General features: G+C 51.4%; 2 protein-coding genes across 3 annotated transcripts; one reads left to right on the forward strand and one right to left on the reverse strand.

The window, feature by feature from the left end:
- The first annotated feature begins 6,841 nt into the window (after positions 1-6,841).
- On the forward strand, positions 6,842-65,910 carry SH3PXD2B (SH3 and PX domains 2B). 2 transcript variants are annotated; one of them, XM_054288047.1, is made up of 14 exons: positions 6,842-6,937; positions 16,913-16,993; positions 29,451-29,526; positions 39,605-39,681; positions 43,659-43,750; positions 51,134-51,159; positions 57,015-57,149; positions 58,491-58,595; positions 59,188-59,271; positions 60,380-60,497; positions 61,925-62,145; positions 62,921-62,970; positions 63,133-63,258; positions 64,076-65,910. In XM_054288047.1, the coding sequence occupies exons 1-14, from the start codon at positions 6,866-6,868 to the stop codon at positions 65,558-65,560; spliced, it is 2,748 nt and encodes a 915-aa protein (XP_054144022.1). In that variant the 5' UTR covers positions 6,842-6,865; the 3' UTR covers positions 65,561-65,910. The 2 variants fall into 2 exon arrangements, with proteins under 2 accessions (XP_054144022.1, XP_054144023.1); XM_054288048.1 differs by lacking the exon at positions 59,188-59,271.
- Positions 65,911-72,373: 6,463 nt separating this feature from the next.
- Positions 72,374-103,031, reverse strand: NEURL1B (neuralized E3 ubiquitin protein ligase 1B). Its single transcript, XM_054287823.1, has 5 exons — positions 102,929-103,031; positions 78,395-78,958; positions 75,027-75,734; positions 73,907-74,032; positions 72,374-72,870 (listed from the first exon to the last, which is right to left on the reverse strand). The coding sequence occupies exons 1-5, from the start codon at positions 102,957-102,959 to the stop codon at positions 72,626-72,628; spliced, it is 1,674 nt and encodes a 557-aa protein (XP_054143798.1). The 5' UTR covers positions 102,960-103,031; the 3' UTR covers positions 72,374-72,625.
- Positions 103,032-140,850: the final 37,819 nt, after the last annotated feature.

The following is a 140,850-nucleotide window of genomic DNA, read 5'->3' on the forward strand; positions in this document are numbered from 1 at the left end:
GAGCTCTCACATCACACAGCTGCTTGAGGCTGGATTTTCAGTCTTTCCTGTGTGGGGCCCTGTGGGTGAGGCAGAGGGTGCTGCCTGCACAGCATCACTGGGGAGGAGCAGTGGGACAAGGGAAGAGGAGATGCAAACTGGGCTTGTTGCTCCCAGCACCTCCTTGTCCACGGATGTCTCGTCTCCCTGTGATGTGCCACAGCTTTTTGGGTGTTTCTCCTGGCTGGGAGTCGTGGCAGAGGGGCAGAGCAGGTCCTCTGTCCTTTCTGTCCCCTCCTGGGGCACAAGGCAGGGCTTGGCTGAGCTTGGGTGGCACTGGGAGCACAGAGCTGGGGAGGGCTCAGGGACCTCACTGGCAGCACCTTCTTCTTTACACAACCCAAAGGTGTAAGGCAGCACTTAAGTATTTTTTTCTGGACAACAATGTTCGTTTTAGACCTGTTTCTTTAGCAAGAAAAAAATATTCCTGCTTAAAAAAAAAAGAGAAAGAAAATATAAGAAAAAAGTTGTTTTTTCAAGTCCCCTCTGTTGATTCACTGACATTTCAGGGAAAGGTGGTATGTGATGTGCCTCACTTCTGGGTACTGGGCTGAAGGAGGCTTTAACTCCAGGTCTTTAACTCTGGATCTGAGGGTTCATTTCCTACCCTTTTAGAGCCCCTAATCCATATTTATAAGCTTCCTGCAGGCTGGCAAGGCTCTGTCGCTTTGGGCCATCCCAGGTTACCTCTGATTTCACAGCAGTCATGTCTCTGTGAGTGAACACAGGAAGGGTTCCTGCCCCACCTCCAAAATATGGATTGCACCTTCCAGATGTGCTAACACCTGGCTGGGAGCTGATGGAAGGTTAATGAACACCAAGGGATGTTCCTAAATGGGACAAGGGCTGTCTGGAGATTGTATTCTGTATTCTCTCCCTGGGTGTGCCAGGCTCCAGTACCTGTCTCTCACCTAGAAGGGGGGCACATCATCTGCTGTCATGTTTACAGCATGGTTATCATTTTCTCTCCTTCTAAAAATGGATTTTTTTTGTTGTTCCTGTTCAAAAGGAACCACAATTAAACCCAGCTTGCTTTTCAGGGAGGGGATGGGACACGATTTTAAAAATTGTGGCTTCGAATAAAAAGGGGTTTTTTTTAATATTTTGTAAAATATCTTCAGTGGGGCCACCACCATGATGTAAAAACTTCTCTAATAAAGTAACAAACTGAGAAACCTGGGCATGGGTCTGATTTTGTGCCTGCTTGCCAGCTGTGACCTCAGCTCAGCTTTGCTTCTGCTCTGGGTTTTGCTGACTGGGAAAAACTTCTGGCATTTGAACTCTGCAAGGCTGATAAAGGCAAGCTGGAGCCTCTGCTGCTGGGTGAGTTCAGTGCAGGCTCAGATGGTGCTGGGCTGACACTGCTCGGTGAGCAGTGGGTACTGCACCGAGAGCAAAGCACTTCTGCAGGGTCCTTTTCCTTTTAATTAACGGGAATCTCACACAAACCCTTCAATTCCTTTCAGTTCCCTTCAGTTCTCCCAAGGAGATGCCTCCCTGTCCCTCCCCATGCTCTCCTCTGCTCAGGAAGGGAAAAAAATTCATTTTCTCCTGGGAAGCTGAGAAGCCCCAGAGAGGAATGAAAACCAAAATTATCTGATTGCTGCTCCTGTGTTTGCTGCTCTGGAATGTGGCTTGGACATTTTTTACCCACAGGTGAATGTTTGATTGGTTCCATGTGAATTGTTTTTAATTAGTGACCAATCATGGTCCAGCTGTGGAGAGGCTCTGAGGAGTAATGGGTTTTTATTATTCATTCTTGTTAAAGCCTTTTGATGTATTCTTTCTCTTTCTTTAGTATACTTTTAGTATAGCATAATATAATATGATTTATGATATATAATATATAACATAAGATCTGATATGGTGATTATGATATAATATAATGTAATATAATATAATATAATATAATATAATATAATATAATATAATATAATATAATATAATAATCAGCCTTCAGAGGACCTGGAGTCAGATTCTCATCCCTCACCTCGTCCTGGGGACCCTCACAAACACCACACCCTTTGTTCCCTGCTCACAACTTTTATCCTGCTGCTTCCATTGACTCCTCCCAAGGAATTCACATTGAATTAGGGCAGCCCATGGAGCTGCTGTGGGTTTACCATCAGTTTTGGAAGGCTGGCCAGGAGCTGCCAATTCAACCTTGGATTTTCTGCAGGAAATGGCCTTGCTGTCAGTGCCCACCCCAGGTAAGTGCAGCACCTGAGTTCAGGTGAGGTGCTGAAAATGAGATGGAATTGGGAGTGTGAGGTGGTGCTGGTGAGGTTTTAAATGAGCAGAGAGAGGGATGAGCAGAGCCTGAGGGTTCCTGTCTCCTTGCTCCAGAGGATGGTAAGGAATGGAGTAGCTGAGGACACATAATTAATCATTTTGTTTATGCATAGCAGGACTGCAGTGGTCTCAGTGTATCCCAGGGAAGCAGGAGATCTCCTGGGAATATTTAACTTCATCTGCATGTCCTTGGCAGTGCCTGAGGGGAGCTTCAACCACGAGGATTTAACACATATATAAGTATATATATATAAAGTACTGTATATTCCAGAAATAACTGCTAACTACCATTTCCTCCGGGTGCTAGGCTGAAAACAGAGCGAAAGTAAAAATATTTCTTCATTTTTCAAACCAGAGCTGACAGCCCTGAGCAGCTCCTGGTGCTGCAGCAGCTGCAGCATCCCCTGTGGGTCAGCTCCTGTCACATCTGGCCTCCAAACCCCTCTGGGCTGCCCAAGGGCTTTGGCAGCTCCTGGTGCTGGAACTGTCTGGGGGAAGAAAAGCAGGGCAGGCAGGGAGGGTCTGGGGGTTGTGCCTCAGTGCTCTCCTCCCACAGCTCCATCCCTGCTGCCCTGGTCTCTGCAGGGCTCCTTGAGAGTCCTCTGGAGCCAAATGCTGCTCCAGTGGCCAGTGGAGTTTATTCTCCAAATAAACCCCACCCAGCCTGAGCAGTCCAAGCCCCCCTGGAGGTGCTGGCCCTGCCTTGCTGCTGGTGTTTGCTCTCCTGGCTGGATGGGGATGGGTTTTGAGGGTATTTTGTCCTGGCAGCCCATCCTGAACTGCTGCAGACCTGATTCCAGGCTGGCAGGAGCTGGATGCTCGCTGCTCTTCCTCTCCTTCTCTTCCTCTCGCTGCTCTTCCTCTCGCTCACTAGATGGCATCACCCTGGAGCTCCTGAAGGGCTCTCCAGCTCTTTCCCTGCATTTGGCACTCTGTGACATCCCTTCCACCAGATCTCTGCCTCTCCTCGGGGTTTCAGTGCTTTTCCAGCCTGGTCCACGGGATTTTCACTGTGTTCCCCCATTTTAGAGGCTGAGCATCCCCTGTGTGGGTTTTGCTCTGCCTGGGCAGGATGGGTGCTGCTTGCTGCCAGCCTGGTTCTCATGGCTGGCACCTAAACCCTGCAATTCAGGGATCACAGCAGTGGAAAATCATTCCTGGTGACTGCTGAGAATCAGAGAGATCTGGACAAATGGAAAATCTCTGCTGGGCTGGGCTCCAGCTGCAGGGGTGTGTCCTCTGTGGGGGCAGGAGCATCATTTTGTGAGCTGATTTTGGTGAGCTGATTTTTGTGAGGTGATTCAGGGAGAATGGATGGATGCATTTGTTCTGTACACAGGGAGGACCAGGACATTCAGGCTCCTGGCACAATCTCCCATTTCTGAAGTGGCCAAGTGAGCAGCAGAGGCTCTCCATGCCAGGATGGCTCAGTCAGTGTTCCCTCTGCAGTCAGGGCTGATGGTGGGGCTCTGCCTTCTCATTCCATTCCACTGAGAGGAACAGCAGATTTGTCTTTCCAAACAAGCTCTGGGTCTGCTGGTGGATAAAACCAGCTCTGGGAGATAAAAGAAACAATGGGAAGGATTGCACTGATTGATGAATGGAAAAAGATATTTGCTTTTACAAATAAACTTTAAGTTTGCTGATAAATGAAATTAGGCATTGAGAGATGAAAGAAATAATGGGGAAGAAAAACCCCTAAATTCCATAAGAATTAAAAATTAAAAGGGAGGATGATACATCAGAGGGAGATCTTTGGGAAATCTCTGGTATTGGGCGTTTTGGGAAGTCTGAAGCTCTCAAGTACCTCAGCCCATGGGGAAAGAGAGAAGGGAAATGCAGCTGGGAAATTGGGATAAAAAGGGAGGCTGCATCCTCCAAAAATGTGAGAGATCCCAGGGGAATGCCCCATGGCCTCTCCCTCTATTGGAATAGAGTAAAAGGACTCCTCTGCCTCCTTTTTGGACATAAACCTCTGGTGTTTGTGGATTAATTTTCTTAACACCCCCTGACACCAGGGAGACCTCAGGGACTGCCCAGCTGTGCCCAAACAGCTGGAGCCCACTCACAGCTGTGCAGAAACCCATTTGTCCATTGGAGCTGAGGGATGGCTTTTCTGAAGTCGTTTGCCCTCTTGTTTTAAATTGCTCAGCTGATCCTGACAGGCACGAGGGAGAGTGCACAAGCCTGACTCTTGTGTAGGTCATGACCTCTCCTGTGTAGTTATTTCAGCACAGTTATTTTATTTTATTTGGCTTCAGGAAGCTTCAGCCTGTGGTGAGGGCAGCAGGGGATGAATGTTTACCCCGAGGCTCCCCAAGCTGCACCTGCAGCACCCAACATTTCTGTGGGACTTGCTGCTGCCACATCTCTGCTGCCCTGCAGCAGCATCCCCAGAGGTGTGGGTGAGCACAGGACTCCCAGGCCAGTCACAAACCCCTCATTTGGGCTCTCTTACAAAGCCTTGGCAGATTCCTTGAGGAATGACCAGGGCACAGCTCTGCCTCTCCACGGTTGATTCCCAGAGTATCTCCCAGGGGAGGTGATCTGGTCAGCATGCAGAGCCACTCCCCACTCCTCTCTACGGCCCTCATTAGACTTGTTAATTAAGCACAGGAGCCATTTTGCAGCCTGAGCTGAGATTCTCTCCAAGCCCTGCTGGTTCCTGGGTGCTCATTAGCTGTGAGGCTGCCAGGGCCCAGGAGTGATGGAATCCCTTCAGGGGAGAAGAAAATGCTGATACTGAAGTGCTTCTCTACCTTAATTCTTCTTTTCAGCATGTGAAGACCAGAAATTGTTTCATTCCTCTCTCAAACAGCTTTCTCCCTTGCTCCACATCTCAGTGTACACTCCCTCTCTTAGCAGCTGCTTTGGGTCTTTTCCCCTCCATCCTCTGGAGGATTTGTGCATTTCTGAAGGCTTTTAAACCGGTAAAACTTCCTCTGCTCCAGCCTGGACACTCCACACAACAGCAGGAGCTGCAGTTGCAGGTGTTGGTGCTGTCCCAGGCTCTTCATGAGCACTTCCAGTGCCAGCATCCCACAGGAATGTCACAGTGACAGAAGGAAGGGAGGATTCCACAGCTCATCCCCACTTCTCTCCAGGACACATCTGACTGAGCAGGGGTGACTGGGGCAGGAGTGGGGGTGATGTGCAGTGACCCAGTGCTGTGTCTGCACCCCAGCAGCCACCAGGGAGGTGACCAATGGCCTGGTGTCCCCTCCAGACAGCCCAGCCACCTCTGCAGGGGCTGGGGGCTTTGCTGACGGGGAGGAGGATGAAGACGAGCCCTTGGGGAGGGGCAATAAAGCCCTGGCAAAGTGCCTACACCTCCATTAATTCTCGGGGGTGGCTGCAGCAAAGTTAATGGTATTTAAAAAGAGCCACATTTAAGGAGCCGTGAAGGAGTGAGATGAGTTGTTTATGATTAAATTAAATTCATATCAAAACTAATGACCTGCCAGTGTAAGCCTTGAGTAACTTTATAATGTAATTAAAAGCCCAACGGGGGAGAGAGCTGTGGTTATGCCACGTGTTGAGGAGCTGCTGGGAACAGAGAGGCCACGGGTAAGTGCTGGAGCAGAGAAGGGCCTGGGCACTGCCCTGGCTGCTCTCCCGGCATAAGGGCACAGCTGGGCACAGGGGGGCTGCCAGGAGGAGCAGTGAGTGCAGGGGATCAGCTCCTGGCTCACAGGGATAGAATCATGGGCTGGTTCGGGCTGGAAGGGACCTTAAAGATCATCCCACTCCATGGGCAGCGACACCTTCCACTATCCCAGGTTGGTCCAGCCTGGCCTTGTACATTGCCAGGGATGGAACTTCCCTGGACAACCTGTGCCATGCCTCAACACGCTCACGGCGAAGAATTCCTTCCTGATATCTAATCTCAGCCTGCTCTGACTGGAGCCATTCCCTGCTCCTGTCACTGCACGCCCTTGTGAGCAGGTATGCGGCTTGTCCCGGGCAGGGCAGCTCTGACCTGAGCAGGACAGACCCTCCCTGCTCATTCCCTGCTCCTGGAGGGACGTGGCTGCTGCCGGCCAACCTGGGGGCACTGCTGGGATGGGACAACACAGAACCACCCCAGGCACTGCTGTGATGGGACAGGAGCAGAACCACCCCTGGGCATTGCTGTGATGGGACAAGAGGGGAACCATCCACGGGTACCGCTGTGATGGGACAACATCAGAACCACTCCAGGGCACAGCTGTGATGGGACAAGAGAGGAACCACGCTCAGGTAAGGGGGACAAACGGGACCCGTTCCCGGGAGGGGCACCGCGCTCTCCGAACCATCTCGCTGCGGCAGCACCGGGCCGGGCACGGAGCGGCCACCCCGGGCACGGAGCGGGCCGGCCGTCCCTTTAAGCGGGCGGCGGTGGGGCCGCCCCTCCGGCCGGGATAGGCCGGGCCGGGCCGGGGCCGCCTCCCGCCCCCGGAGCGGGCGGCGCGGGGAGGCTCGGCCGCGCTGCAGCCTCCGGTGCCGGCGGCGAGCGGCAGCGCGTCCCCGCTCCCCGAGGGGCTCGGCAGCGGCGATGCCCAGGCGCAGCATCGCCGAGGTGAAGGTGCTGGACGTGCAGAAGCGGCGCATCCCCAACAAGCACTATGTGAGTGCCCCGGCCCGGCCCCGGGCGAACAAAGGCCGGGCGCTGCCGGCCCCGCTCCCGCGCGGAGCTCCGGGAAGGGAGGACGGACGAGGAGGAGGAGGAGAAAGAGACAGAGGGCGGCAGCGCTGCCGGGGTGCCTCTCTGGGTGTGCCGGGGGTGCCTCTCTCGGCTGTGCCGGGGGGTCCCGCGGTGCCCCTGCCGGCCTGGGGATGCCCCCGGCCCGCGGGATGTCCGGGGATGCGGGCGGGGGTTGCGGCACCGGGCATCGGCCACGGGCACCGCGGGGAAGCGCCCCCGCTCCTGCAGCTGCCGCCGGGACCTGTTGGTCGCGGAGTCCCGGGGCAAAGGGACCACCCGGCTGCTGCTTTCGGTCCCTGGGTAGGGCTCCGTCCCTAGGAAGGATCCCTCGTGTCCCCTACCTTCCTCTGTGCTCCAAACTGTTGTGGGTTTGTCTGGTTTTGAAGATGGTTTTATTTTTTTTTCCTTTTTTTTTTTTTTTATGATTTAAACTTTGGTGTGTTTCCAGGCACACCCGTGGAGAGCTTGTGGGTGAATCCTGGCAAGAGCCTAAAACAAAGCCCGAAATGTTCGTCCCTCCCGTGTTGCCGTGGCCCGGGGTGACCCAGTGACACACTCACTGCTCGGGGCACATCTGGGCTGTGCAGATGTGCTCTTTGCTCTGGCTGCAGTCGGTTGCCACAAGGGCCAGGCTTTCAGAGCTCTGGGAAGATCGAGGGCTTCTCCAGCTCCCCTCGGCTGTTTCGTGGCATTGAGCAACAATTGGAGGAAAGCTGAGGGCAGGAGGCGAGGGCAGCGGGGTCTCTCCTCGCATCAGCGATGCGGCGTGGCCGCTGCCACCCACCCACCTCCCTTATCTCCCCTTCTTCCTGCTGCCCTGCCTAGAGCTTTGCCAGCCCTGGCAGCGCCTGGCTCGGGTTCCAGATGTGCGCTTTTCCTGCCATCGTGTCCATCGTGCCTTACTCATCGCTCCGGAGCCGTGCGGAGCTCTGTCCACCGCTGTTTGTCTTGGCGGATCCGGGGCTCGGCCGCCGTGTCCCGTGCCGAGCCGGGCTGGGCTGGCTGTGGGGTGGCTCTGCTGTCCCTGCCGTGCCCCTCGGAGCAGTGTCCCCGCGGTGCCGCGCACAGTCAGCGCTGTCCCCGCCTGTCGCGGCTGGAGTTGGGCAGGGCATAAATAATCCCTGCGAGGCTGCAAAACTGGGCCGGCGATGTTTGCTGAGCACAGAGCTGGATGGAGGGGCGGTGGGTGGGGATGGGGAGCAGGAGCGGTGACAGCTGTGAGCCCCAGCCTCTGCCTCCCCAGCCCATCCCAATCCCACCCCTGTGCTCCAGCCTCCCCAGTCCATCCCAATCCCATCCCTGTGCTCCAGCCTCCCCATCCCATCCCTGTGCTCCAGCCTTCCCCTGCTCCGGGCTCGGACCCAAAGGCAGCAGCGGGAGCCAGCGTGGCTGCTCAGGGCTGAGCAGGGAGGGGCCGGCAGCCTGCAGGCAGCGCTGGAGTCAATGGGAGCGCTCGCCTTGCCGGAGGAATCGATAGGCAGATTCACAAAGCCAGTTAATTATATGAAACCAAAGCGGTTTTTTTTTTTTCTTTCCTTTTTTTTTCTCCTGCAAAGAGAAAGAGAGGCAGCAAATCATGGCTGAATCATTTGTGGCTGCTGGCACAGTGTGAATGCAAGGCAAGCACCGAGTGTCTGTGTAAAACCTTTGCCCTCTGCCTTCTCCCATCACACAGATGTGCTCTGCCCCAGCCCTGAGACAGCTCTCCTGACCCTGGGGAGGCTGCAGGACCACGCTGCCTTTCCCTCCTGCTGCCTCTGTGATGACCTGCCCTGCTCGGGCTCCTCTGCACCAGCCAGAGGTTTCCCTTTGCTGGACAAAGCTGTGATTGTGCTGCTCAAGATGAGGCCACAGCACAAAGTTATGAATTCCACTTTCCCAGAAAAGTGAAATCAAAGTCCTTGTTGCACCTGCAGTGGGGAGGGCTGGCGCTATTCAGGCTGCTGTGGTTTGCCTTTCACCTGGGTAACTGATACTACAAGAATTGCAATGCCTGAGACAAAAAGTTTGTTGTTTTGCAGCTCTGCTGTGGAGCAGGATGCTCAGCATTTCCCCAAATTGCAGGGCAAGCACCAAGGTGCTGGGCAGGGTTTGGATAGCTGGGTACAGGTGCTGAGCTGAGTTAGGGCTCAGCACAGCCCTGTGCCCTCAAACTCCACTTGTGTTTTTAAGCTTTTCTTCATGGGCACCACCTGGCAGGGGCACTGAGGAGTGATCCTTGTGCAGGTGCTTGTTGCAGGATGCTCTGGCTCATTTTCCAAGGGAAAAGGGGACTCCATCCTCCAGGCAGTGCCTGAGGTGACATTTTCAGTACATTTCCCACCCAGTCCTGTGTGAAGTGATCCCAGCTCAGGGCTCCAGGGCCACCCTGCAAATCTGAGCAAAGTCCAAGAGGAAAGCTTAAAAATAATCATTGGGAGAGACAGAGGAGCAGACTGTCATTTCTCTGGTCTGGCCAAGTCTCTGATAAATGAATGTTTATTCAGAAAAGACCCAAAACAAAGCCATAGTAGAAACAGACTGGATTTTTCTTAAAGGACTCCACTCAGGACCTTTTTATAGTATTGTGTTTGTTATTCTCGAGCAGAAGCCCTAAAAGAAAGCTTTTTCCTACTAAATCCAGATTGGGTTTTCTTTCCTTTGGGCAGGCATCAGGATGTTTCATTTTGTTACAGCTGCAATGTGTGTGTTTTCTGTGTGTTAATAGCAATGCCATTGAATCCCAGCTCCATTTCTGCCTACCAGGAACATTTCCATAGTTATATAGGTTTAAATAGTTGTTCTAGAGCACCATCCAAAATTATATATATCCATCCAACAGCATGCTGTTGGGGTGGGTTAGATTTTTGGGAAAGCTGGGTCGTGTTCTCTCAGGACTTCCATGATCCATTTATCCCAGAAAATGGGGAATTTAAATAATATTTGCAGCATACATTTATTTTGAAAACCCAGTGAACAAGATGGCAAAACATTAAACAAGGTGAAGACCTCATTTGTGGCAGCTGGGTTGTGAAAGTAATTAACAGTGAGTGGTGGAATCTGGCTAATGGGACCTGCAGGTGTTTGAAAACAAATTTGAGGAGAACCACGTTCAGAAAGTGAAGGTGCTGTTATGTTTTTGATGTGGAATTTGTGATGTGGTGGTGTAGGTGTCCTCTCTGCTCCTGAGGCCATTTGTGGTTTCATTCCTCGTGTAGCCCAGCCCTGCTGTGCTTATCTGGAGCTGATTATGGAGTGTTTGAATGGCAAGAGGACAGAGCTGCCAATCCACAGCTTCTTTAGTGCCTTATATTTATCAGCTGAAGGTATTTCTGAGGAGCACGTGCCCCATGGGCTCTGTTTTGTGGTTCCAGCTGGAGCAGGGCTCGGTGGCCCTGGCACGGTGTCACCTTGAGCAGGCTGAGTTATTCTCCTGGATTTTGGGAGTTATTTCTGCCCTTGTGGATCATCCTGGTTGTTAGGGTGTCAGGGATGACTTTTCCCCGTGCTGTCTCATGGAAGGGTGACCATGCCCTTGGAATGTGGGAATGTCCTGTGGGCAGCTGAGAGAGGAAGGAGGCTGGCATGAGTAGTGTGAAATCTATGCAGTGTGCTGTCCCCAGATAACCAAACTAGGAGTGGGAGAGAGCCAGGGGAAGCTGCAGCCTGACTCCTGGTGGCCTCTAAAGCTTTGAGGGCTTTCTCAGCATCCTCACTGGTGGTTGGCTGCTGTATCCTGTGGTTGTGCCTTGTCTCATCCCATTTCCTGTCAGCTGGATGATGCTGTCCCAACAAGGCAGGGAATTTGGTAGGAATTTTGCCCTGTCCTTGTGCCTGACCCTGCTCTGCTCCAGATGTCACCAGGCTTTCCTCCTCACCTCTCAGCAGAGCTGAGCATGGAGCACTCTCATCTTTGTGGATAAAAACCAGCACTCAGACTCCAACTCTGCTTTGTTTTCCTTCCCCAGCCACGTTTCTCAAGGCTGTTGAAAAGCTTGAATGTGGAAGGGCCAAATCCTGCCTGGCCCCTGGCTGCTGTCAGGAGCAGCTATGTGAGGGAAGCTGATGCTCACGCTCAGTTCCAGTGGTGCTCACACTCAGTTCCAGTGATGCTCACACTCAGTGCCAGCTGATGCTCACACTCACTTCTAGCTGGTGCTCACACTCACTTCTAGCTGGTGCTCACACTCAGTTCCAGTGGTGCTCACACTCAGTTCCAGTGATGCTCACACTCAGTGCCAGCTGATGCTCACACTCACTTCTAGCTGGTGCTCACACTCACTTCTAGCTGGTGCTCACACTCAGTTCCAGTGGTGCTCACACTCAGTGCCAGCTGATGCTCACGCTCAGTGCCAGCTGATGCTCACGCTCAGGTCTGATGCTCACACTCAGTTCCAGCAGCTCTGGGGCCATCCCTGGCCTCTGCCTGCCCCCAGCTCTCTGACCTTGATCCCCCCAGCTTTGTTTGGAGGGTGTCTCTGTCTTCCTGTGGCAGTGGGGGACAGGAAACGGGCGAATCCATCTGTGTGACCTTCAGAGGGGCTGGGGCAGGCTGGCTGCATTGCTGTGTGCCTGAGGGCTCTGAGCAGCCTCTGCTGGGCTGTCCTTGGGGCTCCCAGCCTGGTGGCTGTGCCCCTGCCACCCCAGCAGTGCTGTGCCCTGCCAGGCTGTGCAGCAGCTGGGGGAAGAGGCTACAGAGCAAAAAATCCAAGGGATGAGCTGGGGAGAGGGGAGAGGAGGCTGCTCTGCAGTGCTGGCTGTGTGCTCGGGCTGCCTGGGCTGTGGTGAGGATGTGCTGCTGCACCCAGCCCTGTTACCCAGCTCTGCCTTGGTTAGTGGTGAGGATCTGCCGGCCCTGCTCCTCCAGCCAAGGCAGGGCTGGTAACAGGGCTGGTGCTGTGGATCTGCCTGCCCTGGTGTTCCAGCCCTGCCTTGGCTGTGCTGAGATTTTGCCTGCCCTTTTTCCAGCCCTGCCTTGCTGTTTCTGCCTCCCCTGTGCCACAGAGCCCAGGGCAGCATTGCTGGTGCCCTGCAGCAGCTGGAACACCTCCCCATGCCAGCCTGTCCCTCCTCCCAGCTCCCCAGGCACAGAGCAGGGGTGAGGGGGTCACCAGCTGTCTGCCCACCCAGCTGGGCCTTGGCTGTCCCTCTGCTGCCCCCAGCTTTGGCATCCCCTGTCCCCTCCCCAGCCCTGCAGCAGTGAGGGCTGATGGACAGGGGCCAAGCACAGCAGCAGCTTGATGCCAAGAACTTTCTTTGTTTCCAGCCACCTTTTTTTTTCTTTTTTTTTTTTCTCTTTTCCTCTTAGAATTTCCCACTCCATTTTCTATGTTAAACCCAGTCTGGCTTGGCTGCCTTGCTCAGCTCCTGTGGTTTCTCTGCCCCTTTGGGTTTCCAAAGGGAGGGTGAGGCTCTCATATCTCCCCTCATTTCAGGGTCACCACGTTTCAGCGTGGGTGAAATCAAAAGCCTGACGCCTTTGACTGATGCTTTTCCTCTTTGCTGCTGAAAGATGCTTTAAATATGTGCAGTTTTCCACAGAGAGGTTCATTGTGCAGAGTCCCCCTGGGCCTGAGACCACACAGGCTCTGAGCCTTTGGAAACAGCTCTGCAGACAGCTCAGCCCCCGCTGCAGGCTGCGGTGTCTGGAGCTGCTGCAGGAGCCCTGCTGGAGCCTGGGACCTTCCCTGGTGTCCCTGCACTGCCTGGAGGTGTCATCCCAAGGGACCATGGGGTTGCTGTGCCCCCTGCCCGTGTCTGTGTGGGGGAGCTCTGGGCACGGGGAAGCTCTGGGATCCTTCAGGGAAGGCCCTGAGCTGGTGCTGGGGTGGCCGAGCTGCTCTGGGATCCTTCAGGGAAGGCCCTGAGCTGGTGCTGGGATGGCTGAGCTGATGCTGGGGTGCCTGAGCTGCTCTGGGCGCAGGAGAGCTTTGAGATCCCTCAGGGAAGGCCCTGAGCTGATGCTGGGATGGCTGAGCTGCTCTGGGCTCAGGGAAGCTCTGGGATCCCTCAGGGAAGGCCCTGAGCTGGTGCTGGGGTGCCTGAGCTGCTCTGGGATCCTTCAGGGAAGGCCCTGAGCTGGTGCTGGGGTGCCTGAGCTGCTCTGGGATCCCTCAGGGAAGGCCCTGAGCTGGTGCTGGGGTGGCTGAGCTGCTCTGGGCTCCATCTGCATTCTGGATGCTGCTGAGTTTGGGCTGCACTCACTGCCTGGTGCCAGGCAGGGTTCCCAGGCTGCTGCCCCCTCTCCTTCCTTGTGGGGTTTTTGTGTCCCCCCCAGCCAGGACGCCGTGCAAATCTCCGTGAAAAGCTTTGGAAAACTCCTGTAGGAGGGGAGAGAAGCTGAAAGTGGAGCTCTGGGTTTTCCTCACCTTCACCCTGCCTTTTTCCTGCTCACATTTGAGCAGTCCAGGCTGCTCCCCAGCTTGTCCTGGTGTGTTTATGCAGGGAGTCCAGAAGTGATTCTGCTGCGAGGTCACACGGCCTCGTGTTCAAGAACGGGAAACTGGCTCTGTTATTTTATTTTTTATTTTTTTCTCAGTATCTGTTCTTAATTTCCTTGCCTCGAGTCAGCAGTTTGAATCAGCTCCTCACTCTCTCCCTGTGCTGTTGTGAGGGACTTTGGGCAGGGCAGGATGGAGGATTTGGGAATGGATCCTTGGTCCCTGAGGGCACTGGGAGTCACCAGGAGCCACTGCTGGGTGCAGCACCAGGGATTTCCAGCAGTCCCTGCAAAAACACTGCTGGGCTGGCTGCTCCCAGGGCTCTCTGCTTCATCTCTTCAAGAGGAAAAGAAAGAAAAAAAAATTAAATCTCTGGCTGCCCTTTCCAGATTCTCACTGGCTCCTCACCCCTCTGTCCCCGTGACTGCCGTGGCTCTGCTGGGTCTGAGCTGGCTCTGCAGCCTCCAGGAGCTCCCTCCCTGCCCTGGAGGGATGTCCTGGATCCCCCTGGCTCTCAGAGTGTTCCCCTGGGCTCCTCTGACAGCTCTGCTGTGCTTGGCCAGCTGCCACCTGCATTTCTTGCAGCAAGCTGTCACTTCCTGACGCTTCCCTTCCCTTCCAAAGGTTTTCAGCCCCATTTTCCAAGGGCTGTTCTCCCTCTGACAGAGGTGCTGGGGAGGGGACAGCAGTGACAGATGCTGGGTGGTGGTGGAGGGCACCAAGGGAAGGCTGCAGGATCCCCTGAGTGCAGTGCAATGCTCACGGGGTGAGTGCAGTGTTCAAACCTTCCCAAACCTGCACTTGTTAGGTGAGGGAGCACCACAGTTGTGTTTTCTGGTGTTTTGTTTTTTTTTTTTTTATTTCTGAGACAGCAGGGAGTGGATTAGATATTGGGAGAGACCAAGATCTGGGATGGGCTGTTGGAAAGATGAGGAATATCCACCAGCAGAGAGGCAGCTGGCTTTCCCCAGGTTTGATAGATGCTGAGGAGCTCCTGTTCCTGTGGTTCCCCCATCTTCTCTGCTGTCCATAAGCAGGTTAAGGAGAAACCCCTGGAGACCTTTCTGCTGCTGGAAGGGGATGTGCAAGGAACTCTTGTCTGAGCCCTGGGAGTTGTGCCTTTCAGCACAGCAGCAGAGAGCAGAAATTGCTGCAGAGGCCACGGGGGAGCCTGGGGTGCCCTCGTGCCTTCACTACCCTCAAGAGCTCTGAATGACTTTGGCTCCATCTGTCCACATCCTGATTAAAATCCCAGTCTAATGAGCTGTTGACTCCAAATAAAGGCAGGGTGGGAATAAACAATGAGGAGGAGCTGGCTGCTGCTGCTGCCCCAGTGGAAGGCTCAGTGCAGGCAGGCAGCCAGCAGTGATATAACCCGAGCAGGGCTGGGGACTGCTGACAAAACTGGGATACAGCTCAGCTCCCAGCCCACATGAGCTCATGCTGGCCCTGCAGCACGTCCTGGGCAGAGGGTAGAGGAGTTTGAACCTGTGTTAGCACCAGGTTAACCCCTAGTTTGCTGGGGGAGTGCTGCCTCCCTTGGAGCACGGCGTGGCCTCCACAGCTGGAGCAGATGTTGTCTTGGAGAATCCATCTGTGTTTATAGGGAGGAAATGAGGGTTCTTCATCTCAAAATAAGAGTTTGGAAGTGAAAGCAGAGCAGGGAATGGCTCCAGACTGAGGGACTGGGTTTAGGTGGGATATTGGGTGCGCAGGCCCTGGCACAGGGTGCCCTGGATCCCTGGCAGTGCCCAAGGCAGGTGTTTAATCACCCTGGGACAGTGGAAGGTGTCCCTGCCATGCCAGGGAGATCTTTAAGGTCCCTTCTAACCCAACCCAAATTCAACAAAAGTGGACCTTGAATTACTGGTTTGAAAGTAGGGAACTTCTTTATTTTAGCAGTAAGAATTTGATCCCTCTTTCTGCCTCGTTTTCTGCCCACTTTTCTGTGGAATTGATTGCTTGGGGAAGAGTTTGTCACCCTCAGGAGTGTCCCCACCTTGGTGGCTTAGGCTGTGCCAGCCTCTGAGCAGCAGGGTGAGATTTGAGGTGAGATTTTCAGTGCAGCATTTGAGTAGCTTTGATAAACTCAAATAACTGAGTGTTGTGCTGTCCTGGTATTTGAGTTTGGATACTGGTTTAGGATGTTGGTCACATTCCAGAATCTGGATAAATGGGCATCTCAGTGGGGAAAACCTTGTGAAACTCCTGAGGGATTCTCTTTTAAATACCAAAACAACATTTTAAGAGCATTGATGCTTGATTTTGCTGGCAGAAGTTCCAGTAGGTCCCTTCACCTGGGCTTCTGAACATCTTGGTCCTTCTTCAAGGAATTGATGCTTGAATTTCTGGTGGAAATAAGGACTTGAGTTAGGAGGGAAAAAAATACCCTGGGTTCTGTTCAGTCAATCTGTTATCAATTTGAGATTGGGTGTTACACTGGCACCTCACCAAGGGTTATCTCTGCTCTCTGTGAAACACAGAGGAGACATGAGATCAGTAATTGCCTCATTCTGTGATGTGCATGTTGTCCTTCACAGGAGAATTGGTGCTGAAATGGGCTGGGTTTGGTGCTTTGTGCTGAAATGGGCTGGGTTTGGTGTTTTGTTCTGAAATGGGCTGGGTTTGGTGCTTTGTGCTGGAATGGGCTGGGTTTGGTGTTTGGTGCTGAAATGGGCTGGGTTTGGTGTTTGGTGCTGAAATGGGCTGGGTTTGGTGCTTTGTGCTGGAATGGGCTGGGTTTGGTGTTTGGTGCTGAAATGGGCTGGGTTTGGTGTTTGGTGCTGAAATGGGCTGGGTTTGGTGTTTTGTTCTGAAATGGGCTGGGTTTGGTGTTTTGTTTTGTGCTGAAATGGGCTGGGTTTGGTGCTTTGTGCTGGAATGGGCTGGGTTTGGTGTTTTGTTTTGCATTCATCACCAGTTAGAGCCTGGTCCTGGGGGTCTGTGAATGACCTGCAGTGACTGGGGCTGGTCCTGTGGCATTTTAGGGATCAGGACACTGATTTCCACCCCTGCAGGTGTCAGAAACCCAAGCCCAAGCAGGTGGAGTTGCAGACCCCGGGGCTTTGGGCTGTTGCAGTCCCATTTGCAGCAGCCAGGCTGGTGCAGGTGCTGCTCTTGGGTCTCAGCATCAGCTCTGGTGCTGCAGTGTAAATGGGGTGCCCAGGGTTTAGTTTTAACTGGTTTTTTAGTGCTGTCTGGAGGGATTTGTGCTGTGTTTTTACACAGAATTGTCACTTCACACTCAAATGTCTGCCCCTCTCCAAGGCCACAGAGCTCAGTCCACCACCAGAAACAAACATTTGGTTAAGCTGCAGCTCAATCATTTCCCCTCACCTCTGTTGTGGTGTGGCTGAATCGATCTGAAGCATTCCCCTGCTCGTCACCCAGCTGTGGGGGGGCTGCACTGGCAGCTTTTGGGTTGTGGTGGGGCTTTTTGGGGGTTCCTCACGCTGATTTGTGCCTCTGTTCCCTGCAGGTGTACATCATCAAGGTCACCTGGTCCAATGGAGCCACCGAGGTCATTTACAGACGGTACAGCAAGTTCTTCGACCTGCAGGTGGGGAACCCTGGGGGGGTGACAGGAGGGATGGGATGGGGACAGGAGTGCTCTGGGGGTGACAGGAGTGCTGGGGATGCTCCTGGGCTCTACCTGGAGGGGATGAGAGTCTGGGATGGGGCAGATGCTGCTCTCAGGCCTGTCCCTGCCCTGCAGGACACCTGAGTGAGTGGCTGTGAGCACGCTGAGGTGACAGCTCAGCCTGGCTGGCCCTGCCCTGCTGTCACCCTGCCCTGGCAGTGCAGGGGTTAAAGCTGCGAGCAGCCGCCTGTGTAACCAAGGAAATATGAAAGTAAATAAATAAGGAACAGCTGTTGGGCAGCAGCCGGGGCTGGAAGGAAATGGAACTCGTGCTTCCTTCTCTGCAGCATCTCCTCTTCATGGTGCTCCGGGCTCATTCCTCTGGCTGGGGCACAGAATTTGGGGTGTCTGTGTTCCCAGACCCAGTTTGGGGTGTCTGTGCGCCCAGACCCCTTTGGGATGTCTGTGCTGGTTCCCTGGGCTGGGGAAGGGCTGTGGGGAATCCTGGCTGTGCCCCTCCATCCTGACTGGAGCTGTGCACAATCCTGGGGTGGAAAATGTCAGAACTGGAGTCAGGCACTCTGCAAAACACCTTTAGAAGCAGTTTATATTCTTTATAAATACATATAAATATGTATCGTGGTGGAGGTGGGAAAGTTTAAAGCAAACATCTCCTCCCTTTGCTGTTCCCTGCAGCTTTTTCTTTAAAAAAATGAAAAAAAAAATATTATAGCAGCCACTCCTTTTTGGCTCTGTTGAAAGAATGAAAGAAGCTGTGGTTTTTCCCTTCCTTCCCCCTTATCACACATGCTTCCTGGTGTCCTTGTTTTAAACTCGTGCTGCAGGGCAGTGCAAATTGGATTGGGAGGTGAGGAGTGAAACAGATCCTCTGAGCACACTGGAAAAAAATGCTCTGGGTAGGTTTGGTGGCATGACTGGTGCCATTGCTGGAGGCCTCTCTTGTGTGACTCTTGCATGATTCTGGGCCAATTTTAGCTCTTCAGGCAGAAGTTTTCCATGCTGGAAATTATTCATGCCTCTGGTTATTTTAAAAAGAGGGAAAATTCCACACAGCCCCCCAGAAAATCAGTGTGGGACTGAAACACTTCAGCTGCTTCTGAAAACAGCAAGAGGGGAAAATATTTTTCCTAGGTCCAGTTCTGATGATCTTTTTGGTGTGCTGGAGGGAGAATTGGAAATTTGAGTGCAGGTGAGCTCTGTGTCAAGAATCTGTCTGTCGTTGTTATCCAGGGAAAACCCATCCAGGCTGATTCAGGCTCACAGCCTTGAGCAACCCCAGTACGTGCATGTTGGGGTCAGGATATTTGTTCATTTAATACCAGTGTTCCCAGTGGCTCTGGCTGCACTTTCCACGCTCCTGCCAGGGCCTGAGCAGGGTTTGTTTTTTAAAAGAGCAGGGGAAAGGTTGGTGCACCCTCCTTGGCTGTCAGGGATGTGGAAAATCCAGGATCCAAGTGGGAGAGAGGAGCTTGGTGGAGCTGAGGAGAGGCTGGGGAACTCCTCCTGGTGTTCCCAATGAATCCACAGCTGAACCATTGGTCACCTTCCATGGTGGCTGAACAATTATTGCAGGAGCAGGGCCAAGGAAAACAGGGTGAGTGCTGAGAGCCGAGCCAGGGGCAAAGTGTGCTCCCCATCCCAGGCAGGCAGGAGGACACTGCAAACACAGACTGAGCAGGAGTGAAGCCTGCAGGCTGGATCCACAGGATCCTGGAGCTTGGAAAAGAGCCCCAAACTCTTGGTGTGCTCCATCCCCACCTTGTCCCCAGCCCAGAGCCCTGAGTGCTCATTATCATCCACAAAGATATTCAAAGATACAAATTCAAAGACACAAATCTTCAGCAATTAGAAGGGAGAATAGGCTGCCCAAAAGATTTAATACCCACATAGAACTTGGCACTTCTTATGATGTGTTGGTTCAAGGTAGATACTCAAGAAACCTTGAGTATCTAAAACTGCTCATTGAGCACTAAATCCTCCAGGGATGGGCTCTCCAAACCTCCCTGGGCAGTCCCAGTGCCTGAGCCCCCTTTCCATGGGGAAATTCCTGCTGGTGTCCATCCTAAACCTGCCTTGAGCCCCCTTTCCATGGGGAAATTCCTGCTGGTGTCCATCCTAAACCTGCCCTGAGCCCCCTTTCCATGGGGAAATTCCTGCTGTGCCCACCCTGAGCCTGCCCTGAGCCCCCTTTCCATGGGGAAATTCCTGCTGTGCGCACCCTGAGCCTGCCCTGAGCCCCCTTTCCATGGGGAAATTCCTGCTGTGCCCACCCTGAGCCTGCCCTGAGCCCCCTTTCCATGGGGAAATTCCTGCTCTGCCCACCCTGAGCCTGCCCCGAGCCCCCTTTCCATGGGGAAATCCCTTTGCCTTGGAGCCACCAGAGTAGCTGCACTCCCCATGCTGGGGTGAGCAGTGTCAGAAGCCACCTTGCTGGTCACAGTGATGCCACAGGTTCCAGCCAGGAACATTTGGGGCTTTTCCTGAGTACTGTGGCCTTGCAGAGCCCTTCCCTTTCCTGTCCTTAGTGCCCAAACCTGGCCCTGTCCTGCACAATTCCAGGTTCTGGCTCTGTCCTGCACAGTTCCAGGTTCTGTCCTGCACAATTCCAGGTTCTGGCCCAGTCCTGCACAATTCCAGGTTCTGTCCTGCACAATTCAGGTTCTGGCCATGTCCTGCACAATTCCACGTTCTGTCCTGCACAGTTCCGGGTTCTGGCTCTGTCCTGTGCAATTCCAGGTTCTGTCCTGCACAATTCCGGGTTCTGGCTCTGTCCTGCACAGTTCCAGGTTCTGTCCTGCACAATTCCAGGTTCTGGCCCAGTCCTGCACAATTCCAGGTTCTGTCCTGCACAATTCCAGGTTCTGGCTCTGTCCTGCACAATTCCAGGTTCTGTCCTGCACAATTCCAGGTTCTGGCCATGTCCTGCACAGTTCCAGGTTCTGTCCTGCACAATTCCAGGTTCCCAGCTCGTGGCTGCTGCACCTTTCCAAGCACCACCACCCTGCCTTTCTCTTCCAAAGGTGGCAGGACCTCCTTTTTCTGCCTCCTTGGCTGTTTCCATGCCTTGTGCCACAGCAGTGTCCCACAGGATGCTGTCACCTCTCCCCAAGGGCTGCTTCCTCCTGGAGCCAAGCCAGCAGTGTGGGCAGATGCAGTCAGTGGTGGCTCCCATCCCTTGGGAAGCGCTCAGTCTGTGCCTTTTCCTGCCCTGGGGTCACCAGTCCAGTGCTGAAATCAGGGTGAGATTCTGGAGCTGGGGGTCAGCTCCACCCTGGGCTCTCTCCTGTGCCCAGGAGGGGTTTTGCTCTGCAGGTCCTCTGCCTCTCCTCCTTTTCTCTGTGAATATTTTCTGTCAGGTGGCAATTTACATCAGGGCAGCCTTTTAGGAATGAAGGAAGATAAAACTGTAATTCCGAGCTTTAAAACCTGGGGTAACTGTAGGATTTGTAGTAAATTTCCAACTCCAAATGCTAAACTCAGTTCTGCATAAACCCCTTAGCTGGAGGAATAATTTCCTTCCAACAGGACTGAGGCTCTTTCTCAACACTCACAATTCCAGATGTGAGCTGCTGGCAGCAGATGGAGGCTGTTCCTGAGAAACAAAGGGATGGGATTGGGGCTTGCAGGGTGCTGGGAATGTCAGCTGGCATGGAAGGGGGAAATCAGGCACTGGAGTGGCCTCTGTGGTGGGCAGGGAGAGGATCAGGGTCTGCTCCTGCCTGGGAGGTGCTGCCAGCCCTGTGCAGTGCCTGAGGGCTCCCCTGTGGGATGCTCCCCTGACGAGTTCCTTGGAAGGATCCTGTTGAAACCACAGGCTGCCAAGAGTGCCACTGCTGCTTAGAGAACAGATTCTGGCTGGTCTCTTGTGGTTTCTCGTGGAAACCCCCAGAAGGAAGCATTTTTTCCCCCCTTTGTCATTGTGAGTTCAGCAGGCACGGCTGGCAGTCACTTGAGCTCTTCATGTGACTGAGAGCCACTGATGTCTTGCTGCTCTCCTAAAACACCCCAAACCCACCCTTTCACACCTTTCCTGCTCTTGCCAGCCCCCTGTGCTGTCCCCACTCCACGTCCTCAGCACCTTCTGCCTTTTGGCTGCAGCCACATTCTCAGAATCCCAGAATTATTGAGGTTTGAATTCTCAGAATCCCAAATTACTGAGGTTGGAAAAACATTTCTGATACCATCAAACCCAAGCTGTGCCTGATCCCTTCCTTGTCCCCAGCCCAGAGTTCTGAGTGCCACCTCCAGGGATGGGGATCCAACCCTCCCTGGGCAGTTCCAGTGCCTGAGCCCCCTTTCCATGGGGGAATTCCTGCTGTGCCCACCCTGAGCTATCTCATGTTCCCTCTCCTCCTGTCCCTGTTCCCTGCAGCACAGCCTGACCCCCTGGCTGTCCCCTGGCATGTTTCAGGGTCCCCCTCTTTGGGATAGATTGCCCCAAGGCTTTTCCCCTTGCAGTCAGACCCTTCAGCCCCTGAGGATGATGATGCTCTGTGGCTGCTTCTCTGCTCAGAGCTTTCATTTTGAGGCCAGGGCTGCAGACACAGCACAGGCTGGGCTAATCGTGCTCCCTGCACAATTCGGAGACAGAAAAACTGGCAATTTGAAGAACTCTAAAATTGGCTGTGCCTCTCCCTCCCATTCCTGTCTGTCTGTGCATCCATCCAGTGTGTTTCCCAGCTCTCTTGTTTGTCCATATGTTCAACAGCTCCTTCAGGTTCTTTGCTGGAAGCTCTCAGCTCTGACCCACCGGGAGCTGTCTCATCTTGGAGCGAGTCCTGCAGCCCTGGGGCCAGCAGCTTGGTGTGCAACACCAGAAAATAAATAGTCTGTTGAAGTGGTGCCTGCTTCCATGAGAGAATTGGCAGCAGGCAGTGGCCTGTGCCTGCCATGTCCACGTGGAGCAGAGCCTGGTGCTCCTGGAGGGGTTCCTCACCTGTTGTGTGCACACAGGCGCCAGGCAGAGGCAGGCAGAGGGCAAAGTCTGGGTCCCAGGGAGCCTGAGAGGCTCTGGATAATCCAGCACACTCAGTGGGCTCTGAAGGCTGGAGCTGGCACACAAAGAGGAATTGTTCTCATCAGCTTGTTCCAGGCTCTTGGAGGCTTGAAAAATTAAAATGAGCCTCTTGCTTCCATTACTGTGAGCTCAGAGCTTGCCTTCCTCTGTCTCCTTCCCTTCCTCCTCCAGTTTTTCCTCCTCCTCCTTCATTATTTAACCCAGGCTCCTGGCAGGAGTGCTCAGAGGTGAAGTGAGTATTATCTTAATGCTCCTGATGTGGAGGGCAGAGAGCAGCAGCACTGGGCTCCAGCACGAGGAAATGCCAGCCTGGATGCCTTCTCCTTGGCCATTCCTGCCCTGGGAATGCCAGCCTGGATCCCCATTCTCCTGGGCTCCAGCAGGTGGGAATGCCAGCCTGGATCCCCTCTCCTTGGCCATTTCTACTCTAGGAATGCCAGCCTGGATCCTCTCTCCTGGCTGGCAATGCCAGCCTGGATCCCCATTCTCCTGTCTCATTCCTGCCCTGGCAATGCCAGCCTGGATCCCCATTCTCCTGTCTCATTCCTGCCCTGGCAATGCCAGCCTGGATCCCCATTCTCCTGAGCCATTCCTGCCCTAGCAATGCCAGCCTGGATCCCCATTCTCCTGAGCCATTCCTGCCCTAGCAATGCCAGCCTGGATCCCCATTCTCCTGTCTCATTCCTGCCCTGGCAATGCCAGCCTGGATCCCCTCTCCTGTCTCATTCCTGCCCTGGCAATGCCAGCCTGGATCCTCATTCTCCTGTCTCATTCCTGCCCTGGCAATGCCAGCCTGGATCCTCATTCTCCTGTCTCATTCCTGCCCTGGCAATGCCAGCCTGGATCCCCTCTCCTGCTCTGGGCGGCCTCTTTGATGGCAGAGCCCTGAGGCAGCTCAGCCAGGCAGGGTTTTGTGTGTCCAGGCACGGTAAACAGGGCTCTCTCAACAGTTCTTTCGTAACAGGAATCTTATTTCAACACTTTGGGGATTTTTTTTTTTATTTTTTTTCCCCCTTCCAGGGTTTATGGAGTTCAGCACAATTCTGGGCAGTTGCGTGTGCAGTGAGCTCGGTGGTTTCAGCCTCCCACAGAAATAAATCAGCAGGATCTCTGTCTCTCAGGCAGCTGGAGCAGGACAGGCCCTGCGTGACTGAGGGCAGGGGAGAACCCACAGCTTCCTCCAGCAGAGCCCCAGTGACTGCTTTGGCCAGGCTGCATTCAGAGCCACGGGCTCCAACACCCCTTGCACAAGTGCAGGAATAGTGAATTCCCATCCTGGAGCTCAGGAGAAAACACTTTCCATTAAATAAGGGCTTTTTCTGTTTGCAGAAGGAAGAGCCAGTGTTTTTCCAGCAGTGCATCAAAGACCTTCAGCACTCTCCTCCACACAGAGCATGCACAGCCCAGTGCACTTCAGCCTAGTTAAAAGTTGGCTCCTTTGTGTTTCCTCTCTCCAAATGTCTCCCATTTATAGCGTTCCAGCCCTTGGCAGCAGCCCCAGCACATTCCCAGAGCCAGGGCAGCTCAGGGGCTCAGCCTGGCCTGGGCTGGCACCTCCTGGGCCTGGCAGAGCTGGGGCTGCCCTGGCATCAGCTCCCTGCATGGGGCTGGGGGAGCATTCCCAGAGCCAGGACAGAGCCAGGACACGCTGCAGGGCTGGGCAGGAGGGATCAGCTGCACATCCCTGAGCTACAGCCTGCCTGGGGCAGGGCTGGGAGCTCCATGGCTCATCCCAGGCAGGGGATAGCTCTCCATGGCCCCTGATTTATTCCAGGCTGGGAACAGCATTCCATGGCCCATTCCAGGTTGGGAACAGCTCTCCATGGCTCATCCCAGGCTGGGAGCAGGATTCCATGGCTTTTGGTTTATTCCAGGGTTGGGAACAGCTCTCCATGGCTCTTGATTTATTCCAGACTGGGAACAGCACTACATAGTTCCTGACTTATTCCAGGTTGGGAATAGGAGTCCATGGCTCATTCTGGACTGGGAACAGCTCTCCATGACCCCTGATTTATTCCAGGTTGGGAACAGTACTCCATGGTTCCTGATTTATTCCAGCCTGGGAACAGCTCTCCATGGTTCCTGACTTATTTCAAGTTGGGAATAGCACTCTATGGCTCTTGGTTTATTCCAGACTGGGAACAGGATTCCGTGGCTCATCCCAGGCTGGTAACAGCTCTCCTTGGCTTATTCCAGACTAGGAACAACATTCCATGGTTCCTGACTTACTCCAGGTTGGGAGCAGCTCTCCATGGCTCCTGGTTTGTTCCAAGCCCATCTCCCTCTCCCACTTTGCTGTGAGTCCCTCTCCCCCTGTTCCCTTGGATGCTGCCTTGTTCCAGCTGCCCCCAGGGCAAAGCAGGGCTGGCTCTGAGCCTGTTCTGTGCCCATTCACCCCTCCCGGCACCCCATGGCTCCTTCCCCCTGGAACCTTGGCAGAGCAGCTGCAGGACAGCCCTGCCAGCCCTGGGGAAGCACATCCCAGGCAGGCCCTGATCCTGAGAGGAAGGAGCCAAAAAGATGGGAGGGATAAAAGTTCCATCCTTGGGGGCTTGTGCTGACAATGCAGTGTGGATTTTGGGGGCAGCCCTTGGATGATGCAATGGTGGAAGGTTTCCCTGTTTCCTCTCTCCCTGAGCCAGGGTGAGATGATGCCCTTGCACTCCCCTGATATTTATTATTGGAAAAGCTCTGGAAATTCAGCTCCTCCCTCCTGCCAGGGCCCCTCTCTGTCCCTGGGGAGGTTCCTGCTGTGCCCTGGGGCTTGCTGAGGTTCTGTGGCTCTGGCCTGAGTGAGACCCAGCATCTCCACGTGCTTTTAATCAATCCAACACAGCCACTCTGCTGGGGGAAGGACCTTCAATTTATATCATGTGGCAGCAGCCCTGGCTCCAAAATGAGCCAGTTTGATCTGATTGATGCTGCCTGGGGAGAGGCTGAGGATGGAGAGCAGTAAATCAGTGTGAAGGAGTGCTGTGTTCCAGAGTGGGGGATTTTTGGTGAAATGGCCAGGACCTGTTTCTGTTGTTAAATGCTCTATTGTTAAATGCTCCTGGTGCAGCACAGGCTGCTCTGAGCACCACCCACACACCCTGGGCAGCCAAGGAGTGCATCTGTGCACTTGGATGGGGAGTGGGAGACAGAAAGGAGAGCTGGGCTGGTCCTGCCCTTGCAGGGGGAGTCGATGAAGCTGAAGGGATCCAGACAGGACAAGGCAGGGTCTGAGCTGAGCACGAGCTCAGGGCAGGAACAGCAGCCTCATGACCCTCTTCTTGCATCACGCTTCTTGCTAAGCACCCAAACCGTCCATTTCCCCTGCTGTCCCGTGCTCCAAGGCAGCAGAAAAGCCAATATTGAGGGATTTTTGTCCCCACATGAGGGAGGATTTCACAGTGATGTCACCAAGAGCAGCTCCAGGGCAATGCAGGGATGGAAAAAAGGGCACTGCAGACCCTGAGGGTCTGCTCAGGAAGTTCCACCTGAACACAGGGAAGAGTTTCTGCCCTTCTCAGTGCCCAGTGTTGGTGTCACTGGAGCCCTTTCCCTGGACACTGAGCAGGGCAGAAACTCTTCCCTGAGTTCTGGGGGAACTTGCTGGGCATCAGTTCCTGCCCATTTCTCTTGTCTCATTCCACACATTTGGGATCTGAACTTGCTCCCTGTCAATCCCTCTGTCTTCTGGGCTGCTGTGGGGATTTTTTCACCCCCTGTTTGTTCAGACAGCCCTTGAGGATGCAGGGAAGGTGCCTCTTGTAGCATCTCAGAGAGACTAAACAGCCTGTGAGCTGCTGCCAGATTTCCCTTTCCCAGACTGTTGCTTGGCAGATCTTCCCCAAACCAGCTGATCCCAGCGCTTTGATCTGCAGGAGCACTCTGAGAGGTCCCTGGTTCCCAGCCTGGAGCTGTGTCCCCCATGCTGTGTCCCTTTCCCAGCTCCCAGTGGGACACTGGTGGCCCCAGTTGGTGCTGGTGTCCAGCTGGGGTCAGGGGGGCAGTGCAGGGCTGTCCCCTCTGAGCTCACCCTGCAGGGATGGGTTCTGGGGAGCTGGGGATGGGATGGGAGCAGCCTTGGCCCTGCTCCTCCCTGCTCCACGGCAGTTTGTCCTTCTCACAAAGAGCCTCTTGTGATTCTGCCCCCAGACTGGGAAACCTTTTGTGGAACTCCTTTTGCTGAACTCCTTTTGCTGAACTCCTTTTGCTGAACTCCTTTTTTGCCCTTTTCCCTGCTGGCTGTTCTCTCTGGGTACCAGGGCTTGGGGCAGCTCTCCCTGCTGGAGCACAGAGCAGCAGTAATGTGGTTTGAGGCTGAGCCTCTGCCGGCCAAGAGAGCAAATCCCCAAATCCCAGCGTGGGTTGTGACCACACAGGGTCCCTGGTGCCACCTCCCAGGGCAGTGTTAGCTTTTTATACTAAAAACTATGTGTACAATATTTACAATTACTTTCCGACACCTATCACCTATGCTAGACAGTGAGCTTCCACTCTAAACCAATCCAAAAGTGCCACCATCACCCAGAAGATGGAGGCCAAGAAGCAGGAGAAAGGCTGGACAGATTCCTCCATCTTTTCCCCTAAATCTCCATTCTAAAAACTCCAAAAATCTATTTTTCACCCTGTGAGAAATTCACTCTCATTCTGCTTAAACTTCCATGGCTTGTAATCTTTCATATAAGGTTGGAATTGTTGGAATTGTTTTTTCCAAGGGCTAAATCAAACCCACAGGTGTCCTGGGCTCTGTGCCAGGTGTCTGGGCCCCTGGGATGGTCCTGGCACTCCAGGGCAGCCAGAGGGATGTCCTGAGTCCCCACAGCTGGGAATGCCATGTCCTGCTGCAGGGGCTGTGCAGGGTTCAGGTCTCTGGGGTCCCCCTGTGTGCACGCTGTGAACCCCCCTGGCACTGCTCCACAGCTCCTTTTTGGGCCAAACCCTCTGCTTGCCAGGATCCTGCTGGGCAGGGACGCTCCCCTGTCCCCAGCATCCCCTGCAGCACTCCTAATTGCTCTAATTAGGATTTTATCTCACGGCTTTCCTGCTGGTGCAGCAGCTCTCTGCCAGCCTGCTGGTACAAAGCTGCTTTTCCAGGCTGCCCATTCCTGGGGGGTTATCCTGGTTTGTTTTTCCTGTATTTCCCTGTTAATGGACAGCTCGGGATGGGGACAGGGAGTTCTCAGAGTCTGCCTCGCTCCAGACTCACTGCCCAGACATTCCTGGCTAAGGAAAACAGCTCACTGATAAGATTAGTTGGTGCTGGAGATAAATGTGGATGAATGTGCCCTGTGCTGGTGTGGGAGCCTGGGCTGGATCCCCCACTGGGGTTTCTGTGCCCCAGCCCTGGCTCCAGGGCCTGAGATCCCTCTCCCTGCTGCAAAGGGATCAGTAAAAAATGGGATACAGAGCTTCCCTGTCACAGCAGACACCAGAATTCCTCAAACTCATCCAGTCCAGCCTTTTTCTTTCTCCTTCTCTGTCACAAATACTTAAAAATAATCTTGGAAGGGGAGAAACAATAGATTAATTGTTGCTGGGGGTTTTTTCCTCCCTGGGCTGGCTGGGTGCATTGCTGAGAAGAGGACTTGGCCCCTCTGTGCTCTGCTGTGTTTGGTGTCTGGCTGCATCTCTGCTGCCCTGGCTGCCCCTGTCCCTGGGAGCCTGGCTGGGATATATGATATATGATATATGATATATTATATTATATTATATATGGGATGGGATGGGATGGGAGCAGCCCTGTTTGGGGCTTGGAGAGGAACCTTTGCTGCAAAGAGAATTTGTGTGAGTGTCTCCATGCCACCCTCCTGCCTCCCTACGTGGCAAATCTGGCACTGGAACCTGCAGAGCACCCTCTGGTGCCTGTCCCTGTGTCCCTCCCCCAGGGTTTGTGGGGTTGCTGCACTTTTACCCTTTTCCCATCCCTTTTGCAGAGCTGGAGCTGCTTTCCCTGGCTTTCCTTGGCAGGAGCAGTGTGACAGCTGTGCTGCATCCCCATCCTGCAGGACAGGGAGGACAGAAAGGGAACCCCAGAGCCTGGAGCCCTGCCAGCTCTCCCTTGTCTCTGCTGGCATCCCCAGGCTCTGTCTCTGCTCTTTCCCTCTTTCTCTGCTCTGTTCTGTGTTTTCTGTGTGTGTGCAGCTCAGGAGGATCCCCCAGCCCAGGCTGTGTTTCTGTGGCTCTGTGCTCCTGGATGTGCCATCCCAAGCTGCCTCCCGTGCTCACAGCCAGCTCTGGCTTTGTTTTGCTTGGAGTGAGGTTTTCAGCAGTTCTTCCCACAGGCTCATGGCCAGGAGAGCTGGGCTGGTGTTGGCTGTGCCTCCTCCAGGGCTGGGTGATGTGGCAGCCAGGCTGGCTGGGATCCATGGGATCCCCCCTGCCCTCTCCTTCCCCACCTTCTCCTCTTCCTGTCCATGCCAGAGGCTGCTCCAGACACTCTGCAGCCCCTTTTCCTCCTCCCAGCAAGGAAAAAAAGAGCAATTTGTTCCTTGCAGGCTGCATGGTGCAGGTCTGGGGGTGGTACTGGTGCCCCCGGGCTGGGCTGGAGCAAGGAGAAGGGCTCCCCACACTGAGCAGGGCACAAAGGGAGCTGGAGATGGGCTGGGCTGCAGTTCTGGATGGCTTTGGAGGGATCACATGGCTGGGGAGGGCTCTGGCCAGAGGCACAGCCCAGGCACGTGCTGCTGGCACAGCACAGCGTGCAGCTCTGCCTTGGAGCTCAGGAGATCTGCAGCCAGGGATGCTCAGCTGGGGCTGCAGCAGGGGCAGGAGGGCTCCCAGTGCCTCCAGAAATGCTCCTAATGCCTCCAGGTTGCTCCCAGTGCATCCAGGAATGCCCCAGTGCCTCCACAGTTGTCCCCAGTGCCTCCAGGAGTGCTCCCAATGCTTCCAGAAATGCCCCAGTGCTTCCAAAAATACCCCAGTGCCTCCAGGGTTGCTCCCAGTGCCTCCAGGGTTGCTCCCAGTGCCCCCAGAAATGCCCCAGTGCCCCCAGGTTTGCTCAACAATTTATCCCAGGGTTTGGGATAAATAAATTTGTCCCAGAGATCCAATGACAAAAAGTGTAACTGCTGCCTGTGCAGGGCTGCAGGTTGGACTTTCCAGGTGCTCAGGACAGTTCCTGGGCAGGCTGTCTGCAGTGCTTCCATAAATGTGAATTCTTTAGGCAGAGAGCTCCAGCCAGACCCATTTCAGCACCTGGGCACCAGGGAGCTGCAGAAATCCTGGCAGACACTTCAGATCCATGCCCTGGGGAAACCAAAGGAGAGTTTGCATCTCCCTCCTCCTCCTCCTCCCAAAGGAGGGAGTGTTGGAGTCTCTGCTGTGTTCTGTCTCTCTCCTGGGCAGTGCCTTTGTGTCCTGCCAGTGAATCCCTCATCTTCCTCACCTCTCTTGCATTTCCATTCCTAGATGCAGATGCTGGACAAGTTCCCCATGGAAGGAGGCCAGAAGGACCCCAAGCAGAGGATCATCCCCTTTCTGCCAGGTAGGACAGGGGCTCCAGCAGGATCCAGAGTGGTTCTGGCATGGCAGGAGCTCTGTGGGACTGGGAGCACACACATGTGTGGGAATACACAGATTTTACCTCCTATCCCCTGCACCATCTGAGCAGCATTGAGTTCCTGGCCTGCAGTGTGTCCTTTAAAACCTCAGATTTGTCAGCAGTGTGCTCATTGGGTGTTAAACCCTCCAGGATTTCTGCGAGCCTCCAGAATTGTTGAGTGGAAGCCCAAGGATTTCTCTGAACTGTCACAGACATCTTTTTTGAAAAAACTTTTCCTTAGGATTTTTCCTCCTGAGAAGCTGGGAGGCCTCAGGAACAAAATGCAAACAATGATTATCTGCTGCTGTGGAATGCAACAGGTGCATCTGTGATTGGTCTCATGTTGGTTGTTTCTAATTAATGGCCAGTCACAGTCAGCTGGCTCGGACTCTCTGTCCATAAACCTTTGTTATCATTCTTTCTTTTTCTATTCTAAGCCAGCCTTCTGATGAAATCCAGTCTTCTATTCTTTTAATATAGTTTTAATATAATATAGATCATAAAATAATAAATCAAACCTTCTGAAACATGGAGTCAGATCCTCGTCTCTTCCCTCAGACCCCTGTGAACACCACCACAATGAACCTCCAGAATTGTTGAGTGGAAGCCCCAGAACTGCTCCCACTCTGCTTTCCCTGTCCTGTGCAGCTCCAGGGGACACCAGAGAGGAGGCAAGAAAGTGGAATTCAGCCTTGGCTTCCTGCCCTGCTCAAAGCCAGGAGCTCTGTGCCATGTCCAGCACCAGTGGTTTTATGCCCAGAGAGCAGATGTGATAATCTGGGGCACTTTGTGGTGTGGGGATTGCTGCTGTGGGGGAAAAAAGAGCCTTAATGTGCCTTGGGAAAATAAGCAGCCTGTGGGGAGTCTCTTTGGCCACAGAGTTGTCTTTACCCCCACCCCCAGCAGCTAATGAGCATATTTAGGAATGTCACAGCACCATAATCACTTCCAGTGACTTTCAGGTCTGTTTAGCGCAGCTCTTTGTGCTGTGCTCTGCCTCCTGGCTCTTCTAGAAACATAAAGGCCTTTGTGGGGTTTGCTTTGCTCTGAGTGCTGTGGAAAAAAAAATAGAAAATAATTTAATTTCCACCCCTTTCTGAGCAAGAGGATCTGCTCTGGGTTTGTGATTCTGGCTTGTCCTGGCATTGTAACATCAGCAAAAGCAAAGCTCAGCAGAAAAGCTCACCTGGGGTTAGAGCAGAAAAGCTCACCTGGGGTTAGAGCAGAAAAGCTCTTGCTGTACAAATGCTCCTGCCAGCAGGGAGAGATGGAAGCCAAATTGGCAAAGGCCATCACTTGGAAAAATTGGATTTGTGCTCTGCAGAAAATTCCCACCAGAACTCTGCTATTTTTGGGAGGGAAGCCTGGTCAGAGCTCTGCTGCTCGCACTCACCAGAGTTTGTTTCTCCGTGGTGTTGGAATGGTTTCCCTTTGCTCGGAAACGTGTCACTGGGGTTTCCACTGTGGGAAAAAAGGGGGTGGAAATTGCTGGAAAAGAAAGGCTGGGCCAGCTGCAGAGGCCTGTGCTTGGGGGAAGGTGCTGTTGGAGCTGGGGGTTGTGGTGCCTTTGTTCCCCAGGCTGCTGGTGGACAGCTCAGAGAGCCACAGCTCCCCAGGGACAGGGTGGGAAGCTCTGCTTCTGAAGAGGATTTCACCTGGGAGGGAGGAAGGCTCTTTCAATATTTTCTGGCTGTCCTCAAGCCTGGTTCCTTTCTGGAATCTTTTCCCAGTTTGGAATGACTGTGGTGGTGTTCACAGGGGTCCCAGGATGAGGGAAGAGATGAGAATCTTGACTCCATGTTTCAGAAGGCTGATTTTATTATATATATTATATATATATATGTATTACATATGTATTGTATATAATAGATAATATATAATAAGTATATATAATACATATAATACATGTATTATATGGCCATTTTATTTTCTATATTATATTAAAACTATTTATATATTATATATTATATATTATATATTATATAATATTTAAGATATTGTATAATATACAATCTTTAATATATAATGTGTATAATATAAATTATATATTATATATTATACATTATTATTACTATTATTATTATTATAATTATAATTATTATTATTATTATTATTATTATTATTACTATTATATTTTTATTATACATATTATATTCAAACTATGCTAAAAGAATAGAAGAAAGGATTTCATCAGAAGGCTAGCAAGGAATAGAAAGGAATGGAATGACAATAAAATCTTGTGACTGAGCAGAGAGTCCAAGCCAGCTGACTGCGATTGGCCATTAATTAGAAACAACCACACGAGACCAATCACAGATGTACCTGTTGCATTCCACAGCAGCAGATAATTATTGTTTTTCTTCTCCTCTGAGGCTTCTCAGCTTCTCAGGAGATAAACTCCCAAGGAAATGATTTTTCAGAAAATATCATGGCTGCAGATGACAGCCAGTTTTGTCCCAGCTGACCCCCAGCTTTGTCTCTCTCAGCCCAGGGGTGCCATCCACGTGAGCCTGGGACTGGTTTTCTGCACAAAGGTGGTTCCATCTCCCTAGACTTGCTGGGTTTAGGTTCTGTTCAGCTTCTGGGAATGCTGGAGTTTGTTCCCAGTCCCATTTGGAGCATCTGAGTTTCATTAGCAGGGGAGCTTTGGCTGCTGTGGTTTTCCTGCAAGCCCTCTGCTTGCTGGGAAGCCCTTGCAGAGCAGCACCAGCCCTGTGGCCACTGCAGCTCTCCAAAATTCTGCTTTTGAAAACAACCTCCCCAAACCCCCTTTGTCCTGCTGAATGCTCCTCCTGCAGCTCTGGCTCCCTCACAAACCCCAAAGTGTCCCAAGTTGGGGTCAGCACCACGACCTGAGGAGGTGCCCTGGGGTTTGTGTGTCAGGCTGGGTTCCTGGAATGGGAAGGAGCTCCAGGATTGCCCCACATCCCAACCCCAGCCCACAGGAACTCTGCTGCCTTTGCATTGCCTCATTTTGTGAGCGCCTGCTTTGAGGATTTGACTTTTTATGGGAAATTTCTGGAGGCTCTGGCCTCTCTGAGCAGGTCTGTGATGCTCTCAGGAGGGGATTTTGTAAGTGCAAAACTCCTTCAGCCCTCTGAGCTCTTGTGGAGCCACTGAGCTGGGTCCTGCAAAGCAGAGCAGCTGCACTTGAGCTTTGGGGCCAGGGCTTGAGCATTGGGGCCAGGCCTGAGCTTTGAGGCCAGGCTTGAGTTCTGAGCTTTGGGGCCAGGGTTTGAGCTTTGGGGCCAGGGTCTGAGGTCTGGGGCCAGGGTTTGAATTTAGAGCTTTAGGACCAGGGTTTGACTTTTGAGCTTTGGGGCCAGGGCCTGAGTTTTGGGGCCAGGCTTGAGCTCTGAGCTTTGGGGTCAGGACTTGAGCTTTGGGACCAGGGTTTGAGCTTTGAGCTTTGGGGCCAGGGCTTGTCCCTCTCTGGGTGTTGGCACCACCTTCATCCCACAGAGCAGAGCCTGGTGGTGTTTGGATTTTCCTGGCAGTGCTCCTGCTCTGTGCCTGGAAAGCTCTGAGGGGAATCTGAAGTGCTTTTTGAGCTCTCTTAGCTGGCCATGAGCCCCTGGCAGAGCTTTTCTGTGGTGCTGCAGCAGCTGTGGCAGCACCCAGCCCCTGGCTGGCACCAGCTGTGCCCTGGCAGGGCTCTGGGCAGCTGCAGACGGACAGAGGGACAGAGCCCTGCTGGGACATCACCCCAGGTCCCACCCTGGCACAGGGCAATGGAGACCCCAGGAAAGAAGGAAAGAAAGAAAGAAAGAAAGAAAGGAGGAGCAGAGCAAACAAATGAGCTCAGCGGGGAGGGCTGTGCCAGATCCTTCAGGAAACAGCTTTGCTGAGGAACGTGGAGCTTTCCAGGCTCCCTGCAGCCCCAGGGGCTGGAGCAGCTCCTGGCCAGCTCTCCTGCCTGCCTGCCTGGAAACGTGAGCCCCAGCAAGGAGGGCTTGCCTGAGGCTGAGCTCACTCTGGCTGTAAAATTGCTTTTCAGGAAGATTTAGCAGTGAGGTTCTGAGTGAAGGGAGCAGGACAAAGAGGGGTTGGGGAGGTTGTTTTTAAAAGCAGAATTAGCCCTGCTTTCTGCTCCCTCCCCAGCCCACCAGCCTGGCTGAGCTTTGGGGCCAGGCTTGAGTTTGAGCTTTGGGGCCAGGGCTTGAGTTTGAGCTTTGGGGCCAGGGCTTGAGCTCTGAGCTTTGGGGCCTGGCTTGAGTTTGAGCTTTGGGGCCAGGCTTGAGTTTGAGCTTTGGGGCCAGGATTGAGCTCTGAGCTCTGGGGCCAGCATAATTCCCAGCATAACTGTGAGGGTGCTTTGGCTCCCCACAAAACCTCTGTGAGAGTAATGGGAGAAAACTTGTTGCTTGTCGAGGCAGTCATGACACCAAGCAGAGACCACGAGCAGTCTCAGATGGCAACTCTTTATTATTGAACGTGGCTGACTTTTTATACACTTTTTAATTGTTTGTGCTTCTTCTACTTTAACTATTGGCTACAATAAGTCAACATTATTGGTGAAAGTTACAATGACTTCAACTAACTTTTTTAAATTCTTCATATAGTTGCAAAGTTCTCTTATCTTTCTTCAATTCTTCTCTTCTTTCAGTCTCTTTAGTCACAACTTTAAAAAGAGCTCTTTATCAGCTTTTTCTTGCTTCTTAGCTTCTTCTTACTCCTTTAGCTTAGCTAACAAGCCTGCTGTTAACCCTTTCTACAAAAACTGATCCATTTGCCAGCTCTGGTACCTGACTTTGCTCAGTCCTGTTGGATCTTCCTGTAAGCTGGAGACAGGGCAGGGGTCCTCATTGGGATTTTGTGCTCTGATGAGGTGGGATCTGTGCTGCAGCAGGTTTCAGGGCAGGATGAGCCCCTGCACAGTGCAGGACTCCTGCAAACCCCATCTGCCATCCCAGGAATGGCTGGCAGCTCCAGGGGCTGGGATTCATTACGTGTGCGTGCATCCAGGGCTGCCTGTGCTCTGAAGCGAGCCTGGAACCCGTGCTGGGGAAGGGCTGGATGTGACTGGAAGGTGCAGAGGAGTGAATTCTTTCCGTGGGGAGGGGGGGGACTCCTTCAGCTGCTTTTCCACCCCTGGAATCCCTGCCTGGCTCGGGCTGGGCTGCCCTGGGGGTGTTTGGGGTTCTCACTTGCTGCACATCCAGCCTTTGGCTCCACTGTTTGGCTACTTAAGGTCCCTCTGCCTGTTTCTTTGGGGTTTTTTTTGGTTTTTGGGGTTTTTTTGTTTGTTTGTTTGTGTATTTTGGGGGGGTGGGGTTTTTTTGTTTGTTTGCTTTTTGGTTTTTTGTTTTTTGGGGTTTTTTTTGTTTGTTTGTTTGGGGTTTTTTTTGGTTTCTTGGGGCTTTTTTGTTTGGGGCATTTTTGTTTTGGTTTGGTTTTTTTGGTTTTTTTTTTGTTTGTTTGGGGTTTTTTTGTTTGTTTGGGGTTTTTTCATTTTTGGGGGGTTTTTGTTTTTGGTTTGGTTTGGGTTTTTTTGGGTTTATGTTTGTTTTTGTTTGTTTTTGTTTGGATTTTTTTGGTTTTTGGGGTTTTTTGGTTTGTTTCTTTGTTTGTTTTGTTTTTTGGGGTTGTTTTCCTTTTCGGGGGGGGTTGGTTTTGTTTTGTTTTGGTTTTGGCTTTTTTGGTGGGGGGAGTGGTTTTTCTTTTCCCATCTCCTTGCTCCCAGTACAGCTCCAGCTCTGCCTGGAGAATTCCCCCAGGAGGAGGGAACCATTTACAGATGCCTGTGTCCCTGTTTCTGTTTGTTTGGACAGATTAACCCCTCCTGTCACCTCCCTGCTCTGGCTCACCCTGCTGGAGACCCAAATTCCTGCTCAGCCTTTTCCCCAAGGTTCCTGACACTGCTCAGTCCCAATGAAACCTGAGGCAATGGGGACCTGGCTGCATTTTTTTCCAGCCCCCACTTTAAGACCTGCTCCATCAATTTTTGCTCTGGATCAATCAGATAAAGCAAATCAGCCTTGATTACCCACAGAGGAGTTTGGTTCTTCCCCTCCTGAGGATCAGATCCTTTCTGGCACCAGAGGAATTTTCATGGCCAGACAGAATCCCTTCAGTGGAGCTTTTTTTTTCCTTTGTAGGGATTAACAGGTTTTTAAAGTCCAGAAAAAGCAGGCAGCACACTCTGGAGCGTGGGTGCTTGCACAGCCATTGTGTGTTGGAGCCTTATCTCAGCTGTCTTTTTCCAAAATCAACTTGTTTGACACATTCCTGGGTGATAAATGTTCCGTGCTCTCTCAGCTTTGTTTGTTTCTGTGAAGGACAGTGCATTTTCAGGGTGTTTTTACAGTGGATTTTAGCACACTTCCTGCTGGAGGGGATTCCTGCTGCCAGCAGGGATGGAGCCTCGCTGCTCATTGCTCATGCATGACATTATCTATGTAAATAAGAAAATCTAATTATTTCTGACTCCTGGCATCGTGACAAGAGAGGGAAGCTGAGCAAATGGAGCCTGCAGCAGCTCTGGCCTTTGCAGCTGATGGAAACCCATCCCCAGCAGAGCTGCCCCCTTCACCTCTCTTGTCCTTGGTGTTGCTCATCCTGGGGCAGGAGCAGTGCTGGGAGGGGAAAATGGGTTTGGAATTGTGGAGCCATGGGATGGTTTGGGTTGGGAGGGACCTTAAAGGTCACCTCACCCACCCTGCCATGGGCAGGGCACATCCACTGTCCCAGGTGCTCCCAGCCCTGTCCAGCCTGGCCTTGGGCACTGCCAGGACCTGCCTGAGGGTTCTTACAGGCTCTGGAAGCGGCCAGAAAAGCACCAGGGGGAGAATTCTGGGAATGAGGAGTGGGAGCCATCCCCTGGAGCTGCAGCATTGTTCAGGTGCTGTCTGCACCCCTCAGTCTCCTGTGCTCCCCTTGTGTGTGACGGTGTTCACAGGGGTTCTCGGATTGGGGAAGAGATGAGGATCTGACTCCATGTTTCAGAAGGTTTGATTTATTATTTTATGATATATATTACATTAAACTATACTAAAAGAATAGAAGAAAGGATTTCATCAGAAGGCCAGCTAAGCTAAGAATAGAATAGCAAAGAATGATAACAAAGGCAGCTGTCCCAGACTCTCTGTCCGAGCCAGCTGACTGTGATTGGCCATTAATTACAAACATCCAACGTGGATCAATCACAGATGCACCTGTTGCATTCCACAGCAGCAGATAATCAATGTTTGCATTTTGTTCCTGAGGCCTCCCAGCTTCTCAGCAGGAAAAATCCTAAGGAAAGGATTTTTCATGAAGAGATGTCTGTGACACTTGTGCTTTGTTGTCTTGGGCCATGGGAAAAGCCCCACTGGACAGCAATCCCCACTGGAATTTCTGCTGAAATTCCTGCCTAAATTCCCAGATTTAGGTGTGGACCAAGGCAAACCTGCCCAGGGAAATGCTGCAGGTTGCCCACCTCTCCCTTGCAGGAGGGAAGGGGTTTCCTGCTCTCTCCTGCCTGTCAGCTCAAGGGTTTCTATTGCTGGATTTGGCAGCACTGAAGGAGCTGCAATTATGTTAATTTAGCTTTTTGATTAAAGTCAGCTTTTTGTTAGAAAATAAACTTCCTTGTTGAAAAATACCAGCTCTAGAGCAAATGGAGAGAGGAGCTGGGTTTCCTGCTGCTTCACATGCTCCATGCCTGGGCTAATTTAAGATCACTTGTGATGAATTTATTCCCCCAAACTGTATTCTTTTTATTATTACTCACTAGCATATGTTTGTTAAACATTTCAATATTCCCACACCCAGAGCTTATTATTTCAGCCATTTGTAACCTACCCACCCAGCAGTGATTTCACTTTGGCAGGCCCAGAACCAGAACAACCCTTCCTTACCTCTGCCAGCAGAACTGGTGTGATCCATTCATCTTTTTAGCAATCATCATTCAGGCACAATCCTCAGCAGCAAACACGCTGGGATTGCTGATGCAAAGGCAAAACTTGATCATTCTCTTGCCAGATGGGAGATAATTGCTCAGGGCAAGGAACGGAGCTCCAGCCTGGGTGCTGGTCCCAATCTCACCAGAGAAATCCCCTGTTCCCAGGCTGTTCACCCTCAAAATAGGAGAAGATTGAATAGAGGGGGATTTTGTGACAAAGGCTGCCAGATTTGGCTCTTCTTGGCACGTCACAGACATCTTTTCATGACAAATCCTTTCCTTAGGATTTTTCCTCCTGAGAAGCTGGGAGGCCTCAGGAACAAAATGTGAACATTGATTATCTGCTGCTGTGGAATGCAACAGGTGCATCTGTGATTGGGCTCATGTGGTTGTTTCTAATTAATGGCCAATCACAGTGAGCTGGCTCAGATAGAGAGCAGAGCCACAAACCTTTGTGATCATTCCTTCCTATTCTATTCTTAGCTTAGCCAGCCTTCTGATGAAACCTTTTCTTCTATTCTTTTAGTATAGTTTTAATGTAATATATATCATAAAATAACAAATCAGCCTTCTGAAACATGGAGTCAGATCCTCATCTCTTCCCTCATCCTCAGACCCCTTTGAGCACGGTCACATTGGCACACTTTGAGAGGGAATGCACTGCAGATCAGAGCATTTCCCACCAGCAGTGTCCCAGCCCTGCTGCCAAGGGCCCAGAACTGAGGAGAAATGAGGAGCAATGCTGGGCTGAGCTGCCTGACCCCCTCCCTTTCCCTGCAGGGCAAGGATGGAGCTGCCTCTGAGTGGATCCAGCCCTGTTCCAAAGCATTCACTGAGCCTGGCAGGAGATTTGGCTCCTCCAGGAGGTTCTTGCTCGTGCTCTTTGCAAGCTGGAGTTGGCTTGGCTTTAGTTCCTCTCTGCTTCAAAAATGCATTGGCAGCTTGCACAAGTCCCCCGTGATGCAGCCCCTGGCCAAGTCAGGGAGAGGCACAGGGGGTGACCCAGCCCTGCATTGCAAACTGGGATAAATCACCCAGCCCTGGAGTTCAAACTCCGATCAATGACTCAGCCCTGGGTTTCAAATTGCCAGAACCCTGTGACCATTTTGCTGTGCCCTGCTCTTGGTAGCACGCAGCCCCTGGATTCAGTAATTTCAGGGGAAAGGGACAGAGGGACAAAGCCGTGGTGTGGCTCCCCAGGGGCTTTTTCCCTGCTCTCATGTGGTTTGTAGGGGTGGAGTGAGGGGAGTTTGGCTTCTGGCTTTCCCTTTGATAAATGAAGGGGTTGTTGCTCTCCTGGGGTTCAGGGATGGGATTGGAAACCCAAACAAGCATAAAAAAAGATTTTCCTGTGGTATTGGAGCTGCCAGGAGGAACTTGAGGGACCTTCATTGCCACAAAGCTCAGTTTTGCAGGTGATGGTGCTGCAGAGCAGGTCCTGGAGCTTTGGGAAGTGCTCTGAAACGCTGCCAGCACCAACCCTTTTGATCAGGGATCTGTTTCACTGTCTGCTAATGGCTTTTGTCTCCTTAAACCAGGGAGTCTGTTCTCTGAGAGAGCAGCTTGAAGCATTTAGGACTCATTAGGCTTCAAAGGAAAGAGGCCTGTACCATAACCAGAGGGGAGGAAACGGAGTGGCAAGAGGATCCCATTAATGGAGAACAAAAATAAACCCCAGACAGGAAGGAAAATTCTATAGGTCTGACTCAGAGCTGCAGACACTGTGGCTTCCAGGAGCTGCACAGGGAAAAACCCTCTGGGCTTGGCTGCTGCCACACTGGAGCTGGGCACCCTGGACAATGGCACAAGGGATGTCCTGCAGTGTTTGCCAGGGATTCTGTCCAGCCCAGGCTTGCACAGCAGCAAACAGAGGGGTGTGATTTGTGTGGGGGATGCTCCTCATCACTGGTGAGAGACCAGGGGGATGCAGTTTGCTGGGGGCTGTTTTCTCTTGTCTCTCCTGGAATGTCCTTGCACTTGAACTGTGCCTGATTCTGGGGAGGCATTTAATCTGTGTGTGGGCTTTTTTTGGGTATGGTGCTTTTGGGAACAAGAAGGGGTGCAGGGAAGAGGTCCTGACAGAGTGATCCCAAAGGGTGCTGAGCTGACCTCGTGTCCCTGTCTGCTCTGGTGTTTCAGGGAAGATTCTCTTCCGCCGGAGCCACATCCGCGACGTGGCGGTGAAACGGCTGATCCCCATCGATGAGTACTGCAAGGTAAGGGCATCCAGATCACAGGGTCACACAGGATCAGAGGATCACACAGAATCACACGCAGAATCACTCAGGATCACAGAATCACACAAGGAATCACAGAAAGAATCCCACAGAAAATCACACAGAGAATCACAGAATCACACACAGGATCACACAGGATCACACAGAACCTCACAGAATCACACAGGATCGCACAGGATCACACACAGAACTCACAGAATCACCAGGTTGGAAGAGACCTTCAAGATCGAGTCCAACCCAGCCCCAGCACCACAACCAAACCCTGGCACCCAGTGCCACATCCAGGCTTTGTTAAACACACCCAGGGATGGGGACTCCACCACCTCCCTGGGCAAAACATTCCAGAACTTTATCACTCTTTCTGTGAAAAACTTTTTCCTGATATCCAACCCTTGGTGCAGCTTGCACCTTGCTGCTGGGCTCTGCCTGCCTCCTGTCCCTTCTCCAGCTGCAGAGCAGAGCCAGCTCTGGAAGGGCTGGGCAGGACCTGGCTGTGTCCATCACCACAGGTCTGCACTGAAATGGCTCCATGCAGGACTTGGTTTGAGAGCCTTTCCTTTCCCATCTTTTGGGAAAACTCCTCCTGTTTGATGTGGCAGACAGCACTTGAGGCTGTGGGATGGTGGGGTGGCTCCAAACTGGGATGCAGGCTCCAGTTACTGGTTACAAAACCAGGGTAAGATGAGTTGTACCTCAGAAAATTATTGGAACAGAGAGAAGGCTGAGACAATTTGCTCCATACCCTTGAAGGATATAAAACTGGGCTGAAGTGTAAGGGAAATTATGATTTTTAGGGCAGATTTTTTTTTGGCAGGGAAAACAAACTTCTTAAGTCCACGATGAACTATTTTCACACAAATCCAGTGTGTCACATCTCATCATGTCAAAAACATGCTTTAGTGCTTGCAGCAGCCATGGTAGGACTGGCACCTCCAAAATCCAGTCTGAGTAATGTTGAAAATTTATGCAAAGACTGTAAAACCCACGGGGGAAGATGGGAAAATGGTAAAATCCCCATGGCATCCCTGAGGTGAGGGAGGTGTGGCAGTGCCTGTGTGTGGTGGGGGAGGCTCTGGGGTTTGGGGCTCAGCCAGGGAGGAATAACAACCCCAGGTGTGATGGTGGTCACAGGGGTCTTATGTTGAAGGAAGAGATGAGGATCTGACTCCATGTTTCAGAAGGCTTTATTTATTAATTTATGATATATATTACTATATATATTAATTTTATATTTATTAATATAAAATTTTATTAATATAAATTATTTCTATTTAATAATATAAATTATTTATATTTATTAATATTATTATATTAAAACTATACTAAAAGAATAGAAGAAAAGGTTTCATCTCAGAATGAAACCTTTGCTAAGAATAGCAAAGAATGATCACAAAGGTTGTGGCTTGGACAGAGAGAGAGCCAGCTGGCTGTGATTGGCCATTAATTAGAAACAACCACATGAGACCAATCCCAGATGCACCTGTTGCATTCCACAGCAGCAGATAACCATTGTTTGCATTTTGTTCCTGAGGTCTCTCAGCTTCTCAGGAGGAAAAATCCTAAGGAAAGGATTTTCCATAAAAGATGTCTGTGACACCCAGGGATGGAGATGGGTTGGGAAATGCATCCTGACAGCTCTGCAGAGGGGCTGCAGATGAGAATCACAAGGTGGGGTGCAAGGTGTGCTCTGAGCTGTCCTGGGGGAGCTGATGGTGCTTGGCCACTGAGCTGTGTCGCTGCACAGACAGACACAGCCATAAATCCCATTTTGGGCAAGAAAACGTCCCTCAGTGATGAAATGCTGCAGCTGCCTCTTGCAGAGCAATGCCATTAGTGGCATCAAATATAATGAAGCCATTTTCCTTAACAAGAGGAAGGTAATGGCTGATGTTCTGTGACCCACTTAGGGAGCTGTGCTTTAATGCATCACCCAGCAGTGCCCAGCTCTCCCCCTGGCCTTGAGCTGCTGCTGCTTACCCGGAAAGCAGCTGGGCTGAGCTGGCTCTGGGGCTGAGCAGAGATGGGAAATGAGCTGGGGATTAGCAGGAGGAAGCTGAGAGAGGAAGGTTTTCTTTATTGCCATCGTCTCCTCTGGGGGAAGTTGGGTGTTTTCGTTCTCTGGGAGAGCCCTGCAAAGAGGATGGGTGAGATTTGGGGTGGAAGCAGGGAAGAGGAGCAGGGAGGGGAGCACTGCTTTCACAGGGCTCTGTTCCAGCTCCTGCTGAACTGGAAACGTGGCAATTTAAGGTAAAGTGCAGGAAAAGCAGTGAAGGAATCAGAGCAAACTGGTAGGAGCGATGAGTTGCTAAATGAGACTTGGGACAGCCATGGATTGGCAAGGAGAGGGAGCAGAGGCCTGAAATGTCTTCTCATTCCTCCAGTTTATTCTCTTTGGCCTTTCCCATGGTGTGGGATCTGCCTTCCTCCTGTCTGAGGGATTTTGGGGAAGTGTCAGAGGGGGGTGATGGAGGAGTGGTGATGCTCTACCCCAAAGAGACTGGGTGGCCCCCTGAGAATTCTGCTGCCCTGAGAAAGGCAAGAAAATCCTTTCTCACTGCCTGCAAAATGGGTTTTAACCCAACAAGGATCCTCTGTCTTTGGTCCTTTCCCCTCAGGCCTGCAGGAAGGATGGGAAAGGTGACTTTAGTGTGGCTCCAGCACCAAAGCTGTGCCCTGCTTTGGGGGGCAGGGCCAGAGGTGGGACAGACAGACACCAGGCAGGGCCAGAGGTGGGACAGACAGACACCAGGCTGTTTGTGCCTCTGTTTCTGTGGCCAGCAGGACAGCTGTGGCCTGCTTGGCTCAGCAGAGCCAGCTCTAGGTGGGCTTCCTTCCAAACGTGCTGGAAATGAGCTGTGGGCCCTGTGTCTCCTCCTTCCAGCCCAGGGTGTTCTCTGGGATCATCCCCTCCTTCCAGAAGGCACAGAGCCTTCTCCAGGCCACAAAACCCAGGGATTTTGGCAAGGGGAAATCACTTAGATCATGGGATGCTGGAGCTGGGGAGTGGTACCACATGGGAATGGCATGCACACAAAACCTGATATTTGAATAGCCCTTCCCTGGGCCCAGCAGCCATGGATGGAGTGGTTTTCTCTGTGCTGTGTCTCACATGATGCTGTTCAGTCTGGCCCATGATTAGTGGGCTGACAGGCTGCTGTGCTGGCACCGAGGCACGGCTGCTCATGGCTGGAAGGGCTTTGGGCCAGCCCTTGGGGCAGTGAGGAGCCACATCTGATCTCTGTGGCCACCCCAGGGCTCTGCTGCTGTGGTTTTGTGTGCAGGACAGAAATGAGGGGAGGTTTGCTGTGCCCACGCTGCTGTCACGGGACTGCAAACAGAGGGGAGGGGGAATTGCACAGAAATCTGGGTGTAAATCTGCTCCAGCTCAAGCTGCAGCTCTGCTCCCTGATCTGAAATACTCCCTTTTCCCACTGCCCTCCCAGCCAGGCACTCTCACCCTGCAGTCCCACTGTTGAAGCTTTTTTACAACAGATTCCTTGAAGGGAAAGAAGCAGAGGGAATTTTCCATCTCCTGCAGCACAGCAGCCTCCCAGCCCTGGTGTCTGTGCTCTTGCCTCTTCCTTCTCTCCCTGCCCCTTCCCAAGCTGCCATTGCCCAAAGGAGCATTTTTAGGCTGTGCTGGGGTGGCACTGAGAGCCTGCCACATGTAAAGTGCCCAGCCTTTCCCAGGGATGGGAAATGGAGCTGGGAGGCTGGATAGGATCTCAGCCTCTGGCACAACATCTGTCCCAAAGGCTGGAGCTGTCTGGGGCAGTCTGTGCTTATTCTCCTTCAGTCTGACTGCAGCAGGGTGGGTGGTGGGTGGGAGAGGGGCTCTCTGGGTCTGGTGCTGGGAACCCCTTGGGTGCCACTGGTGTCCCAGGTCCCTGCACTGGGTTCCTGGCACAGTGTGGATGCTGCTATCAGCAGTGTGTGTGTGTGTGTTTGCTCCCCAGGCTCTGATCCAGCTGCCCCCCTACATCTCCCAGTGTGAGGAGGTGCTGCAGTTCTTCGAGACACGGCCCGACGACCTGAGCCCCCCCAAAGAGTGAGTGGGTGGGTGTGCCTCTGCTGGGGGGGACAAACTGGGAGGGGGGGAGACACACTGGGATGGTGGGGATGCAAACTGGGATGGTGTGGAGGCAAACTGGGAGGGTGGGGAGAGACTGGGATGGTGAGACACAAACTGGGAGGGTGGGGAGATACAAACCATCACTGGGATGGTGATGACACAAACTGGGATGGTGGGGAGAGATGAACTTTGATGGTGGTGAGATACAAACTGGGATGGTGAGAGACAAACTGGGATGGTGGTGAGACACAAACTGGGATGTGATGAGACACAAACTGGGATGGTGGTGAGACACAAACTGGGATGGTGGTGAGACATGAACTGCCTTGGGCTTGCTGATCCCCAGCACTCTGGTGTTCGTGAGCAATTCCCTTGTGAGTCACAGGTCTGGGATTTGGACACTTTGGTCCCACTCTGCAGCTCAGTGTGGGCACCCTTCTCCAGTGGGGAAGTGGAAACACTTCTCTGTACTCCATGAAGTGTTGGTCTCTTCTTGAGCCTCTTTCTCCTTGCAAATAGCACTCAGGAGCATGATCAGCCTGAAGAGCCTCACTTCACACAGTTGCACCAACCTCTGGCTCCTTGGAAGGGCATTTCCCTCCCCATATCCACGAACCCCATCCATAACAACACTCCAGAGCCTCTCCATGCAAACCCAGGGAGGTTTGCAGGGAACCTTACACAACTCAGTGTGGCTCTGAGTCTTGTGACTGTGAGCTGCTCTGGCCAGGAGCCACCCATCCATCTCCTGCTGATCACGAGCAGCAGGAATCTGAGCAGCCTCCTGGGTGTGCTGCTCTCCCTTCCCTGCTGCCTGTGACAGGGCTCTGAGCACTGCAGGAGCCTGACTGACTGTCAGGGGAGAGGCAATAAATTCATTTGACACCACTCTCTATTGGCAGGGTGTGGAGGTAGATAAAGGGATTTTGTTTTTTTCCCCTGAGCAGCAGCTGAGCCTGTCAGGTCTCCAGCTCAGTGCTGTGCTTGTGTGTTCTACATCTTCTCCCTGGGTTTTTGATTATTTTATTCCCTCTCTTAATTCTCCCTTCCCCCATCCCTGCTTTCCTCCTTTGGCTCCTGTTTCTATTGCCTTGGCCTGTCATCATTTCTCTGCAGCTCGTGGTCACTGATGAGATTGGTCTGAGAGCCCCAGAGCCCATTAACTAATTGCTTGCTGTCTCTGATGCTGTCATCTGTCCTGCCCAGCTATTGCTCACCACTTAACCTGCTGCTCCCGGGGTCATCCATCCCTCAGGGAAGGTCATTCCTTTGGGAACGTCATCTCTAAGGAAAGGTCATCTCTCAGGGGCAAGCAAGGGACACCAGGACAAGATGAGCTTGCAAGGACATCAGAGGGGGTGTATTATAGGGTAGGGCTGTTTTGGGATGTCTGTGCAGGGATCTTTGGGCCCTGCATGAAGAGGAGATGATCTGCAGTAGGAGTCAGGTCTTGGAGTAGGAGTCAGGTCTGTACCCTCTCTCTTCACCTTTATTTTGGTTTTTAGGCTGAGCCAGAAATGAGGCAGGGTGGGCACTGTGGCCAGAGCACTCAGGTGTCTGGGGACACCTTTGGGGCAGCCCTGGGAGCTGCTGTGCTTGCAGCCCTCTGTCCTTGCAGCCCTCAGTGCCAGTGTCCTGTCACCTCCCTGCTTTGGGTGTGAGACACAAGGGACCGCCTGGAGCCCAATCCCAAACATGATTTTATGGTGGGACAATCCACAGGGTCCTGGGTACAGAATTCTGTGAGTTTGTGACACAGTTTTGAGCACTGCAGGGTGAGCAGTTGACGCTGAATCCAGTGGTGGTCATGTTGCCTGCCCCTCTCCATCGGGAGTGTGCTGCTTCCCTGCCTGTCCCTCTCCATGGGGAATGTGCTGCTTCCCTTTCTCCCCCTCTCCAGGAGGAGATCCAAGCTTGCAGCCCACAGAGGGACCCAGTGGGTGCCCCTTGTCCCTTTCCCTCCATCAGCCAAGCCCTGCAGCATCCCAAGGACATCCCCGTTGTGTCCCCCATCCCATTCCAAATGCCAGAGGAGTATTTATTAGCTGCAATTCAAAATGCTAATGAATCCAAGTCCTTGGCTGTGTCCTCTGGAGGGGCTGGGAGCCCATTCCCAAGGCCTGGAGTGCTGCCAGCTCAGCACTAAGGAGATGGGAGCTGTGATAGACGGCTGGGCTGGATCAGATGTGACGGCGTGTCTGGGGCTGGCCCGGATGTCATCCCTCATCCAGCACAGAAACATTCTGCTCTGGGAGGCTGAAAGGGAGCCAGAAAGGAACAGAGTGGGGGAAAGGGCAAAAGAAAAGGGAAAAATAAAAGGATAATATTTTTATGCTGGGTGGCTGAAAGGTGGGGATGAGGGAGCGGAAAAGGACCGGTCAGCCACTCTCATGGAGCCCTCCTGCTCCCTGTCCCTTCGCTGGGCATCCCTGGCTGACCCCTCTGCCCACCCCTGCCCACGAGGGTGGCAGTGGAGGGGACGTGCCTGTGAGTGCTGTTGGATCCACCCTGTGCTTGTCCTGTCTGGGGCAGATGAGGCTTCACCCAACTCACTGCACCCCAGGGTGTCAAACCCTGCCAGGGCCAGGGCTGCAGCCCTTGGAGCTCTGCTGAAGTGCAGCCCTTGGAATTCTGGTTCAACTGCAAGTCATGGAATTCTGGTTTAATTGCAGTCCCTGGAATTCTGGTTTAACTTCAGTTTGTGGAGCTCTGGTTTAACTGCAGTCCTTGGAATTCTGGTTTAAATGCAGTCCTTGGAATTCTGATTTAACTGCAGCCCTTGGAATTCTGGTTTAACTGCAGTTCATGGAGCTCTGGTTTAACTGTAAGTCGTGGAATTCTGATTTAACTGCAGTTTGTGGAGCTCTGATTCAACTGCAAGTCATGGAATTCTGATTTAATTGCAGTTTGTGGAGCTTTGGTTTAACTGCAGTTCATGGAATTCTGCTTTAGTTGCAGTTCATGGAATTCTGGTTTAACTGCAGTTTGTGGAGCTCTGATTTAACTGAAGTTCATGGAATTCTGATTTAACTGCAAGTCATGGAATTCTGATTTAACTGAAGTTCATGGAGCTGTGATTTAACTGCAGTTTATGGAATTCTGATTTGTGTGCAGTTCAAGGAATTCTGATTTAACTACAATTCATGGAGCTCTGGTTTAACTGCAGTTCTTGGAGCTCTGCTTTAACTGCAAAGGGTGAATTGAGTCCTTGGTTCTGGCAGTGTTTGGGAATGGAAAGAGGAGCTTGGACAGCCCCAGCCTTTCTCTCCAGGCCCCTGTGGTGTTGTTTTCCCCAGAGCTGGGGCTCTCCCTGGGCTGAGCCAGGGCTCTCCTGCTTCTCCTGCCCCCTTCAGCTGCCCTGTGCTGCACATCACGAGCAGTGCTCAGCCCTTCTCAACCTCCCCCTGCTCTCCAAGGGAGAGGAAAAGGCTCAAACTCTGACTTTATTCCTCCTCCTTGCACCACTGCTCCCAGCTGGGCAGGATGTCACAGCCAGGAGGGGAGTGAGACAGGAATCTCAGCATTTGGGGGTGGAAGAGGGAGGTGAAGCCCTCCTTCCATCCCCTCTTTTCCCCAAATTTTCCTGTGTCCTGGAGAGGCCACATCAAACAGGAGAGCAGGGGGAGGTGGCAGGGGTTCTATTGGCAGTGACAATTGGTGGCCTTTGTGATGTGGATCCCTGGCTGGGATTACCCCACTGCTTCCAACTCACGGGGCTGCCCAGTGTGGGGCAGAAGGAGGCTGAATCCAGAGGAATTTGTGAAGAGCAGTGAGGGGAGGAGGAGAAGAGAAATGCTTATGGAAAAAGAAACCTCTGGAAAGTCAGCAATCTGGGGGATGTGGGATTTTTCCCCTCGGTGCTGGATGGAAGCCCTGCAGCTTCAAAGAGCAGAAGTCATCAAATTCCTGCTCCCCACGTCTCTCAGCAGGCCTGGGCAGCACAGGATGCTGAGCTGGGAGCTGCTGTGTGCCCCCCCCCAGCCCTTTGCTGCTTTTAACCACAGCAGAGGTGCTGGAGGAGGCTGGGGAGGTCTGAGGGGTGGGCACGGAGCCACTGCTGAGTCAAGGCATTCAGCTGCTCCCTCTCCAGCTCAGTTCCAGCTCTGGGACATCAGGGAGCCCCGGTTAACTCTGCAGAGAAGCAAGGCCCTAATAGTCATTAATAAATTATTAATATTAATGACGAACTAGTTATTAATATTACCAAGCAGTTATTTGTTCACTGCCCACAGTTACAAGTGGTTAACTCTGTAAAGAAGCAAGGCCCTATTTGTTATTAATAAATTATTAATATTAATGACGAACTAGTTATTAATATTACCAAGCAGTTATTTATTCACTACCCACAGTTACAAGTGGTTAACTCTGTAGAGAAGCAAGGCTCTAATAGTCATTAATAAATTATTAATATTAATGACTAACTAGTTATTAATATTACCAAGCAGTTATTTGTTCACTGCCCACAGTTACAAGTGGTTAACTCTGTAAAGAAGCAAGGCCCTATTTGTTATTAATAAATTATTAATATTAATGACTAACTAGTTATTAATATTACCAAGCAGTTATTTATTCACTACCCACAGTTACAAGTGGTTAACTCTGTAGAGAAGCAAGGCTCTAATAGTCATTAATAAATTATTAATATTAATGACTAACTAGTTATTAATATTACCAAGCAGTTATTTATTCACTGCCCACAGTTACAAGTAGGGTGTGGTGGGAAGGGGCTGTTGTGCTGTTCCCACCCTGGCCATGAGAAACCTCTTCAATTTAAAGCATCTTTCTCTGGGATTTCTGGGGAGCTGAGCAGCCCATCGTGTATAAAACACTTATAAAAGTTGTTGCTTTGAACTTTGTCCCTGCTCAGGGATGGAGGGGCTGCAGGAAGCCACTCCAGGAGCTTTTGCTGCTGGACCAGAGACCCATGGGTTGGTGGATGATGCTTTGGATAAGGATTTTTGCTGGCTTGTGGCTTTGGGGTCGTGTCCTGCTCTGCAGACAGATCCCAGCTCGTACACAGAGTTGTTTGTTCTGCATTTCTGCTGATCCCCACCAGGAGCTCAGGCTGGATCCCAGCTCCAGAGCAGCCTCCTCCTCTTTCTGTGAGAGCTGGCTGTCCTGGCTGACAGCAGGCAGAAATACCAATTTCTGCAGAGCCCTGCAGAGTGCCAGCTCCTGGGCAGGCTCTGGCTTTCCTGAGCCCCAGGGCTCAGCTTGGCCAGCCCTGCAGTGACCCTGCAGTGTGGGGACAGGGGCTCCTTTCAGTGCTGCTGGAGCATTTGCTAAACATCACTTCTCCCCAACAAGGGCTCTCTTGTCCCCTGCTCCTTGCCTCCATAAACCTTGCAAACATCTCCAAGCTGGCTGGATGCTTAGGAGATGAAGCCCTTTCTGACAGCTATTTTGGTGGCATTACTGTGTTACAGCACAACTTTTTTTGCAAGAGAGGTTTTTTTTTTTTATGTGAGGGAGATGTTTTCTTGGAATGCTGACCTCAGATCCGTCCTGTTTGATGTGGCTCCTGTGTGGGTTTGCAGCAGCTGCAGTTGTTTTCCTCCTGTTGGGTTTCCAGTCCTTCACCTATTCCACCAGCAGGGCCAGTGCTGAGGTCCCCAAAGCCACATCTGGGGGCACTTTTCTGCTGTGAGTCCCACTGCAAGGTGGCTTTTTCTGGGTAACAACCTCAGGGCCGCCTCCCTGCAGCTCTGGGACCTGCCTGGCCCAGCAGCCACCAAATGTGCCTTAGGAAAGAGTTTACAAACTCAAGCCAGCTTGTAACAACTCTTCTTTAGACCTGGCTTTAGAATTAATGGCTTTTAGTTAACATTTCTTGCCTGAATTATGACCCTGTAAGTCCATGAAGAATTTCAGTGTCCCCAGCATCCTGCAGTGAGTAGTTTAACAGGTTGTTGAAATGCAGCCTCTTTGTACTTGCTTTTAATTTATTTTTAAAGTCTGCTCACTTTGCTCAACCTCTGTGCTCCCCCTCTCACTCCTTCCCACCCCTGGATCCTCAGGGATGCTGCCTAGGGAAGATGCTTGAGAAACCCGACTCTCTTTTCCTAAAAAAAACGTGGCATGTGGAGATTATTGAATGTGCAAAGAGTTCTCCATGTGTCAGAGTTTCCTTTCAGGGCATTGTGAGGTTCTTGAAGGACACTGAGCTGAGCCCACTGAGCCTGTGGTGTTGGCTCAGAGCTTTAAGTGAGGCTCCAGTCACACAGCAACCTTTGCCTTCAGCGCTCTGGGAAGCAGCTGGAGAAGCATTCCTGGCTTTTTCCACCTCTGAGGGGCTGCTTGGTGTCCCCCTGTCACAGCTCCTAGCTGTGCTGTGGCTGCTGGGGGCTGGAGCTAAATGGGATCTACAGTGCAAGGCAGAGGGGTTTTTCCTCCCCTTCTGCTGGAGCCATGGGTTTCCATGGAGCTGCGCATGTGAGCTCTGCTCTGCCCTTCTCTGCTCCGCAGGGATCTGAGGAGGAGGAGCTGCTGCCAGGAGTTTAGTGCTGTTTCCTGTCTTGTCTGAGCTCCTGTCCCCTCTGAGGTGCTTGGGCCAGGGCTGCTGCTCCTCAGACCTGCAGCTCTTTGTGTCCCTGCCAGGAACATCCCAGCAGCAAAGTGGAATTGCAGCTCCTTCCTTGCCCCCTCGCTCCGAGGGAGCAGCCAGGGGAGGGAGGCAGGGGATGAGTTACAGTGATGGCTTTAGCAGAAGGCAGGGCAGGAACTCCAGTTATTCCCATCCCCACCTGCTGGTCTCCAGCCTGGCCTTGCCTCGCCTCCCTTCCCTGTGGCACCTCTGAACTGGGACAGTTTTAATGGGGACTATTAATTAACTCTGATTTAGCTCTGCAATGAGAAATCTTTGGGATGCTCTGTCCCAGATTCCCCTGTTGGTCTCTGCACCTGGGACATGGTGTTAAGGTCTCTGCACACTCTGTGATCTCTGAACTCAACAGGCTTCGGTTTCTGTAGCAATGTCCTGCTTGTTTCCACTCCATCTTGGTTATTTTATTTTATTTTATTTTATTTTATTTTATTTTGTTTTGTTTTGTTTGGTTTTATTTTTTATTGACACTCCCATGGATGAGTGCCCAAGGTGGTACCAGGTGCCTTGGTGGAAGTTGCAAGGCCAGGCCAGCAGCCAAGCTCAGCCTGGGAAGGACAAAACATCAAATTATGAAATGAAAGGAAGGGGCAGGGGCTGTTTGCAGGTGGGTGATGCCCATGGAGACAGTGGCTGGGTGAGGAGGGTCAGTGGCCCCACCAGAGCCAGCCCTGTGTGCGCTCCTGGGTGGGTTTGTCACTCAGCCAGCACCCCAACTGTCCCCTCACTCTGCTGACACTCTTCCTTCTCTTTTTCAGGGAGCCCATTGGGAAGAAGAGGTCTGGTAAGGACTCCTTTCCTCTCTGCTGCTTGCACCATCTCCTGCTCCCACCCGCAGGCCAGCTCTCCTGCTGTGGGGCCAGGTCCCTCCCCATGGCCCCCACCCCATATCCCTGAGGCTCTGTGGGGCCCCCACCCCATATCCCCTGACCCAAGGTGGCTCAGATGCCCACAGCTCCCAGCACTGCCCTGGAGGTGCTGTGAGCTCTGCTGTACCCCCAGAGCATCCCCTCCCTGCCTCATGCCTTTCTCCCCTCCTTTTCCTCATCAGGGATTATCCAGAGAACGGCCTCTTTCCTGCACAGAGGTACTAACAGCTGCTCCTGCCCTGCTCTGCTCTGCCTTTCTTGGGGACACTGCTCAGCTGGGGGGGCAGGAGGCTTGTCACCCTTGCCAGCAGCTGTCACATCCCCTGTGCCTTTCTGTGGTGGCTGGTGGACACGGGGTGGTGGCACAGGGGCAGGGCTTGGCTCTTGGTGCAGCTCCACGGGCAGGGGACGTGCCCCAGGTCCTGCTGAGGGTCTGCAGGGCTGGGGATGAAATATTTCAGGGGTTCAGGGGAATGTCTGAACTGCCTGGAGGGCAGTGTGGGGCTGGAGGTCTCCTGGTGCAGCTGGATGTTCTCCTTCACCATGGCACAAGCTGGGAGCCCTGGGAAGGTGGCGGGGTCTGGGATGCTCTGCCCTTGCTCCTCAGGAGAGGGGGACATCTCTGAAAAACCCCCTGGTTGGTGTGGTTTAGGGTTTTTGAGCTTCCCAGAAAGAGCAGGAGACAGGAGTGGAAGGGCCTTTGGTCTGTGGGTTAAGGAGGCGTCTTTCAGCTCCTGGAGCTGCAGAAGGTATAAAAATGATGTGAGGTTCTTTGGGAAGGAAGGTCTGAGCTTTGGCTGCATGGAGATCCTGCTGAAATCAGTGCTGGGAAGGATTTTGACCAGAAAACTGGCACTGGCATCACCCGTGTGAGCAAACCCCCTTGTGGGTAAGTGGGTTCCTCCTGCAGGAGGCAGGAGAGGCACAGGAGGACTCAAAGACTCCATTCCCTTTCCAGTGGAGATGCGGGTTATCCCTCCTCCAGGAGCTGATGTTTTCACTGAGGTTGGTGGTAGGGTGTGATGGTGTTTGCAGAGGTCCCAGGATGAGGGAAGAGATGGGAGTCTTGACTCCACGTTTCAGAAGGCTGATTTATTATTTTATGATATATATTATATTAAAAGAAAATTATATATTAAAACTATACTAAAAGAATAGAATTAAGGATTTAATCAGAAGGCTAGCAAGGAATAAAAAAGAATGATAAAATCTTGTGACTGACCAGAGAGTCCAAGACAGCTGGACTGTGATTGGCCATTAATTACAAACAACCACATGAGACCAATCACAGATGCACCTGTTGCATTCCACAGCAGCAGATAATCAATGTTTACATTTCGTTTCTGAGGCCTCTCAGCTTCTCAGGAGAAAAATCCTAACAAAAGGATTTTTCATAAAATACACCTGTGACAGTAGGAGGCAGGTGGGAAGCTCTGGTGTTGTAAGGGCTCCTGGTTTTGATCTGCTCTCATGGGCTGAGTGCTCTCCTGTGGGGCTCACAGGGTTTTAACCTGTTCAAACCTTTGGCAGCATTTTGTGCTCAGTCTCTGACTGCTCCCTGTCTAAGCAGGACATTGGGATGGGCATTTTAAACCCTCATGAGCCATTTGCCAGCACAGCCTGGCTCTGTTCTGAAGTGCTGGGGACAAGAGAAGGGGAGGCCTCTCTGGGGGTGAGAAGAAGAGAAAAAAAATTTCTGCTGCATAACTCAGTTCAATGAGGACAAAATTCACTTTAAGGACGCTGCCTGTTAGAGAAGCAGGAGTTCTCCAGTGAGAAGGAAGAGTTTGGATAACATCCAAGCTCTGGCAGGGCGGGATGTGCTGTTCTGCCCTGGCAGCAGCCACCAGGGAAAGGTGTTTGCTCTCAGTAACCTCACACAGGGCTGGTGCCTCGTGCCAGACATGTTCAGAGATTCATCTCACTGCCTTGCATTTCCTGGCAGCAGAAACAGAATTGGGTTCAGCTGCTGTCACCCCAACTCCTAAACCTTGAGGAAATCCCTGGTGGTTCACTGGGTCCCCAGGCCAGGCCTGGTTTGAGGTAGCAAATGTGCAGCAAGGCACAAAAAATACTCCTTCAATCCAGGATGTCCCTGAGGAGGGGTCATCCAACATCTGCTAACAAACAACAATCACGAGGATTGTCCAAAAAGCAATTTCCCAATTGCCTGAGAGGGGGTGAACTGCTCTTGAGCAGTGCTGGAAGGAGCTCTGAGGCGCTGGCAGTGCAAGCTGGGTTTGGAAATGGGATTTGAGCAAACACTGGGATGCAGAGTGGGGTAAAGTGCTGCTCCTGTGGTGACCACGGGACTCAGATGACACTTGGAGTTTCGAGGAGGGCCTGGTGTGTGTGTGAGCACTGGAAATAAAATCAGCTTTCTTTGCTCAGCTTTTTGTACAGCACTTGCAATCCCACCTGGCTGAGCCTGAGGCGTGGGCTCTGCACAGCTTGCAGGGGGTGGATCATCCCAGATTATCCCAGACTTGGGGCTCTGCCTTGGCCCCTGCTTTAGGTTTGTCTAAAAGCAGCCACGCCATCAGTGCCCTGCCTGTTGGAGCGTCTCTGTTCTCTCTGCCTCTCACAGAAAGCACAGATGGAGAGCCATGGCTTGGTGCAGGCGAGCCTGGAACTGCCTCCAGGGTTTCTATTTGGGTGGAGCTGCCCAAGGAGGCTGGCAGAGACCTCAAATGCCCCTTTGCCAGTTTGCTTTTAGCTGCTTTCTTGTGTGCCCACGTCCCTTTTGCTGTGCTGGGAAATGTCCCTGCAGGGTTTGGGCTGAGGAGAGGCACTGAAGGAGCCTCAGGGGAGCTGTGTGAAGCCCCACTGCTGGATGGGATTTCCATGTGATTGTTTTCCACATTCTGGAAGGATCCCTGGGGAGATGAGAGGGTTTGCAAAGAATTCAGCAGAGCCTTCAGGGCCCATTTCAGTGAGAGCAGGAGGAAGGTCCATCCCCCTTGCAGTTCTGATCCCAAACCCCTCAGGGCTGGGAGAAGAGGGGCTGCCCTCAGAGCTCCGGATCTGACCCACACAGGCAGAGGAGGAAGGGACTTCATCCAAAAAATGACATTTTTGAGAGATGCCTTGGAGATTAGGCCAAGGCTGGAATGTACAACAGGTTTCAAACCCAAATACCTGTGCCCCTAATTCAGTGCTGAGCTCTTTGTTTCCCTCTGGGAGCACCAGTGGCCAAGCTCTGTCAGGAATTCCTCACTTTTGAAGGAAAGGAAAGGAAAGGAAAGGAAAGGAAAGGAAAGGAAAGGAAAGGAAAGGAAAGGAAAGGAAAGGAAAAGGAAAAGGAAAAAGGAAAAATCACAAGCACTCCCATATCTGTGAGATTTCCTGCTGGGTTTGTACATCTCAGCCCTTGTGTGAAAGGCCAAGCTTCTGGCCAAACAAAACCTGCAAGGATTTTTGGGCAGGCTGAGGGTGAGGTCAGTGCTGTGAGCATTCCTGGGTCAGCTCTGGGATGTGCTGAGTGCCCCTCCTGCATCCAGGGCGAGCATCACTTCTGCCAGCCCAGCCCAAGGCCTTTGCCTCGATGGATTCCCCTTCTCTAGGCCACACTTGTGTCACTGTCCCACCCGAGGATGCCCAGCTCCTGCCTGAGCTGCCTGCACACCCTCTCTGGGGGATGAATTCCTCTTCCCCTCCCCAGCTCAGAGCTTTGGTGCTTCTCCCACCTCCCTGGGCAGCTTTACACCGCTGCTATTTTGGGGAGCCCAGGTGTGGCTGTGCTCAGGATGCTTTGCTCCCTCCAGGGTGTGTTTTTGTGGTTCAGGATGATTAGGGCAGGTGAAATGCTCCCGAAATGAACGCCTACCTCTTCCTCCAAGCTCGGTTTACCACTTCTCCTCTGGTCTAATGGGCACATTGGAGGATCCAGAATTGGCTGCTGAAACTACAAATAGCCTCAGAGGCACGGGTGTAATTACAGGAGGGAGGCAGAAAGGGGAGTACTTATCTTTTCCTGCAGTTGTTATTCTTCTCTCAGGGGCTGGGTAGATGCTCAGATCCCTTTAAGCACAAACCTTTAATTGAGCTGCTAGAGGAGATAGTCCCAGCATCCCCCATTCACTTTGGAGGGCTATTTTGAGCTCTGTCTGCTGCCCCACCTTTGTGTTTTGGTGTGGAGGAAGCTTTCCTGGGCAGGAACAGATCCTCTGCACTGGCCAGCTCACCTGGAGCTCTGCAGGGTGCTGCTTATGGACACGGACATTTCCTTCCTTTTCCTTGAAATAACACTGCCCTGCAGACACATTTCTATGCTGGTTGTGGTCTGGCATTCTCAGGAGCAGCTGGGAGAGGTTGTGACCTTGTGAACAGGGGAACTTCTCCAGGAGGCAGCAGGACGTCCTGGGAGTCCTGGGGACCTGCTAGATCTTGTCCTTCAGGATGAGGGTGGCACCTTAGCACACATCTTTCCTCTCAACCCCTCCTCTCATCTCTCAGTTTGTCATTACAAACTCTACTTTTTAACCCCCTGGAACATTTGAAACACCCCCTCCTGACTTTTCCTGGTCTCTGCACCAGGTGTGGCAGGTAAATACAGAGAATAAAGTGGACAATGAGAGTTCATATTAGCCCAGTAATCCTTGTAGATGGCTCCTGATAGCCAAGGTCTCCCATCCTTTTCTTCCTGTTGGGAAGCCCAGATCTCTGGGGCATTAAAGATCAATTTAAAAGATCAATTAAAAAATACTCCAGTGACCTCAAGTAACCCCTGGGTCAATTAAAAAAATGCTCTAATGACCTCCAGTGACCCCAGATGAACTAAAACAATGCCTCCCAGGGACTCCAGTGACCTCAAGGAACCCCAAATTACCTCAAGGAACCCCAGATGACCTCAAGTCACCCATACCAGGGCCTCTCATGGCCTCACACAACATTCCAATAGTGGTTGAATGAAATGCACCTGCTCATCTTTCCCCCTTAGCAAAAGAGCATTTGAACAATTGTTCCCCCTTTGGTATAAAATTCAAATCAGACAGAGAAGTGTCTGCTAGGAAACACAATTCTGGGTCCAGCAGGGGCTCTAGGTACAACAGCAGACCCTGACACCCTTAACAATCCCTTTCTGAAGTTCTTTTTTACAAATGGCACATACAAATGCTGTCCCGGTTATCCCACGTTGTCCCGGTTATCCCGCAGTGCCCCCTGCCGCCGTTCCAGCTCCGTTCCCGGCAGCTCCTGCCTCTCCTCTTGCTGCCACAGCAGCGCTTTGTTCCTGCTGTGTTCCCACTGTGTTCTGCCCTCCCTGCCCCTCCTCGGGGTGTTTTCCCCCTTTTTTGCCAGGAGACCAGGATGTGCAGCAGGGCAGGGAGCAGAGCAGACCAAGGGACTGAGCACAGCGGGGCTGGGAGGGCAGGGGATGTGCCCTGTCCTACAAACACCTCCATCCTACAAACCCTTCCCATCTGGGGCTCCTCAGCCCAGCAGAACCCGCTGCAGGCTCTGTGTTTTGGGGCAGCCGATGTGCTCAGGAGGGTCCCCAGAACCCCAGGGAGATCCAGCCCGCTGCGAGCTCCTGTGCTGGTGGAGGTTGCTTGGGTGGCTCTGGTGGGCAGCAGCAGGTGTCACCTGGCTGTCCCCACCTCACCTGGCTGCTGGTTTGATCTCTGTGCCCCTCACTCTGCCCCAAGCTCTGGCTCACCCCTCTCACGCCGGGGTCCCCGGGGTGTCCTGGAGCTGCTGGGTGGCGCTGGCCGTGCCCTGGGGACAGTGCTGACCTGGCACACGGGTCGGTTTTGTCCCCCTCCCTGTGCAGGAGCTGACTGTGCCTCGGCTGAGCCGCTGGTGCTGGAGCAGTATGTCGTGGTGGCCGACTACCAGAAGCAGGAGAGCTCGGAGATCAGCCTGAGCGTGGGCCAGGTGGTGGATATCATTGAGAAGAACGAATCAGGTACAGGGAGCTGGGCTCTGTGGCTGCACAGGAGCACTCCTGGGCTGTCAGTGTTCTCCTGAAGCAGAACAGCCGTCAGGCATGCTGAGGTGGGATGTGAAGGAAGCAGCTCTGGTCTGTGAGCGTGGATGAGGCTGCAGGGCTGACTCCCCCCACCGAGCGCCCGGCGCCGTCCCCCTTCCTCAGTCTTGGTGCTTCTTGTACTGGAAAACTTGGCTAATGTGTGCTGAGAACAAAAGCCATGCCTGGGCTTGGCAGGCTGGGTTTAGTGAGTGACAGAGGGGGACACTCTCGTGGTGCCCATGAAAACCCCTTTGTTGTATTCACAATTCCTGTGGGCAGCAGCTGAGTGCTTTGCTTGCTTCAAAACTTAAACCCGCTCTTAACCTCTGCAAAGGGACTGAGCCGTGGCGTGGGGAATTTATTCCCTGCAAAGGGACTGAGCCATGGCTTGGAGAATTTATTCCCTGTAGCTTACAGAAGTTGTTTATTGGGGGGAGTTAAATGAAAATGGATTTTAGCAGCTCTGGAGAGCTGGTTGCCAGAGGATCAGTTGCACCAGCAGCTCTGTTTGAGAACGAGAGAAATAAAAGCAACCCTGAAGCAAATGAAACGATTAGCACAGCCAGCTCAAAAGCTGTGGAAAATCATTTATTTATCAAAGGTCAGCCCTGCTTTTCCCTCCCATGCAGGTAGCTGATTCCCTCCCTGACAATCTAGTTGTCTTTCTAAATGACTCACTGGGGGGTTCTGAGGGTAATACTCAGTCTTTATTTCCCCCCCCTAAAGACACAAATTGTGCTTTTAATAACGAGCAGCAAGCATTGGTTTTGATTGGACACACAGGGGGGCCCAGAATTGCTTGTGGCCTCTCTGGAGCTGGCTGGGCTTCCACTGGGAGAGCTGATGTTTTAAATCCTGCATTTGCTCGTGGCTTTTCAGTTCTGCTGTTTCCACAAATGTAGGGAAGGCGAGCGCAGCAGGGCTCAGCCATCGATTCACACACAGGGTATTCATCTCTGCTAATTAGCCCAGCCTTGCTGACCCACACTGAGGGAAAATGAACCATGAAGGGGCAGAAAAATCCAACAGCAAATGCAGTGGCTGGAGCCATTCAGATCTCAGAGCCTCTCCTGCTTTTCCTGGGGAGGGAATTGTACTTTTAGATGTCACTCAGCTGCAGTTCTCCTGTGCTTGGCTCTGTTGCTTTGGGGTCACCCCAGCTTCCCGTGGAGATGCAAGAAAGGGGCCCCAGCCCCCCAGGCACGTGGTTTGGAGGGAGGGAGGGAGTTTTTGGCTGGTGTGAGCCCTTGGCTGAGCCTCCTGCTGTTTTCTCCTCAGGCTGGTGGTTTGTGAGCACGCTGGAGGAGCAAGGCTGGGTGCCAGCCACCTGCCTGGAGGCCCAGGATGGAGTCCAGGATGAGTTCTCAATGCAGCCTGATGAAGGTAAGGAGCTGCTGGAGGCATCTGCCCCAGCTTCCTCTGCTGGAGGCACTGCATCACCCTCCCTGAGTGGGGCAGGGCACGGGCCTGGGGGAGGCAAAACCCAGGAAGCAAACCTGGGAAAAGGGACAAAACCCCAGGAATGGTCCTGCAGCAGTACTGGGGCAGCTGGACACTGCATCCACTGGCCTCTCTGCTGCTCCACAGAGGTGCCAGCTCCCAGGAATGCTCCCCCCAGTGCCTCCCTGCAGCCCAGGGAGCTGTTTTACCTGCCCTGCAGGAGGAGCAAAGCCCAGCTCCTTGGACAATGCATGTGCAGGACAAAGAGCGCACAGTGTGGGAAAGGCAAGGGTCCAGCCTGTCCTTGGAGCAAATCCCAGGTGCCCCTGGATAACAAACAGATCCTTGCCAGTGCCTCTGTGTGCCCAGGGCAGAGCAGGAGCTGGCTCAGCCCCTGGTCTGGGGGGCTCAGCCTGGGGAGGGCTCCAGAGCCTCTGCACCACTCTGTGTGTCAGCCCTGTCTCCTCCTGGACATGAAGTGCCACCTCCTCACGTCCTCTCTCGTCCTTCTCCTGCTCTCCCCGTGCTGTCCCAGTGCCATGGAGGTACTGGTCCCTGCCCAGGCACCTCGGCCGCCGCCGCACCCTCGGGGACTTGTACACCCCTGGATGGGCTCAAGGTGGAGCACAGAGACTTTCTTGGTGCCCCTGTGTTGTGCTTGGAGCCTTGTGTGCATGTTGGTTTGCTGTGCATGTGTCAGCCCACCCCTGCTCCTCAGCCTTCCCCTCCCTCGTGCACGTCCCTCTCCTCTCTCAGCTCCTCCTTCTCATGTTTTGGGCTCAGAAACTGCAGTTCCTGCTTTCCCCCAGCACACATGTGCAGAATTCCTGCAGCTGCTGCCTCAGTTCCTGCAGTAACCTGGGTTGGTGCCTCAGGGTGGGGTCAGGAGGGGAAGGTCCTGCTGGATGTGACAGGACATTCTCTGCTTCGTCTCCTCTGCATGGAGGGGATGGGAAATCAGAGCCTTCCAGAAGATAAATACAGGAAACCTGTGTGGTGGGGATGTAGGATGTCCAGAGGGGTGGATTTTGGAGGCAGAATTTTCCCCAAAAGGTGTACACCCTGTTGTAAAGGCACTGCTTAAGCACAGGCAGTTATTTCCCTGTGTTTCTTCCAGAGAGGAAGCTGAGGGAGAGGGGAGGATGGATGGGACTCATTTGTCTGACATGGCTGCATGGCTTTTAGGATGTTTCTCCTTCCTCCTGAAGGGAAGAACATTCACATTCCTGCTTAACATCCCTTGTTCTGGTGGTCAGGACATCAGGTTCTTCTCCAGGCTCCCCATGTGGCTTTGACCAATGTCCTGGGGATTAAATGGTGATGTTCTGCTGCTCTGGAGGAGTTTGAGGGCACCTCTGTGTGTACCCTCATGCCTGTGGGATTTCTCTCCCCTTACAGAGGATGGTTCCTCTTTAAAGACTCTAAGAATGACATTTGAGCTGAAATGGATGCATGAAAGAGCTTCTGTGTAAGTTGTGAAAAGTCTTTAGTCCTAAGGGAGAGGAGAAACTGTTTTAGAGAACTTCTTGAGCCAGAGCAGCTCACCAAAGTTTACATTTCCAAATACATTTCACTGTCATTTCCCTTTGAATGGTCATGTATCTCTGTGTGTTTGCACCTAAATTACAAGAATTATCATTTTATAAAGCACTTCATAGCCATTGTCCAACTGGGACCAGGTTTCCATCTAAGAGCTCCTCAGTGAAGTTGCTCTTTCTTTCCACCAGAGGAGAAGTACACGGTGATTTACCCCTACACTGCAAGAGACCAGGATGAGATGAACCTGGACAAAGGGGCCGTGGTGGTGGTGACCCAGAAGAACCTGGAGGGCTGGTGGAAAATCAGGTACTGTCCCAGGCACTGCAGCTGGGGCTGTGGGGTGCCAGTCCCAAGGCAAGTCTGTGAGCTGGGGAGGGCAGAGTTCCAGAGCTCATTTCTCTCCATCCTGACAGATTTGATGTTCAAGCACAGCTTTGGCTGAAAATCTTTGAACTGCCCAGGTTTCCTGTGCTCGGAGGTGTGACGGTGTTCACAGGGGTTCTTGGATGAGGGAGATCTGACTCCATGTTTCAGAAGGCTGATTTATTATTTTATGATATATATTATATTAAAACTATACTAAAAGAATAGAAGAAAACATTTCATCAGCAGGCTAGCTAAGAACAGCATAGCAAAGAATGATAACAAAGGTTTGTGGCTCGGGCTCTGTGTCAGCCAGCTGACTGTGATTGGCCATTAATTAGAAACAACCACATGAGACCAATCACAGATGCACCTGTTGCATTCCACAGCAGCAGATAACCAATGTTCACATTTTGTTCCTGAGGCCTCCCAGCTTCTCAGGAGGAAAAATCCTAAGGAAAGGATTTTTCATGGAAGATGTCTGTGACAGGGAGGTGGCTGTGTCCTCCAGCAGAGCTTTAGTGGGTGTCACATCCTGCTGATGGGGAAACCCAGGAATGCCCCAGGCCTGGCTGCATCCCCTGGCTCTGTTGGAGGCTCCTGCAGGGAGTGGCCAGGTCTGGGCCAGCTCTGCTGTGTGCCAAAGGCTCCAGCCCATCCTCAGCTGAGGCTTGTTTTCTGCTGGAAGAAGAAAACATTTTCTCTTCTCTGTGGTGGAGCAAACGGCCGGGCATGCTCAGGGTGGGAGCACACGCTGCAATTTTCATAACCTCACACTGAACCTGTGCTCCTGGCAGCAGCAGAGCCCCAGAAACACATCCACTGCCGTGTGAGGCACGGGAGAGCTGCCACAGGAGCTCCAGAGGCAATTACCGGCTCTGTAGTTGGTGCCATCTGAAGGAGGTGGCTGCAGCCCAGCCAGCAGGGAGGGTCTGGCATGGCAGGGGCACTGTGGATGTGGTTTTTCAGTCAGGTCGCAGGGCTGGTTTCTCTCCTGAACAGATTTAGAGCGCGGAAGGGATCCAGGCTGCCAGCAGGGACAGGGCTTGTGCTCTGCAAAGAGCAGGTACATCAATCCCAGCAGCAGTGCTCTTGTTTTTCCCTCTGCCTTCCCTGCCAGAGCTCTTCACTCCTGAACTGGTGCCATTGCTGAGGTGAAAACTGGGCTTCACAGCATTCCCATTGCTTGGCCCTGGCTGGGGCCAGCTTCTGTGGAAGCATTAGCCATGAGGGAGCTCTGCTGGTGCCATGGAGAGCCTGGCGAGCTCCTGTTGCCCAGAGCTGCCAAAGTGCGTGCTGAGCTCTGGGCTCAGGTTCCTGGTGTGTCCCAGGGGCTCTGTGCGGTGACCCTGCTGTCCTTGTCCCCACAGGTACCAGGGCCAGGAGGGCTGGGCCCCTGCCTCCTACCTCAGGAAGGGCAATGGAGATGGCTTCGCACCCAAGCTGGGCTCCTCGGCTCACTCCAGTGCCCTGGAGCTGGATGGCATCTCCAGGCAGCAGCTGCTGGCCAGCAGGGACAAGGACGGGCTGGGGGGCCAGAGGGACAGCAGGCTGGAGAGCCGGGCCCTGCCCAGCGCCGACATCCGCCGCAGTGAGTGCTGGGTGGGGCGGGTGGGGCCAAACATGGCCTTGGGTGGGCTCAAACATGGCCTTGGGTGGGCTCAAACACAGCCTCAGGTGGGCTCAAACATGGCCTTGGGTGGGCTCAAACACAGCCTCAGGTGGGCTTCAAAGACAGCCTCAGATGAGCTCCAAATACGGCCTTAAGTGGGCTCCAAACACGGCCTTGAGTGGTCTCCAAACACGGCCTTGGGTGGGCTTGAAACACAGCTTTAGGTGGGCTCCAAACACAGCCTCAGGTGGGCTCCATACAGAGCCTCAAGGTGCCCCGAGCAGCTGTGGCTGCCCCTGGAAGTGCCCAAGGCCTGGACAGGGCTTAGAGACACCTGGGATAATGAAAGGTGTCCCTGCCATGACGGGAGGTGGAATGGGATGGGCTTTGAGGTCTTTTCAAACCCAGCCAATTCCATGATTCTGGGTCAGTCCTGCAATGCAAAAGTAATTTCACGTGGCCGCCTCAGCTGCATTTCCCAGGAGAACCTGAAAGCTGGGATACCCTTGAGACCTGGGTAACCTGTGCCACTCAGGATTCTGGGCTGATTGGTTCTGAACTTTGGGTTCTGAACTTTGGGTTCTGAACTTTGGGTTCTGAGCTGATGGGTTCTGGGCTGGTGGGTTCCTCCTTCAGGTTCCTTTCCCTGGGACAGGTTTAGTCCTTGCCTTTCTGTTCTGTCTCTCACTTGTCTGTCATGAACACATGCTCAAAAGCCAGAAACTCAACAGCATCTGGAATTCTTCCTCCACAGAGTCCCCAAAGATGAGGCAGAGGCCACCTCCTCGCCGAGACCTCACCATAGTAAGTGCCAGCTGGTGTGGGAGGGCAGCAGTGGCACAGGGGGAGGGAGGGGAGCCCTGCAAGGAGCTCTGGTGGCTGCTTGGGATCTTGTCCCCATGCCTGGATGTGGTGTCACACCTGCTCTACAAACACACTGATGGCTTTTCTGTTTTCCTGCCCCAGCCCCGTGGTCTGAACCTGCCCAAGCCTCCTGTCCCCCCTCAAGTGGAAGAGGAATATTACACCATTGCTGACTTCCAGACCACCATCCCTGATGGCATCAGCTTCCAGGCAGGAATGAAAGTAGAGGTGAGACTGTCACCTTCCCTTCACACACTCACTGTCACCTCAGGGCAGTGCTCCTGGCTCCCATTGCCCTGGCACCTTTTGGGCAGGGCTCCCCTTCCAGGCCAGGGAGATCTGCTCCCCATGGTGCTCTGGGTGCAAAGCAGGCAAGGTTTTGTCTCTGTTAACACTCCAGACTCTGAGAGTGGGATAAAAACCTGTAGGAGCTCAGGAGACTCTGGCCCCACACCGTTCTTGGTGGCCTCCTGTCCCCCAAGTGTGAGTGCTCTGTTTGAGCAAATGGAAATAAACCCACACCACAAATGGCATTGGAGATGGGAGTTTTTCCTCTTTCTTAGGCCAGGTGTAAAGTTAAAAGCCCTTCCAAATTCCTGGCACACCCTCTTTGCTGGCAGAACCCCTCCTGCAGATGGGATTTTGCTTTCTCTGTGTGCGGATGTGACTTACGCCTCTCTAAGAGGATTTTTCCTTCAGGGCTGCCCCACTCAGCCCCTGCCAGGCCCCAGCCCCACTCCTGGAGCTGCAGACAGGCTGGGCAGGGTGGGATCCACACGGGATCGCTGCTGCTGCTGCTTCATTGCTCCAACAGTGCCACGCTGTGGCCAGCACCCAGCATCCTGCTCCGGGAGGGACAGAGACAGCTCAGCAGCTCTTCCTCAGTCGTCCTCCTTCCCTGGCAGCCAGGACCAGCTGTCCCTCCCCTTAGGATGGGATTCCATGGCTTTTGGCTGGAGCAGCACAAGGCCGTGTGTCACCCTGCCATCATTCTGAGACCCCTGAGTGCAGAGCGGCTGTCTGAGGTCTCTTTTCCCCCTGGCAGGTTATTGAGAAGAACCTGAGTGGCTGGTGGTACATCCAGATCGAGGAGAAGGAGGGCTGGGCCCCTGCCACCTTCATTGACAAGTACAAGAAAACCAGCAACGCCTCCAGGCCCAATTTCCTGGCTCCCCTTCCCAACGAGATGGCACAGCTGCGGCTCGGTGACACCGATGGCAGCAGCGCCAGCGAGGAGGTGACAGGGCCCTGCCGACCCCTGCCAGAGGCTCCTCCCAACGGCATGGACTGCACTGGCAGGTGGGGCAAGGACTGGAAGGGGAAGGAGGCTCCTGACAGCGGGGACCTGTCCTTTGCCGGGGGCTACGAGGAGATCTCGGACCGCGACACGGAGGAGAAGCCCAGCCTCCCACCCAGGAAGGAGTCCATCATCAAATCAGAAGGAGAGTTACTAGAGAGGCAGAGGCCTCCCCCCAAGCCCCCAGGCATGATTTTGCCCATGATCCCACCCAAGCAGTCGGCAGCCCCGAAGGACAGCAAGAAGCCGGAGCTCAAAGCGGAGAAGGCCAAACTCTTCCAGCTGAAGAATGAAATGGGGCTGGAGTGTGGACACAAGGTGTCGGCCAAGGAGGTGAAGAAGCCAAACCTCCGGCCCATTGTCAAGCCAACCAAGCCAAAAGCTGAGCCCGTGGAGGACAAACCTGAGCCCATCACCCAGAACCTGTTCTTGAAGTCAAGACCTCAGATCAGGCCGAAACCCGCCGCGTCCCCCCGGCCTGAGCCACCCCCAGCCGATGACAGACTGGACATTTGCAGCCTGCGGAGCAAGCTGAGACCTGCCAAGTGCCCAGAGAAGCCCTCAGAGCAGGACCCTGCTGCTGGGGAAAGCTCCTTCAGCAATGCCATGCTCTCCTCAGAGCCTTGCGGGCGCTTTCCGGAGCGGCCGGGCACGGAGAGCAAAGCCCTTCCCAAGCTGGACATTGCCCCCAAAGAGGCACTGCCCAAACCTCCCCTGGGCCCAGCCAGCCCCCCGTGTGCCAGGGACGCCCCTCAGCGCCCAGTGGTGCCCCCTCGCAGGCCTCCCCCTCCCAAGAAGATGGGGGCTCCTGCGGCCATGCCCGCCGAGCCCAGGGCCCCCTCACGGGAGGCTCCCGAGGCCAGGCCCTCAGCAGTGCCAGGCAGGCCCATGCTGGTCCCTCCCAAAGCCAAGCCCTTCCTCGCTGCCTGCATGCAGGACGAAGCCAAAGCCAGGAGCAGTATAAACCCAAAGGTCATCTCCAAACCCGTGGAGAGAGGGGAGGCCAGGGAGAGGCCCTCAGCCGCCATGTCCGGGCCCGACGTCTCCAGGGAAGCTCTGTACGTGGCAGTGGCGGATTTTGAAGGTGACGAGGAGACCAACAGCTTCAGAGAAGGGACTTTGTTTGAAGTTCGTGAGAAGAACAGCAGTGGCTGGTGGTTCTGCAGGGTCCTGGCTGGGGGGCCGTGCTGGGAGGGCTGGATCCCTTCCAACTACCTGCGGAAGAAGCCGTAGCTGCTCCACGGCTGGAGGCTCCCTGGTCTCTCACCTGAGTATTTAATGAGCAGATTAATTTATAGTTTTCTGTAAGGCTGGCTTTAAAAGAGAAGATAATAATTGGAGATCCCACGCCTCCCAGCTGGAGGAAGCAGCTCAGCCTCCTCTCCTCACCCCTGTGCTCCCTGTACCCATCCTCCTCCTCACATTCCCCAAAGGACTCGGCTCCCGTGGTTCTCTGTGCTGGGGAGATGGACCTTGAGTGACATTTTGCCACCTCTGTGGTGAACTGGAGAGAAATCCAGCAGCAGCCAGGTGGAATGGAACCAATGCAAGGAATCACAGCAGGATTTGCCTTTCCCTGAAGCTCAGGATCACAGCCAAGAGTTGCAGGTCACGTTGCTTAGTCCAGGGATGTAGCAGAGCCACGAGGAATGTGGCAAAAAGGATGAAATGATTGCAGAGAACATGTTCCTGTAGCTCTGTCTCTGGTTAAGGGCTGTGTGCCATGCTCTCCCTGCACGGGGATCATCCCTTGGTTCTTCCCTGCTCTACGATGACAAGTGTTAACTTCAACATCCTCCTGATGGAAAAAAATAGGGAAAAATACCCCCTCATTTACCAGGTCCTGCTGTGCTGCTCCAGGACAGCTCTCAGGCTTCTCCCCTGCAGTACTGCAACCAAACATCAGAGGGGTTTTGCTTCCGGAGCTGAGGAATTCTATGCAAGGCACAGAGGACCAGAACGACCCCAAAACCCCTGGAAAAGGGAATGCTTTGCTCTCCTCCCCACACAGACTGCCCTGCCTGTTGGACTAGGAGGGGACCACCCCTTCCAGGACCCACTGAGCTCCCCGGGCTGACGGGAGCTGGGTCCTTCCCTCGGTGCTGATTTATCAAGTGCAATCCACAATGCGGGAGCTCAGCTCCTCATCACCACCAGTTCTGAGGTGTGTCTGGTGCTCAGGGCCTGCCTGCCTTGTTTGTCACCCCTCCTGCCTGTCCTCCAGGTCCTTGCATTTCACCCTGTGGGCCAGGTTGGCTTGGAGGGGCTGCTGGGCAAGCAGAGCCTGGGCTTTCTCCATGCTGACATTCCTGCCTTGCCCTCAGTGCTGCTTATCCCAGCAGGAGGATGAGCTGTTGTTCCCCAGTGCTGCTTTCTTCCTTTCTGTCCTTGCCTATTTGCAGCTTCAGGGCCACATTTCTCTCCAGAAGAGCTTTAAACCCGGATGTCTGTGGGTTTCACAGAGTCACAGAATTGTTGGGGCTGGAAGGGACCTCTGGAGATCATCCAGTCCAGCATCCCTGCCAAGGCAGGGTCAGGTTTGGTGTTGACCAAGCCCTGTTGCCCTCTCTGGCCTAATTGCAAGTGTGAGCAATGCAGCCACATTGTTTTGCTGCTGAAAATAATGACAGTTTTCCCTCTAATTTGAGGCTGGCTGAATTGAAGGAGCGTTCTCCACTCCCCCAGATGCTTACTTCCTTCTCTGTCCATGTTTTCCACCCTGGGAATGTGAAAACCCCTCTGTCTGCATACAGAAAAAACAGTGGTCATTCTGGGAGGGCAGTGGGGCAGGTTTATCTGGTAGAGAAATCCTGACCATCCTCATATCCAGAAGCCCCAGAATTCATTTTTGGCGATGGGAATTCACTCACCCCGGTGTGTGGCTGATTCCTCTCCCTCCCACCTGCGGTTTCCTCCGGTGGCACATCAGCCCCTGATGGGCTGACTCACCTGAGCTGGCAGAAGCAGCGCATTTGCAAGGCAGTGCAATAACAAAGCTCCTTGCTGGCACGTCGGGAGGTGTTGATGTGCTCCTGGGTGGGTTGGGACAGCTCTGCCTTGGCTCTGCCTGGCTCCACTCAATCCCTGCTGCTCTGGAAAGGAGTGGGGACAGGATGAGTTAAAGCAGAGCTGCTCCACAGCCAAATGCAGCTCCCTCAGTACGTGGGAAGGGCTGGACCTGTATCCCTGCTCTTGACAGGGGTGGAAGGGCTGTGTGTCCTTTTCCCAGGCACCGTGTCCTTGCTCTGCCTTTGCTGAATGGCCTTTTCATCTCAGCTCTGTCTCAGAGACCTCTGTGCCCTGGCTCTCCTCAGAGAGGGCTCTGCTATTTGTGTGGTCTCATCTCTGGAGGAGGGCTGTTCCCTCTCCCCTCCCAGCCTGAGCCTCAGAACTGGTCGTGCTCCGTTTTCCTGACACAAGTACTGTATTGGCTCACTGAGCATGGGGCAGGAGCTCTCCCTTCCTCCCAAAGAGCTTCCAGGAGGGAGAGCCCGGTGGGATCCCCCTCAGGAGGTCCCCACACCTGCAGCCTTACCCCTTTTCCACCCTCCTGCCTGCCCAGGGGCTGTGGGGAAGGTGCCAGGAGCCGCTGGGCTGCCAGGGCTTTGTCCCCCCTCTGGTTTGTGCTCCTGCAGCCACCTGTGCCCCAAGCCAGGCTGCCTCTCCTCCCTGACCTCCCTGCCTACCTCGTGAGGAGGAGGAGGGTGGCCAAAAGCACCCCAAATTCAGAGGCAGCCCCCCTCCAGGCACAGCCCAGCCTCCCAGAGCAGGGGCTGTGCCAAGGCTTGGGGCCCAGGAGCTGGGATTTGGGGACAGGCCAGGCTGGGCACATCCTGGGTGGGCATCAGCCCTGCAGTGCCCAGCCCCTGCCAGGCTCCCAAAGCCCTGGGTGGGCATCAGCCCTGCAGTGCCCAGCCCCTGCCAGGCTCCCAAAGCCCATTTGTCTGTCCATGTGTCTCTATATTATATAATGTGTATAAATCTCCATTACTGTGGGTGGGTGGGGGGCAGCAGAAGGTAGATGTAGCTGTGTCCATGCCCTGTCTATACCTTCACCTTTAAGGGATGGATTTTTTTATTTTTATTTGCTGGGTTTGATTTTTTTTTCCTTTTGTTTTCCTTTTTTTTTTTAAGAAACAAAAATAAACTGCTTGACTGGTTTCAAGCACCCTGGTGAACCTGTGTGTATGGCTGGTGGAATTCTGGGGTGCTGTTCTTGTGTTCAGGGCTGGTTTGGGGTCTGTCTGTCTGTCTGTCCATCCTGTCAGATGTAGGGTAGGGAGGCTCATGGGGACCTTGACAGCTCCTTGTGTCTTCCTTGGTGCCCAGACTTTATATCGCACCAAATGGGGCAGTGGAGTGTGGAAGTTTTTACTGTGGGCTCAGACCAGCAGAGTTTGGTGATTTTGGAGAAGTGCAGAGAGAGAAGGAGGCACATGAAGGAAAAAAAGGAAAGGGAAAAGGAAACAGGAAAAGGGAAGAGGAAAAGGGGAAAGAAAACAGGAAAAGGGAAAGGAAAAGGAAAAGGCTAGAGGAAAAGGAAACACGAAAAGGAAAGAAGAAAGGGAAGCAGGAAAGGAAAAGGAAGAGGAAAAGGGGAAGGAAACAAGAAATGGAAAAGGAAAAAGGAGAAAAGGAAAAAAATGAAAATCAACCTTCCTGCTATGTCTGTATCACCTTGGCTGCCACAATCCCAGCAGGGCACAGGAGGGGGCCAGGCTGGAGATTGGATAAGAAATTTAGGGCTCTCTGTGACTGCCACCAAACCCTTCCACCTCTGTAGCCCTGCCATACACCCTTGTCCCCCAAACTTCCAAGGATTTGCAGGGTTAAATGAGCCAGCAAAGCCTCCCAGCCCATGGGGGGAGTGAGCAGCCACTGGGCAGTGACTCCTAGGGGCAAAGCAAAGCTCAGGAAAGGTTTGTAAAGTTTTTTTTTATTATTTTGGAAGCCTCTGCCCCTCTGGATCACTTTCCTCACTTTGCAAATCAAGGCTGTCTCACCCCCCCAGCTCAAACTCTTTGAAGCACTCCAGAGCACTCTGTACAAGCCAAAGGTTTATTTGTTTCATAAACAAGTCAAAATTATATTCATGGAAAACAGGTAAATGGACAAAAGGAAAACACACAGCACTGAACACTATAGAGCACTGACATGTAGAGGTGCAGCTCCCTCCCTCGTGCGATGCCCTCCCTCCCCAGGCCCCCCAAAATTTTGCTTGAAAAGCCTAATACAGAGGTCCAAAATCTGATTCAGCTTCAACAAGATAATACAGGTCACAGTATTGAATCATAAAGGTAACAACAAGAGAGGAACTGCCTCAGAAAGGGGGAGAGGTAAAAGAGTTCCCCCATCTCTTTCCTTTCTTCCTTTTTTCCTTAAAATTTCAAACAAAGGTTAAGGAGGAGAGGAGGGGAAAATCCATGGAAATAAACACTTTTTCACTCCTATATATATACATATATGTATATACATATATATATATATATATAAAGCAGGATTCTCAGTGAACACAAAATTCTATAAAACTACCATTGATCTGTGTAGGTTTTCTCCCCCCATCTTTTTTTTTTTTTTTTTTAAAAGTTGCTTTAAAAAGGATAAAAAGTGCACAGACACCCTTATAAGGCACAAACAGATCTTCTGTACAAATCATATATCATTGGACTGTTTAAAAAAAATAGCAATACGAATACTAACAATGAAATCTGTAAGAGGCTACTTTTTCCTGGAAATCTTTTTTTTTTCTTTTTTTTTTTTTTTGAGGCCTATTTTGGAAAATTCCTGTTGCTCTTGGATAGGCAGGGCCACAGGTCCACTGCTCTCCCATCCCTCTTGGTTCCTTGCTGGCCTCACTGGGTGCTGCCCCTTCTTACAAACTGGTTTTGGCTGCTACAGCAAAAATTCAGCCTCTGCAAAGTGTCCTGAACAGCTCCTGGGGTGGATTCGGTGTTTCTCCTTGCTGGCTTAAAAATACAAAACAGAGCAACACCAAAACAACCCCAGCCAGGCTGCACCCACCCTGCTGCTGGAGGCCCTGAGGTGGCACCGAGCAAAGGGGGCTCTGCTCCCTGGAGCACCAAGGGCACCCCTGGAGCTGGGACAGCACCCTGGGCATGGCCCAGCCCTGCTCCAGGCTGGGCATTCCAACAGCTCTCCTTGAATTCCTCCCCTGGGAAAGGCTTCCCACGGCTGGCAGTGCCCAGGCAGGGGCTGACACACCTGGCACTGCTGTGCCCACTGCCCACAGCTGGACCTGGATCTGCCAGCGTGGGGCTGGGACATCCCTGGGAGTGCAGAGCCTGTGCTCCCTGGGGTGGAGGACAGCTGGGAGGTCCAGAACAGCTCCAGGTGCAGGGGATGTGCCCTGGCTCCTCCTCAAGGAAGGTGGGAGTGAAAGGTGCAGTGGCTCTGCTCGGGGTGGTGGCACAGCCAGTGGCACCAAAAAGGGCTCCAAAAAGGGCTCTGCAAAGCCGTTGGGCCCTCGTGCAGGGCCGTGGCTGAGAGGTCACAGCAGCCTCTCCTGATACGCTCAATAAAAATGTTCATCAGCACTCCAAGGAAAAAGCAAAAGGTTTCTGGGTGCCCTGTGAGCACAGCCTGCTGCAGGAGGAGGATGGCAGGGCTGGCACAGGGCTGGCACAGGGCTGGAACAGGCCAGTAGTCAAACCCAGCTCTCCTGGCACAGCCAAGCCCCCACCTGGGCAGCAGCACCAGGCACCCACAGCCTTGGAGGAGAGAGGGAACAGCCAGACATCCTTCAGGCTCCCTCTGTGCCCAGAAGCTCTAAAATGTACAGGAGTTATTATTCCATTTTTTCCCTTTTCCAGACTAAAATGGTAATTGCACCTTTCTGAAAGGCTGTTCTTGTGCACTTGGTAGCACATGGTCATCGAGCTGCAGGGACACAGCTCCTCTCATCCTCCCATTTCCATCATTTTCCCTCTTTATGAGCCTGAAGCAGCTGGAAACTGGCCAGGCTGGGGCTGAAGGACAGGATAGGGGCTGTGCAATGGGCAAAGGACAGAGACTGGAGCAGCAGGGAGGAGGATGCTGAGCTCCTCACACCAGCCCTGGTACTGAACAATCAGGTGCTGCCTGCAGCTGACATTACACCCAATATCCATTTACCTTTGAATTCCCACCATCTAATTCAGCCTGAGCCTTTTTCTTTCCTCCTCAGTAAAGCCAAGTGGGACAGTCCCTGTTTTTCTCAGCAAGGTCTCAGGTACAGTTGAGACCCAGTGTGCAGGCAGCTGGGAGCTGTGCTGGGAAAGAAAGAACAGGTAAAATCAGCAAATACAGTCCCCAGAAATAAAGGTGAGCCTGATGGGACTGGGTCAGAAATTAATTTCTCACCATAGCCTCCAAAAAATCCCCATGGTGGGGCAGGAGGAAGGCTGAGCCCTGCCATGGCACTGGCTGCAGGGGAAGGTCTAGCACAGGTGACAGTCAGGACAGGTGACACAGCAGCTGTGCCACCTCCAGGAGGGCAGAGCAAAGTGCAGGGGTGTGTGCCTGCAGGTGACAAAGCCACCACTGCAGTGTGCCCATCCACACACCCCTGCCACCCACAGGCTGCATTTATGGCTTCAGAAGGCAGCAGGGCAGTGCCCGAGGTGCCCCTCACAGCTCCCTTCAGCTCCGTCACTGCAGGGGCTCTGTGTGGGCTCATGCTCCTCACTGCTACCCCATGGCTCTCAGCCTCCATGGCCAGAAGTCCCTGTTCTGCCTCAGAAAGAAAAATCTGCATTATCTAACCCAGACCAGCTCCTCTATGTCCCCATGAGCCTGTTCATGGGGACAGAACCCCAATAAGTGACAACCTGGCTGTGCCACTATTTGGCCTGAGCTGGTTCTCCTTACAGGACATTTCCAGATCATTTCTGTCCACTTTGAACCCTCCTGCTGGGCTTTATCCCATTTTCACTCCACCACAGCACAAGCCCCTGGCAGCAGCCCAGAGCTGTGGGGTTTTAGGGTCGGGAAGCCCAGTGGCACCTGGCACTGCCCAGTGGCACCTGGCACTGCCCAAGTGACAATCCCCCAGCACAGCAAGCCTCCCCTGCAATGAGAGGAGAGAAAAAAGAGCCTTTGCAGGGGAAATTTCTCATTTGCAGCTGGCTGGGGTCCCGGGCCCCACACGATCCTCAGCTTTGCTCCCTGAATTGTGCCCTAGCAGTCAAATAAGGAAACACAGATAACAGAGCCACTGGATAACGACTGACCAGCACGAGAACCCAGAAGCAGGGACGGAAAGGCGTGGGTTGCTAGCGGCGTTCCCCCTTCCCGCAGCCCCTACGGACGGTAAATTTTAATCACATCTTTGATCACCCGTCGGCAAATGGGGCAGCAGGCGTTGAGCTGCTTCTTCAGCTTAAGACCACAGGTGTTGCAGAGGCACATGTGTCCGCAGGTGTAGATGACGGTGTCCACCTCGCTGTCAAAGCACACGGTGCACTCCCCGTTCTTGCTGCTCGATGGCTCCGGAGGGGAGAAGACAGGAGAGATGGGGGGGCTCAAAGGGGAGCTGGGGGCAGTCACTGCAAAAGAAAAGGGGGAATGAGGTTGTTTGGTCAGCTGGGATGGGGCAAAGCTGACACTGTGTGAAGTTTTCTGGATCACCTAACAGGTTGGGGGAGAATAGGGCTAGGGAGATGAGTAGGGAAAGTATTATACAAATCCTAGAATGTCTTTAATGGTATAGTATGGGTAGAAGGGGATTTTGTCGCCGTCTGAGGGGATGTCTAGTGCGTTATTTGAGCCTGTTTTGTGAGGAAGGTGAGATGGACGAGTGTCAGGCCTATGATGACGAATGGGAGGAGGAAATGGAGGGCAAAGAATGAAGTTAGTGTCAGGTTATCGACAGAGAATCCGCCTCAGGCTCAGTCACACTTAAGGCAGGTTTTAAGGCTGTCCTTAGTCATTGCCTGGTTCTTTGGCCAAATGAATCCCAGTGTATTCCAACGTGCAGCAGTCACAGCTCTGTGCAGAGCCTGTTATCCCTTTTGTACACACGGGGTGGGTGCAATATCCACACATTTTTCAACACTTGTAGGGATGGTGATTCTACCACTTCCCTGGGCTGCTTGTTCAATACCTGACCACCCTTTCCATAAAGAGATTATTCCTTATATTTAAATTAAACCACTCCTAGTGCAACTAGATGCTGTTTCCTCCCATCCTGTCCTGTTCCCTGGCAGCACAGCCCGACCTCCCTGGCTGTCCCCTCCTGTCAGGGAGTTGTTCAGAGCCAGAAGGGTCCCCCTGAGCCTCCTTTGCTCCAGGCTAAGCCCCTTTTCCAGCTCCATTCCCTTCCCTGGACACACTCCGGCCCCTCCATGTCTTTCTCATCTCGAGTGGCCCAGAACTGGACACAAGGTTCGAGGTTCAGCAATGCCAGCACAGGGGACAGTCCCTGCCCTGCTCCTGCTGCCACACTGGGGCTGATACAACCAACGCACAGCCTTCTTCAGGCCGTGAAAACCTTTCCAGCACTGGGTTTTCTTCCCATTCCTTCTGTTGGGCTGGCAGGAGAGGTAACCCCCCTCCCTGGAGCTGAGAGCTGGCTGTCCTTACCCAGCGAGGACTCTGAGGCTGATGAGGACCTGTTGACGCTGAAGGCCATGTCTGAGTCGCTGTCGTACTGGGAGCCACCAGGAGATCCTGAGGGAGACACCGTCCCTGGGCTGGACTGCACCGTGCCTGGGAACACAGGAGAGAGCTGAGCCCACAGAGGGACCCCCCAAACCTGGCCAAAGCCCTCAGCCTGCTGAGCTGCCCCCACCCCACCTGCACAGCGACTTCAGGGCGAGTCCTGAGTTAATGCTGCCCCTTGGTAATGACACAGGGCAAGATTCTGGATGGGAGCCCAGGGTCTGGACCTCGCTATGCCTTTGTATGATGCCTGTTCAGCTTCAGTAAAGCAAGCACCAGGTTATGCAATATTTGCCTTTCCACTTCCCCACAGTCCCACTCTCCCCAGCAGCAGTGGGCTCCAGCTGTGGCTATCACGCTGTCAGCTGGGAAAAGCCATTGCTTTGGATGAAGAAAACCTGCTTTACAAAGGCATTAACATCTGCTATTCTGATTGATTCCTTAACAGAAGGAAAGGAGAATGCCTGGAACCAGTCACCAGCAATGGATCAGAAATGCCAGCTGATCCCTGAGCTGTGGCAGTGCTTCAGGAGCAATTACTGCCCGTGCTTAAACCAGAGCTGTGCCCATAAAAATCACCATCCTTACCAAGGCAGAAGTTTAATACCTGTGGGCTGGAATAGGGAGTTTATAAAGAATCCCTTCTATAAACAAACCCACTGAAAAACACTGTTTCCCCCACAACTACCCCTGTTTATAAAGAATCCCTTCTAAAAACAAACCTACTGAAAAACGGCTGCCCCCCACAACCATCCCTATTTATAAAGAATCCCTTCAAAAAACAAACCCACTGAAAAACAGCTGCCCCCCACAGCCATTCCTGCCTCTCTGCCTGCTGCTCATTTTATCTCTCAAGCCTCATTCTTTCCTGGGGGAATCACAGAGGCTGCACACATCTCTGTGACAGGCGCCGTGCTTTGTCACTCTTGTTTGCCAACACAAGAGCTGCATCCTCCCATCAGTGAACACTAAGTGCGAACCCAGAGCTCTGCTTCTGGCCCAGGAACCTTCCCCAGCCAGGTGCTCCACTGGCTGCACTTACCCAGGATTTTGAGCTGGTTGATCACACCGTGGATGGTAAAAAACACCCAGAGGGACTGTGAGGTGTCCACGCACATGAGCATGCCCCGGCTGGCCCCGTTGACCCCGTGGTGCACCTCTCCGTTGGGCAGGACCATGAAGCTGAGGATGTCACCACTGTTGAGCACTGGGAAGGCCCTGTAAACCACCCAGTACTCCTTACGGTCCAGGAGAAAATCCGGATCCGCCGGGAGCTCGTTTGTCCGCAAAGTGCTCGGATCACACGAGGTGATGCCGAACGAGAGGGCCCCATAGTAGGGCAGCCCCAGGTGTCCAACTTCCACAAAGAGGCTCTCCCCGATGTGCAAAGGCCGGTCAGAAAACACCAAAGTCCTATTGCTCTCCTGCCAGTTGGTGCAGGCCACCATCCTGTCCTGAGAGAAGGTGATGTCGGGGCCGCGGGTGGGGTGGAAGCGCAGGTCGGTGTCCAGGAAGGCCGGGACTCCCTGCGCGTGCTGCCGCCGGCCGGGGCAGCAGGGGATGATGTGGTTGTCAGTCCCAAGCCCTGGCACCCGGCTTAGGTTCAGGTTTGCAATTTTGGCCACCACTTGGTTGTTCTCGAGCTCGTTGTTGTTGAAGTTGGCCGAGTCGTGGTTGCTCTGGGGAAGGCAGGTGCTGAGCCGGGCGGTGCTGAGCCGGGCGGTGGTCATGGTCTCTGCAAACATGCTGTCTGTGAGAGAAACCCAGGCACAGAGGCTTTAGTCAAGAGAAAACCGCCTGCTTTTATGCTTTCAGTTGTTATTGCAGCCTACAGACTCCATAAGGGAAAATCAGCCACGGGTCAACCACTAATGAGCAGCCCCTGGTGCAGAGTCACGCGTGGAGCAGGCAGAGAGTGGCTGCATCTGGCACCAGACAGGAAAAACAAGTGTTCCAAAGTACCTGTGTGATCTGGGAGCTCCCTGCACTGGGAAATGGGGAAAAGCAGTAAACCAGCATGCTCCTACAGCTTTCTGAGCAGAAGGATCTGATAGCTCTGAGGTTACACTATTTAAAAAAAGAAACCTCAATATTTTGTTGTCCCAAGGTCTTGTGCAAGACAGGTGCACAAGTGAGGAACTCAAGGATGAATGGATATTCTTTCCACACTCCTTGTCATTGCCTTACACAGGTGTGTCCCAGAGAGGTCATTTCAAGCCTCATATCTCAGGGGTGTTCACAGCCCTGCAGAGGTTTTGAATGGAGAACTTGTCACAAAAGCTACTTCCTGCAGGTGTTAGAAAGCTTTTACAGCAGAAGGTTGTTTTCCCTTTTCACAGCAAAGGGAAAGTCAGGATGTTGATCCTTAATTAATTTCCCAGGCTTCTACTTGAGCCAGGCCAGGCTTGGGGGGTGATGTAAAGGTGTGGGAAAGTTTGGGAGTGTTCTCTCTTCTACCTCTAACCCTGCTGGAGCAGCCTGGACACTTCAGTCTGGAAGGTTTCATGCACTGAGCAAAGTCAGAGGATGTGGAATTTAAGAGTCTGTGTGATTTACTCTTGGTCTTCACAGAGATGGAGAGGAGTAAAGCAGCCCAGCATCAACACTGCCTTCTACTTGGAGGACAGAACCCCCAGGCTTTTGGCAAAAAAAGGAAAAACACCCAAATCCACCCAGTAGCTGCAAATCAGAACCTGCCTCACTCAGAAGCCCGGGAAGGAGAGGCCACGGGGGTGGGCTGATGGCTGGAGCAGCTCCTTCTCAGCCAGCACAGCTTGTGTGGCAAGAAATGTTCCCACACAGGGGTCAGACACATCCAAGCTCCATGATGGATGTCCCATCCCTGGAAGTGTTCAAGGCCAGGTTGGACAGGACTTGAAACAGCCTGGGATAGTGGAAGATGTCCCTGCCCATGGTAAGGGGTTGGAATGAGATGATCTCCAAAATCCCTTCCAGCCCAAACCCTTCTGTGATTATGATGCTGAAAGACACATTTTATGCCTCAGAACTGGATTTCACAATTTTCTCAATTCACAATATTTTGTGAGGATGAGGCAGAGACAAGCAGATCCTCAAGCAAGGAATTCAGGTCCCCTGGTGCCCCAGGTGGCTGAGCATGGCCCTGATTCCTGGGGCAGTGTGGGGGGTTTGATATTTTAATAAAGAAAACCTCCCAGCAGAGTACAGGTGCTCTCAGCCTGAGTCTTTCACTGGGAACTCTTGGATGCTGCAGGCAGGACTGAGGTGGAGAGCAGAAAGAAGCTGCATTTTATTTTTCAAACTCCAATTTAATGAGGAGAAAGGAGAGCTCTGGTGAAGCAGCTGCCTTGGCCAATACAGCAAACATTCCTTCTCCTCTGTGACGAGCACCAGAGGCTGGAGTGTGTCACAACTGCAATTACAGGACAAGCTGCTGGTGAGGTTTAATTACACATTGGAGGCACAGCAGACAGGGAAAAGCGTTGTTTATGTGTGGCCTTCTCGCCTGTAAAATAATTGGCACTGTTCAGAAGGATGTGTGATGGAGCTGCCTGCCCTCTGGACTCACCATTCCACAGCTCATCCCTGGTGCCTGCTCCATGCCAGGCTGGCAGCACCATCCCCTGGGGCAGGTGCAGCTGCCTTGGGCTGTTAAAGCTCCATCAGCTCCGAGGAGCCTCCGGCAAAGGGCAACTTTCTTGGATTTTTAGTGTTCCCTGTGGTGCAGCCCAGTTCAAACACTCCATCTAACGCTGAATTAATTAGAAATTTCAATGCAGTAAAAGCCTCAAAAGGAAAATCATTCCATGGCCATCAGCTGGGCTTGCTAATGGGAACAGATTCATCCCATCTTGCAGCCCTCCCTAAGGAAGAGGCTGTAAACCAGCCAGACTCCACCTGATTCCAGGGCTCTGAGTGATGTCCCTGTGCCAGGGAAGGGTCACAGTGCCAACACAGCCCCTCAAACTGCCAGCCTGGGTGGGACCACGGCCAAGAGCAGAGAGAGGGGCTGGGGAAGGGCTCCAGGAGACTCTTGGGCAATTACTCGTAGTTTTCCAATGGACTGGCAGTAACTGGTAGCTGGGAAAGAACAGACTAAGTCACAACTGGTCCTTTTTGTCTCCTCAATCCTTGGGACCTTGCTCCATGTTTTTTCATGCCAAAGCAGCACATCCAGCTCAGGGAAAGCTGAGTGGAATTACAGGTAAAGATTTCCATTTATCCCTTCACATAATGTGCAGCCTTAGGACTTTTCATCACTGCCATCTCTGGAATATATTGCTACTGCTGACAGAGGAAAAATGATTAATTGGCGGTACAAAACCAACAGCAAATTAATTTTCTTAAGTGTCCCATAGAAACACTCACACAGATCATGCATCAGAAAGAGCAAGCAGAAGAGCAGCCCAGAGGCCACAAAGACACACTCACCTAGAATTTGCACTTCGTGGGTAATTCCATAGACGTCTATGAGCGCCCAAAGAGGCCCGGAAACTTTAATACCACAGTGAAACAAGATGGGCTCCTCGTCGTTAATACTGTAGAAGACTCTGCCGTGCCGGTCCACCCAGAAGGCCAAGATATTGTCCCTGACCGCAAACCTCTCGGGCAGAGCCTTGGCCCAGTAGCCGGGCCGGGTGACGAGGTCGGGGCAGGCGTACTTTGGTATCTCCTCGGAGCTCATCTGCGAGGGGTCGTGGATGGTGAAGCCGAAGCGCAGCGCCCCGCTCCAGCCGTGGTGCACGGCCACCAGCTTGAGGCGCACCTTCTCGTAGAGGTGGATGGGCCGGTTGGTGAAGGTGACGCCGTTGCAGAAGCTGTTCCTGCGCGTGGCGCGGCGCGAGTGCGCGTCCAGCCGCACGTTCTTGCCCTTGGCCTGCGAGTGGAAGCGCGGCGGCTCCGCCAGCGCCAGCACCGAGCGCCGCTCATGGCTGCTGCTGTTGGGCAGGCTGTAGTACGGACGGCTGGACACTGAGCGCGCCTGGTGGCTCGTGTCTGCAAAAGGGACAAAGGACAGATGTCAGCAGGGCTGGGCTCAGCTGGGTGGGATTTGCAGCGCTCTGGCAAGAGATGGAGTGTCACAGGATCTCACAGAATCACACAGAATCGCGCAGAATCTCACAGAACCAGAATCTCACACAGAATCACACCGAATGACCAGGTTGGAAGAGACCTTCAAGATCATCCAGTCCAATCCAGCCCCAACACCTTAACTAAACCCTGGCACCCAGTGCCACATCCAGGCTTTGTTAAACACACCCAGGGATGGGGACTCCACCACCGCCCTGGGCAGAACACTCCAGAACTTTATCACCCTTTCTGTAAAAAAATTTTTCCTAATATCCAACCTATATTTCCCTTGGTGCAGCTTGAGGCTGTGTCCTCTGGTTCTGTCAGTGCTGCCTGGAGAAAGAACCCAACCCCCCTGAGCACAGTCACCTTTCAGGGAGCTGTAGAGTGATAACATCACCTCTGAGTCTCCTTGTCTCCAAACTAAACACCCCCAGTTCCCTCAGTCGTTCCTCATAGGGCTTGTGTTCCAAGCCCCTCAATATTTCACCTTAGCCACAACCTGCTCTTTGCTGTCCCAGTTTGGCCCTCAGCTTTCTGCAGAAACATGTCAAGCAAGGGTTAGGCAGCTTCCCTGCAAAGCTGGAGAGGAAGGAACGTCCTTTGTTCCCATCAGATGCTTCCTACTGCCCTCAGAAAAGCCCAACATCTGCAGTTCCGAGTTTCCTCCTTGCAGAGCACGTGCTGTTAAACTCACATGGTGGCCAGAGACAGGAGCTCTGAGGATTGTGGCTGCTGAAAATCACAGATGCTAGAGGTGAGCATGGTTTTAGGAGATTTTTATGGGACATGCACCTACCAGCTCCTCTGTGCCCTGATTTTGTAATGATGAACAGGAACTTTTGACCAGCACAAATAATCCAAGACATTCAGCAGCTGGAGCACCTCTGCAACACCAGACTGTTCCTCCCAAACCTTCAACCCAGCCCCTGGCTCATATATCAGATACAACTGGCACATTCAGGAACATTTCATCCTTGCCTTTACCCAGAAGCTCCCATTTGAGCTCAAAGCACTTGATAACTGATGATTGTTTTCAGCTTCACAGCACCGCAGATGGCACAGAAATCCTACCATCCTCCTTTTACAGATGGGAGAAGGAGAATTGATGGGTGAGATCTTGCAGCATTTAAAGTCAATAGCAATTCTGAGACTGACTTCAAGAAAAGCAGATTTGGGACCAAAAGTGAGCTTCACACAGCCATGAAGCAGAAATGAAAAATAGCTCAATTTGGGTTTTAAACCTTAGCTAGAAGCTCCCTGAGGTGGAGACAATGTCTTGTTCATATCCCTGAGCACATGGGGACTTGCTCCAGGTCCTGGGCTCCCACCACCACCATGGTGTTCCAGAAAATTTGGTCTCCCCATTCCCCACCCACTCCACCTCTCCTCCTGTCTCTGCACCTGGCTTTGTAGATGTTTAAAGCAAAAATGGAACACATCCTGAATGCCCAAAGCCATCCTGTTAAATATAAAACCCCATCACATGCTCACAATTATTCTGAACACTTTTGCCATGCTTGAAGCTTTAACAGCCACCTGCCAGGCCCTTCCTTCAAGCTGCTCCCTCCCTGTGTGCAACCCCAGGCTTTGCTTCATGACAAGGGAAGGATTTTCTGTCTGTTGGAAAAAAACCATCCTGGGAGCTCAGCTGGGCGAGCTGGCAGGAGGGCTGCAGTGGTGGCAGCTTTTTTTTTGGAAGCAAAAGCAGAGCAGACAGGGCAGTGAGAGGCTGGAACCTGCACTAAGGCACTGAGCAAAGAGAAGAGAGGGTGCAGCAAGATCTGAGCACAGGATTAGCCCTTCAAATCAGGCACCTGGAACAGGAGTCAAAGGGCTATGAAGGCAAAAAGCTCCTGTTTGCAGTAAGATATAAATAACAATCAATAGGTGTTTTGTCTCTTGGTTTGTCCTGCACGTGACAGTCGCTGTGCAATGGTTAATCCTGTCAAACACCGGTGGAAATTAATACATCCTTGCTCTCAGCCAGTGAGGGGAGGGTGCCAGTTCCATGCTAGGGCTGTGAAATGAGCCCTGGAGCAGATGGGGAAGGGAAAATCCTCCCCAGGTGCTCAATCCCCCTGCCCAGCACAGCACACAGCACCTCTGCTCCCAGCAGAGCAGGGTTCCCCAGGAAGGGACATTTCTTTCTGTATTTCCAGGAGAAATCTCATTCCTTGCCTGCTGAAGAGCTGAAATGCAGCAATGGCTGCTCCCAGCACAGCCCACCCCTGCTCATGTGGGTGCTGCTCCATGTGTGTGCCTGTCAGCACTCCTGACAAACAGAGTGCTGCCAAGGGACCGGGGTCTGGGGGCTCCAGGCAGGGACCCAGCCAGCACAGGGCAGGGTGGAGCCTCTCCTGGCCTTGTCCCCCATCACAGCACCCCATTTTCCATGAGCATTCACACAGCCTTTGTGCCCTTCAGGTGGGACCTGGGTCCAGCAGGGCTGCGATGGATCCCAAGGGGCTCCTAAAGGGCTGGGTGGGCTCTGTGCCACCTCACACCCTGCCTGGCTGGGCAGAGAAACCCTCATTTTGTAACCCACTGAGCTGCCTTTTGTTTGTAAAATGGTTAAAAACAACCCCCCTGTTGCTGCAAGTGCCATGGCCTCACATGGCACTTTCAACAACATGAAGAATGGAAAATGCCATGGCATTGGGAAAGGGGATTTTGGGGATAGCAGAGAGGGGAACAAAATCTGTCTTCCCTCCTTCCTCCTGCCATGGCCCCACATTGGCCAGCAGGAGGAAGGAGGGAAGACAGGTTTTGTTCTCCTCTCTGCTATCCCCAAATTCCCCTTTCCCAATCCCACTGCAGCACCAGCCTTCCTCCCACAGCCCCTGATGAAGAAGAGACCCCTGCCAGGGATGCGATGCCCTGGCACTGCTCCCAGGCAGGTTCTTCTCATGCCCTTCTCAGAATACACGCAGGAACAAGGTGGCAGCGCCAGTGCCACCAGTATGAGTGACAGGACAAGGACACTGGCACCCACTTCAAACACAGCTTTGGGTCCACCCTGCCAGAGGGGGACTCGGGGTCGGGGTCTGGCACTTTTTTGTTTTGTTTGTTTTGTTTTGTTTTTAAAAAACAGGAAAGCATATTGTGGCTAAACAATAGGAAACGCTGGGACGGAAATGAAGGGATAATTTATTTATAACGCTGTCCCCCCTTCACATGAACACCTGCCTGTGGAATAAAGCCTGCCACCACCCGAGGCAGGCAGGCAGAGCTTTCCCACTGAAACACGCCTGGGGCTGAGCTGGGCCATGTGCTTTACTCATTAGGTGCTGACGGGGACTCCAAGCTCAACAGGATGTTTGCGCCTTTCAATTGTGCCTTTCAATTGCCCTAATTTGCAGCTCGGCTTCCACACTTTGGCTCGGTTTATTCCCTCTGCTATTGCTCCAGAGCCTCTCCTCTCCCGGCTGTGCATTCCCACCCTAAAATGGGATGACACAGCCAAGCTCGTGGCACAAGAGCCACCCTGCCCAGGGTGCCTGACAGGCAGTGAAGAGCTACGCCAACTCTTTTTTTTAAGCTGTGAGATTCCTACAACTCCTGGGAGCAAGTAATTTCTTCTCTTTCTGCCTCACTTCCCTGTCTAAAATAGAGTAACACCATTCCTCCACTTCATGGGCAGCTAAAAGGATGGAAAAATGTAAGGCTCTCAAACATTTCAACCCCTGAGCCCTGCGAGCCTGTGTGTATCACCACAGGGGATACAAACCCACTGAGGGATGCCTTGAGCTTCCATCCCTCTTTTTATTCCAGTTCTCCGTTTTTCATCCCCACTCTCACCAGTTTCAAACAAGACACTCACAGCACATCCCTCAAACATAAAAGGCAGGAAAATGGAAGGAAAAGCTGAAGTGAAGTGTGAAGAATGGTCTAAGGCTCCTCACTGAAGGATAAACCCTTATGGCAAGGCAGCATTTCCATCCACATCCTTGTGGTATCAGATGACACTGAGGCAGATTTGGGTTCTGGGGGCCCGTGTCTCATCTGAAGCTTCACCTGCTTTCCAAAAGGCCAGCACACTCATTCCAGAGGTTATGCTGACCTTTGGAGAGGTATTTTAACAGACATGCACTTTGCATTTCAAAAAGGTACAGCAGGCAGACCCTGGACAAATTCCACATATTTATCATGGTTCCAGTTCTAAAAATAAACATTTTTTTTCACCCATTTGTTTGCAGTGGCACTGTAATCCCACTGACAGCAGCAGACAGAATTCAGCTCCAGAGCCCTGTCTGAGGCTGCTGCTCTGCCTGGGGCGTGGGATGGAGGAGGCTGCTCAGCTGGGGAGTGACCTCGAGCCAGATCCATCCTGCCTTCACTTGCCCTGACAAGCCAGGCAGGAATGATACCCCTAAAATGGGGGAGAAGACAATAATGCTGAAGGAGAGCAGAGCTACAGCGAGAGCAGCCTGACAGGAGGAGGAGGAGGAGGAGGAGGAGGAGGAGAGCGCTGCGTCCTCATGCGTCACCGGTAAATCCATGGTCTGCACCAGAGACATTCCCCGGCTCCCACAGCCTGCTCCTGAGGGCCTTTCCCAAGTAAATCCATGACAGAAGACCCAAAGGAGCCCAAGGAGCAGTTTGGTGCCAAACAGGGCTGTGCAGTGGACACAGAGAGGGAAAAATACTGGGACCATCCACAGCTGGCAGTAGACACGGCTCATGCTGAGGGAGCATGGTCTGCCCTTGGTCAGAGAAAGGCTGGGAGCTTCAGAGAAAAGCTGAAAGGGTTCAGAGAAAGGCTGAGAGGTTCAGGAGAGGCTGAGAGGCAGCAGCATGCAGCCTGAAATTCATCTCTGGAGCCTCGTGCCCAGTGAAAGGGAATCCACCAAACACACCCACGGCTTATCTTTATGGGCTCTGCTTTATCTACAGCTCTGAACCTCCTCCTATCCCAGCAGATACTCAGGTGGCTGCTGGTGCTGCACATTGAACAGGGTGTCTGCAGACAGGGGCAGGTGGAGTTTGCTTTGTGACAGGAAAAACCACAACAGGTGGGGACACCAAGGGTGAGTTCACGGCGTGACAGCGAACGGTGGGAACAATCCCAGTCAATCCCAGTGTGCTCCAGTCAAAGCACATCTCAAAGTCCTCACCCACTGGTGCCTTGGGAAGGCTGACCTGGAGCAGAGGCTGGACAGAGCTAAAGCATAAAGCAGGGATTTATGGAAAGGATCTCCTCCATGGATGCACCTTGGGCAGCACCAGAGCCCAGCCAGGGCTGCACCCAAGATGAACCAAAATGGCCCCAAAATGCACGGCCGGGCACGGGGTCTGTCCCTGGGATCAGTTCTGCTCCATTTGCACCTTGCAGTTCATTGTCCCATTCCAGCTTTAGCCCAGGCAGTCCCACCCTGCTTGTTTTTCTCTCTCCAGCCCACGGGGTTTGTGCTCCTGGGCTGAGATTTGGATCATTTGTCCTTGGTGCCCAGCTGGAGCAGGAATTGTTTTGTCTCCCTGATCTCTGCACAGAGCTCACCATGCCCTGATATGAAGCTCAGAACTGCACACTAAAGCAGCACAGAATGTGAAAAATAGAAAAGCTAAACCTGAGGCATGAGCACAGCATCTGCACTGCTGGAGCCACTGGGAGGCTGGAAGAGGCAGGGGAGGCTGGTACTGCACATACCAAACATCCCCAGCAGCACCAAACAGGATTCTGCTCCGACACGATCTTATCTTCTGAGGACAAGAGATACAAATCTGCTCACATATAAATTTAGTGAGCTGTCTAGACATTTCTTTCTCTTTTTTTTCTTAATACAGAGAATGTGTCAGGGAGCTCTGTGGGAAGCACTGGGGTGGCCTATTCCACGCTCAGCGGTGTGGATTTGAAAAGCTGGGCTACCAAATCCAACAAAAAAAATCTGCCTCATTTCTGAATATCCTGCTGGCTCAAACACTGGAAAATTCAATTAATAAACTCCCCTGTGTAAATTCTTATGGTTTGCACGACCAGTCTGGAGGCCTGTTCTGATGTAATGTCTTCTAACCTGAAAGAAACTTCCAGAGACTTCAGAAAAGGTTCATTTGCAAGAGAGTGACACAGAAATTGAGGTGTTAAGGGGACACTGAAGAGCCTGTGACGAATTACAGGAAATGTGAAAATTATGAAGAAATGCTTGTGAAGGAGGGGAGGAGAAAAGACAGACAAAAGTCACTTTTTCATTTAAAGAAGCTGTGTTGTGGCACTGAGGTAACTCTCAATGCACATATCTCATGGACATACATCATTTCTCATTGCAGAACAGTTCAGAAAAATCCCTGGCAGAGAACAGGGATTGACTTTAGCTCACAAAATCAAGTTGTGCTTGTCTCCACAAGAAAACCCTCTAATGCTTCAAATCAAACATTTTATGGGGGATTTTTTTTAAATGCTAAAATCAATTTTTTTTACAGGCAGGAGCTAATGACGTATTCATTCTGGATTTCTAGATGTAGCTCCATGAAAACAAAGAGGTATTTGCCAACAGCCTTAGTCAAAATCCTTTAGCTCTGATCCTATCTCAAACCAGCAAAGGCAACTCCAGCAGGACCTTGCAGTAATTCCCAGTTTGTTCCACCTCCTGCCTCTCCCTGTATTTTCCAGGCTGCTTCACCTCCTGTGTGTCCTCAGAGCTCCTCCATTGCTGCTCCTTTCAACTTAAACCCTTTTCTTGCAGCGAGGAGCTCACACCAAAGCTCAGCCACATCCCATTAAAAAAATAGGTGTCCTGAAAAGAAAGCCAAGACCAAGCCTTAACTCTCCTGGTTATCCCAATATCTCCTCATGGAAGCAGAATTGAAACCAGAAGATGGGGAAGTGCAGCTGAAATTCTGACATGTCCCTCCCAGGAACCACCAACTGGCTCAGGGCAGAAAATAAACCATGACAGAAGCTCTGCTCCAAGGATGGAAAGTGCTGATGGCAAATCCTCCACAACCTAGAAGAGCCCCAGAAGCTGAGGAGAGCCTGGAAGGAATATTCTCCCATACATACATACATACATACATATATATATGAAAAAAAAAAAAAAAATAAAATAAAATAAATAATATAATATAATATAATATAATATAATATATCATTCTATTTGTTAGATGTATTTAATATATTATATATTAAATACTTTAATATATTAATAAATTATGATTAAATGATATATTATTCTATTATATAAGATCATATTTATTATATGAATGAATATAATCTAATATGATGTAATGTAATGTAATATAAGAATTATATGTAAAATTATATTAATTTAGAATTATATATATGATATAATGTAATATTCTACATGTAATGTAATGTAATAATATAATATAATATAATATAATATAATGATTGTATATATAATATCATATTCTTCTCCTTGGCTTTGCTTTTGGTGGTAGAAGAAATCAAATATGCCACAAGCAAAGCCAGTGCATGACTTGGATGGAGAAGCATTTCCAGAGCAAAGTGAGGAGCCCTGAGCTAAACCAATACTGGTGGATCAGGCTGTAAAAGCAAGGGATGCTCCCCAAAAATAAAACTCCTGCTGGGTCTGCAAGGATGGGAACATCCACCCACCCACACTCACCTCTGCCTCTCTCCTGTTGTGCCTCTCTCTGGGCACGCAGGAATTTTCCTGCAAAGTTGGCCCCATCTTTAATACAGGCTTTTAGTCCTCCTGCATATAAATAGCAGTCAGTATACACAGAAGCCAGCGATTAAGCACTGGAAAAAAAAAAATCTCCTCTTCCCTGTATTATTAGGGAATCTGGGTCAATGAGTCTGCAACTGGAGTAAGAAATTCTTCGAGCTGGTTAATGAGAGCCAGAGCGGGCGGGATGGAGGAAAGGCAGGGTTCCTGCCATAAGCCCTGCCTAAGCCCTGCAGTGCCAGCGATGAAAGCAGCTGTGTGATGGATGAGGAGCCCTGGAAAGGGCACAGCTCCTCCTGGGCTGCTCCAGGGCTCGACACCCAGCTCTGGCTCGTGTGGCTCCCAAAGCCAGACAGCGCCCAGACATGGCAGGGCTTTGGGACCCATCCTGCAAAACTCGCTGGAACTCTTGGCTACTGGCTCAAGATAAAAACATCCTGTCAGAATTGATCAGGCAGCCGCTCTCACTGCAGCTCTGAGCGGGGATTTTTGGGCTGTGCTCTCACTAATCAGCTGCATGTGCGACACACACGAGTTCCTACACCAGCAAAGCAAACCCCTGGCCCTGACTTGATGTATTATGGGTCTGCAGAATTGTTACCTTCTTTAGAAAGTGGAGCTTAGCTCAGGGAGAGCAGAGGTCTGCTCAGCTCACTTTGTCTTCTCTGAGTCCATCACGGAGTTTTGGGAGGTGACCAAAAGCAGAGAGCAGTGAGCAGCTCATGGCTCTTAAAGCAACTCCACAAATGGTTTCTGAGGAATGCTAGGTTGGAAATGATCATCACTAGGTTGGAAGACTGAATATTTTCCAAATCTAAATGCTTGGTGGTTGTCAGTCAGGGATTAAAACATTTATTTCTGTGATTTATTGGTTTTGTTGTTTTCTAGAAACAGGCAATGTGCATCAGAAAGCAAAGAGAGCATTAAAATATGCAACACTCGAGGCTGGAAAGACTGGTCTGGGAGGAGTGATCACAGCTGGAGACCCCAGGATGGGAAGAGAGGAGCAGAGACGTGAACAAAACCCTCGTGTTCCCTGGGGTGGCTGGGCTCTGCTTAGATATACTAAATTCATACAGAAATAGGGTCCAAGGTGAGAGTACAGACCCAGCCTAAGAGCAACCCAAGGGACCCCAAAAAGCTCCTGTGTCAGGGAGTGCTGCTCAAGGCCACCCCATGGCTCTCTCTGAGACCCATCCTGCCCCTGGCTGGTCCCTCTGCACAGCAAAGACCACAGAATATTCCTCACAGATCAAAAACCTGCCTTGGTCTCCTTGCCCCCAGTTCCTCCCCATTCATTTCTCACTTCCAAGACATCTCCTGCCCCACAGAGAGCATAAACAGCTCAGGTTTTCAGAGCAACACATTGATCCAAAAGCTTCATTCTGGTGCTCTCCTTCTCCAGTCAGGACTGGGATTTGTTGAGGAGTTACAAGAACTTGTGCCTGCCATAATCACTGACATTGAAATGGTCCATGCCCTCGGACTCCTCCTGCTGCCAGAGCAGCACGGAAGGACCATTAATGCAAATAAAGTCCCTGTTTCCATTGAGCCTTTTCTCCTGGCCAGCTGCACCAAGTCATCTGCTCCAGGGGTTTATAAATAGTGACCATGTCATTCCAATGTTAATGGCCTTTAATGAAATTGAAGGATGGCATGCATGCATTCCCTTTGAACATCCTCGGAGCTGCAGCCCCACTCCATGCCATGGTTTCAATGCAGCGCTCATGGAAAGAGCCCTGGGACTCAGCACATCCTTCCCACAGCCCATCCATGTGTTCCTCTGGGCAGGAACACAAAGAGGGAAATCATTTTGTTGTCTCCCCGATGCAGGAAACCCACCCATCCCCTACAGACAGGCACTGCACCACGAGGGCAGCTTGTGACACAGGGAAAATTTCAAAAAAAAGAAGATTTTAAGAGCGATAGTGGCAATTGAGCTTCACTTTCCATGCATTGTTCTCCGAAAATCCCCGAAAAGCTGTGTTTACCTTATCTCCATCCCTCTGGGTTTGGGCTGTACACAATCCACACGCCCTCCCCACCTCCCCAAAGCATGTTTGGAGCAAGGCCAGGCCATGAATTGTGCTGGTAGGCTTGGTGCATGACTCAGGTGGGTGTGTGAGGCTCCAGCCAGGAGCTGCGATTTCCACACTCCCTGAAAACACCAAAATCTCCCCCCTGAGCACAGGAATCCTCCAGGGCTGGGGAGGAAGAAAAGCTGCAGGTGATGATGAGCACCTGGGCTGGTGAAGGTGTCCCTTTCATGGCAGGGGTTGGAATGAGGTGATCTTTAGGTCTCTTCCAACCCAAACCATTCTGGGATTCTGTGGAGGGTGAGATCAGCACCTGGAGAGATGCTGCAGGTGCAGGAAGGAGAGCCTGGTCATTCATTCCACCTTCTACTTTTCCCTAAAAACCCCCCAAGATAAAAGGAACAAACCTGCTCTTTTTCTTTGCTTCCTCACTTTTACAGAAATTTCTCTTTTCTTTATCTCTCTTCACAGTGCTTCTAAGAGTCCTTTTTCTTTTCTCCTCCTAATTACAACTTTTCTACACTCCAAAGAATTCAGTTGAAAAGAAAAAAAAAACAGTGGAACTATTCCAGTCCAAACAGGGATGGATAACCAGAGAGCCATCAGATTTAACAGTGCCACCCAGAGAGGGCTTCAGATCTGCCCTAAGAGCCAAAAACCCCGGGAAAAGGGGAGAAAAGGCCTCTAGGAAGGTGTTCTTCCCAGCAAATCCCTCTTCCAGCATTTTCTAACTGTGTCCACAGCTCCTTTTCTATTTACACACAATTTAAACAGTGATCTGGCAGCAGGAGGGGAGAATACTTGGGGAGGAATGCATGGCTGAGGAAGCTAAATAAAGCAGTGGCCAGCTCCTCAATCATCCTATATTTTATATATACAAAGGCTGTGATCCCACTAAGCTTTTCCAAAACAATATGTAAAGAATCCAAAACAGGGCAAAACAAGGGTAATAACTGGTTATAATTAAATCAGGGGAATGGGACAGCTCTGCTCCTCTGCCAGGCTGGTTTCCCTGGGACAGAGGCACTGGTGGCACTGGTGGCACTGGGAGCTCGCTGGGGCTGTACTGGTGGGCTGCTGCCTCAAGCCAGCCCTGTCCCAGCAGGGAGATTTCAAGGAAATTCAATCTGGCCAAACTCTCTTTCTGTGATGACCTCACTCAACTCGTGCACAGTCCAACCTGTACAATAACATCACATTTTTTGTTGGCTGTTCTAGTAAATATTCAGAGAAACAAGCCGGGGCTTTTTTTTATCTAAATACTTCAGAAACAAATCCAAAAAAAATTTAAAGGGAAAAAGAAAAAAGCAAGGTAAAAAAAAGAGTAGCATTCTGGTCCAGAAACACAGGAAAACATCCCACTAAAAAAAGATGCATCCCTCCTTTCCTTAGCTGAGGTTTTTAAAAATGCAGATTTCTCTGCTAAGCTGTGAAGGCAATCTGAGAGGCAGGTGGTTGTGCAACACTTGGCTGCTGCATGCTCAGCTCTGAGATCCTTTTCCATGATATTTGCAGGAATTAATAAGAGGAAACAAGACCCACTTCAAGACATTAAACTGTCCAAACAAAAAAAATAAATAAATACAGTCATACCATTACCGGACACACCATGACCTCAGCCCCCTTCCTTCATCTCAAATGTCTTCAATTATTTCAACACAAGAAGGATTTGAGCAAGAGAGGTTTATTTTTAAGCCTCTGTGTCAACCTTAATTCCAGTGGGGTTTGAACTCAGCACACCTAAATCAACATCAGCATTTTTGTCCCTTTATTCTTTCTGTCTTTGTGGTATCACAGCCAAAATATGATAGAGGCAGGTGAACCAAAAACAATCTGGAGATGAGACACAATTCCTTGCGTTGTTGAAAAGCCAGAAAATGATGAAAACAAGTTTTTTTTTTGTTCCCTGCCCCAAATGAAAGAATCCTTGGGGTGAAGGTGTGAATTAGAGAGCAAACAGCACTGCAATGGCCAGGTCCAGGCAGCCCCAAGCCCTAATTTACACCCTGTTTTCTCACTTTTTTAATGTGGAGTTTGGGCTGTTGTTCAGAACTCCTTTGGTCAATTGTTATTGTTACAGCTGTATTTTGGCGGTTTTTTGTATTTTTCATTGATCATTTCTACCTCTAAAGCCCAGTGCACAGTCCAGCAGCACTCCTTGGTAACTGTGGAATTTGGAATATTAGAAATCCCACGCGAAACAAAAAAACAGCTGCTAAACCCTCCCATTTCCACCCAGCTGTCTCTTGTTGCAATTAACAGAATCAAACTAATTCAGAGCCATTCGCCGCCCTTGTTTGGACTCACTTGGAAAAACACACCTATAAATCACATCTGAAAAGCTGCAAAGAGAGAAGGAATTTGTTCCTCTTTGGACAGTTCTTTTTGTTCTTTTTTTGGTAGAACAAACTTTTACTACCAAACACAAAGTGCACAATTATGTGTTGACAGCTCACAGCCTCTGTGGTTCTGGCCACAATAAAACACAACTCCACACTGTCCCTCCAGTTCTTCGAAATTCAGGACACCCAGAAGCTCCCATTTGCATCATCTTGCTGGGAAGCTGAGCTGGAAAAGGGATTCCAAATGTCCAGGGAGCCTGAAGTCACCAAAACAGAGCCACAGCAGGGATTTCCCTGGTCCCAAATCCATCAGACACTGAAATGCAGGAATATGGGCACAGAAAGGGGAAATGCAGGAATATGGGCACAGAAAGGGGAAATGCAGAAATATGGGCACAGAAAGGGGAATGCAGGAATATGGGCACAGAAAGGGCAAATGCAGAAATGGGGACAAAAAGGGGAAATGCAGGAATATGGGCACAGAAAGGGCAAATGCAGAAATGGGGACAAAAAGGGGAAATGCAGGAATATGGGCACAGAAAAGGGAAATGGAGAAATTGGGACAGAAAGGGGAAATGAAGAAATTGGGACAGAAGGGGGAAATGAAGAAATTGGGACAGCAAGGGGAAATGAAAGAATGGACACAGAAAGGGGAAATGAAAGAATGGACACAGAAAGGGGAAATGCAGGAATATGGGCACAGAAAGGGAAATGCAGGAATGGGGACAGAAAGGGGAAATGAAGGAATATGGGAACATGGAATACGCACAGAAACATCCTCAGCACTGCCCTACCCAACATTTCAAGGAAAGCAGGACTGCTCCACATGTCCAAGATAAGGGGACAGGGGGAAAGCATGGTCACAATCCACGGGCACACAGGGAAAGCTTCTCCCTCCTCCTGGGGCTTGGCCACACCATTAATCTCATCTCCAAGGAAAATCTGAGCCAGTGCTGAGAGCTGCTTGACGTGGTTTGGAGAGGATTCCTCCAGCCTGCCCAAAGACTCTGGTATTTACAGGAGGGCAGTTAATTTCCACGGGGCTGTAAACATTGACTAAATAGGAATGCATACAAAAAGAGGCCTTGAGAAGCGTTTGGTTTCAAATGAGAAGTGGTGCTGACCTCTCAGGGAGGAATGTCCCTCTGCCCTCTGCTTGGAGATGGTCAGCTGAGTGCTCCACGAGGGTGGGAGAAACCAGGAGCTCGCCCAGGGAGCCAGGAAGGAAATTCTTATCTTTGTTTTGCTTCTCAAAGTAGCTTTTAATGTTTCTAAGAGCAAGAGGCATTTTGAAAGAAACACAACCCCTCGAAACATAACTCTGAAAAGGGGCTCCTTCTGAATCAAAATAAATTTTGAAGAAGAAAAATGTGAACACACTCTTATTAAGTGCTAAACTCCAGCTGTTCCACACAGGGCTGGCAAGGCAGGGAGAAATAATTCACAAATCATTTTATTAATTAACCATCAGAGCGTGCTCATGAGCTGATGGGAGACCCCCCACGCTGGGCTCCCCACAAAAGGGAAATAATCTGCATTGCTATTAAAAATCTGCCCTGGGAACCATCAGATTGAGGGAGGACAGGACTATTTTAACCAATTCATTAATTATGAATATTAAAGAAATCAAGCTTTGAAGCTCAGTTCATAACGACTCAAACTTCCACTTTTGTTCTGCTCGGGAAGATCCAACTCTCCAGACAGCACCTGTCAATCTGATCATTATGTGGTTAAATGAGGGAGAAAAAAATGTGTTCTCTCTCACCTGCAAAAGCTATCTGAGCCTTGAAAATTTAATTTGAGTTTTCCCTTCTAGATTTGACTGGTCAAGTTAAACTGGAAAGATTATTCATGGAAAAGCAACCGCAGTTGGTTACTAGGATACAAAAAATCACTTAGTATGTTCCTCCAATGAATAATCCCAAGCAGAACACACACAAATTCAATAAATTATGAATTTCTCGTTCTCTCTTACATAAACATTGGGGTTGCAGAGGCATTTCTTGGAAGCCTTTAATATAAATTCATCTCTTAATGACTGTGCTCTAGCAAAACAAACAGAGGGGATGGCTGAGCCCTGCAGGTGAGCTGCATCCTTTGTCTAGACATGGAAGTTGTGGCAGCAGGCAGGGCGCCCAGGGCCAGCAGATCCCTGCCTGTCACATCTCAGAGCAGATTCTGGAATTTGGCAAGCTCACAGGCCCTGGCACAGCGGGTGACGTCAGCAGCAGACTAAGCTAATTTGGAAGAAGGCAATTCTTATTCCAGAAAAAAAAAATAAAATAAAATAAAAAAATCCTCCTTCCTGCACAATTCCACGGATCTGAGAGGTCTTACATAAAGCGCTTGTCAGATGTCTGAAGGCACGAGGCACAGTTTAGGCTGGAGATGATCTCTTAAGATTATTGAGGAAGGCAGCGAGAAGTTTTCCTGCATCCATCCAAGCCCCCAGCCCAGCAAAGGATGGGAAAAGCACCCTGGAGTCAGACAGAGCCTGCCCTGAGCCACTCTGACATCCCTGGGAGCAGCCCTGGGGCTCGGGAGGTTCATTTTGGCCATTGAACAGAGTTTGGGTTTGTGGGTCTGGGGTTGTGCACGGGGCTGTGGTGTCAATTCCCATCCCTTCCAAAACCCAGGATAACAGGGAATACAAAACCCAGGATAACAGGGAATACAACCCTCGGGATTACAATCCTCAGGATAACAGAGATTCCAATCCCCAAGGTAACAGGAATTACAATGCCCAGGACAACAGGGATTACAATCCCCAGGATTACAATCCCCAGGATAACAGGGGTTACAAAACCCAGGATAACAGGAATTACAGTCCCCAGGGTAATAGGGATCACAAACCCTCTGGATTACAATCCCCAAGCACAAACCCTGCTCCAGACTCAGGTATTTGAAGCCATGCTACAGGGCCTCAGATCACTTTCTATAAATTTAGGTTTCCTTGAAATTGAGCCTTGTGGAGCTTTTGTCCTCCTCACTCTCTGCCTTTGATGGCATCGGCAGCTTGAGCTGCTCTGTGCAGCCAAATCACCCGGTAATTGCTGTTTAAACCCCACAAATTGCTGTTTAAACCTGTTTAAACAACTCAGGTGCCCGGTAATTGCTGTTTAAACCCCACAAATCAGGTGCCCCGGTGGGGATCTGCCTTGCACCCTGCATTTGACACCTCCACTCCAGGAGAGAGCACCAGAACACCTGGAATTCTAAAATACCCGCCAGGGGAAGATGTTCTTTATCTCTACGAGCAACAGCCACTTAGAAAATGATTTCTGTTTTCGTTCTTGGAAACCCTTTCACTTAGCAGGACAAAATAACCAAGAGTTTTTGCAGGTGTCCTGAGGAAAGGGCCAGAACAGCCCCTAAAGAGGTCACAAGGGGACACAGCTTTTAGCCAGGATTATCAAACCCACCTTTAGCCCTGGTAGTGCAGGTCTACTCGTTCCATGCCTGGGTGATGAATAACAAATAAAAACAACTTGTTCTTTAAGATCTCCAGTGATAGAACCATTCTTATTTCTTGTATTCTATCTGTATTCTGCAGAGCACATGCTCAAAATTCCTGCTCCTGTCTTCTCCCCAAAATTCACTGCAGCCTCTAAAGAGAATTTTAGCCACCCCCAGGACACTACACCAGGCAGGTCTCCAGTGGAGTTTTGTGTTCCCAGGGAAAAAAAAAAGCTCCATCCAACTGTGTCAAGTTTAAAACCCCAAAAAGCAGCAATTTTCCCTCATTAGGAATTACGCTTTCAAGCTGAGGAGATAACTTCTGAACTGCACTCCATAAATTCCAGAAGACATCAAGCTGAGCAGCTGGTGTCCCAGTGAGAGCAGAGCAGATAACAGGCTCAGGAAAGCTGTGCCACAGTGCCAGTTATCTCTGAGCAGAGCAAGATAAACCTGAATGAAATTATTTCATTTGTGCTGCCAAATGGGATATTCTATCTTTTATCTTTGGCTTCTCCAGGCAGGGCCTGGAGGATTCAATGTTTGAGTTATAGAGGAGGGCAAAAATCAAAAATCTTTATTCCCTGGCATTTGGAAACCTGATGGAAAACTTTTGCTCCAGGGAAGTCTTTCCTGACTGATTGTTTTCTCTGTGCTGCCACACAGCCAACAAAAACCAGAGCTTTACTTTTATGTGTCTATTTATTTCTCCCACATAACCATTAGACATTTTCCTATCAGGAGTGCAATCACAGGAAAATGGTTAAAATAGGAGAATTCCTAAAGCACAGAATTATCATTATTGTGTAAAAATCCACAGTAATACCAGCAAAGTTCAAAACCAAAACCTGTTACATGCAATTATCCAGCCAACAACCACAAACACAACTCCATCCATCCCTTCTCCCCTCAAAGCATCAGCAGCTCTTAAAAAAAATCCTAAATGTGATTTCCCAGCTGCACTGGGAAGGCTTTGAAGTGCAGTTAGATGGTTTTGTCTTTAAGGAATCTTCCTGTACAATTGAAGCCATAAATCATTTTTTATCTTCTGATTTGGTTTCCTGACAGCAGAAAGGAAAAAAAGGGGAAAAAGACATGGTTTTGTTGGAAAAGGGGAAGGATTGGGGTCAGATCCTCTCAGCAGGAGCTGCTCCATTGCCAGAGGTCTGAAAGAACCCAGGGAGAAAAAACCTCCAGGGTGGAAAGCAAGCCCTGCTTACACAAAGCAGAGGAGGAGATCTCCCTGGACACAGAGGGGAAAACAAATTAACAAGCAAGAAATCACTTTCTCCTCCCTCCCTCCTCCCCAAAGCCCCAGCCCAAGTGCTCAGACACCAGGAATTCATGTTCCAGCACTCAGGAATTGAGACAACAGGGCATCCAGGTCTGCAGGGAAAAGCTGGCACAGGTAAGGTGAAATAAACTCTCCCAGTGCCGGTGATTCATTCTCTTTATCATACACAGGGAAAAGAAACACAGCCATCACCAAGGTAGGGGAGAACACTGAGTAAACAGCATCTCCTTCCACCAAAAACGTCCTGCCATGGGCACAGATCTTATCTGAGGGAGCCTGGGGAGGGCCTGTCCTGCTGATGCCTCTGGGGAAAGAGCTGGGATGGGGAGGAGAAGGGGTAGAACCTCACTGAGGGCACCAGAACACCTCTGTCCCCTCCAGGACACAGATCAGTGACACCAAACAGGGGTGGAGGAGCTGCTTGAACAAGAGGACAGAACAAAGTATGGAAATCCTCCTCCAGCAAAGCTTCCTGCAGCTGCTGCAGGCACAGGAACCTCCCTGAGATGTGCCAGGGCCAGGACTGTCCGCGCAGCCCTTCCCCACTCCCTGGCACCTCTGCCTCTGGATAGGTCTGGAGAATCTGGGTGCCAGGGAGCCCCAAAAGTGGCCAAAAGGAGATCCTGAGGAGCAGGGAAGGTGCAGGTTGTGAGTCAGCCCCGTGGTTTGGCTGCTGTGCAGGGCACAGAACTCCAAACTGATCCCAAAAACTGCCCTGGGCAGGGGAAGGGAGATAAACACAGGATACTAACATGGAAATGTGTCACTGATACCCTTTTTTGACTCGGAGATGGGGTAACTGAGAGGCATTTTAAAATCTTTAATTCTATTTTCAGCCTCATGAGAAGGCTGAAGGAATACAGATGTTATAACTCACGCCATCACACAAATCCATTCCCCACAGAAATGCACAGAGAAGAGCGGGAGGATCGCACACTCCTTCCCCGTGGGGAAATCCAGGTGGGATCTGAAGTGGGTTCCAGGGAAAATCATCGTGCAGTGCACAAAGCCAGCCCAGCAGCAGCTCCTCAAGGGCTCTCCCTGTGCTGGAGGATCTCACACACCTTCCCATGGGGAGATGCAGGTGGGATCTGAGCTGGGTTCCAGCTCACAAAGCCAGCCCAGCAGCAGCCCCTCAAGGGCTCTCCCTGTGCCTGCTGTGCCAATTCCCCTCCCTGCTCCTCTCCCAAACCCACCACATCCATCACGGTGACGTGCACGCTCCACCTTAGGAGAGGCTGCTCCTAATTTAGCAGCCAAGGCTCTCAGATAGGCTCTGTAAACAGCGGGATGCTGCTGAGAAGGAAAATGTTTCCTTTCAAGGCAAACCCTGCAGTGGCAGGACACGGCTGCCCCAAGAGCAGCTCCTCAAGCCAAGAGGTGAAATCCTCAGAGGTGCTGATTTGCATTCCTGATGGAAAAGGCAGCGAATGTGACAAGATCGTCAGCAGGACCGGGAGAGGAACCCGGCACAAGGCTGGCAGTGACTCATCCTCCTCCTGTCAAATAAACATCCAAACCTGCCTGCCTGGAGTTAAACACCTCAACCATCCTGAGCACTTCCATGGGTTATCAGATGATAACGTGCTGGGGAGCTGCGATTTCCTCTGCCTGCAGGGAGGGCTCTCCGAGGGCTCTGCCCACACAGACAGACCTTGGGGTGGGATTTTCAGCCTCTGCTGACACACAAAATTGTCCAAATTATCCAAAGAAATAAAATTATCCAAAGAAATAAAAGTGGGGAAAAGTGCTGCTTGCCAGAATTCCCAGCAAAGCAATTCCCTGTAGGGAAAGCACTGCTTGCCTGGAGTTAAACACCTCAAACATCCTGAAGCACTTCCATGGGTTATCAGATGATAACCTGCTGGGGAGCAGCGATTTCCTCTGCCTGCAGGGAGGGCTCTCCGAGGGTTCTGCCTACACACACAGACCCTGGGGTGGGATTTTCAGCGTCTGCAGGAGGGTGAGATGCTGACACACAAAATTATCCAAAGAAATAAAATTATCCAAAGAAATAAAAGTGGGGAAAAGTGCTGCTTGCCAGAATTCCCAGCAAAGAAATTCCCTGTGGGGAAAGCGCTGCTTGCCAGAATTCACAGCTAAGAAATTCCCCTCTGGAGCATAAATAATTAAAATTTTAAAAAAGAGAGAGAGAGAGTACCTGCCCAGCACAAGCTATTGGAGACAGGGAAAGCTCTGGCTCCAATGACACACTTGGCACAGTGCTGGGTGTGTGTGACAGCCCCTGGGCCATGACACAGTTCCATTTAACACCAGCCTGGGAGGCGATGCCTGCCTGCATTGGAGCACAGTTGTTCCTCCAGCCTCCAGGGCCGAGGTGCCAAAGGCTGAATCAGTGGTGCCAGTTGGCTGCAGCACAGTTTGGGGCATGTACAGTGGTTAAAGAGAGCCCTGGGTGCACAATCAACCTGCTCCAGCTCTAAATCCCACAGAAGGCTGAGCAGCCTCACAGGTTTCCTTTTGAAGAGTGGGAAAGCAGAAGGCTGCTAAGAAAGCAGTGAATTAATCTTTTTTCTTCTTTTTTTTTTACTTCTGTGACCTTCTTCCAGGAGATGCTTCATAATTAATTAACTCTTGTAGCCCCATGTGAGCCAGGGTTTCCTGACTCCCTTACATTCAAAGCAATCCTGTGATAAAGCCACTTGCTCAAAGGTCACACAGGGAGCCATCAAAATCAGTGACAGACTCTCAGAACCTCAACTCCCAGCCTAAAAGATGCAGAAAAACAGGCAAAATCAGGCTGGATTAACACCTGCAGTCCGTGTTGATCAGCACTGAACCAAACCCAAACCAAAAACTGGTCTGAACAGGAACATTTTTCACTCAAACCAGAACAACCTGAAGTGGTTTTTGTAGTTTTCCTAAAGTCAGACTGGAGCCAAATCAAACAATTTACTGAACTCCTGACAATAACAAGAACTCCTCCCACAGTGCATCACTAGCAGCTAAAGGAGGAGGGACCAGCAAACAAACCTAAACAAAAGTGCTCCCTCAAGTGAGATTTCAGCCCCTGGAAAAGGCAGACATCTTTTCTCACTGCATGGACTTTGCTCCTCATTTCTTAGAGGAGAACTGAATCCGTATTTTGGAAAGGCATACACAGAAATGTCTTTTTAAATCCATAATCTGTGAATTCCTGCTACTCTGCCTCAACCAGCACTCTCCAACCATCCCTGTTTGGCCTGGCAAATGGGAGCACCAGCCTAGTGAGGGCCTAAACTTGGGGTTTCTGCCTTGTTGAGGGAGGGCTGATGATTAGAAGCCTTTTCCTTAAGAATACAAAATAATTTCTTGCACCGAAGTGACTTGTGCCAGAACAAGCCCCATTCTCCCTCGTGTTTACCAGACACAAATGCCACTCATACTTGGTATTCCTCACAGTTGTGAGGAAGGCTGTGGGAGAAGCACAGCAATCAGATCCCAGCCAGACTCTAAAAAGGGAATTTGGCTGCTTTGTTAAATACCAATGCCCCTATTTGGGTCAGGACCAACAGCTGGATCCCAAGTGGAAAGTCCTTCCCCTGTGCCTGGGCTGGGGAGTGCCTGCTGTGTCCAGCAGCTGTCCACCCTCCCCTGTCACCACGGGGACACTGCTCCTCACAAGGCTTTCCCTGATCACAGGAATTTTCCCCTCTCCCCAGCCTGCCCTGGCTCCCACTGGTTATTAACCCTTTCCTGAGCCCTGTGTGTGCCTGCAGAAAGGAGCCCCATGGAGGAAGGAGCCCCATCCATGGCACCAGGGCGCTTTGTGCTGCTCCCTGCCTCCCTCACCCCAGCTCCACAGCGATTCCTTGCAGAAAAGCAAGCACAGAGCCACAAATCCCACAGAACCAGCAGCTCCCAGCCCAGGTGCTGCCATCACCTGCAGGAGCCAGGACAACGCCGTGCCTCAAAAACCAACAATTCCCTCACCCAGCTGCCCACAAATCACATCGGGCCACGGGCAGGGAGGCGAGGGGAGCAGAGGAACAGCGACATGGGAGCAGGGGAACAGTGACATTGGAGCAGGGGAACAGTGACATGGGAGCAGGGAGACAGCGACATCCATTCCCAGCCCGTGTGGAGCTGCTCCTGCAGGGGATGCGGGCCAGCCCAGGTGCTGCCATCACCTGCAGGGGCCAGGACATCACCGTGCCTCAAAAACCAACAATTCCCTCACCCAGCTGCCCACAAATCGCCTCGGGCTATGGGCAGGGAGGCGAGGGGAGCAGGGAAACAGTGACATCCATGCCCAGCCCGTGTGGAGCCGGTCCTGCAGGGGATGCAGGAGCCGCTCCCGGAGCATCCCGAGCGCTCCGGGGCAGCATCCCCGTGTGTCGGGTGTCATTTCGCTGTCACCCAGAGAACAGCGGCTTCCAGCAGCACCTCAGGCCTGCTTCAAGCGCATCTGACACAGCCCAGCTCCTTTCCCCTCAATGCCTCCCCAGGAGCTGCCTCTCATTAGGCGCAGCCTCATTACTCGTGTGGGTGCCGCTCCGCTCGGAACCTCGCGGTTAATTTGACAAAGCCTGGGCCCATTGTGTGCTAACCATCGGATACTCGGCAAACGCGAGTTTCCCGAGCTCCCGGCACGAATTCCTCCGGCACCGATAGCGTGTGCTCTTGCATCGCTCCACGGAAACGTGCGGAGGAACGGATGAGGCTGGGCGAGGTTTAAAGATGCAACAGGAATGGTTTGTTCAAGCACATTCAGCCAATTCGGGTATAAAAATGAGTTGTCCCCAATAGGATTTAAAATTGAATTTTGCTGTTTGAGAAAAGCGTTGTCATTTCTGTGTAAAACCTGAATTGCTGCTTGTTTGGCTTTTCCAGGAGCCAGGTCCCCCCACATTCCCTCTACGTCTGATTGCATTGAAAAGGCTTTTTCTACCTTAAGCTATTTATGGTGAATAAAACCACCAAAGTGATTCTGCACTGAATCAATTTAACACAAGCAAGCAAATTTCAGTTTGAAGACGTTCTGTTTGATTGTTTTACTAATAAGTTTCTTCAGTCCATGGGACAGAGAACAATTCCTCTGTTTGTCAAAATGAGAGTGAAAGTGCCTTGCTCAGTCTGCAGGGTGAAGAAAGAGGTGCATTCTGGACCAAGAAAAGGAAAGACTTAATTCTGACTGATTATCTTTGACTAATTCTAAACAGCCCTCACATTTATAAATAGGATTTCATCCAACCATTCAGTCTCCCGGAAAAACTTTCTAATTTTCAAAAGGACTGTTCCAAGAACAGCTCTAAACCTGCTTCCCTCCGCAATGCCATTTGGATAATGAAAGACAAACAATCCATCCAAAATTCAATTTCATATGAAAAATTGCTGAATGGGGTCCAACCCGACAAAAAACATTCACAAACTCCCAAAGTGCAAACATCCAAAGGCTCCTCTGCAGCCACAGGTTAACAGCTCCTTTGGGCTGTCATTACTCTTGTAAAAAGCAAACTGAATTTGGGAAAAAGACATTTCCAGCATCATCCAGCCCTCAGCAGAGGCATTCAAGTGTCCTGCATAGCTTTGCCTTGCGCAATTTGACAAATGTTTGCCAATGGACCATCCCCAGCGCTGCAATGCTCCCAGACAGCCTCCACCTGGAGGGACACCACCGAGATTTTCTAGGCCACCAGAACAAATGTTTCAGCTGGGAGGTCTCCATAAATCAAGCCTTCATTTTTATTCCCCCCCCCCCCAATCAAACTTTTCCTCCCGAACGGCTCCTTTCGAAAGCGCCGCGAGGAAGTCCTGAATGGCGGAGCTGCGGTGCAGCTGATGTCATCCCTTTTTTTAAATTCACGTGTGGAGGGCTGAGCATGTGGAGGCTGCTCAGGAGAGACTGTTCTAGCACCAGGGCTGGTACAACTCCCAGCCTTCTGGAGCACAGCTCTGCTGGATCCCACGGCCCAGCAGGTACAGAGATTTTTTTCCTTCGGGAAGTTCCAGCCTGACCAGGCTGAACCTCTGCTGACCCAAAGATGTTTCCCTGGCTTTTCTTTCCCCCTCCCAGGTTTTTTGCATGTGCCCCCAGCTGAAAAGCCAACCCGCAAAATAAATTTCCTCCAAGGTCATGCACTCCTCACCATGCCTTTATTTGCCAGTTGGTGAAGTATTGAAAAAAAATGAAAACTTCCCTATTGTGAGAGGAGCTAATGTCCCATTTAAATGTAATAGAGAACGAGAAGAGATGCAACTAGAAATCTAATCGCTGCTTCATAGCTAAACCACGAGCTTAGCAGCTTTCTTTTGTGCCCTGAAGGTCCCAGGCACCCTCTCTTTGCAAAGACAATATATGGCACATCCAAATGCTAATCTATTCCTCTCTTTATTTCTATATTCAGCTCCCTGGCTGATTACAGGCAGACGTGTATGTGTTCAATAGGTCCTCCTGCTTCTTTAAATAAGTTTAATAATACCCTTTTTATTTATGGGAGCCTGAAGTACAAAGGATGCAATGCAGGAGCTCTGCAAGAGCAGAAAAGAGAAGAAAAGCAAAGTAGCTGAAGATACAGCCTGGCAAGGGCTCAGTAATTCAACACTGTTGATTCTATAGAGACCAACTGCTTTTATTATGCACAGATTCTCCGAGGGGGGAGAGAACCCCACAGTTACGAACTTGCAAAGGAAAAGAATCTGTACGTCTCTTGTCTGAGTGCAGAATTGGCTAAAAAGGCAATTTTAAAGGCAGGGCAGCCCACCCAACATTTCACCCGGCCACTCCGAACAACTAACGTCTCTCCCCATTAAAAAGTTGTATTAAAATAACGCAACGAGCAGGGGAAATGAAGCAGAGAGCCCCTCCAAGGAGCGGGTGCGAGGGCTGGGATCGCCGCTCCAGCTGAGGGATCAGCCCCGCTTCACCCCGCGCTCCGCATCCCCGCCCGCCGCGCATCGCCGGCAGCCAGCGGCTCGCAAAAACCTCCGAAGCGCCCGAACGCCCGGCTCCTCCGGGCACTGCCGGCACGCTCGGCTTCCCCGGGCACTGCCCACACGCCCGGCTTCTCCCGGGGAGCCTCGCACCGGGGAGGGCGGCACGGCCGCCGCCGCCGCTCGCCCGCAGCATCCCCGGGCAGGCGGCGCCCCCCGCCCGCAGCCCCGCGGCCCCGCGGTACCTGCCAGCGTCTTGTGCACCGTGTTGCCCATCGCTCGCTCGCTCGGCGGCGCGGCGGAGCCCGGGGCCGCCCGGAGCTCCGCAGGGCCATGGACAGCGCCCGCCTCCCGCCGCCGCTCCGCGCCCGCCCCCGCCCCGCCCCGCGCAGCGCCCCGCCCGAGCCGCGGGAGCCGCCGCGCTGCCCCCGGCGCTGCCCCGGTGCCTCTCCGGCATGGGCTGCTCTGCCCTCATCCCCGCCCCGGTGCCTCTCCGGCATGGGCTGCTCTGCCCCCATCGCTGCCCCGGTGCCTCTCCGGCATGGGCTGCTCTGCCCTCATCCCCGCCCCGGTGCCTCTCCGGCATGGGCTGCTCTGCCCTCATCCCTGTCCCGGTGTCTCGCCGGGATGGGCTGCGCTGCCCCCATCGCTGCCCCGGTGCCTCTCCGGCATGGGCTGCTCTGCCCTCATCCCTGTCCCGGTGTCTCGCCGGGATGGGCTGCGCTGCCCCCATCGCTGCCCCGGTGCCTCTCCGGCATGGGCTGCTCTGCCCTCATCCCTGTCCCGGTGTCTCGCCGGGATGTGCTGCTCTGTCCCCATCCCTGTCCCTATCCCGGTCCCTCTCCGGGATGTGCCGCACTGCCCCCATCGCTGCCCCGGGGCTTCTCCGGGATGGGCTGCTCTCCTTCCCATCCCTGTCCCTGTCCCGGTGCCTCTCCAGGATGTGCTGCTTTGCCCCCATCCCTCTCCCAGTGTCTCTCCGGGATGTGCCGCGCTGCCCCCTGTCCCCATCCCTGTCCCTATCCCGGTGTCTCTCCGGGTTGCACCCACTGGCACCTGTCGGAGGAGCTGCCAGCCGGGGATTTGGGCAAACACGGGCCCGGCTCTCCCCCAGAGATCCCCGACAGAGGTTTGGCCTCACCCTCCTAGGGTAAAAAAAAGAATCCTCTTTCTCCCGTGGCACAAGCACACCTGTCCATCAGCAACACCTGCCCGAAGGGCACCAGCTGCACTGGGGAGCACTGGGAGCCGACAGAGCTGAGCTCTCTCCCTCCCCGTGCCATTTCCTTGCCGGTGACCTTGGATAAGCCACTTTGCATCTCGGTGACACGGCTTCCCCACCTGGGCACCGAGGGAATTAGCAGCAGTGTTGTGTCGGCAAAGGCGGGATTAGTTCGAAGCACGGCGGTGGCCAAGGACGCCTCAGCCCACAGCCGAGAGCTCAGCACCGACAGCATCGGCTCCACAGCTTCCCTGCTTCGGATCCCAGACAGAAAAACACCTTTGGAGCCCCCTTGGAGAAGAACAAGGCTCCTTCCCCACCCCTCCCTGCTCCTGGCCCGAGGGGTGATGATGCTGACAAGGGAGGGTGCCAAGCCTTCCCTCCCTGCCCAGCTTCCAGAGTTTTCAGACTTTAGAATTGGGAGCCTCAGAGCTCCAAAATGTTCTGCAGCCACACCTTGGGCTGATGAGACCATGCACAGTGCTGGGGAAAAGTGTCCCCTAGCAGGAGTCACATCTCTGCACTGTCACAGAACCTGGGGCACAAAAGAAAAAGTGGGAAGAGGGGGAAGGAGCCAAGGAATAGTAGCTCAATAGCCTGACAGAGATCAGCCTCTGATCTATTATAGAGAAGCTAAAATAACAAGCCTTTAATCCCTAGATCATGTTGAACAGGTCAAGTGTGGCTCGAGAGATGAGAAAGGACAGAAAAACCCAATTTCCAGCATTTTTTCGCTATCATAGGGATTTGTTAAAAATGGGATTATTGAGTGAGACACCAGCAGCTGTTCTTAGAAGCGCCTGCACCCATCTGCTGTCTCCTTGGGTTAGCACATGTCTCCCACTCCCTTTGCTGCAGGAGCTGTCAGAGGGCAGCAGGAGCCCGGTGCTCCTCCTCGGGGACAAGGGGAGGGTGGCAATGTCACCGTGTTGTCACAGAGGGGACAGTCCTTGTGTCACCAGACAGCGGGAGCCTCCGCTAATCGCAGCTGCTTTCCCTCACCAGGGATCGGCTGTTGTTATTTTAGGGCTTCAATTCGCCTTCAAAAGCAGCGGCAGCAGCCGGGGGCTGCTCATGTGTGTGCCGTGTGTCACCTCCCTGTCCCTGTCCCTGTCCCTGTCCCTCCTGCCACACCCCGGCCACACCAGCCCACACACTGCCCGTCCTAAGGGTGTCCCAGCCCTTCCTCCTGCCCAAAATGGGGTAAAAATAGAAGACAATAAAGTGGGAATGCACATCCTTGGGACACGGAGGTTGCCTGCAGGAGTGAAACCAGCACTCCTGCTCTTGGCATTGTAAAAATTGAGAGTTTGTTAAAATAAAATAACCTGCTCCTCACAATACAAGACAGCACTCCTGGGAAATGGTTCAGCCAGGAGGATTCTCACCATCCCCAGAAAGAGAGAGTGAAAGACAGCCAGGACTGGACACCGAACAGGGCCTGAGCAGCACTGCAAAGTCAGCCTGGAGAAAAGCAGAACGTGCCCCAAGCAAGGCTCCGCAGACAAAAGCTCATTAGCATTTTAAGATTCTTTCTGCTCCAGCAAGTTTTGATAACTCTTGCTCACAACACACTTCAGCAATTTCCTCTGTGTGCCTCTGAAGAAATCCCCTTCCCTGTGTGCCTTGGCTGGCCAGGCACAGCCTGACCTGCACACACAGCTCTGCTCTCTCTGCACTCCCAGAAATACAGAACTGTAATCCCACCTAAGCTCCTTCCCAGCAATTTTCACCACTAGACCTCAAAGCGTTTTGCAGACAAGGTGAGTGACAATATCCTCATTTCCTGAGGGATGAAACCAAGCCACAAAGAAGCCAGGAGATTTGTCCAAGGTCACAGCCTGGCCATGGGCAAACTGGGGAGCAGAGCTGTGAAGCAGCCACAAAACCAAGCTGGATCCAGGACTGGACACTTTTAGCTGCACACATTTTATTTGCTTCTCCTTCTGCATTTTCTATTGCTCCCCATAACAAATTCATCTTAGTGGGATCAGTGGAGTCTGATCAGGGTAATATTATGCAAAGGAAAAAGTCTTTGGGAGGCTTTCTATATCCCACTGATGTCAGACAGCTGCTTCCCAGCTCACTGTAATCACTTCTAAATCTCACTGTGCAGGGGTGTGTGCCCAGGCCTTTCAAAATGGACCAAAAAAAAAAAAAAAAAGAAAGAAAAGAGAGACAAATTTCTTCCTGAATCAAAAATGGGATGAATTCCACTTGAGGTTTGTCACAGACTGGAATCTGACACAAACCCTCCTCTAAGCACCCACACAGGCCAGGCCTCTCTCTCAGAGAGGGAAATATTAGCAGTGATATAAACACGTTTGTATAAATGTAATGTTCCCAGAGATGCAAATAGCTTACAAGGAGCAGCTAAATTCCCACTGATTGTTACCGGCCCGATGAGAAGTAACTCTTGTTACAGCATCAGATGTGTTTCATTGTCTCTGTAAATCCCCCGGGGGCTCCAGTTTTGGGGGCTGAAAGCCGCTGTGAGCAGCGAGGTACCACTGGGAGCAGCTGCCATTCGTGTCTCTAACAGATGGCAGCGAATAATGACAGGCTCGGCTCTTGCAGCAACAGGCAGATCAAACCCTGAGAAATCCGTGTGTCTGTGGGGCAGGGAGCCCTCCTGCCCTCCAGGGGTGTCTGCTCCCATCCCAAACCCCAGTTCAGGTGGGATCACCTGCCCTGGCTGGCACAGCCCCTGCTCCAGCTGCCAACACAAACACAAACACAAACACAGCTCTGCTCCTCCACTCTCAAACTGGCCAGGCTGGTCCCATTCACAGGGAATTCCTGGGGAGCCCCCAGAGTGATCTGTCCTTCCCAAAGAGCAGATTCCCAAAGAGCAGATTCCTGCTCACAGAGCTGTGCCCATCCCTGCTTCAGGAAAATTCACAGAGAAACCCTGGGGAGCCCCCAGAGTGATCTGTCCTTCCCAAGGAGCAGATTCCTGCTCTCAGAGCTGTGCCCAGCCCTGCTGGGGGAAAATTCACAGAGAAATCCTGGGGAGCTCCCAGAGTTTCTGTCCTTCCCAAAGAGCAGATTCCTGCTCAGAGAGCTGTGCCCAGCCCTGCTCCTCAGCCCGGGCACTGCCAGCTGCTCCCATTTCACACCCTGCACCCTCAGCTCTGGATCCTTTCCCTTCTCTGTGACTAAAGCTGAGGAGATGCTCACAGAATCCATTTCTCTTCCAGCTCCATCTGCCTGGAGCTCTGATGGTGCCCAAACCTCGTTCCCTTCCATCACAGCTCACCCTGAAACCTCCCTTTCCTTCCCCTGCTTAGCAGGAGCTCCCTGGGAATTCTCAGAGGCTGCAGATGGAAAATGCCCTAAAAAAGACACCAGGGGACTGTCCCAGCCTAAAATGCCCTTCCAGCCTGCAAACACCATGGCCAAGAGAGTGCAGCTCCCCTGAATGCACATCAGTGACATTCAACACATTTCCTTCAACAGGTGCTGATCCAGCATGGAAACACTTCCTTCCTCCTGACATGAGTTCATTTGTGCTGGGTGGGTTTATGAGCTTTGCCCTGGAGCTCCTGCCAGCACCTTGTGCTTTCCTCCCTCCTCCTCCTTCTGGCTGAAGGGACTGTCCAGGAGAGAGCAGATTTGCCTGATCAAAGCAAATGTAACTCGTCTCACAACTCCCCAGCCTCCGCATCTTGCCTATGGAAGGAGAGTACTAATAAGCCTCTCTCCTACTTGAAGATGAGTGGAAAAAAAAAAAAAGAAAAAGAAAAGCTGAATTCCCATCACACACACTTAAAGAGGGATTTGTTTAGGAGGGATGCATGCACAGAGCATCCTCCAGCAGCACACAAAGCCCTCGTGCCACCCACGCTCCCCACTGCTGGCAGCAATTCCTGCCCTGCCCTGCTCCCAGCACCAGCACAGGATGCTCAGGATCTCCACAGGTCACCCTCCCTAACTGCTTCTGACTCTTTTTTCCCCTCTAAGAAATGAAGGGAAGCAGAAGGTTCCAGCACAACAGTAGGAAAATCTTGCAAAGAGCTTCTTGACCTGGCCTTGACCACGCAGAGGCTGAAGCTGTTTCCTGATCCTTGCCCTCAGAGCCTGCTGGAGACTTGGCTTATTTACCCAAAACTGGGACATCAAACCACACTGTGTGGAATATAGGGCAGAGTGCTGCTGGGGCAGAGCTGACCCACAGGATGTGGTGCAGCCAGGGAAGGGAAGCCTGCAGGATGAATGGATGGATTTTGTGGTCAGATGCCCAAAGGAGCAGCGAGCACCTGCCCTGACAGGGTTCTCTGCTCAGGTGCAGGCTGTGATGTGTGCCAGCCATGCAGGGGATGCAGAAGCCACCTCTGACAAGGTGCCAGAGCAGCTCTGAGCTGAGGAACATGTGGGCATTGCTGGCAGAAAGGGATTTGGCCACGGATCCCTCAGCTGCAGGAATTAAAGCCCAGGCAGAGAGAGGAAAAGGAAATGGTGAAACCACAGCACAGCTCAGTGTCACTCACAGCTGCCACGTCCCAAGTGGCTTTGGTAGGATAACGACAGTCCCCAAACAGCAGCAGAGGCTGCCAGCAAGGGCAGGAGCTATGGTGGCAGCGAGGATGATGATGATGCAGGGAGGAACAAGGAGAGCAGAGGCAGCAAGGGGAGACTTGTGACAGCATCTTTTTCTGGGAAAACTGGGCTGATTCCACACTCTTCATGCTTTAGATAAACAAAGGTGCTTTCTCTGCACCTTCCCAGGGGTGTGGGGAGGAGAGGGGCTCCATGATGTCCATGATGGCCCAAGGGCCACCCATCCCTGCAGCCCAGGAGCTGCAGCCCTGCTGGGAGATGCTCCCCTGGCAGCCCCAGAGCAGTGCCCTTTCCTCCCGTGGGGGCGGAGGGTGGGCTGGGCCCATGGAAGGAAGAAATTCCAATTTAGAAACAAACAGAGGCAGTTCCTATTATTGTTAGTGGGATGTCAGCATCTCTGGTCCCCAGCACCACTGTCAACAAACAGGCTCACAAATGCTCCTTCAGCATCAGCCAAAATAACATCCATGAAAGCAGCTATAACTCAGCATTCACTACACACACAACAAGCTCTCCTTCTTCTTTTTAAATCCAGTCTTGTCCACGTAATTTTAACATAAAGGAACTGGTTGTGGGCTGTGTTACCAAATGAGTCATCACTTTATGTGACAGCGTAATATGATTTAGAGAATTCTTGGCACACCAGTGTGGATTATGCATTATAATCTCTTAATTTGGCCTCTCAGTGCTGTGTGCCAGTGCCTGGAGCAGGAGGGAAGGAGCAGGAGGGAATTGCAGCCCGAGCTCTGCTCCTGCTTTGCTGTGTGACCTTCACAGATTTGGTACCCTCCTCCTGCCCTCCTTCCTCCATCTGCAGAGCAGGACCACGCCTGGGTCCTCAGCAGGGTCAGCTAATGCTCACCCAGGGGGTTTTAAGGACATTATGTAAAAGCAAATTGTTATTTCAGTAGGGGAAGGAAAGCAGAGGGACTTTGCAGTACAACAGGCTGATCTTGGGAAGGGCTGGTTCCAGACTCTGGGTGCTGGGTACCAATCCCAAGCTAACTGAGGACAAGGATTTTAAGGTGGTGAGTAGGAATTCCTAACAGGAAACCTGGAGATTTGCAAACTGCGACTCTGTGGAAAACAAGCATTGTTTCTGACAAATATTGATAGAATAAATAAATGAAACACTTGGGAAATTGGGGAGGCTCCCAATGTCCCTGTGGGGATGAGCAGCCACCCCAGGGGAAGTGGAAATGCGTGTGACCAGGAGCTGGGGACACTCATCCACTTCAGGCTGGCCTGAAATTCCGGAATCAGCTTCCCCAGAGAGGAAAGGTTTGGGACCAGAGCTGCTCTGGAGATCCAAACAAACAAACCCAGAGTGCAACATCTGCCAGGGCTACCCCTGACCCTTCCAGGGCTTTCCATTCCCTGAGCTTCTGGGAAATGCAAACTGACCCATATTAGCCAAGGGGCACTGGGCAGGAGAGATGGTGCCCTTTCCCAAACCCATCCCTGAATCCCTGATTTGCCTCTGTACCATTCCCAAATCCATCCCATCCCTGAATCCCTGATCTCCCTTTGTACCATTCTCAAATCCATCCCACCCCTGAATCTTTGATTTGCCTCTGCCCCATTCCCAAACCCATCCTTGAATCCCTGATCTGCCTTGCCCCATTGCCAAATCAATCCCTGAATCCCTGATCTGCCTTTGCACCATTCCCAAATAGATCCCTGAATCCCTGACATCTTCCTCTGCACCATTCCCAAATCCATCCCTGAATCCCTGATCTGCCTTGCCCCATTCCCAAATCCATCCCTCAATCCCTGATCTGCCTTGCCCCATTCCCAAATCCATCCCTCAATCCCTGATCTGCCCCATTCCCACAGCCCCTGCTCTGGGATCAGAGGCAGCAGCATTCCCACAAGGCAGCAGGATGCATTTCATGAGACACAAACACCACATGACAGATTCTGGGAGACTGAGAAATCCTCCCCAGAAGGAGGAAGAAAATTCTGAGGAAAAAATGAAAATGAAAAAAGAAAGCAACAAACCCCCTACATTTGCTGGCAGGAGGGTTTCTCCTGAGCCCTGTGAAAAGCAGCCAAGGCAAATGTGTCAGAATTGGGGGAGAAAAGCAGGGCTGGGGCTGCCTGGAGCCCAGCTTTCCCCAGGACAGCTCTCAGTGGCAGACAGAGCAGGCAGACAGAATTGTTTGACCTCTGGGAGCTCTTTGGGGAGCAGATGACAAGTGAGAAACACAAACACAGGAGCTCATCTGCCCCTGCTCTGAGCTCTTTCACCTGTTACTGATTTCCCCAGGCAGGGCAATGACTGAAAGGCCACTTGGAAATGCAGCACTTGATAATATTTTACATTTTAGGAGCTCATGGGAAAACCAAACCAAACCAAAACAAGACAAATCCTGCATTTACTGCCTGTCACCTTCTAAAAACGGGACCAACTTCTTAAGTCTCTACTTAGGAGTTATTCCCTTGTTATGAAGCACTCAGAGAGGACACAGAGCTACTGGATAGGCAGAAAACTATCCAGGAAAAAACCATCTTTCACTCCTTGCTCGACCTTCCTGAACTTTTCATGCACAATAAAGCAAAAAGGAGCTGACCCTTGGTGACTTGCAGTTAATTTATAAGCAAGAATCTCTGTGCCCAGGCAGTGCCTGTGCTCCTGTGCCACTTCCAGGCACAAAGGCACTGCCTGAGGGACAGGGGGACAGCTTTTCATGGTCAGGGGCAGAGCAGAGCCCTCCAAAACCCTGCCAGGACCACACAGGGACTCTGCACCACTCCCAAATCCATCCCTGAATCCCTGACATCTGCCTCTGCAGATTTGGGAGTGGTGCAGGGACTGTCCCCAGCCTGTCATCTCTGAGGGAAAATGCCCATGGGGTGAGCCAGGGACACACAGACACTCTGATATTTGCCTGGGACACCCACAGGATTTATGGAGAGAGCCCAAAGCAGCAGGAGATGCTCAAGATGTCCCTCAGCCTTGGCTGTGGGTTCACATAAGGGGACTGCAGCTCTCCCATCAATGCCACCTCCCCTTTGTCACAGATTGTCCCTCCAGAGCTGTGCCATCAAATCCTGACCCCGTGTTTGTGGCAGACATCTTTTATGGAAAATCCTTTCTTTAGGATTTTTCCTCCTGAGAAGCTGGGAGGCCTCAGGAACAAAATGCAAACAATGATTATCTGCTGCTGTGGAATGCAACAGGTGCATCTGTGATTGGTCTCATAGAGTTGTTTGCAATTAATGGCCAGTCACAGCTTAGCTGGCTAGGACAGAGAGTCCAAGCCACAAACCTTTGTTATGATTGCTTCCTATTCTATTCTTGGCCAGCCTTTTGATGAAATCCTTTCTTCTATTCTTTTAGTATAGTTTTAATGTAATATATATCATAAAATAATAAATCAGCCTTCTGAAACATGGAGTCAGATCCTCATCCTTCCCCTCACCCTGAGACCCCTGTGAACACTGTCACACATGTTGGACACTACTGCCTTCATCCCCATCCCTCAGAGCACCAACCCAGTGACAGAGCCCAACCCCAGCTCTCCTCTTTGGGGCAGAACAAGCCATGATTTATAGATTTATACACACACATGCCCAGCTATTCATCCTTGCAGCAAACCCTTCATGAAGTGTGCCCTGAGCCTTTCTGAATCGAGCAATTCTCTGCTCAGACAATCAATTCCTGACTGAGACTCTGCAGGGAAAGACATCATGTTGCAGGAATGCTGCAGAAGCTGTTGCATATACTGTTTCCTTTGTTGAGAATAGCATCTTTGCCTTGGATATATTTTTTTTTTCCTCCTTAGCCATTTAATTTCATGAAACGGGGCCCAGTTCCAGCAGGCAAGAAGATTTTGCTTCTCCTTTCCCGAAAGGCTGAGAAACCAGATTTAAAAAATGTGCTTAGTGGGCGTTTGGTGGGACGAATTCTCTCCCAGAGTTCGGCATTTCTGAGCTAGAGCAAGAGCTGCATTGCATATGGTGCCTGCTTTTTCTTCCCTAGCAGGTAGCCTAGAGATTTGCTGCCTTTTCTACCATGAAAAAAATAAAATAAAAATCAGAGTAGCTGCTTTGATTAAAAAAAAAAATCCTGCAAGAGGCTTCAGGTTGGAGCTTTTGACCAAAAGGCTGGGGTCAGGAATTTGTAGAAGTGCTTGTGTGTAATAAAAAGCAAATTATTGTGTAATAATTAAGTGTAATAAAAAGCAAATTATTCCTTGCCAGCCACCCAAAGGGCAGGGACTCTCTGGGACTCTCTGGGCAGGGCCTGTGGGACTCTCTGGGCAGGGCCTGTGGGACTCTCTGGGGCAGGGACTCTCTGGGGCAGGGCCTGTGGGACTCTCTGGGGCAGGGACTCTCTGGGACTCTCTGGGGCAGGGACTCTCTGGGACTCTCTGGGCAGGGCCTGTGGGACTCTCTGGGGCAGGGACTCTCTGGGGCAGGGCCTGTGGGGCTCTCTGGGCAGGGCCTGTGGGGCTCTCTGGGGCTCTCTGGGCAGGGCCTGTGGGGCTCTCTGGGGCAGGGACTCTCTGGGGCTCTCTGGGCAGGGCCTGTGGGGCTCTCTGGGCAGGGCCTGTGGGACTCTCTGGGCAGGGCCTGTGGGGCTCTCTGGGCAGGGCCTGTGGGGCTCTCTGGGCAGGGCCTGTGGGGCTCTCTGGGGCAGGGACTGTGGGGCTCTCTGGGGCAGGGCCTGTGGGGCTCTCTGGGGCTCTCTGGGGCAGGGACTCTCTGGGGCTCTCTGGGCAGGGCCTGTGGGGCTCTCTGGGCAGGGCCTGTGGGGCTCTCTGGGGCAGGGACTCTCTGGGGCTCTCTGGGCAGGGCCTGTGGGGCTCTCTGGGGCAGGGACTCTCTGGGGCTCTCTGGGCAGGGCCTGTGGGGCTCTCTGAGCAGGGCCTGTGGGGCTCTCTGGGCAGGGCCTGTGGGGCTCTCTGAGCAGGGCCTGTGGGGCTCTCTGGGCAGGGCCTGTGGGACTCTCTGGGCAGGGCCTGTGGGGCTCTCTGCAGCCCAGACCAAAGCCAGCAGGGATTTTCCCACTCCAGGGCTCACCAAGAACCACGGAAAAAATAAAAACCCTTTGGAGGAACCAGGGGTTGAGCTGTGTGTAGGAGAAGATGGAGCTGCCTGGGAACAAAGCTGCTGAGTCCTGGGCATCTCTGGGCACCATTGCCCTGCAGGGCTGGCACGAGGGCACACACGGGGCATTTCCCAGGCTGGCCCTGCCCTCTGGTGCCACCCAGGCCTGGCCTCTGTGTCCCCACTGCGGGAAAAGGGGCTGGGGCTGTGGGGGACATCAGGGAGCACAAGGGTGGGTCCACTGAAAACAGGGATTTTAAATCAGTGTAACCAGGGATCCTAAACTGCTGCAACCTGGGAATTTAAACCACTTAACCAAGGATCCTGCACCAGTAAAACCAGAGACTTTAAACCAGTGTAAGCAGGGATCCTAAACCACTGTAACCAAGGATCCTAAACCACTGTAACCAGGGCCTTAAACCAGTGTAAGCAGGGCTCTAAACCACTGAACCCAGGGAATTTAAACTAGTGTAACCAGGGATCCTGAACCAGTGTAACCCGGGAATTTAAACTAGTGTAAGCAGGGAATTTAAACAACTGTTATCAGGGACTTTAAACCATTGTAACCAAGGATCCTAAACCACTGTAACCAGAGGCCTTAAAGCAGTGTAAGCAGGGATCCTAAACCACTGTAACCAGTGATACTAAACTGCTGTAACCAGTGATCCCAACCCACTGTAACCAGGAATCCTAAACCACTGTAACCAGGAATCCTAAACCACTGTAAGCAGGGATCCTAAACCACTGGAGCAGTGACCCTAAAACCAGTATAACCAGTGACCCCAAGCCACTGCAGAAGCACTGGTGTGGAGCCCTGGGTGCCCACAGGGGCACTGCAGGAACAGGCAGGTGCAGATCTGGGCAAGGACACCACACAGGGAGGGGCAGAAGGAGCCAAGCAGAAAGCCCAGTGAATGACACTCCTGTCCCTGTGCACCCTTATCAGCAAAATACAACAACTGGCAAGATGTGCTACATCTGCACAATTGTCTCCAAATTAAATGTACATCCACGTTCTATAAATATCAGTAATTCTCCTCTAAAGCATCAGTAATTCTTCAATTCTACTGGGATTTCTTTCTTCACTGCCAATTTTAGAGTCTTCCCAAGAGATACTGGCTTGAACCTTCTATCTCAGCTATTAAATAAAGACAGGATATTTTTATTAAAAAAACCAAAGCACACCCTTGAGACTCAACAGTTCAGACTGGAGATAACAACCCCTGAGTCATGCAACGTGGTTTTAAAGAGACTCCAATAAATCATGGAATGGCTTGGGTTGAAAGGAACCTTAAAGATCATTTTGTTCCAACCCCACTGTCATGGGCAGGGAAATCTCTGCAGCTACAGAATCTTCCTACACCTGCATTGGCCATTTTTTTTCCCCCAAATACAAGGTTGAGGTCTGAATCTCAGTGTTTTTCCTCTGTGATTTGGAGAGGGATGGAGGATTTGTCTCCTCCTTTGAGAGGCACTTGGAGAGAGGAGCTGAAATGCAGCTACTCCAGCAGCACGTGGATTTGGGGATTTTACAGAGCCCCAGAAACCAGAGCTGTCCAATAGAGGGAGAAGACTGAATTCATTACACCCCCAGGCTGCTCTGGGCTCAAAGACCTCTCAGATGTGATGAGGATGCTCCAAAACTCAGCAGGATTTTACAGCCTTTCTTCTGTGCTGCCAGAGAACTGAAATTTTGGGGTGGCATTCAGTCTTTCCCTTTGGAAAGCCCCATTTCCCTGAAGGAAAGGCCCCATCCTTGCAGTGCATGTTGTCATTGGAGTGTTGTATTTAATTAAAATAGGAAGGAGCATCTTTTACTGTGTGCAGTAAAAATGAGGAGACACCTCACAACACTTGTGATACCTCTTGGTATTAAGGACACTATGGAGGGGCTTGATAGCTGGTTTGTAAATAAAGCTGAGTTAATAGAAAAAATAACAATTGATGATTTTTGAGTGTATTTATAACAAGGAAGAAGACAATGCTGTCAGCATGGGAACAGATTAGAAAAGATACATGAAAATTTTTGTAAGTTAGATTACATGCATAAGTAAATGTGTATAGGTGCCTTATTGAATTTCTGTAAAACTTTTGCTAATTATATTAATGTTAATTGCTCTGCACCAATGAATATAATAAATTATGATGTAGTTAATGATTTAAATCCCACTTTGTTAAGAGTATATAAACTAGAGAACATGCAGAATAAAAACTTTTTCTTAGAAGAAATGTGTGTGTGTGTGTGTGTGTGTGTGTGTGTGTGTGTGTGTGTGTCACATCCAACCCAACAGTGACAGACACTGCAATACATCCCCTCCCCTGCCTGCCAGGGGCTGAGCCTGCTCCTTCCCTGCTCCTGGCTCACACAGCCCATCCATCACCTGCCTTCACCTGGCCCAGATGAGGAAATAGTGCCTGGGAGCAGCCCCTGCACCACAGGCTGGCATTGCCATTGTCCCACAGCGAACATTTGTCCCGGTGCCAGCAGCTCTTTCCATCCCTCACCTGCACTTTTATGAGCAGTGCTGCTGTGCCTCCTCCCTGCTGCTCCCTCCACGTTGCTGGCAGCTGGGAAAAACCAAACTCACCCAAGCAGGGCACATTTCTGTGTCACCTGGAGGGGTTTGGTGGCACTGCCATCCCCCTGCAGCTCAGCAGGGTGGGATAAAAAGAACCCAAATGAGAACTCAGAGAACTCAGCAGATTTTCCCTTAGTGAGAGCCCAGCAGGGCAGCAGGAGTGGCACAGAGGTGGCATAGGGTGACACAGGGCTGGCACAGAGGCGGAACAGAGTGGAACAGAATGGTACAGGGGTGGCACAGGGGTGGCTGCAGTGCACTGAAGGCACTGGGAAAATCTCCAGCTGCTTCAGAGGGAAATGTGGGTTAGGGCCATCAGCCTTCCCCAGCCATAGGTGAGACCATGGCACAGGTGAGACCCTAACAAAGGTGAGACCCTGGCAAAGGTGAAACCCTGGCAAAGGTGAAACCATGGCACAGGTGAGCCCCTGGCACAGGGCAGACACTGGCATAGGTGAAACCCTGGCACAAATGAGGCCCTGGCACAGGTGAGACCATGGCACAGGGGAGCCCCTGGCACATGTAAGACCCTGGCAAAGATGAACCCCTGGCACAGGACAGACCCTGGCACAGGAGAGACCCTGACAAATGTGAGACCATGGCACATGGGAGCCCTTGGCACAGGGGAGACCCTGGCACAGGGGAGACCCTGGCACAGGTGAAACCATTGCACAGAGGAGCGCCAGCACATGTAAGACGCTGACACATGTAAGACCCTGGCAAAGGTGAACCCTTGGCAGAGGTGAAACCATGGCACAGGTGAGCCCCTGGCACAGGTGAGCCCCTGGCACAGACACTCAGGGTTTGCTGATGCACAGCCAGGGCTGAGCAGCTCCCAGGTGGGAGAGGAGCCACCTCAGGAAAAAGCAGCACTGAGTGACAGCAGCCCCTCTGCACATGGCACAAGTTCTGCATCATGGCTTGGCCAATCCCCTCTGCACTCCCCATCCTCAGCCAGCCTGGGAGAGGATGTTTATTGCTAAAATCAGATTTATTCCTTCAGCAGCAGGGTTTGACCTGCAGCATCTCTGTGTTTCTGGGCCACACACAGCCCTGCTCAGCCGGAGCTGCAGCTCTGTCCTGCCCTGCCCTGTCCTGGGAAGGTCTCAGGGTTGAACTCTGCCTGGAAAGGGCTCTGGGCTCCCAGCAAACTTCACATCAGGCTCCAAACCCTCTCCATCTCCCAGCTGGGTCAGTGGCAGAAGCCTCTCTCCAAACAGCCAGGGTCAGACCACACAGAGCATTCAGAGCTCTCCCCTCACAGCAGCCTGGGGTGCTGCTTCAGGCTCTGCAGCCTTTTCAAGTCCCCAAAAATTACAGATACAGAGTCCTGACTCCTCCACTGAAACAAGAAAAACCCCTGATTTACAAGAAATTAAATAGGGGAAAACAGGACATGGGTTTGCTTTCCTTATTTTATTTTTTAATTATTTTTTTCTGTAAAGGCTCCAGATCTGTCCAAGGAAAGAATCCCTCAGGGCTTATCAGAGCAGCCACCACAAAGCGGAACAAAGGAAACACCAATCATTTCCAGCAAATCAGAAAAATGACAAGCTGTAACCTTCAGAGGAGAGCAGATTCCTGCAGAGGGTTTGGCTGCTCTGTCTCTGAGCTTCCTTTTCCCCAGCCCCAGCTTCCTAGCACGAGATCCCTCAAACAATAGAGACTGCCGTCAAAAGAAAAAAGGGGGAAAATGGAAAAGAGCCCGCCTTTTACAAATGGAATTAAAATGGAAGGACAGGACTTGTCCCTTGGGGGAACTGGTCCCTCCTGGTGCTGCAGGGGGCTCAGGGAAAGCACTGCAGCCCTGCTGAGGGGTCACAGGGCACAAAGATGCTCTTGGCTGCATTTCCATGAGTAGGAGAGCTCTGAGGGGCTGGAGCCTGAACTCGAGGGTCTCTTTTTTCATGGAGGAAGCTTTTTAAACTCCCACAAGGACCAATGAAATCCTTCCTGTTTTACCCACACTGTTTTTCCCTCACCTGGGAAGAACAGAGGGGTCTCAAACCTTCTTGGTGGGGAGTGGGGCAGCACCAGAGAGACACAGAATCATCTGGAAAAGCCCTCCAAGAGCCAGATGTATCTGACCCCCATCCCAGAGCACTGAGTGCAAATCCATGGCTGCGTCTCTGTTCTCCTCTTGTCCCAAGCCAAGAGGCTTGGGATCATTTGGAATCATTCGGAATCATTTGGAATCATCTGGAAAAGCCCTCCAAGGCCCAGCTGTGCCTGACCCCCAGCCCAGAGCACTGAGTGCCAATTCCATGGCTGTGTCTCTGTTCTCCTCTTGTCCCCAGCCAGACCCCATTGTTTTATCACTTTTAAACCCAGATAACCACAGGAAAGGTTTGCTCTGGGGAAAGCAGCAGAGCCAAGCAGAGCAAATAATTTCTTTTCTGTCCTGCAGTGAGCCAGGCCATGATAATTGGAATCCCCTTAAAAAATCATTCCTTTTCCATCTTACAGTAAGCCAGGCCATGGTAACTGAGATCCCCAAAAAAATCACTCCTTTTCTGCCCTGCAGTGTGCCAGGTAACTGAGATCCCCCAGAAAATCATTCCTTTTCTGCCCTGCAGTGAGCCAGGCCATGATAATTGGAATCCCCTAAAAAATCATTCTTTTTCTGCCCTGCAGTGATCCAGGCTGTGGTAACAGATCCCCTAAAAATTCATTCCTTTTCCATGGGGCAGGAGCTGTGACAGGGCCAGAGCTGCTGCAGGAATGTGCCCTGACCTGAACAACCACAGGGCTCTCCTCAGAGCTGTGCTGGAGCCACAATTTCTCGCAGCAGGGACAGCATGGGGCTGCTGGCAGCTCTCTGGGCTGTTCTGAGCTCCCTGGGCTCTCTCAGGGCACAGCTGAGCAGGGGTTGCTGGATGTCTCCCCCAGCCCCATTCTGGGGTCACAGCAAAGGGATTTCCTGCATTTCCCCCCAGTCCCACAGATCCTCATTCAAACCTTCCTCCAGCAGAGCCAGAACTGCTTTGCTGAGGTGGGAACAGGTGATAAAAGGTGCAAGAAAGTCATCAGCAGAACAGCCCAGCCACAAATGCTGCTGCTGAACTGGACTGGTACCAGGAGATGAAAATCTCCTCCCAGAGAGGTCCCAACAGCAGCCAGGAGTGGCCCTGGGAGAACAGGAGTGCCCTGATGTAAAAAATCATTCCTTTTCCCTCTTGCAGTGAGCCAGGCAACTGAGATCCCCTAAAAAAATCATTCATTTTCTGCCCTACAGTGAGCCAGGTAACTGAGATTCCCCTGTAAACTCACTACAAAAAATCCCACACCACACAATCGTTTCATGCTGCTTCTCCTGCTCACAACAGGGGAATTCGTGTGTCACTGCTGACAAACCCCAAACTAAAACCTGCTGCCTTCCCCAAACTAAAACCTAAACCAAGAAGTTTTGATCTCACCCCGTCCCTGTGTTATTCAAGGCTTTGCATCGACCATCAAACAAACCTCTGGATGCTTGGATCAGGTTTTTCCTTTGGGAGATCTGCCAGGACAGGGAGCAGCAGCTCAGGGGGACACAGCTGTGGGACAGTTCAGTACAAGAAATCCTTCAGCTCCATCCTGAGGGGATTTTGGAAGTTTCATGTGCCTGAGGGTAGGAGCTGCACTGAGGTTCACAGCCCTCCACACCATGGCCAGAAGTGCTGGTGTGATACTGGAATGGTGAAACTCTCTGGGTTTTCAACAGGAAATCTATTTTGGGACCTCGAAGGAGGACTCCTTAACTTTCCCTTTTGGAAAGAATTGTTGATGATCTCACTGCACGGCTATCAGTGTCCTGGGCCAAATACTCCTTCTGCTCCTGGACTTCTGATCAGCTCACAAAGCAGATGCAGGGACTAATTAAAGAAGCAGAGCCTGTGTTTTCTGCTTCTTGCAGCTCTAAATTCAGTAGCTGGTACATGACACCTCGTGAGCTGATGCTTGTCTGTCTGTGATCTCAGATGAAAGAAACATTCACCAAATAATCCAGGGGGATGGGAGCCTGAGCACTCCCTGCCAGGGCTGTTCCAACAGATGGAGAAACAAAATCAATTGCAGGATCCCAGATTCACAGGCAGTGGTTCTCAGGAATGCCATGAGGGAAATAACCCCATCTCTACTGGCTGGAAGGGTTTCATACCTGGGATGACATCACCTGGAATTCGTAATCCTGGATTTTGCAAGAGGACAGACTCTGGGGCCAAGCTGCACAGGCCTTTCCAAGCTTTATTTATGGCAGCATAATCAATGCTGTACCATATTTCATAGGAGGGAAGAGACTAAAATGAAGTTGCCTTGGCTGAACACAGAAAGAAGAGCAGAGGAGATTCCAGTGCCACCACCCTGTCACTCACTTATGCTCTCGAGAAATTTTACAAGGCACAAGCAAGGGACATCATTAAAAATAAAGCAAACTAACCTGTAATTTAGAAGAGAACCTTCTCTTCCCCGAGTTATTTATTAACCAGTTAAGAATCTGTCAAGCCCTTCTTAACTATTAACAAACAGTTGTTGAGGTTGGGACATAATCCCAGGCCAAACTGCACAGCAATTAATTGACAGCAGAGCCTGAAATGAATTGCTCTCCTTGTGCAAACACCCATGTGCAGCTGCACAAAACCTCCTGTGCCCCAAACCTCCAGGAGGAGCTCAGAGCTTGGGGTGCTGCTCCCTGCAAACACTGCAGGGGCTGCTCCCAACACACAGAGGGGACACAGGAATTAACAGATAAACACAAAGTTAGGATATTCCCAAACAGCCAGTACTGAAAAATGGGTTTGACTGAGGAAGGTTATGGAATCATGGAAGGGACACAGGAATAAACAGATAAACACAAAATCAGGATATTCCCAACCAGCCAGTATTGGAAAATGGGTTTGAGAAAGGTTATGGAATCATGAAGGGGACACAGGAATAAACAGATAAACACAAAATTAGGATATTCCCTACCAGCCAGTACTGAAAAATGTGTTTGATTGAGGGAGATTATGGAATCATGGATTGGTTTGTGTTGGAAAGGACTTTAAATATCATTCAGTTCCAACGCCTGCCATTGACACCTTTCAGTGCTCCAAGCCCCATCCAGCCTGGCCTTGGACACCTCCAGGGATGGGGCAGCCACAGCTGCTCTGTGCCAGGGCCTCCCCACCCTCACAGGGAACAATTTCTTCCTAATCCCTAATCTAAACCTAATCTCTTATCAGTTTGGATACAGAAAATATACAACTTAACTAGCAGGAAGCCAACAGAAATGCCAGGCATGGTGGAACAAGTGCTGGGGGAAATAATGACCAGGAAAGCAAATCTCTCAGCCTTAAATGGTCACAAAAGCTTGTGCTTGGGGGGAAAAACCAAATAAATGGCAATGGAGAGCATGACTGTCCCACACCAGGTGTGCAGCCACCTTTTCACAGCACAGCTCTCAAATCAAAGCAGCAAATTTTCCATGATTGCTTCACAGGCTGGGAGAAAAGTAGTTGCCTGAAGCAGACATTGAGGGTATCATATCATGAGGAATTTTGAATAAAAATATATTCTACACTAAAAGCAAGCAGGTGAGTTTGCATCCCTGCAGGTGCTTTTGAGCCCGGTGTCTCATTTCTTTTCACATCCTCCAGACCTCCCTCACATCAGGATATTGGAGTCTTTAGGATAAGTCCACTCCTGGGTGCAAATTTGCTCAAATTTCCCTGTGGTTACAATCTGGATGTTAAATTAAGACCCTCAGAGCTCACCTGGTGTGGTTCCACAGCTGACAATGTCCAAACCCACCCACACCAGTGGTGCCTGCACCCACCAGGGCAGGAATGGGGAAGAGCTGCTCCCCTCTAAAGCCTGTCGATATTTCCAGGGAGAAATATTGTGGAACATCCCTTTGGGCAGCATCTGCAGAGGTGGAGGAATCTCAGACCCTGACAATGCAAACAACTGGCCCAATTTCATCTCATGTACAGCAACTGCTGGTGTGAGAGGGAAGGGAAATCAGTGCAATTTGTTTCTCTGCAGACATGTGTCTCTACAAAAGAAAAGGACTCAGTTCAATACAAAACTCCTTTGGGCAAGGACGTGGCATTTAGGTTTTGTCTGTGGGCACAGAGCACATGGCTGATGTACCATGAAAATAAAAATGTTCTCTTGACCATTATCCAAAAATGCAAAGGGATCAGCAATGCTGGAAAGCTCTGCTCTGACATTTCCTGCTCCCTACCGCTATCCTGGGTATCCCTCTGGGCTGGCCCCAAATTAAATCTGAACAGCATTCTCTGCCTCTTCCTTTTCAATAATATCCAAGGATTTGGGAGTTTCTGTCCTGGCTGGGGGGAATAAATGATCTTTGATGTCCTCTCCAAAGGATACCAGGGCATGTCCACCCTCCTGCCTGGGAAAAATCTGCTTCACTTTGTCTCATCCCTAGAAATTTCCACCATTTTGATCACTGAGAATGTCTGTGGCAGAAAGCTGAATTTCCACCCAGATCCAGCTGTATCTGAGAGCTAATGACAACAATCTGGAAGGAAACCTTGCTGCAAATGTTACTGGAAGGATCTCAAGCAAACCAGATCTTTCAACACCATGAAAAAACAAGCCAACTCCCAGCTGCAGGTGGAGATCAGATAAGAAAAAAAAAAACCATTGGGAGTAGAAAAAGCCTTTACATCATAATTGCTTTTTTTTAGTGTGGTTATCTTAGGTTTCACCTCCAAGTGGACATAATCAGTTGTCTTCTCTCAGGATCCTTCAGCTGCAAAATGCCCAGCCACACTCCTCTAGGGAAATGGGTTTTCCTCCCCAGCATCTGGAACGTGCTCTCCTGACCTAGGAACAATCACTCTGTTCCCCATTGATTTCATCCCTTCCCACTTGAAAAATATCAGCTTGAGCTTCCTCTCTTTCCCAGGGGCCACGTGCCAGAGCAGCTCTGCCCTGCTCATCTCCTCCTCCAAAATCAGCATCAGCACTCCCCATCCACACTGAGGACACCCTGGAAACCTGGAAATACAACTTGTACATCAGCAAGGCACACTCTGCTCTGCTCTGAGAGCAGAGTCCAAACTCTGACCTCTGCAGTTTTGGGGGGGCAGCCCAGTGTGGATGTATAGACCAGAAAAACCTCATCTGTGGAATATATTTCAGAAGAAAGCTTCACTTTCCTTTTCCCTTTCTAATTTTCACCTCAGCTCCCTCAGGTGAATCCCTGTTCTCTGTATGTGAGCTGTACCTGTCCCTGGGGCTCCTCCTTCTCCAGGTGAGGTCACTCATTCTTTTCTCAGGTGCTCCTCATTTTATTGCACTTAGATTTTTCAGGAGAACTGCCCCTTCCTCTAGGTGAGGTCACTCTGTTCCTCATTTTATTGCATTTAGATTTTTTCAGGAGAACTGCTCAATCTGTTTCCTTAACTGAAAATGCATTTTGTTCACCAGTGCCTTTCAGCTTTCTAGGGGAAAACAATGAAGAACACTGAACTGTGTGGGGTTTGTCCCAACATGAGCTGTCCTGAATATTCTTCCCCAAAATAGAAATCATCTTTACATCCAGCAAAATTAATTCAGGCCATTCCCAGACCATGGCTCCAAGGTCTGCCAGCTGGAAATATGGATGGACAGGCAAAAAGCTTGGCAAATATTCCAAGGAATATTTAAAATGACCATCAATTAGTATGGCTTTCCTCCTTCACTAGAGCTCATTTGCCTCATGGCCATGAGTGATAAAAATGTTCAAATCCTCCCTGTTACATAAAGTCTTTGGGAGATGAGGATGCCAACTGAACACAGACAGAAAGGCCAAAGTTTGAACTGCCAAAGCCTCACAGCTCCTGAGGACAGAGCCTAAAACCAGCTGGAGCCCCCATCCTGCTCCCACTCCCCAGGATTAACCCCAGGGCTGCTCTATCCCTGGAATTACCTTTGGTTTTTGTAATTTTTGATTTTAGATGAAAAATGAAAAGCAGGACTGAAGTCAGTGAATTTCCATCTTTCCCTGGATGCTGTTAGAGGTCAGTCCATGCATGTGGGATGCAAGAACACCACATCAATCCCAACTGCAGCCTGCAGGGTGAGAAGGGGAGAGAAGCTCTGATTTACAGAGCTGGCTGGGTCTGGGATCCCATTTGGATCTCTGGGCAGCAGAGCAGGCCTTGCTTGGTCTGACAGCACAGTGATTAAACACTGAGGCTCAGAGAGCTCCCAGCTGCTGGGACACAGAAGGAAGAATCTGGAAAAGCCAGAAACGTTCCCCCCACACCCTCATGCAGAAGGACTTTGTGCTCATTAAGGCAGAATTCGCTGACAATTTCCAAGAGCACAGGGTGACCTGGGGGGCAGCAGGCAGAGATAGGGATCACCCTGGGGCCTGAGTCACATCTGACTGTGCTCATGAGCCAGAGGGGTTTACGGGGCAGGGAGGGCTGAGCTGGGTGACCTCAGGCCATTGCCAGTGTCTGCACCAAAGCAAATCTCAGTGTGACGTTCTGATCTCCCTGAGTCACCCCTGCACAGGATGGCTGAGGGGCTGTGCAGCCCCATAGCTGCTGACCCCACCTTCCAATCCCAGTGTCACTTTACAAGGATTATTCACAAGAATTCCTGCTTCACTTCACACATCCATACAAAGCACTTGGCAAGATTTGCTTGAGACTCTGCAATTGCATCAGGCAGCTCACAATATCACCATCCATCAAGGACCTGGAGCAGTGGTGCTCAGATTTCAGCGCTACAAACATCTGTAGATTCATACAATCAGAATAATTTAGGTTGGAAGGGACCTTAAAGCTCACCTCATCCCATCCCCTGCCAGGCAAATCTGACACAACTTCAGACCCTCTGATTACAGTCTGAAAATCCTAAACCTAAACCTAAACCCCTAAAAATCCAGACCTCCATCCAGAGAGCAGCTTGCAGACCATTCTCTCTGTAATTTTTACTTGCTTTCTAATAAGAGAGCCCTTCATCCAGCAGGAGAACACCCTTTTCTCACATATTCATCCCTAATCCCCTGCCAGGCCTCCAGAAAGCGTTGCTGTGGAGACTGGAAGATGGTCAGGAGTGGCACAAAGCAAAGGACTGAGGTTGTGCTGGCCCCATTCTGACTGCAGGGGCAAAGCTCTGCCTTTCAGGGAGGTTTTGGGGCTGAAAAGTGGAATTTGGGACACATCAGGGGCAAAGCTCTGCCTTTGGGAGAGGTTTTGGGTGAAAAGGTGGAATTTGGGACACACCAGGGGCAAAGCTCTGGGGCAGGTTTGGGGCTCAAAAGTGGAATTTGGAACATATCAGGTGTAAAGCTCTGCCTGTGTGAGAGGTTTTGGGTTGAAAGTTGGAATTTGGGACACACCAGGCGCTCTCAGGTGGCCCCAGCAGAGCCCAGAGTGGACAAACCTGCCCAGCCATGGATCTGTGCAAACCCCCCTGGGCAGGGCTGGCACTGGAGCATCTTTAAGGTCCCTTCCAACCCAAAACATTCCATGGTTCTGTGATTTCAACATCCCATGCCAGGGTTCACACTGGTGTCCCTGTGCTTTGAGAGACAGAAAAAGCCAGATCTTCTCCTCCACTCCAATGCTTTGAATTACCAGAGTTTTTCTCAGGGGAAGAAGAAGAAACCGTGATTAAATTCCCTGTTAGGAAAGGGACCAAAGGGAACCTGGGGCCTGAAACCCTCTCAGTCTTTTGTGGGAGAGTGAATGTCCTCACCCCTGTGATGGTGCTCAGATCTGGGAAAGGAAAGGGGGAGAAAAAAAGATCTTTTAAAGACTGATTTCAAATCAAGACCCATGATCTTGTTACCAAGGTATTTAGGATGTTAAAAAAGACAGACTTCTGTGGGTGGAAACGAGCAAAAAGATCAACTGAGCCTCCAGTAGTTCCATGTAGCTGCCTTCAGCAGAATGCAGAATGAGAGGGGGAAAATTCCCCATGAAAGAAACCCAGAAGATGAAAGGAAGCTGCCTGGGAAAGGGAATGATCATCAGAACATCATCTGCTCCTGAACAGCAGGCTGAAGGCTGCAAAACTTCTTTTTAGGAATTGCCATAGACTAGGAAGTATCTCCAATGACCTAAAAAGAGATGTAAGGATATATGCATATAAAAAAAAAAAAATATATATATATATACACCCAGAGATATATCCAGAGAGGGAGCCTATCTGTAAGGACAGATCCCCACAGCCTCTGAGGCTTGGAGCCAACTCACTTCCTGCTGTGCTCAGTCATTGAAGCTCTCAGGATTGCTAAAATTGGGCAGCTCCAGGTCTCCATTTCAGCTCCAGCCCCTCTCCTGAAGCAGCAGAATGGAAATGGGACCCAGCTGAGGAGCCACCCCTGCTCTTGGCCCAGGGGAGCAGCTCCTGGGCACCATAGGGCTCATCCTGGATCATCCACAGAGGGGATGGAGGCATCAGAATGGGAGCTGCTGCTTGGGTGAAGCTCAGCATTGAAAGCATTGGCAGATGTTTCCTGCTCTGTGTCACAGGAGGAGCCTGTGGAACCTGCAAAGGGCCTCAGGTGGGTTTGGGGGGTCCCTAGATCAATACTGGGGTGGCACAAGCAGCAGGCTGCACCTTGAGGCAGCTGCAAAAAAAATTAATAGATAAAACACAGCCAGTGCCAGACTCAGTTTCAGTGCTGGGCCATTGCAAATCCCAGCTCCTCAGAGCACAAACTGTTGTGATTTGAGACAAAAGTATGACATGCACAAGCCCAGTGGAAAACTGTTGAGTTTTTCCATGGTAATTAATGGCACTGGGTCCAACCAAAGGTTGCTGATGACACTGAGATCCTCACCACGAGATTTAGTTTGTCAGGAAAAGAGGAAATTGCCTCAGGCTGGGCCAGGGCAGGCTCAGGGTGGACACAGCTGGAATTTCCCCATGGAAAGGGGGCTCAGGGCAGGCTCAGGGTGGACACAGCTGGAATTTCCCCATGGAAAGGGGGCTCAGGGCAGGCTCAGGGTGGGCACAGCAGGAATTTCCCCATGGAAAGGGGGCTCAGGCACTGAACTGCCCAGGGAGGGTTGGATCCCCATCCCTGGAGGTGGCACCTGGAGGTGGCACTCAGTGCTCTGGGCTGGGGCAAGGTGGGGATGGGGCACAGGGTGGACTCATTGGTCTGGGAGGGCTTTTCCAGCCTGAATTATTCTGGGATTCTGTGAAGGATGCTGTGGTTTCTGTCTCTCTGATCAGACCCCACAGAGCACAGGGGATCCCTCCAAGCCAGCAAAGCAACACCTCCACCCCCAGGAGGCTCTCCCTGAGCAGAACCAGGCAGGTGCATCCCCCCCATCCCTCTCTGGTGCTCAGCAGAGTCTGTGCAAGGGCACAGCCCCAGCACTGCTGCACAGAGAGCACAAGGCCAGGATTGCCAGCTCCCAGGGACATCCTGTGCTCACCCCCAGGGACACCCTGCAAGACAGAGTGGGCACGAGTGGAGGCACAGCGAGGAGAGAACATCCCCTTTGCTTTACAACCTGCACATTCTGCAGTCCCCAGCTCTGACAGGAAGCAGAGTCTGTTTTTCCCTTCATTCCCAAGCTGACACTAACACTGACATATCTTCCCCCCTATATTTAGTGGCCACATTACCTGGCACTCAGCGCTGAGCTGTCACGAGCAGCTCTGCCACATGGCACAACAGTGGGAACGGGGAGTTTTCCTCTGTTTGGGTTATTTTTTTTTCCCTTCCTCTTCCCTTCTCCCCAAAACACTCACACGAATTTCTTGCAGCACAATCCCTTCCTCCCTCCTGGGCAATGCCATCAGCTGTCATGCTGCATCATGTGCTTCTGCCTTCCCTGGATCACTCACACCCCCCACACCACTTTCCCCAGGTCTGTCACAGTTATTAAAACCTCATAACAAGCTGCTTTGCATTTAATCCCATCTGTCATCAGATCCTGTTTAAACACCAAGAATTACCACTTTAATGTGACTACTTCCTAAGATATGACAGCTTTCTTCCACGGATCTCAGAGAGTTCTGCAGGAGAAGCTGAGCATTCCTGAGCTCTTTTTTTTTTTTTGGATAATAACTGAGACAAGAGGAAATAGGGCAGCCCAAGCAAAATGAACAGCCCAGTGCCAGGAGACAGAAGAAACCCAGCTGGGATATCCCAGCCTGGATATCCCTTGTGACTGTCACATCAAGCTGCCTACAGGTGGGTTTGGGGTGTCCCTAGATCGAGACTGGGGTGGCACAAGCAGCAGGCTGCACCTTGAGGCATCTGCAAAAGGCCAAAAAATTAATAGATAAAACACAGGCAGTGACAGACTCAATGTCAACGCTGGGCCATTGCAAATCCCAGCTCCTCAGAGCACAAACTGTTGTGATTTGAGACAAAAGTGTGACATGCACAAGCCCAGTGGAAAACTATTGAGTTTCCATGTGAGAAGAAATCTCCTTTTCCCCAGCACAGGAGGGACATGGAGCTGTTGGATTCCACCAAGGTGGTTGCAGGGAGGGAACACATCTTCTGTGAGTAAAAGCTGAAAGAATTCCCAATGCGAAATTGGAAGAGAAGCTATGAGGGGACAGAACTGTGATCTACAAGGGATGGGAGCTGAAGGGAACCTACAAGAAGGACAGAGAGACTTTTTACAGAGAAACTGGAGTGTCAGAACAAGGGGGAATGGCTTCACACTGACAGGCAGTGGTACAGATTGGGTATTAGGAAGAAATTCATTACAGTGAGGGAGCTCCTGGCACTGAATGCCCAAAGCTGTTCCCATCCCTGAACATGTCCAAGGCCAGGCTGAACAGAGCTCTGAGCAGCCCGGTCCAGTGGAAGGTGTCCCATGGCAATGAGTTGAAATGAGATTTATTTAAGGTTCCTCCCAACCCAACCCAACTCATTCTGATTCTCTCCATGCTCGCAGAGAAGTGGAGTTACCCCACACAGGCATTCCCATCCTGCCAGAGAATCCCTCCCAAGCCTGCAACACAAACTGCAGGGTCTCAGCCCCCTCAGGGGCAGAGCATGAGGCAGGTTGCTGATTAAACCACCAACACGTTATTTTGTAAGAGAAGGAAAAAAAATTAATTAAGAAAGCGCATTTGTTATTATTCATTAAATGTACTGGAGCTGCCTTATGTGCTAAATGTTCTTCCCCTGATGATCTTAGCACCTAATTAAAGGAGGCTGATGAGGCATGATAGAAGCAGTGTGTGAGTACATCCAAGCTACCAATGGAAATGGAGGCAGGGAGAGCACATAAATTACCCACATGAAAGAGGCAGAGGGCACCAAGTTTTGATCTCCTGGTGATCAAAACACTCCTTCCTCTCTTGGGAACTCTCTGCTGAGTGACACAGCTGCAATGTCCCCTTGCCAAACTCATCACCTGCACCGCAGAGCCCAGGACTGATGCTCTGGGAGCTGCTGAGTCCTAAAGCTGGAAGGGTTTTAGGAAGATTTGTCCCAAAGAAACATTGGCCTGGGGCCACTTTTGGAATTGAAGTCGAATCAAGATTTCTGGAAGGGCTTATTTATATTTACATGGGATGGCAATGCCAAACATTGGGATAGCACAGGAGAGCTGGTTCTCATGGAGTTTTCCATCCCACTTTTAGGACACTCTGCCCCAGAGTCCTTTGAAGGAACTCCAGCTCTGTACCTTTTGGATTTCCTCCAGAAATCCACAGGAGGAACAGGGAGAACTCAAGTTACAGCTCCAGTTCCCAATATTCCACCCAGATCAAAAACTCCAGGTTAAAAGACCAAGTTGGGCCTCAATATCATAACTTCAGCCAAGGAGAGGAGATCAGAGACATCCTTGCCTCTTCAGTCCCTAATTAACTTCTGTTGGCATCCTCAAAAATTAATTACTGTGCATCCTCAAAAAGCAAGGCACAGAAGTGTTGGATCCTCCTGCAATGAAATCCTTGGCATCCGTAGCACTGGCCATAAATCTTGGGAACAAATTCTTTGGGATTTAGCTCCTGCTTTGAGCCAGACTGGAGCTCCCCAAGGACAGTGCCTGTCAGGAGCTTGACATCACAAGTTGCACATGGTTATGAAAATGGAAACAACTTCAAGAAAAGCCAATATTGTTTGTTGGGCTTTTTTTGTTGAGATTTCTCAAGAAATTCAGTTTAAGGCCAATTCATATGGTCGGGGCTGATTCCTTTATCCAGACCTGCTTGACCTAAGCACAGATCCTCTTTTCAATCACTTCAGAAGAAGGAAGCTCAAGTCCAACAGCCACATTAAAAACCACAAAACCCGTTAGATCTCTGGGTTCTGCCTCATCAGCCACATCCCAAACAAGAGCCCATCCAGCCCCAACAATGTTTGGACAAGCCAAATCACAGCTTGATATTTAACCCAGCTATTTGATGGTCCAAAACTCCCCTGATTGCAGGCTGGGCTGGGCTGGGCTGCCAAGATTTAAACAAAAGGGGGGTTTGGGTGACCTGACACAGGGATGGGACAGGACACAACCTGTCCCTGTGCCATGGGGGATATTCCCCTAAAGAGGGGAGACCCTCTGCCCTACAGGAAGGTGGGGAAGGAGGTGACAGCCAGCCAGGAGAAGGATTTGGTGGATCCTGCAGGGCAGGTTCCACCAGCCTGAGATGCTGCAAGACAGACAGAGAGAGAGAGAGGAGACCAGCTGGCAAATGTGTGTAGGTGGGGAGCGTCATGCTGTTTGCCAAAGGGGCAGGGAATAACACATGTTCCTGTGCCTCAGTGGAAGGGGAAGTTCCCAGAAGCTTGCCTCATCTGTCTTTCTATTCTTAACCCTTCTCTGGCACCCTCTCAAGTCTGGGTACTGGTAGAAGAGATGAGAAATAATGCAAGAAAAGCAGCCCTTGCTAGCCTGGCAGAGAGCAGGTCCTTTTTGCCTCTCCAGCATCAGAAAGGCAAGGCTGAAATGCTTTTTCCAGTGTGAACCAGTCCCAAAAGCCTGGTTTGTGGAGAAATGGATGCCACCAAGGAACATCTGCTTTTGAGCAGAGGTAGCACTGAAAGGTCTCCAGCCCCTCTGGTGCTGTGAATCCCCCCCAGGACTGGGCTGGCATCAGTGCTAGAGGGATGCAAACCCTCAGGTGTGAGGTTAAAAAAAAAATCCTAAAATTCTTCTAAAATTCCCAGGGCAACAAAGAGGTTTTCAAAGCAACAAACTTGAAAAGGATTTTAAAAGAAGATTTTCTTTTTTTCTTCTGGGAAAGAAAAATTCTTCTTTTTCTGCTTTCCTCTACACCATTCCCATTCACTGCAGTGAGACACTGTCATGACAGTGAATTTGACCCCAAGGACTCAGCTCCACCTCATGTTTGGGACAAGCTGTAAATCTGGAGCAGAGACAAGAGGTCATTGCTCTTCCCCAAAATCCCAACCTCAATGAAGCTGAAACAAAGCCATGGCAGCACTGAGGGGAAATTTCCCTCTGCCTTGAAGGATAATTTGTGGAGGAGCCATCCTGTCCCTCAGGGGCTGTTCTGAAGGCTCATCCCAGCCCCTTTTCCAAAAGGAGAGCAAATTTCCAGCATTTGTCATTCCAGCCTGGAAAAACATGAGCTGATCCCCTGATTGGCTTTTTTTTTTGTTGTTTTTTTTTTTTTTTCCCCTAAAAAGCTTGGAAAAGCTCAGCTTCCTGCACAGGAGCTGGCAAAGCTGGGAGGGACAGGAAGGTGGGCATGGCAGAGGCAGGTTGGGGCACTGTTATAAAGTTAATGAACACAAAAGCAATTTTCATCTCCAGACCTGGAGGAAGTTCTCCACAGATCCTTTTCCTCCACTGCAGATGGAAAGCAGGGGAAACCTTGCAGAGGGGTGAGGAGGAGGAGGAGCAGGAGGGGAACCTGCTCCTCACCAGGCCCAAGGAAGGAGCAGGAGATGGGATGCACACATGGACTGAAAAATCCATGTCAGAAGGAGCTAGAAGGAATAGAAGTGGACAGACAGGGGTAGGTAAAATATGGTTATGAAAATGGAAACAACTTCAAGAGAAGCCAATGTTGTTTGTTGGGTTTTCAGTTTAAGGCCAATTCATACGTCTGGGCTGATTCCTTCTTTATCCAGACCTGCTCAACCCAAGCACAGACCCTATTTTCAATCACTTCAGACGAAGGAAGCTCAAGTCCAACGGCCACATTAAAAACCACAAAACACGTTAGATCTCTGGGTTCTGCCTCATCAGCCACATCCCATGCCATCCTCCCAAAAAATCTGTGACAGCCCGGCAGGGCCGTGCTGGGCCTGCCTGGGGTGAGCAGGGCTGAGGGGAAGGGAAAAACAATGTTCTGAGGAGGGTACGATCCTCTCCAGGTTCACACGTAGCAACCCTGCAAGTTTCTATGGCAACACCGCGATTATTTTTAGCATTAGTCACATTTCAACAGTAGCAACCCAACATGGAGCTGGGGTGGAGGTTTCACCCTCTCCAAGGCTTTTTCCTTTCCTCTCCTGGGGCTGCAGAAACCCACCCTGGCAGCTGCTTAGTGCTTGTACAGCTGTTCCTACAAATAAATGTGAAGGAATTGGGCAGAAAATCTCTTTTTCCCCCTCTTTTGTTGATGTCCCTCCAAAGGCTGCAGCGCCCATGGCAGTGGTGACACCCAGCCCACAGAGGACATTTCCATGGTGTTCTTGAGCTCTTCCAGCCTTGGTGGGTTCTAGAAACACCAGGGAGAGCAGGGAGGAGCCTCACGTGTCTCACTTTGCTGTTATTTCACAGCAAAAGGGGTCAAGGCTGGCTGTCACAGGTGAGATGTGCTTGGGGCACTGCAGGGATTTGTGGCAGGAGGAGCTGAAGGCAGCTCTGAGGCACAGGAGGGTGCAGGATGGAAGAAAAGGTGCAAATTATCTTCCCAAACACTGAAACCAGGTGGGAAAAATGCCCACAGCTGTCTGGAGAGGGGCACAGGGGGATGCAGCTCACAGCTGGGATCTGACACTGCACAGCACCCACAGGAGCCACTCAGACACAGCTCCCAGCTCCATCAATGGGGAAAACTCTCCACAATCCCAGTCCCCATCAGGCCTCAGGTCTGAGCTTTTATATTTTCAGATTCTGTGCTGCTTTAGTGTGTGAGTCTGGGTTCACATCAGGGGATGCTGAGCTCTGTGCACAGAGCAGGGAGACAAAACAATTCCTGCTCCAGCTGGGCACCAAGGACAAATGACCCAAATCTCAGCCCAGGAGCACAAACCCCGTGGGCTGGAGAGAGAAAAACAAGCAGGGTGGGACTGCCTGGGCTAAAGCTGGAATGGGACAATGAACTGCAAGGTGCAAATGGAGCAGAACTGATCCCAGGGACAGACCCCGGCAGCGCTCGTGCATTTTGGGGCCATTTTGGTTCATCTTGGGTGCAGCCCTGGCTGGGCTCTGGTGCTGCCCAAGGTGCATCCATGGAGGAGATCCTTTGAATAAATCCCTGCTTTATTCTGTAGCTCTGTCTGGTTTCTGCTGTAGCTCAGCCTTCCCAAGGCTGTGACCAGGTAAGGAACCCCTGGAATTTCTTGTTTTCCAAGCCTCAGGAGAGCACAAGGCACAGAGCAGAGCGGGTCCCTGACAGACCCGGCCAAGCAGAAGCAGGAATACAAATTACAGCATTTCCTAAGGATCTGTTCTCCACCCACACACCCACAGACAGTTCCTATTGCCTCTCAGAACAACCCAAATTGTTAACCATAAAAATGTGTGCTGTGATAATTAACAATTTCCCTTGCATGCAGTTCCTTTTATGCAAAGAAAAGCCATTGGTGCCCCACAATTCCTGTGAGCACTGAACCTCCAGCACCTTTCTGTGGGGTTTAGCCCCCACAGACTAAACCAGGTTTTAAACATCCATCAAATGAGCCAGATTCTGATCACATCCATGGAAAGCAATCCTTGTCCATCATCATCTCAAGCAGATTGATTTCTGCTCACTCCAAATTAAATTCAATATGGGTTCCTGCTTGGAAGAGCAGGGAACTGCTGGAAATGGCCACAGCAGCAGCTGGGGCAGGAAACAAGATTTCCACCTTTATTTTCCCCACTGAATCCAATGTTTGCCACACCATCAACACTCAGTAGAAGGAGCTGTGCCCCTGTGCCCTGTCCCCCATGGAAAGCACTGCTGGCAACAGGAAAGCTGCAAGAATGAGCTCTGGAGAAGGTCCCTGTGGGCAGGTGCTGCTGGAACAAGGACTTTCACAGAGGTGGGATGGGGCTCAGCTGGGCTGGAAGCAGCCAAGGTGAAGGAGGTTTGTGGAGGAGGTCACTGGCAGTCAGAAGGAAATGCCCACAAATTACAGTTATCCAAATAGAATCATAAATCATAAAAATCACAGGATCATGGAGGTGGGAAAAGACATCCAAGGCCATCGAGTCTCAGCAGTGTCCCATCCCCAGCCCAGAGCACCGAGTGACACCTCCAGGGATGGGGATCCAACCCTCCCTGGGCAGTTCCAGTGCCTGAGCCCCCTTTCCATGGGGAAATTCCTGCTGTGCCCACCCTGAGCCTGCCCTGAGCCCCCTTTCCATGGGGAAATTCCTGCTGTGCCCACCCTGAGCCTGCCCTGAGCCCCCTTTCCATGGGGAAATTCCTGCTGTGCCCACCCTGAGCCTGCCCTGAGCCCCCTTTCCATGGGGAAATTCCTGCTGTGCCCACCCTGAGCTCCCCTGGCCCAGCCTGAGCCATTCCCTCTCTTCCTGTCCCAATTCCCTGGGAGCAGAGCCCAACCCTCACCTCACCACCACCTCCTTTCCTTGGTTTCTCCGCTCTGCCAGGGCTGTGCAGAAGAAGCAATCAGCATTTTCTCCAGCCAGTACCTCACAGAAACCCCAAATTCACCACAAGCTCCCCCCCAGCTTCCTGTCCTGGGAGAGGAAAGGGCAAAAGAAGGCGAGTACCAAGCTGCACTTTTGGAGAGCCCTGCACTCCCCCAATGATGCTGTGCTGGGCTGAAGGAGCCTTGCCTGCCCTCACTTACAGTGTGCTTCACTCTTCCCCAAGGAAACATAGAATTTTTCTAATTAAGCATTAAAGTGATTCAATTATGAGGAATGCTCTCTTGTGGAGCTGAAATCCATCCCAGACAAGAGCACAGCAAGGCTTTGGACAGTCCTGGAGAGGTTTTGCTGACTGGGGGGGGGGGGTCAAGAAACAGCACAGCTCCAAAATGGGATTTTTATTTTTTTTCCCCCTTGTGAGAAGCACTGAGTTGTGCTCTCTGCAAGTGTAAAAGGCAGCAGAAGAACAAGAAATGATGATGCAGACAGGAGTGACAGCCTGAGGCTCACTGGACTGCAGTGGACCACGCTGCAATTGACTGTCCAGAGAAAGCAGTTATAAAAATAAAATAAATAATGAAAAAATCATTACAGACACTGTCTAGACAAAGGCAGCCACCTTCCAGGCCTCCCTTCCCTCCCAGCCAGTCCATTTGCCTTCACACACTCCAGCTGGGCTGTCCGGCTCCCTTCCTGCTCTGCTGCCCTGTCCTAATGCTGCCTCCATTTGTTTCATGTCTGGGGAGCTCCTTCCCGCTCATCCCACCCTGGCAGGGATGCAGCAGCAGTGCAGCCACCCTGCTGCACATCTGCAGCAGCTCCTGAGCAGCAATGCAGCCACCCTGTGGCACATCTGCAGCTCCTGAGCAGCAGTGCAGCCACCCTGCGGCACATCTGCAGCTCCTGAGCAGCAATGCAGCCACCCTGCTGCACATCTGCAGCTCCTGAGCAGCAATGCAGCCACCCTGCGGCACATCTGCAGCTCCTGAGCAGCTGTGCCCAGCCTGCAGAGGGAAGGGGAACCATGGTCCAGAGCTGTGACAAGGACAAGCAGAGACCCCTGTGGTGGCCCAGCTGAGCCAGGGACCCGCTGTGGGCACTGTGTGAGCTCCTCAGCACCTGAGGGTTTGGGATCCCTGCCCCAGGCTCCCATCTGCTTTTCTGATGGAATTTCAGCAGCTGCAGAGCAGTGAGCTCTGTAAATTCCATAAGGAAGAAAACCTCAGCAGGACACAGAGAATTTAAGGATGCTCCTGCTCTGGAACATGGGGATCACTCCTGTTGGGTGTCATTCCTCATCATGGCTCTGCTGCTGACCTCAAACCAGACCTCATCTGTGTTTGTGCTGAAAGCTCTGCTTGGAAACCACTGGACAAAGGCCAGGTTGGAAAAGTCATTGAGGTTGGAAAAGCCCTCCAAATCCAAGCTGTGATCCCCATGTTGTCCCCAGCCCAGAGCACTGAGTGCCACCTCCAGGGATGGGCACTCCAAACCTCTCTGGGCAGTTCCAGTGCCTGAGCCCCCTTTCCATGGGGAAATTCCTGCAGGCTCAGGGTGGACATCAGCAGGAATTTCCCCATGGAAAGGGGGCTCAGGCATGGAAGGAGCTGCAGAATTCAAAACTGCTGGTGCCTCATCCCTGAAAATATCCAGGGCCAACTTGGACAGGGCTTTGAGCAACCTGGTCAAGTTGAAAATGTCCCAGGTGAACTGCCAACCCAAAGTGTTCTATGATTCTCGAAGCTGCTCAGCCCTCTCAGCACACAGGTTGGACACAGAAGCTCCCACCAGAAGCCAGCACCACACTGGATGTCCTTCCCAAACTCTCCCTCCACTCTTTCCCTTCATTCACTTTCATTTCAATGAAAATAAGTAATTTTTTTTTTTCACTCTTCCCAGCCCTTTTGGGGAAATGAGTTTCTGTCCCACATGGTGGTGATGCAATGTCCCACGTTCCCACAGCTCCAGCACCAGCTCCCATGGGAGCAGAGCCCAGAGGGCTGTGAAACAAGTGCACAGCAGCAGCTGACCTTCCATGACCCAGAGAATTTGTGCCCTACTTTATTTAATCCCTGGAAATCCTGGACCATAACCTCAGGACCTGCCTTCGGCACATTGTGCTAAAATTAAACCCAACTTTTTCCAATGAGGTTTTCAGACCTCAGGCTTGTATTTTTCTCCTCAGAAGCATGGCAATTTAACTGCTTCCAGCCCAGAAAGGTGAAATGTGGATGTACAAAAGTGTACAAAAGCCATCCCTGTGGGAACAGGGTCAGGTGAACAGCAAGAGATGAGGGCCACCTGCAAATTGAGATGATGGTGATCCCACCTCCAAAAATCATCTTACACTCCCCAAATGAAAGTGTGAGAAAATGCCTAAGGACTGTTTTTCTAAAAAATTACCAGTGAAAAAGTTGAGGGCGGGAAAGATTCTGAGATTGTCACCTGGCAATGAGGAGAGATGGCTGCTGATACGTCTCTCACCTAATTCTCTTTGTGTCCATCACACCTCTTGGCTCACTACTCCAAATCTGTGTCCCCTAGGAAGGACAGAGAAAATCTGGTGGCCAAGAAGTTCCCTTTCTCCTACCCCTCCCAGGAAACAGCTGCCACACTGTCAGGCAGCCCAAAGGGATGGGCTGCACCAATTAATAATTCCAACACCATTTGGCCCAGGTTCAGCTGACCTAAATCCTGCCTCATTTGCAAGCCTGTGCTCTGTGGGAAGACCCCCAGCTCCCAGCGGCATCTGCCAACAGCAAACAGACAGAGACACAATTAGGGCATTGAATCTGGGCCAGTGCTCTTCAGCCATGAGAGCCCAGCCGTGATTGTGGTCCTGTGTTGGATGGGAGGCCCAGAGCTGCCATCATTCACCACCCTGAGCACCCAGCATGGGTTTGCTTCTTGTATTGGACTGAGCTAGGATTGGAGAGGTGAGAGCAGCATTTGGAGGGAGAGACAATGGGAAAGGGAGCCCATCAGCAGTGGGAAATAACACAGAAACGTGGTGTGGGAGAAAATCCAGACTGAAAGTGCATAAAGTCATCTTTGCTCACACAGCCATAATGTTCAGAGCTGGCTGTGTCCCAGCAGGGTCTGTGCAGGTGTACAGCACAGGCAGGTCCCAGAGAGGTCCCAGCAGGACACACATGTCCCCAGCCCTGCCTGGGCACAGCCCTTGTGGCCATGCTCATCTCCCCTTATGTGTCACCGTGTGAGGGAGCCCTGGCAGCCTCAGCCAAAAAGCAGGAGCCACAACTCACAGCAAACTGTCTCCCCATTCATTATTCATCCATTCCAAGCACTGCACACGCTCCTTTTTCCTGCCACTTCTCCACATTTCAATCATTTGCAGCAAAGCAAATCAATCATTTACATCACTTACTATTTGCTTCATCCTACACACAGCTAAAAAAGACAAGGGCTCTCCATGAATGAGGACAGCACGCTACTCCAGTGAGGCTGACAAGAACAGGATCTCTTTGGCTCATCTCCTGCCACTCACTGACAGCAATTTAGAAAGGTCTGTTTGACAGTAATTTCCTCTTTGCATTCTTATTCTGCTTAGACGGGAAAACCACCAGTGCAGAAACAAAACCACTCAGAAAAAGACAATCAGCCATGGCAATCGGGTGCCTCTCCATTTACCAGCAGAGATTTTGGAATCATTTTGGGGGTGAAAGCAGGGGAGGCCACAGGCTGCATGGCATGCTGCCAAAATGGGTCATTCCTGCTGGGCATCCTCCTCCTCGTGCCAGGGATGCTGCCACCTCTAAGTGCAGAGTGTGGCCAGGGTGTCCCTCCAGTCTGGGGGCACAGCAGCACCAGGAAGCTGCTGGGATGGTTTGCAGCATTTTTTGGGGGGGTATTTTCCAATTTTTGGGTTCGCTGCTCAGGGTACTGAGACATTCCCAGCTGCATCTCCCTGCTCCAGAGTCCTGAGGAGCCCTTTGCCACAGCCTTCCAGGACATAAAGAGCCAGAGAGGGACTTTTCACTGAACATATAGGGATAGGACAAGGGGGAACTGATATAATTCTCACTGTATATGGGAATATATAGTGATAGGACAATTTGGACTGAATTTGTGAATGAAGATTTGTAGACAAACATAATGCTATCAGGAAATTAATCATGTAAATTGTAATGGTCTTGTTTTGCTCCACTGTACTCAAAAATCAACATAAATCACAGTTATTTAAATTAAACAGAACCATCTCATATGAAGGAATTTTTTTTCTGTCATATTTTGCAGTTCTGCTTAATCTGTGTTACAGCATATCTTTAATTCCACATCCATTACCAAATAATGGCATCCACATCAAATAGCTTGGAGACTCACAAAATTCCAAGTTTTACAATAATTTTGCAAAAAAAAATATTATTTAACCTTTAATCAACTCAAAAATATCATTAATTTTACTTATATATTTTTATAGTAAATATATAGTATATTTATTTATACTATATATATTATATATATATATAGTATATATTTTACTTATATATATACTTTCAGCATACTGTGCTAATGGGTATTGAGCAGGTCAAATAAACAAACTCCATTCAAATAGCTTTGAGACTGACATAATTCTGAGTTTTACAATAACTTTGCAAAAAAAAAGATATTATTTAAACTTTAATCAACTCCAAAAATATCATTAATTTTACTTATATATATTTTTTATAGTATATATATTTATACTATATATATATATATATATAGTAAATATATAATATATAGTATATATTTTATTTTTATATATACTTTCAGCATACTGTGCTAAAGGGCATTGAGCAGGCCAAATAAACAAACTCCATCTCACAAAAACCTCTTCATTATCAATGATCACAATATTAGTACGGCAGCAAAAACAAGCTTTCTGAAGCTTTATTATTCCTGAGATGTCCCCTCTTGCAATCTTTCCCCAGGCTCTGAGCCACCCTGCTGCTGAGCTGCCAGAGGATTTATTTCACACGTGTCTCCCCCTTGGAACTGCCCCAAAATCCATGTCAGTCATGATCACACTCAGATTCCACATCAGGCAGCTTTCCTCACCTGCCTGCAAACGTTATTATTTCAGCCTGCTGCCACAAAGAGACAGATTGGAATCAATTTTAGAGCCAGCTATTTAAAATATGCCGTCCTCCTTTTCAAAGCTGACTCAGTGCAGGCCACACACACCCCCTGGAGATGCCTGAACACCATGGGCATAAATCCCCCTCCTCTACAGGTTGCTGGTGGGGAAAATTCAGCCCTTGAGCTGTGATGTTTCAGCCAGGAGAAGAATTCCAGCAGGGGAAGGAGAAAAGGCTGAAATGAGCAGAAAATCTAAAATCAAGGATTTGATGGAGCTCCGCTGCTCTCAGATGTGCTGCCCAAGGGCTGCAGGCACTGTCTGGATGGAGCAGGACTGGAGGAACCAGGTGAGGCTGAGGTGAGCAGGAAATCCCTCCTGAGAATGCAAGAAATCATTTTCGTCACAGCTCTGGCAGTGCCGGCCCAGCTCACTCTGAATTCCTTCCACACACTGATGCACACGTGCTCCCCACTGGAGGGAGAGAGGCCTCCAGCAACACCAGGACCTTTTATGACATCCCCAGGGATGAAATCCTCTGCCCACCCTCCCCTCTAGCAGACACCTCTCTATCTATAGCTGCAGGGGTTGGCACATTAATCCTGACCCTTTTCAAAAATCCACCCACTGTGTCTTCCCCTCAGAGACTTGTGTGTGGCTGCAGATCTTGTGTGTGCTGAAAATCCTGAATGTGGCTGCAGATCTTGTGTGTGCTGAAAATCCTGAGTGTGACTGCAGATCTTGTGTGTGCTGAAAATCCTGAATGTGGCTGCAGATCTTGTGTGTGTCTGCAAATGTTGTGTGTGGCTGCAGATCTTGTGTGTGGCTGCAAATCCTGAGTGTGGCTGCAAATTTTGTGTGTTCCTGCAAATCTTGTGTTTTCTTGCAAATCCTGAATGTGGCTGCAAATCTTGAGTGTTCCTGCAGATCCTGAGTGTCCCCAGCCTGTCACTGTGGCAGTCCC

This window comes from Melozone crissalis, unplaced genomic scaffold, assembly GCF_028551555.1.
Source record: "Melozone crissalis strain CALT ecotype California unplaced genomic scaffold, PUWL_Pcris_2 ptg000061l_1, whole genome shotgun sequence".
NCBI lineage: Eukaryota > Metazoa > Chordata > Aves > Passeriformes > Passerellidae > Melozone > Melozone crissalis.

Coding starts and splice junctions, on each gene's coding strand:
- SH3PXD2B (XM_054288047.1), top strand. CDS start 6,866: ATGCCCAGGCGCAGCATCGCCGAGGTGAAGGTGCTGGACGTGCAGAAG. Junction 39,682..43,658: donor CCATCGATGAGTACTGCAAG/GTAAGGGCATCC, acceptor TTTGCTCCCCAG/GCTCTGATCCAGCTGCCCCC. Junction 62,146..62,920: donor CAGCGCCGACATCCGCCGCA/GTGAGTGCTGGG, acceptor CTTCCTCCACAG/AGTCCCCAAAGATGAGGCAG.
- NEURL1B (XM_054287823.1), bottom strand. CDS start 102,959: ATGGGCAACACGGTGCACAAGACGCTGGCAG. Junction 78,959..102,928: donor GGTGCACAAGACGCTGGCAG/GTACCGCGGGGC, acceptor TCCCTTTTGCAG/ACACGAGCCACCAGGCGCGC. Junction 74,033..75,026: donor CAACCAGCTCAAAATCCTGG/GTAAGTGCAGCC, acceptor CTGTGTTCCCAG/GCACGGTGCAGTCCAGCCCA.